At 35.6% G+C, this 118,082-nt stretch overlaps 7 protein-coding genes and 1 long non-coding RNA gene across 10 annotated transcripts; 5 read left to right on the forward strand and 3 right to left on the reverse strand.

The window, feature by feature from the left end:
- Positions 1-146: 146 nt before the first annotated feature.
- On the forward strand, positions 147-7,406 carry LOC125660135 (glioma pathogenesis-related protein 1-like). The gene is made up of 4 exons (XM_048891976.2): positions 147-346; positions 3,555-3,658; positions 4,765-4,856; positions 6,874-7,406. Exons 2-4 carry the CDS (start codon positions 3,560-3,562, stop codon positions 6,968-6,970), a joined length of 288 nt encoding a protein of 95 aa, XP_048747933.2. The 5' UTR covers positions 147-346; positions 3,555-3,559; the 3' UTR covers positions 6,971-7,406.
- Positions 7,407-12,167: 4,761 nt separating this feature from the next.
- LOC125658587 (uncharacterized) lies at positions 12,168-23,753 on the reverse strand. Of its 2 annotated transcripts, XM_048889872.2 has the most exons (12): positions 23,702-23,753; positions 22,184-22,381; positions 21,449-21,601; positions 21,034-21,176; positions 20,426-20,566; positions 19,304-19,452; positions 18,947-18,976; positions 17,335-17,412; positions 16,721-16,865; positions 16,378-16,487; positions 16,076-16,188; positions 12,168-14,586 (listed from the first exon to the last, which is right to left on the reverse strand). In XM_048889872.2, the coding sequence occupies exons 2-12, from the start codon at positions 22,379-22,381 to the stop codon at positions 14,575-14,577; spliced, it is 1,272 nt and encodes a 423-aa protein (XP_048745829.1). In that variant the 5' UTR covers positions 23,702-23,753; the 3' UTR covers positions 12,168-14,574. The 2 variants fall into 2 exon arrangements, with proteins under 2 accessions (XP_048745829.1, XP_048745831.1); XM_048889874.2 differs by lacking the exon at positions 18,947-18,976.
- A 360-nt stretch (positions 23,754-24,113) lies between these two features.
- LOC125659928 (calpain-5-like) lies at positions 24,114-38,156 on the forward strand. The gene is made up of 13 exons (XM_048891733.2): positions 24,114-24,467; positions 27,959-28,129; positions 29,368-29,499; positions 29,639-29,841; positions 29,930-30,113; positions 30,751-30,941; positions 31,773-31,850; positions 32,003-32,177; positions 32,763-32,882; positions 32,972-33,168; positions 36,245-36,378; positions 36,551-36,684; positions 36,877-38,156. Exons 2-13 carry the CDS (start codon positions 27,968-27,970, stop codon positions 37,072-37,074), a joined length of 1,908 nt encoding a protein of 635 aa, XP_048747690.2. The 5' UTR covers positions 24,114-24,467; positions 27,959-27,967; the 3' UTR covers positions 37,075-38,156.
- Positions 38,157-38,962: 806 nt separating this feature from the next.
- Positions 38,963-46,524, forward strand: LOC125657779 (calpain-5-like). 2 transcript variants are annotated; one of them, XM_056149284.1, is made up of 13 exons: positions 38,963-39,052; positions 39,484-39,683; positions 40,049-40,180; positions 40,290-40,492; positions 41,108-41,294; positions 41,505-41,695; positions 41,797-41,874; positions 42,512-42,686; positions 42,991-43,113; positions 44,300-44,496; positions 44,809-44,930; positions 45,475-45,605; positions 46,145-46,524. In XM_056149284.1, the coding sequence occupies exons 2-13, from the start codon at positions 39,507-39,509 to the stop codon at positions 46,328-46,330; spliced, it is 1,902 nt and encodes a 633-aa protein (XP_056005259.1). In that variant the 5' UTR covers positions 38,963-39,052; positions 39,484-39,506; the 3' UTR covers positions 46,331-46,524. The 2 variants fall into 2 exon arrangements, with proteins under 2 accessions (XP_056005259.1, XP_056005260.1); XM_056149285.1 differs by having other exon boundaries at positions 39,048-39,238.
- Positions 46,525-48,437: 1,913 nt separating this feature from the next.
- Positions 48,438-62,270, reverse strand: LOC125657778 (uncharacterized). Its single transcript, XM_056149283.1, has 12 exons — positions 62,168-62,270; positions 57,405-57,884; positions 57,195-57,290; positions 54,943-55,169; positions 53,904-54,096; positions 53,554-53,642; positions 53,188-53,389; positions 52,733-52,990; positions 52,485-52,583; positions 51,917-52,155; positions 50,076-50,283; positions 48,438-49,956 (listed from the first exon to the last, which is right to left on the reverse strand). The coding sequence occupies exons 2-12, from the start codon at positions 57,871-57,873 to the stop codon at positions 49,850-49,852; spliced, it is 2,187 nt and encodes a 728-aa protein (XP_056005258.1). The 5' UTR covers positions 57,874-57,884; positions 62,168-62,270; the 3' UTR covers positions 48,438-49,849.
- LOC125660134 (sulfotransferase 1B1-like) lies at positions 58,410-66,454 on the forward strand. Its single transcript, XM_056149286.1, has 6 exons — positions 58,410-58,611; positions 63,475-63,701; positions 64,632-64,761; positions 65,186-65,280; positions 65,501-65,678; positions 66,311-66,454. Exons 1-6 carry the CDS (start codon positions 58,464-58,466, stop codon positions 66,421-66,423), a joined length of 891 nt encoding a protein of 296 aa, XP_056005261.1. The 5' UTR covers positions 58,410-58,463; the 3' UTR covers positions 66,424-66,454.
- LOC130050159 (uncharacterized) lies at positions 66,222-85,624 on the reverse strand. Its single transcript, XR_008798567.1, has 3 exons — positions 82,151-85,624; positions 67,545-67,645; positions 66,222-66,367 (listed from the first exon to the last, which is right to left on the reverse strand). It is a non-coding gene; the product is annotated as an uncharacterized LOC130050159 (long non-coding RNA).
- LOC125658591 (CD40 ligand-like) lies at positions 76,130-95,601 on the forward strand. Its single transcript, XM_048889878.2, has 4 exons — positions 76,130-77,138; positions 88,251-88,287; positions 93,859-93,954; positions 94,059-95,601. The coding sequence occupies exons 1-4, from the start codon at positions 76,665-76,667 to the stop codon at positions 94,493-94,495; spliced, it is 1,044 nt and encodes a 347-aa protein (XP_048745835.1). The 5' UTR covers positions 76,130-76,664; the 3' UTR covers positions 94,496-95,601.
- Positions 95,602-118,082: the final 22,481 nt, after the last annotated feature.

Consider the following 118,082-nt stretch of genomic DNA (forward strand, 5'->3'; position numbering starts at 1 on the left):
GACGAGAGACAACTATACATGTAATAATTAATAGTCTCTTAGCTACCGGTATGTAGATGATAGTATATCTGTATAGTAATTTCATTTTGTTAAATTGTCGTAGAATCTTTTGTCAACAAACCGCTGTACCAAACATAGAAAGGAAATCTACGCGAAGACGAGGTTGAATTTGTAACACGAAAGAATTGTTCTGGAATCCCGTGCTCTCTCTTTCAGCAATGGAGTGACGGACTCGCAAGAGTCGCGAGGCAGTGGGCGGAACGATGTCAATTTCAGCACAACCCTAGAAGAAATAATCAATCAGTATTTAGTTCCGTTGGAGAAAATATTGCATTTACCAGTCAAAGTAAGTTATGGAAGTAGTAGTTTAAAAGCGGATAACAATGAAAAGGTGGTACTCAAAAGGCGTCCTCTGTCAGAAACCATGAATTAGCACATGGTTGCATGCATTCAATAAATTTGAAAGTAAATTGTTTGCAAGGAAGGACGCATGCATCGTCGGAATCCACGGGTTTTCTCTCCGGAAAGTGCAACAGTAACGGGGAGAAAACCCGTGTGTTATGACGACGGGACGCATGCATTTGTAATCGCAATTTTAGATAGCCACCGGAGTCTTTCACTCAAGGAGACTGAAACGACGCAAGTTTAGACCGATTTCTTCCTTTGTCAGTTTGTGAGTTGAACTCTCACGTGTCCTTATACGGTATATACACAACCGTAACTACTCGGCTATTTCCGTAACCGCAAGTAATTCTGGGTTACGGAGAATGGTGTGCGTGGTCCGATTGGGTATGTATACATATTGACTTCCATTTACAAACGGATTCTCTTTGACCACCAAAGGAAACGAATGCTAGGCTCTTGAAGAATAGATAGTTTTAAGTCTGGTTGACGGCTGATTATCAATATCAGTGCACTATGACTATGCGTAAGATAAAAAGTATATATGATGGATACATGTAGGGTCAATCTGATCATGCTCGTCATTTTCCGTAACCGTGGTTAATTGCAGTTACGGAAATAGCCGAGTAGTTACGATTGATGTACGATTCTGGTCGCCGTGGATGCAAGGAATATTCAAAATGCATTTATGCATACAAAAAAGTAGACAACTGTCAGTTTGTGCATTAGGGACCGGTCAATATTTATTGGGGAGTTGGCCCGGTGTAAAGTGCACTAGGACACACATTCATTTTAGCTTACATACTGATAGGACTCCAATGTTTTTATTTTCAACACTGATAGGACAGCTATATTTTTTTTTTTTGCAAATGTATCAATGAACAAAAAATATTATAAAGTATTTCAAACATTTAATTCAACTATCTTACAAACAATAATACTGAATATTGTGAGCATGCTTTATTTCATGTCCAAGTTGAATTACTAGAGAGTAGAAACAATGAAATACTGGACATTTGAATTTTTTAAATATTAAAACATGTAATTAAAATTCACAAAAGAAGTATTCATATAATTTTTTTAACACTCTAGTTTTCCTTTTAGCTCTTACAAGTTTATTGTTATTTCGAATTTCGGTTTGAGCATCACTGAAGAGACATTATTTGTCGAAATGCGCATTTGGTGCATCAAAATTGATACCGTATAAGTTTTACATTACGACCCCTGGGTCGAGGCCTCTGCTTGTGGACTGTTAGTCCCCAAGGGTCTCTACAGTCCAGTAACTACGTACTTCGTTACTAGCTTGAAAATACAGATGTATATTTAATTGCTGTGATAACATTTAGAAATTCATTTCAAAATTAAGGATTATCTCTCTCATGCATAGCTCTGATCCTTGGACGAATTTGGCTCTAGTTTTTTGTTTTTTTTTTGGCACTCTAGTTTTCCTTTTAGCTTTTACAAGTTTATTGTTATTTCGAATTTCCAAATTTTCGGCTTGAGCATCACTGAAGAGACATTATTTATCGAAATGCGCATCTGGTACATCAAAATTGGTACCGTATAAGTTTTACATTCAGCTGTGAATAACATTGCAAAAATTACATTTAAGTTTTGCATGGATTTCAATAATTGAAAGTAAAATTGGTATATCATGTTGGTCATAACTTGAAGGAAAGAGACCAGAATTTAACTAAAGTCTAAACACATCTTTAATAATTTGTCAATACAACCGTGTGATAGAGAACAGAACGGATAAGATGCCCCTGTGGTTAAATGCTGTCTACCTGATCAAGATATAGAGCTCACGGAGGGTGTGACCGGTCGACAGGGAATGTTTACTCCTCCTAGGCACCTGATCCCACCTCTGATGTGTCCAGGGGTCCATGTTTGTCCAACTATGTATTTTTTATTGCTTAGAGGAATTATGAGATTGATCACTTTTCGTTATCTTCACCTTTCACAGAAAATACCGAGATGTGAAAAATACTTATATTAAAGTACACGAAAAAAGAATTCAGTAAACCAGTAATTAAAAGATATGCAAAATGTCCATTGCACTTTAAACATAGATTTAACAAAGAAGAAAAAAATAAGATAAAAATAATGAGATTTGTAACTTCACTAGTCAAATTACCGAACCAACACGACAAAGTAAACAAAAGTTTCTCAGGAGCTTGAATCGCTCAGCTGCACAATGGTGAGACAGATTTTAAATGATAATTATGAAGAACTCCAGAGATTTTTAAAATGAAGTAAAAATGTTGTTTAATCATACATATATATTTATTTATTAGATAGGACACATGCTTTTTTTTTATTACACATCTGATATAAGACAGCATCTTTTAGCTGAAAGCTCAAGTGAGCTAGCTTTTCTGATCGCCTGTTGTCCGGAAAGTGGAAATTTACACGAAAGATTCCTGACATAGTGCAAATTCAAGTTTATTAAAATCATGGTTCCCGGGGTAAGATGAGACGACAATAGGGGATCAAAGTTTTACATGCAAATATATAGGGAAAATCATTAAAAATCTTCTTCTGAAAAATCACAGGGCCAGAAAAGTTTACATTCACATGAAAACTTCCTGACATAGTCCAGATTCAATTTTGAAAAATCATGGCCCCCGGGAGTAGGTTGGGGCCACAATAGGGATCAAGATTTTACATGCGAATATATAGGGAAAATCTTTAAATATGAGCCAAGGTGACTCAGGTGAGCGATGTGGCCCTTGGGTCTCTTGTTTTGCATGCTTAGAAGATAGGAGATAGGGTTTTCAAAATTGGAAATATGGAATGCACCCGTCCCAACCCCCAATAAATATTGACCGGTCCCTTAAGCTGTTAAGACAAAAATGTTACAAACCAATGAAACCCATTAGCAAAACACCATTTCAAAATTCTGACTTTTATCGTGACCTCTAAATTGAAAAATGCGCCGATTAAATGAAATAATCGCTCAGTTTAGTCACATTTTAAAATCTCAACTCTGTTTCATAAACATTTCGTCAAAATTAAAGTATTCTTAGGAAGATGTTGTTTTTGAAGGTTTGGTAGGGATCCTGTATTGCATTCATGACATTAATTAGCGTTGAGCGATTGCTGTTTTTCATCAGCTATTCATTCGTTAAAAATTATCTGTCTATCACCAGGTGATATGAAGGATGAGAGCTTTGTAGAAATGTGGTACAACGAGGTGAAAGATTATGACTTTGAGACGAACACTTGCTCAGCCGAGTGTGGCCATTATACTCAGGTAACTAGCATTATTTAATTCCTCTGGTTTACACGGACAAAAAAGAAAAACCCACCATTTAATTACTCTGGTATACATGGGCAAAAAAAACACCATTTAATTACTCTGGTTTACACGGGCAAAAACACCATTACTCTGGTTTACACGGGCAAAAACACCATTTAATTACTCTGGTTTACACGGCAAAAACACCATTTAATTACTCTGGTTTACACGGCAAAAACAATTACTCTGGTTTACACGGGCAAAAACACCATTTAATTAATATTTACTCTAATTCTCACGGGTAACAAATACTATTTACTCTGATTCTGACAAATAACAAACACTATTTACTCACTGGTAACAAACAATACAAATATTTACTCTAATTCTCACAGGTAACAAACAATACAAATATTTACTCTAATTCTCACAGGTAACAAACAATACAAATATTTACTCTAATTCTCACAGGTAACAAACAATACAAATATTTACTCTAATTCTCACAGGTAGCAAACGTACACTATTTACTCACAGGCAATAACAGTACAAATATTTACTTTCGTTCATGGGAATGTTGATTTTGTTACTAAATGAAAGAGGTGCATGCCACCACACAATAAACACTACACAGATGCAGTGGCGAATTTAATGGGGGCACGCCCCCCCCCCCCCCCTCTAAAATTTTCAAATTTAAGGTAAATCGGTGTCCATTGTTCAGAAAAATAAAAGAAGCAATAATTTCTTCCCCTCCCGGAGAAAAAATGGCAAAAATCTTTTGATTTATTGAATTAGTTTTCTTGGAAGAACTTTTTCCCCCTAAAACCTCTTAAAACTTGGGTTATTTTATTATAATTTTACATTATTAGAAATAGTAGAAAATTGTAAAAATTAATACAATAGGAGACATATTTCAAGCCCTATAAAATCTGTAAAATTCAGGAGCTTCCGGGGCGGGGGCTTCGTCCCCCGGGCCCCTAACAGGGCTTCACCCTAGACCCTCTGAATCCGCCCCAACAGATGTAAATATCGATACATGAAATGAAACACACAATGAATACCACATTACAGTGTTGTGTATTCCTTCTATATAATAAAAAGGTTATATTCTCTTTTATCAGGTTGTATGGGCCACCACGGAGTATCTGGGATGTGGAGAGAGATACTGTCCGTCCTTAGGGGGCTATCTCGTTGTGTGTAACTACGCACCTGCGTAAGTACATTTCCTACAGTGACAGATCTAGAGGGGTTACGGGCATTTCAAAGCCACTTTTGGTTGAATTTTTTTGTCCAACTAATTTTTTGTCATTTTTGGGTCTTCAAACCACCTTTCTTGTCGGGAAAAGGTACAAACTTAGGTCGCTTACACCCCCACCCCCCACCCCTTCCAAAATAAATTCTGGATCCATCACTGCCACCGGTGCACGTTAATTACTACACATTTTTGAAATTGAAATTTACTAATGTTTATTTCGCACTAGCGAAATCTTTGGATGAGTTTATCAACTTGTATGTAATGTATGCATGACTGTTAGTCTTTTATTATTCTTCAGGTATTCTTATATGCATGTACATACGTACGTAGAGCAAATATATATACATATATATATATATATATTTAAAAAATATGAAAAGAAAACACAGAAATCCTCCGTAAAGCTTTAGCGCTTTCATTACATCTTCAGAAGAAGGTAAAGCTTTTGAAGATGTAATGAAAGCGCTAAAGCTTTACGGAGGATTTCTGTGTTTTCTTTTCATATTTTTTTAATATTAGTATCCGATTACTGAGACTCTATTTCAATTTTGGATGTATATATATATATATATATATATATATATATATATATATATATATACATATACACAGTGAAACTTCTTTAAACCGGCCGGCTCTCGGACCGGAAAAAACGGCCGGTTTAGAGGGATGGCCGGTATACCGAGAATTTAGCAATTATAGACATTTTATCTCAATATTCACAAAGTAGGTACTGTTCACTTTGATCTGGTGATCTATGATCAATTATCGGTGGAGATCAAATTAGTCCGCTTGTACCTAAAGATAATTATGAATTACAAGAAATATTCTCGCTGAAATCATCTAATTTTAAACTGAAAATCTATAACAGGATACATAAAGAAAACACAGAGGCCTATTATTGGAATTCCTCTTACCTATAAAAACTCTGTTTACATTCATCGCTTATGTCATTAACAATTTTGTTTAGACGTTTTTAAAAAGTACAGTAGTAAATGAAATTGTAATTTGAATATTTCTTTGGAATTTTAAGTCTAAGGAAACCAAGAAAATTAATCTATCTTTTAATAATTATCATTAACAGTCATGGGTTTGTTCTTTATTAACTACCACTTATATCCATACGAAAGTATGGCGAAGCAATATGGCGTTTGATAAGGTATTCATTCAATAATTTCCTAACTGTTTTTTACATTTTGTACAGAATTTGGAAGGGTCTCTTGGATTAGCTAGGTGTCAATTAACACGCTTGACAGCACAGGTAAACAATAGAAATTGAAGAGGCCACTAGTGTTTTTCACACCTCCGATGGATAATTTCATACCTGGCCAGTGGGTCAGTCAATTTGCACACCTGGACGATCTTAATTAACATTTGGCCAAGATTTTCTTGTCTTCAAAAAGTGGCCAGTATGTTAAGGGTAAATTACACATGTTTGTTAACAAATGTACTTTAAAAAGTGGCCGATGTCCGGTTTTCAGGAGTGGCCGGTTTTGTAAGACTTTCTTTGTAAGGAAATGTTAAGATTTCTGCCGGGACTTTGAAAATCGGCCGATATTCAGGGAGAACCGGTATTCTGAGGGGCCGGTTTGGAGAAGTTTCACTGTATATATATATATATATATATATATATATATATATATATATATATATATATATATATATATATATATATATATCCAAATTGTGTTTTTAAAAAAATATATATATATATAAACATGTTACATGGCCGACAGGTGAAGTTGAAATACAATTTGCATTAATTTACTTCTTCCTAATGTTTTTAAAGTATTTGATTATATTTCAATTTCATAATATTCAATATGTCATATTACTGTCTGACTATGTAGCTTTAAACAGTATTGTAATGTAATTCAGAAGCAGTACCTAGCAATGCAAATCTAGTTTGTATAAGATAAAACAAAGCGATACTAGTAATTAACAAATTTTAAATCTATTTAATTGTCTTTTGTAGGGGCAACTTTCCAACACAGCCCTACAAAAACTGTCAACCGTGTAGCAGATGTCCAGATGGATATAAATGTTCGGACAGATTGTGTCAACCTCCTTAAATGATTCCAGCAATTTGTCAACCTCCTTAAATGATTCCAACAATGTGTCAACCTCCTTAAATGATTCCACCAATGTGCCAACCTCCTTAAATGATTCCAGCAAATAGAACATTTGATTGGGTGCGTGTACAAAGGCGTGTAAATATTAACAATGACATTAATTTAATTTTGTGTGATGGTGCATGTTGGAAAGTTTGTTTTGTTGAAAGGTTTTCAAATCCCCTCTTGTCTTACCGATGTTTATCTGCAAAACCTGTTTACTACATGCAAGTCAAAGCATAATTGTACCATGCGACAATTATAATTATGTACGTGTGTGTGTATCTACAATAGTATATCATGTTGTTACAATAAATTATTTAATATCACCTTGTATCATAATTTTCATCGCCATAGTCTGCTAAACTTGGTATTACATAAAGAATATCAAAATATTCATTGCAATCATTCTCATGCATAAATGTGCAATTCATATGTGCATTCAAATATGTTTGTGAATATATCATTGACATTTTCCCCCTAAATGTCGAGGAGGATATATACAATGATTGTTTTTAAAAGTCCCAAGAATCTGAATTGTTTGCGATTATAATTATTGGACAGAAAGGTATAGAATATAATGGAACTTTTATCGGCATTTTTAACTACATGCAAAGGAAATGAAATGTTCCTTTTCTTGAATTCAATGACAATATATGCTGGAGTAAAATATAAATAAGTAGACGGACTTTTTTTTCAACAATGTACGCTTGTTATGTTGTACATTTATACAGGGTGATCCAAAACATATGTTACAGTTTAAGCTGTTATAAAATTTTAATACCTTAAGTTACAATTATGAAATTTACAACATATAACAAAAAGGATTTAAATTTGTTGTCAATGCATACATTTGTCACAGCTTCCTTATTGATCACCAAAAACTTTCTTCGGAATAACATATGTCATTTTACAACATATGTTCCAAATGACGTCCCTTTGTCTTTAACATTATTTGAACACGATTTCTGAAGTTTTTTACCACAGCTTTACATGTATCAACAGAGATTGATCTTATTTCTCGTGTAATTGCTGTTTTTAAGTCTTCTGTTGTTTGTGGGGAAGGAGAGTACACTCTGTCTTTTAGATGACCCCACAAGAAGAAATCAAGGGGGTTCAGATCGGGGGAGTGCGGTGGCCAAACATTTGCGGTACGATAAGAAATGTATTGATCACCAAACGTGTTGTCAAGCCACTGAAGAACACAACATGCAGTGTGTGGCGTAGCACCGTCCTGTTGAAACCACACATTATCGAAATTTACAACTTTTCGTCTAAGAGCTGGTAGAAATTTTGATTTCATTAACTCTAAGTATCGTTCAGAATTTACCGTCACTGCATCGCCTTCGGTGTCTTCGAAGAAAAAAGGGCCAATTATTCCGCTTGAATTTAATGCAGCCCATACAGTAACTTTCTCACAGTTAAGAGGTTTTTCCACATAAAAATTGGGTTTCGCCGAACCCCAGAATCTAAAATTCTGTTTATTGACAACATTATTAAGATGGAAGTGGGCCTCATCGGAAAACCATATGGCATCTGTAAAATTTTCAGAGTCGGGTCTACTTAAAATCCAATGGGCAAGCTCTAAACGACTTCTAATGTCTGTCTCTTTTAAATGCTGCATCACACTTATCTTGTATGGAATCAATTTTAAATCAAATTTGAGCATTCTATGAATACTAGATTTCCTAACGGTGCCATTCAGTTCATGCAATACCCGTCTAACTGATTTTTGTGGAGTTTCAGTAATAACTCTATCAATGGCATCAATGTTCTCTTTGGTACGGGCACTCCTTGGTCTCCCAATACCAGAATTGCGTCTTGTGTCATTTGTGGTGCATTAACATTCTGTTGAGCATTTTCATTCCAGGATGTTGTTTTCTCATGGTTCTAATGGCTAAAGTAGCAGATTTACACTCATAGTAAAGTTTGACAATTTCTGCCAGCTGTTCACATGAAGGTTCCATCTTGAAAATGTGATGACGTCATTATGACGTCATAATTAACTGACTATTTAACAGAATTTCCCGAAATTTTGTCAAATAAAATTTATATTAATACACTAGATGTTGACAAAATATCTTTGTAATTGCTTTTGGTTTGGTAAAGTTATAGATGATTAAAAGTGTAACGCATGTTTTTGACACCCTGTATGAGAGCGAGTCGTGGCTTTTGTCATACATTCTTACTTTATGCAGGTTTTATAATTAATTAGTGAGTGTATGTAGATTAAGGTTATACAGCCATCTGTAATACAAATCTAAGTGACAATAATGTCAGTTACCTGTCTGCTGCAGACATCAATGTACTATGTATATAGATACTGGGGAAAAAAAAGAACATAGATGTGCTTGAAACTGCATAAACTTGTGTAAAACAACTTACTTCGTGCTTAATATGCGTCAAGGGTGTAATCTATCGATAATACGTTACAGCTGATGTAACCTGTAGATAATATGTGTAACCTGTCGATAATACATGTATCAGATGCAACCTGTTGATAATACGTGTAACTGATGTAACCTGTAGACAATACGTGTAACTGATGTAACCTGTAGATAATACGTGTAACTGATGTAACCTGTAGATAATACGTGTAACTGATGTAACCTGTAGATAATACGTGTAACAGATGTAACCTGTAGATAATACGTGTAACAGATGCAACCTGTTGATAATACGTGTAACAGATGTAACCTGTCGATAATACGTGTAACAGATGTAACCTTTCAATAATACGTGTAACTGATGTAACCTGTTGATAATACGTGTAACTGATGTAACCTATCGGTAATGTGTAATTGATGTAAGTTGTTTTAAACATATGACATATTATATGTAACTGAGGTAACTATCGATAATACGTGTAACTGATGTAACCTGTAGATAATACGTGTAACTGATGTAATCTGTCAATAATACGTGTAACTGATGTAACCTATCGATAATACGTGTAACAGATGCAACCTGTTAATAGTACATGTACCTGATGTAACCTTGGTAATACGTGTAACTGATGTAACTTGCTAATAATACATGTAACTGATGTAACCTATTAATAATACGTGTAACTGATGTAACCTATTGATAATACGTGTAACTGATGTAACCTGTTGATAATACGTGTAACAGATGTAACCTGTAGATAATACGTATAACTGATGTAACCTATTGATAATACGTGTAACAGATGTAACCTGTAGATAATACGTGTAACAGATGTAACCTGTAGATAATACGTGTAACTGATGTAACCTGTAGATAATACGTGTAACTGATGTAACCTGTTGATAATACGTGTAACTGATGTAACCTGTAGATAATACGTGTAACTGATGTAACCTATTGATAATACGTGTAACTGATGTAACCTGTTGATAATACGTGTAACTGATGTAACCTTGGTAATACGTGTAACTGATGTAACTTGCTAATAATACATGTAACAGATGTAACCTATTGATAATACGTGTAACTGATGTAACCTGTAGATAATACATGTAACAGATGTAACCTATTGATAATATGTGTAACAGATGTAACCTGTAGATAATACATGTAACAGATGTAACCTTTCAATAATACGTGTAACTGATGTAACCTATTGGTAATGTGTAATTGATGTAAGTTGTTTTAAACATATGACATATTATATGTAACTGAGGTAACTATCGATAATACGTGTAACTGATATTACATGTCTATAATACATGTAACTGATGTAACCTGTTAAGAGTACATGTACCTGATGTAACCTTGGTAATACGTGTAACTGATGTAACTTGCTAATAATACATGTAACTGATGTAACCTATTAATAATACGTGTAACTGATGTAACCTATTGATAATACGTGTAACTGATGTAACCTATTGATAATACGTGTAACTGATGTAACCTGTTGATAATACGTGTAACTGATGTAACCTGTTGATAATACGTGTAACTGATGTAACCTATTGATAATACGTGTAACTGATGTAACCTGTAGATAATACATGTAACAGATGTAACCTGTAGATAATACGTGTAACTGATGTAACCTGTAGATAATACGTGTAACTGATGTAACCTGTAGATAATAAGTGATGTGAACTGTCGATATCAATCTGTCACTGATATGTAATCAAGTAATGTGTTTCACTGGTGTAACTCGTAAACACATGCTACTTCTGCCAATAACATGTCATAGATATAAAGTGTAAAATCAGGACGTGCTTATATCATCAGTGTGACTTGATGAAATTTTGAGTCAGTTGTGCGACCTGTGAACACCCTGTGTTTCACTGGCGTGACCACGGAATATCATTCTATGTATAACATGTTAATAGTATGTGTTTCACTAAGATGACCACGGAATATCATTCTATGTATAACATGTTGATAGTATGTGTTTCACTGGCGTGACCACGGAATATCATTCTATTTAACATGTTGATAGTATGTGTTTCACTAAGATGACCACGGAATATCATTCTATGTATAACATGTTGATAGTATGTGTTTCACTGGCGTGACCACGGAATATCATTCTATTTAACATGTTGATAGTATGTGTTTCACTGGCGTGACCACGGAATATCATTCTATTTAACATGTTGATAGTATGTGTTTCACTAAGATGACCACGGAATATCATTCTATTTAACATGTTGATAGTATGTGTTTCACTGGCGTGACCACGGAATATCATTCTATTTAACATGTTGATAGTATGTGTTTCACTGGCGTGACCATCCAATATCATTCTATATGTGTAACATGTTTTAAAATAGTATGTGTCTCACTGGCGTGACCACCGAATATCATTCTATATAACATGTTAACAGTATGTGTTTCACTGGCGTGACCATCCAATATCATTCTATATGTATAACATGTTAATAGTATGTGTCTCACTGGCGTGACCACCGAATATCATTCTATATAACATGTTAACAGTATGTGTTTCACTGGCGTGACCACCCAATATCATTCTATATGTACATTGTATAACATGTTAATTGTGTGTATCGATGTTGTTAACTAAGCATAGAATTACATACCACTATCAAATTGGCAATTACTGGAGTAACCTATTAGTATGTATGTACTCTTATGTATGCCATAAGACATATGTCTTCAGCAATATCGTTAATAATATATAAAAACGCACTAATAATGGAATAAATATATTTTACTATCATCAATATTTGAAATACAGATGTAACTTCAGAATAAGAAAATATCACAGAGTTGGAACAAGCAACATTAAAAAAAAACCAATAGTTACAATAACTCTTCACCACACTCATCATAATCTCACTTACTCTGCAAAAATAACTCAGTCGATCAACACGTTCAAACAGTGACAATGAGAAGTACTCGAGAATATATACTGTACCATTACAGAAATAACACACTTACATGTATATTGCAATGAATTTCTTAATCAAATCAATGTACATATGTCAACAATTCACTCAGTGAGCAATGATTATAACTAACAATGAAAAACATATGTACATATGTCAACAATTCGCTCAATGAGCAATGATTATAACTAACAATGAACAAGAGTACCGCAAACGATACATAATACGCCCGTGAAATGCTTACATAGGGTGTTTTTCTTGTGCTATAATTTGTATAACTTTACTTCAGGTATTATCAGCCATCATGAGGCTGTGACAAACTTTCAATGGAACAAAGGGTCTTAACTTAAAAATCTAGATTTCCTCAAAATGGACCAAGTTCAACAACCTGTAATTTTTTCAAAAATGGAAGAAAATCAAAATCCTTCCTCAGATACACATCTTCAATACCCATACAAACACTCCACAAAATAAGATGGTCCTCACTTGAAAACTGTGGGAGGAGTTGGGCGGACAAATTATGTACCCTCCATAGAATATTAATTCCCAAATAGACTAAGTTCAACAACCTGTAATTTTCTCAAAAATTGTAGAAAATCAAAATCCATCCCACATGCACATCTTCAATACCCATAAAAACACTCCACAAAATAAGAAGGCTCTCACTTGAAAACTGTGGGAGGAGTAGGGTGGACAAATTATGTAACATCCATATAATAATTATTTCCAAATAAAGGGGCAAAACTCCTGGAAAAAAGGTCGAAATGGATCAAAATTGCAGTATGGTCTAGAGTGACCCACAAAGAAGCTACACAGCAAGTTTCAGCATGATATGTGAAAGGGAAATGAAATTATAAAAAGAAAACTCTGAACAGACGGACGGACGTACAGACATCGCTGTACCATAATACGTCCCGTCTAAAGACGAGCGTATAAAAACATGCTTAAAATACTGCTCAGCTTTAAATCTTACAACAAACCACATCTAATATACAATAATGGACCAAAAGCGAAAAAGCACCATTTAAACAGTGCAACATGTAAATGTTAAGGAAAATGTAAGGACTGAAGTTCGAGGCTTTTATCATGAAAGGAGCAAAGACTGAAATTGTATGATCACTCGACCATTGAAACTTACAGCATTACAAAAATTTCAATCCCGTGATGGTGTACTTAGATACTTATGATGATATTTAATTCATTGACATAATCAAAGTACACCAATATTATTGTTACAAAGAATGAATCCTTGTACTATTAAAGCTATATGTACACTGAATATAGAGGGGGATATACAGTGAAACCTGTCTAATACGAAATCTCTGGAAGGCCTGCTTTTTGTCGGAATACACAATGTGCCGGAATAAACAATGTAAAACAATGAAATTAAAAATAAGAGTCGGAATGTCCAGTGAAACAGATTACACAGGTGTCGGATTAGACAGTTTTCACTGTATTATTGTGTCAATGATTCCATCCAGGGATTTAGAGTTTATCAATCTGGTGATATCATCTTACTAAATCTACAGAACTGCGTCATTATAGATTAAGATCTCCATTACATATGTCCACATATTGCTGGGACTATATGTTGTTTTAAATGCACACGGGAATGCCAATTTTATATCCCGCATGGTTACACATACGTCAAGAAGAAATACATGTAGCAATAACCGGACTAGATTTCTTTTTAAAGTTCATAATTAGCTGTGCGAATCAAAATCTGTCAAAGCTACATTAGACATGGTATCTTACATGATGCAGACAACATTCATTGATAGGACATACATGTATAGTATATAAAAAGAAACAGACACGGAAAAAATTCATAGGATCATGTGCAAGATAAGATCATTCTGTTTTCTGCCACAGAAGGGGGGTGGGGGTTGCATCCCGAAGATGACAAGAACAACCATTTTGGTAAAACAAAATCAAACCGAAGGGGGTGTACCGTAAACCAAAGGGGTGTAACTATGCCCCCTTGATTCACCACAGCTATAATGAAAAAATGAATATCAGATGTATGATAATGTTTTTTCCAATGATTTTCAATGTGTAGTGAGTTTAAGACAAGCTAGTTAAGGCTACATCATTATGTCTGTGCTGTAGGACTATCTTAAGGCTGGTCGGTTATCATGACTGACTGGTAACTAAACGCCACTGAGGTCATCTGTCACAACGTCTGATGTCTAATGAGGTAGATCCGCTCCTTTATTTCTTTTTCTGTAATTGAAAACTCGCATTATATAGATGCATGTATGCAACAACTAATCAATTCAATGTAAAGCAACATGTACGTTCTGAGTAATTCCTTCCATCATTCCGAGTAATTCCTTCCATCGATCAGGATTGTGACACACCATCGACGTACAAACAGATTCGACAAAATTTTACTTCCTTCTTTAAGAACCATTTTATATACTAAATTAAAATCCTTTTGGATAATTTTTGTTAGTAGTAACTACGAAAAACCAACATGCAATCGTACATCTTTCCTTGTCGTATAACTGCATACACAAATACTTTTTATTAATCTATAAACTCTTTGGACCATGAAACTCGAGATCCCCCAAATACAGTTTTAAAGTAATATGAATGCAATTGTATTTTCCAACCTACAAAATTTCAATCCAAAAGACAGAGCAAGGGTAAGATAATAAAACAGGATTACACCTTGATCTAAGGGTTTTAATGAGCAGGAATAAACTATAAATTTACATAATGTGAAGTATCATAAAAAACACGCAAGAATTTTGTATATGATAAAAAGAGTCCCAATACTCCCGTCCGCATTTTTTCCATATTTTAAATGCGGAAAAAATCTGGAGATCTGAGGTGCGGGAGTAAAACTCAAATGTAAACACTCTGAGTTAAAACATTATTTATTCTGTGCATGACATGGACACTTCTTGTGTACACATTTGTTCTGTGTATGACATGGACACTTCTTGTGTACACATTTGTTCTGTGTATGACATGGACACTTCTTGTGTACACATCATTTGTTCTGTGTATGACATGGACACTTCTTGAAATCGGAACTCCTCGAATGTCTCGTGCACTCGACATAGATCTCGGATGTAATACGATGGCATCCATGAGTGAATTTGATGCATTGCTAGTTATGACGTACATAACGTAGTGCAGTAGGCTGTGACGTCATATTTGACAATGCATCAAATTCACTCATGGATGCCATCGTATTACATCCGAGATCTATGTTGAGTGCGCGAGACATTCGAGGAGTTCCGATTGCACATCTTGTGTACACATTATTTATTCTGTGTACGACACATGTACACTTCTTAATTGTGTACACAAGTTTTTCATTTTGTGTATGACATGAATTCATACTCACTGTGTACACGAGTTATTTATTCTGTATAAATATACACTTAACTGTGCACAAAATTTATCTGTTATGTGTACGACAGTACAATTATTCTATACGCAAGTCATATACTCTACATGTATGTATGACTTATTCTGTTTTGTATTTTGTACATGACGTGTACACTTATTGTGTACATGTGTCATTAATTCACGAATTTACGTGTCCTTGAACATTTTTAAACCAAGTAGAGTTATCTCTCCTAGTGACATCGTATCACTTACCCACGAAATTACATCCTCATGAACCAGCAAAATTTTGCTTGCCCATGAACATTGGTCTCCAGGAATTAAAATGATTCCACAGTAATGTTTTCCCTACCTTTTTCCCTCCTTTTTTCTTTTTCTTGAGACCAGACCCTAGTTTGAGGATGCCATCAAAAGTGTCCTTCTTTATCCTGCTGGTGACCCGCACTTTACAGCCACCTAGCTTTTCTAAACAGGGTAAATACAAAGATACAATAATCAACCAAATGTGACCTTCTTTATCTTGCTGGTGACTGCACGTTACAGCCTCCCAGCTTTTCTACAGATTGTAAATACAAAGTTACAATAATCCACAACACCCTTAATTAAAAACAATACAACAAGTGAAACATTTGCGTAGAATTTGTAAAGCATTACCGGTTTCTTTTCTGTGTTCTAATGCTTCTAAAATGTCTTTCCCTGCCATATCACCTATCAAGTTTTTCTCAAGGTCCAACTCCTCAAAGCAATCGGAATACATGATGAGGCTTTAAATAAAGTCAATACAGCCATTTGAAGATGTTTCAGAAAGTAATACATATGTTGTACTTATATTCAATGTTGCATGCCCTGTCTAATAGGAATTCATTCTGGATAATAGCTTCACACTATTGCAAAATACATTTAAAATCTAACTTGCAATCTTGGTCAGAGAAATATTTACATCTTAAAAAGTTTCAAACTCAAACAATATGGTACATTTTCACCAATTTTCCCTTACTTTCTTAATATTCTCATCATCTGAAGGGGAGCTAACTCTTTCTTGAATGCCAAACCATCAATACCATTATCTGCCACATGTAGCTTGTGGATCCATGGCCCTACAGCGGGAGGGGGAGGTGGCTCCTTTTTCTTCTTTTTCTTGCCTAAGTTTGGTCAGAATTAATCATTTTAAGTAAAATCCCACCATTTTCTCTCTCAGGATTTTTTGTCTTTGAAGGCTTATTCTATTATTCTACAGGGATGTGTGAGCTCAACCTTGGACTATGACATTACTGCTAAAAATATCCCACCATATGCATTCTGATTTTTCTCTAAATTTTTATCATAAAGGGTACCAAAAAGTCTGGACTTTATCATGTCTGAAGTTAAATGTCAAACTGTTTATCATTGTACAAATGTACCCTAACCCAAAAAGTTCGGACTTTATCGTCTCTGAAGCTAAATGTCACACTGTTTATTATTGTCTTAATCTAAGAAAACAGACCCTTAAAGCGAGAAGTTTGTCACATACCATCTGTCTGTGTGTCAGCCCACATCCTGCACGTCCAGATGACACCACTTGAAGATATATCTCACAATATAATTTGAATTAATACACCAAAATTTTTGTACCTTTCTTTTTCTTTTTCTTCTTTCCACCTCCATCTTCATCACCAGATAATCCCGAAGATCTGTAACCCTGTTCTCTCTCTACAGAAACAATAGAGATTGATTAATGTATACAGAAAATAGAAATATTGTCTTACATCATTTTCACTTCATTTATATACAAGGAATCGGTGTCAGCTGTCCTTTCTATTGATTTTAATGCAGATTAAATTTACCATTATTTTTCATTTACAAGCTGATGTTAGTAGACGTTTTGAGTAAACATTTGTTATAAAAGCAGTTTCATTGTATTCTGATGGTACGTACAATTTAATCACAGAAAGTAAAACAAATCAACAAGTGAGAAATATCAAGTTTCACCACGGAAAATGCTAATGGCAATAGAAATATTGTAAATTCTGTTGATCCGCCATTTCTTATGTATCACCTGCGTTCAGTAGTACATAGCACAAATACAGTTCAACATGAATGGGTTTGCGAATCAATGTTGCTAGATTTACACGTAGGTCTCACTGAATGATTGTTCTTGTCAAATCCATGCCTCTGAAGTTTTCATCCTGTGTTATTTGTTGTTTTGTAAAATTTATTTTTAAAGAAAAATTTTGCGTAAAAAATTTTCTTTCCATTAATTGAAACAAGGGGTATAAGAACACTGGGCAAAAACTGTCACATTGTCGCAAGCCACGCCTATTGACTCTGTTTGAACTATGTCAAATGAGGTAGGATAGGTACTACCGGACTCAGTAACCGTGGCTAGCGACGATGAAACTGTCAGTACAAATGATTGCAGAACCAGCTAGATATCCCAGTTGTTGAGAGAGAGAGACAGTACAGACAGAGAGAGAAACAGAGATTAAGTCAGAGAGTCAATATAAGAGAAAGAAGAGATAGAGAGAAGAGAGAGAGAGAAGAGAGAGACAGATTGAGTCAGAGAGAAAGAGAGAGTCAGAGAGAGACGATAGAGAAAGAGAGGGTCAGAGAGAGAGGATAGAGAAAGAGAGAGGATAGAGAGAGAGACAGAGAGGATAGAGAGACAGAGACAAAGAGAGACACACACACAAAAGTGGGGGGGGGGGGGTAGAAAAAAAGAGACAGAAACCAGACTGAGAGACTCTTTCATTAGAATTAGCATGCATCTATTCAATAGTTGTGATTAATATTATTCATTTTCAATGATAAGAATCCTATGCCAATGAGGAATAACTAAGCTATATCAACTTTGCCAAAAACTAAAAACAACCAAAGAGAAATTGAAGATAGCAAAATTAAAGAAATTCAAAGTATATCAAAGACTTTGTTAACATATAACTATAAGGCACATTTCTTAGAAACAGTGGAGGGAAAGTTGATCAAATCCAGTGGCGGATCCAGAAACTTCTGGACAAAGGGGCACAGTAACTGGCTGGGTGTCTGGGGGTTGTCTTGAGGCTCCCAGTGAGTCCAGGGCCAGCCCCCTGAAACTACTGAGTTATGACAAAATAATATTTTGGACAGATTTGGGTTTTTTAAATGGATCATATTTGTGATTTGTCAGGGGAGGGGTGGATGGGTTGAGGGGGGGGGGGGGGAGCACTGGACCCGCCACTGAAATATCTAATTACATGTGAATACATACCACGTCTTTGTTGAGGGGTTAACTTACTCTCTATGTTTATCAATTAACAAAACACAGAGGTCAAATCATATATAAACTTTACTGTACATAAAAATAGACATTCTTTTAGAATTAATTCCTGTATATTAGCCATACTTTTGAAACAAAACACAATCATCAATTTTTAAAAACAAATAGAGTCAGCACATCTAGTTCCTATAATGATAGCTATAGACAATCTAATACTATCACTCCGTTCCATTCATATTTTAGAACTCGATAACAATTTTGATATGAACAAATTCACTAAATGCATATTTTGTCATCACACTAGTGTACACATGTTCTAACCAGTTAATGTCCTTGTTGCATACATACCTCGTTCAGCTTTCTCCGCCTCCTCTTGGAGTTTTCTGGCTGCTTCTTCTGCCCTCATTGTGGACTCGTAGAGAGCCTGCTGAGCACACTGGTCAATCAAACTGACCACTCCTTTACACTCCAGGTTATTGCCATCTAAGTACAACTCCCTACAACACAGGCCGTCAGATTATAAATACATGTGCATTGTCAAAATTGACCTTTCTATTCTCCAAATATTCAAACAATTGATTAGTAATATGGATGAGCAACAACTTCTGATCAATATCGATATAGAAGAAATGCTTGAGAAACATGTGCAAAATTGAAAAGGGTTATACACATGTGTCATTTAATTGATTATAGTGTTAAATAACAATTCAAGATATTATGCGAACAGTATCTTCCTCTGTCAAGAGTGGATTTACCCTTGACCTTTAATTATGTGACCTCAAAATCAGTAGGGGGTCATCTATTTCTTCAGATGTACCAGCTAGTGTACCAAGTTTGGTGTCAATCAAGCAAACAATTCTCAAAATATAGAGGAGACAATACATTATTATGTCCAGTTTGATTCTTGACCTTTGACTATGTGAACTCAAAATCAATAGAGTTCATCTACTCCTTACAAATCGTACCAGTGTTCCAAGTTTGATATCTGTCAAACAAAGCGTTCTTAAGATATTGAGTGGATAAGACTTGGTCTACAGACCTACAAACAGACCAACAGGTGCAAAACCATCTGCCCCTCATTTTTCAAAGGGGGGGGGGGCATATAATTACATGCAAGATTCCATGAGTGGGTATAATCAGTAATTAATTGGTAACCGGTAATCTTGATTCTAATACAGTTAAACCTGTCTGATATGACATCTGTATATCATGTTTCACCATGAATTTAGACCCTATTTTCATTAACTATTACCTTTTTTCAATTTCTTCACACTACAAATTCTAACATCCTGTCTAATCCAACACAAAACTCATCTCCAAGAGTAATTATCAGATTAGACAGGTTTCACTGTATAAATGTAAAACTCATCTCCAAGAGTAATTATCAGATTAAACATGTCTCACTATATAAACGTAAAACAGAATTATCATAGAGTAGTACAGGCAGTGGTTTTGTATGAGAGGCTTTACCTGACCGCTGTTTTGACCAGCATTTTGCCCAGGATATCACCACTTTCTACACCCAGATCACAGTAACACATGCTAATCGACAGTAGCGTGATATTTCCCTCCAGTCCTTTACAAAAATATCGGGCTCCTTCATCTCCAAACCTGTAGATTTAGGGTTAGTTAATACATAGTAATGTCTATTTTGTTTGACTTTCACTAATTGCAGGGTTTTCATGTTTCAAAGAAAAGTGAAGAAATATTTTACTATTGTCTTTCCCAGAGGTACATTATATTTGTTGATGTTGTTGTATATGCAAAATTATCATATAATTTTTACATTTAATTTGGTAAATGAATCAACTATATGTATATAATGTGTTCTAGTGTTTTTAGAAAAAAAATTTAACAAGTTTTTCATGCTGCATTAATTTCCATTTAATCATATCGACACCATTGTGATTTTGTGTTAAGAAATATCAAGTTTTATAGAAATAAACATCCAAAAATATTATGATTCATATAATTATACTCTAATGCAAAAATTTAAGGTCCCCTTGAAAGTTCCAAGCAAGTCTAGCTGGGTTTAGATGTAACCAAAATGAGACAAAATGTCTTCAGAATTAACATACTCATTGTAGTCCAACGTAACAGAGGTCAAAGTGGAGCAGAAGTTGAAGGACCTCGTGAACCGCTGAAGGGAGTATCCCTCCAAAAGGCAGTCCAGGAACTCCATATATTTCAGGGGGTAGCAGGCCTTCTCCATCAGCAAAGCCTACAATGTATCGGAATACCCCTCTCACTTGTTAATGTGTACATGTTATGTCTGCAATATTTTTTCACTGTGACGTTTTAAAACATTGTTGGATAAGATAAGCGTCAGTTTTGCTAAGAATGGCTCAAATACTGACAATCTCAAGGTTTGAAAATATTGTGAGTGTGCATTCAATAAAATTGGTTCCCAATTCAGAAACTTATAGGACATTTTTATATTTTAGTCAATATATTATCTTTAATTGAAATAAAGATTTTCTGCTGGTCACCTACCACGGTTGCCATGTTTTCGTATGTCATCGGGTAATTCCACACGTACAGATCCTGGATGTGAACATATCGTTCCTGTCTGAAAGCTGCTATTAGGGGCTCCAGTAACACAGGCAGATCCCCCTCCTTCTCCACAGGCACAGGCTCCAAGATAAACTGCATTTGAATGGGGATAGAGTAATCATTTGAATTTGATAATGCAAAAAAATTTCAATTTTGTGCTAGAATTATTCTATTTTTTTTATTGTATGTACAATACACATATCAATACGTCACGCAAGTTACATCCCTTGTCCTCCATCTTACGGCTAAAAATCGAATTTCCCTACGTTGTAATTTTCTTATCTATAGCTTTGACATTAGTTATTTTTCCATCAACTGCAGTCAACTACATAAATTAATGCCCCAGGGTGAGGCAACCCATAAACTTGTATGAAAGCTTGATAATTATAGCTATGATCACAATAGTAACACCGTACATTTGGTAGGGTATTAAAGAAGGAAAACTTGGTCTTTCACCAATTGACCTTTGGCTGACCCCACAAAGGAATGTAACTCGCGGTCAAGTGTTGATATGTGTATCATATGAAAAAATCCAACTGTCAAATTTTACCATCACTCAAAATGCTAGCAAGTTATATTGTCTATTAAATAATTGTCCTATGTTCGTTACTGTAATTCTCATGTTTAATGACACCTTGTCATTAATGTTTCATGACACCCTGCAGATAAACCTACAGTAGAAAGCACTTTCTCATTCTCCTTGCAATCTCTCAATGCACTTTTGATTCTGGGACTCATTTGGGACTCGGTCAGTCCACAATTCCTCTCATAACATTTCAGCAGACTGTGCACAATATCCTCTGCTCCAGCCACTGTTTTCTTGGCCTTCTTTTTTCCTTTGCCTTTTCCTTTTTTCCCACTCTTTTTCGGCATCTTTTAAAATACAATGAAATATTTAATACTAAATTTAACTCCGGTTACACTTGTAATGAATATTTAAATGGGGAAAATGTCCCACCTGTCTTATATGTGTATCATCAGTCTATATCATTAAAAACCCAATTTTAAGTTGACACCCCCAAATTGTAAGTTGCCTGCCAATCAAACATTTAACAATAGATCTCAGGTGGAGTGACATCTGCAGACACTGTGGTCTGGGGCTACCCCAGAGAGGTGTTTTGATAACAATAACAGCCAGTATCTACAGGCATTCTTTAGATCTTGAGGAAGCCCAGTATACCTGAGTTTTGATAGCAATGACCTGTGCACAACTGCTATTTTCTTGTAATTCAATTGTTTTTAAAAAGGCCCCTGAACAATGCAATTTCAATATAATTGTAATTTTCCCCCTCTATATACCTGTATTATTTACACAATCAGAAATCAAACAATAATTTCTAAAACTTGTAACTTATTGAAATAATTTATGTCATCAATTTATGATACCTCTATATTTATAACAGAAATTATTCATTGAGTCAATGACAGAGAGAGAGAAAGAGGGGTGGGTGTAGAATGTGTCAGCTACCCTTAGGAATACAACCATTATTCAAACACTATGACCACAGAAACTCTGCAGAGGTCCCTGAGACAGGTCCTGTGTATATCAAAACTATATAAAAAAAACAAAAAAAACATGGACAGGTAGATTTCTACCATGTTCTGTCTCTGTGTATTAAATCTTTGAGTGTCATGGGATATAGCAATTAACACCTTGGTATAGACCCTGGCCACTCCAGGTAAATAACATCTGTTTAGATTAGGCTCCGCCTACATTTTCACTGACCGTACGGTCATGAGATGGGTCTTTAAGAGAAATCCTTCAAATGATATATCTAGGAATAGGGTAGAAGATGTCAGAATATTGAATGGAAGGAGGAAACTTTAGAAAGAATGGACAGCATTTTACAAGAACAATGTGAAGTAAATACATTTAATGTAGAGCTATTGTAATTAGCAGGTTTAGGAGAAGATTTTTAAAAAATGAAAATCTACATAAAAAGTTTCATCGCAATTCTCAATGCAAACAAATTACATAAATATAAATGGGGCAAAAAATCGAGGAAACTCGAACAAGATTGAAAAGACCTTTGGATGCGTTATTTGTTTATTAATTCAGAGTCTCTTGACCAAAAGGTTTCTCTATCTAGCTTGATCATTTTTTTAAATTTCCTTTTAAAACTTTTATAGAATTGTTAATCAGCTAAATCAACTTTTATTTTTTGTCTTTTCATTCAATTATCAACATTTTACCTTTGTTGACTGTTGTTACGTTCTTTTGAACCCAAGCGCACAAAAGATCTCCGTTTCTGGGAGATAACTCGTGCAGTAAAAATGCTTCTCAGCTGTGCACGAGATAGTCGGTTTCGATGCCCTCTAGTTTTCCCCAAATATATTTTCTTAAGGTCAAATAGACAAACTCCTATGCAAATTCTAGAAAACTCTCAATTTGATGAACATGGGCAAGATTAATTTTGAAACAGATAAATTAGATAACCAGGGCCGCTGGGTTTATAAGCGAGTACATGTATATGTCAAAATCGCAGGCGCTTTGGAGTCGCAGTATGTAGGTGAAAATCCACTGTTTATCTGTAATTTTTTCTATCAATCAAATGACTGTGTTTTCATTTGTAATACTGATGCATTGTTATTCCAAGTGCGTCGGTGTCACTTCAGACGTTGGCACTTTCTAGAATTTAAAATTGATATACCGTAATGCATCGATATATAATTAGATAATTACATGTACCCTCTGATTCCACGCGTCATAAGCTGTAACAAACTTAAGAGATAATGAAGCAGAAATTTCAAAATGATAAAGACAAAATGCACTGACGGGAACGTCTGTATAGGAACCATTTGATTAATCTCGTGATGAGGACCTGACAGCATCTTAAACATTGCCGAGGAGTTCTGACTCACTGTTCAGATAGATACACGGCCTGACAAGAGCGGGTCATCTAGCAAAACAAAGAAGTGGATCTCAAAGGCCGAAATTCCGCACGGGGAATCGCAACACGTACGTACCTTTAATTTATAATCACCAATTAATTTCTCCGCAGAATGTTGCATGGTATTTTGTACAAATTCGATAGATTCTTTGTAGATAAATGCATGTACATGCATGTGTTTTATTTGGCATACATACCGGCTCAATTAACCTGATGTGAAGTGTAGATCGGTGGGTTGTTTAATTTTTTTTCTCTGGACATTATTGTAAGTTTTAAATTAAAAGTACGAACTTCCTGCAATTAGCACGCCATCGGTTATGTACTTCGACAGGAGCCTTACAATGGCAGGATATAAATATCATAAAATTGTTTGCAGGTGGTTGTCTTTGTTTTTGCACAACGCACATAAAGATTTATAAACATACACACACACTGGTTGGTGCGCACGTGTTTTATATTGTATGTAAACATTTGTGCATATGCAATATCATTCCAGCTGATATGCATCTCCCACGTTCAAACTACAAGATAAGAATGCCAGACTCCTTGAGCTTAATGAAAGAGTTAGAAATATATCTAACTTATCGACTTCGGGCATGAAATACTGTCAAGTTCAGCAAAACATTCTAAGAGGGTTTAACACAGAAGTTATTTGATGGCTCATCATTTTGTGAACCAGTGTTTACCATCAGCGTTCGATCTGTCGACGATTTTCTGGCCGTCTCTCTTGGTTTCTGAATTACTCTACAAATTGTGTATAGTTTTGAAAAATGTGCCCTGTAGTGTTATCATTCGGGATTCAAAATAAACAAAGAAAATTGTTAAAAATTTGTCTACGGAATGTGATTCCGAGTCAGAGAGAATTGCACCCCCTGACTCAGCTCGCGGCATTAAAGAGTGTCTTATCAGCGTTTTCACTGAATGCTGATTGAGTTCTTAGCTTCCACTGCAAATGATATTCGATTCCTCTTGTTTTAATCATGGAAAGCTATGTACCTGAATAAGTTTATTCGTATGTAACGTGTGACTTTGGGTAAGTCAACCGAAATACAGAATGTAAGTTAGGTAATATCTTCGAAAGCTGCGTCATACATGATGTATTTTTCTAGAGACATTTTTCTACAATGAGCGTTGAATTTGGAGCTTGTTTTCTGGTATTGTGCTTCTGCTAGTTTTAACCAAACAATGATTGATGATGAATTAGAAAAATCAATATAAATAAATAAATAAATAAATAAATATATATATATATATATATATATATATATATATATATATATATATATATATATATTTGTTTGTATAAATCATTGTAAAATTATCTCTATACCATATAGTTATTGGTTTATGAGAGTAAAGAATACTATGGGTAAGTGGAAAAAAGCTATAATTAATGATGGTAACATAAATTTGATGACGCTTATCATAACTCACTCATCATGGATTGTATACAGAGAATTGGGCCATCTTTTCACACCAAAAACTGAAGAGTTATAGTGTACCTAATCTTTATTTTTTATCATCATTCTTTGTGTTTGACGAACTAACTACACTGGAACACTTGAACGCGATGCTTCTTTCGGTCGACCAAACGGCAACACTCAAATTGATATGGAAATAAGATTGCATGCTATGTGTATGCATCTTAAATTGCATGTGTAGTGTTTTGTCCATCAGGAGACTTGCTTTTGCGAAATAGGCATATTGCATTAGTCTTAAGAATCCTTTGAAAGAATCATATATTCAACCGTAAATGTTCACAGAGAGAGAGAGAGAGAGAGAGAGAGAGCACATCGGCCCAGAGTTCCCACTGCCGCGAAGTAAGATTTCCCCTCCATTTTAGGTGGTGTCACACCCCCTTTGAAAATTTTCTAGATACTTATATATATATATAACCAATGATAAAGTTCATTTCGCTTAGATTGTTTTCTTTTATATTTTTTTTAGAATCACTATCAATCAAGTTTCGTTGAAATAATGCCTAAAGATAGTGGTCTCTGTCTCTGTAAATTGCCAGTTTCATTAACTTAGAGTTATATGCCGGTTTTAGTATTTTTCAACATGAAATTATGATTAAAAAACTATTCCGTATAGATGGGGATCTCAACATAATCCGACAAGATAATTTTGATGCAAAGATTAAAATCGGCCGCTAAACTTTTAAAAAATATTCTCCACTACATGTACATGTATTTCCAAAGAAACACGAAAATTGAGATATGAAATACTTTATTTCAAAAATGGTAACAAAAGTAAGAAACAATTTTAAAATGAATACTCATTATTTATGTAAGAGCCCTTAAGAGTTTCGAAATAAATTATGAATGTATGAAATATAATTCTTTATGTTTCAATATTGGGTGTGTCCGATTAAAATTGCAGCAGAACTTAGAATAAATCATTTCAAAATCAGCAGGTGCGCTTCAAAAGATCTTAAACTTACAAGTGTTACAACATGTATATCGAGGAAGTTCGGAGAAAACATTAAAAAAAAATAGTTCGTCACCCAAGTCTGTCTATGAAAAAGATGCTATAGACACAGGAAGCCATCAGCGGTATCAAACATGATAGGAGGAGATTTATAAACTGAAACATTATTTATACCTAAATTAGATTACAGCATTTGTACTTCAAAATCCTATTAGCCTTACACCAGATTTCATTATTATAGTCAAACAAGGCCCCCTTTGGCCGATTAGGGCGAACTAGGGAACTTTAAGCGACCAACAGACCCCTTGTCTCTTACCACGCCCGTCTAAATTGAAATCCTAAATTGCAGAAACCAAACACGCTTCAGAACTGTGTTTGCTGGACCATAGGAACCGGTAATTTTGTCTGTAATGATAATAGTACGGGTCTATACCATACCACCCCCTAATAAAAATAGGGGGCAGTATAGTATTCACCCTACGATTATTATTATTAGAGGCAAAATTAGTGGTTCCTGTGACTGGACTAACTCTACAATCCGATTTGCATGTAGCGAATTTTAAACAAAGCAATGGCCAAAATATATATAAATATTTACAGCTGTAGCATATTCAAACCAAACTAACTTTTGTTTTTATTAATGCAATTACTCAATTAATATCTGGAAACCCATAATGAGTAGCTTCTATATTTTACACACTGCTACTCCGGGGAGTATGTCGAATATAATCGTTAATTGTTGAATGATAAATAAAAACGAAACTTATTAATTACAGTAATCAAGAACCATATTTAGATATTTTTTTTAAAAACCTTTTATTTAGAATTGTTATACATGTTACATGTATTGGTAAAGAAGTGCTCTACAGAAACAATAAAGAATTATTTTTAACTCCACAAGTAGATCGACCGCTCCTTACATCTGATGCTGGATGTATCGTTACCACCGTGATTGATATATTCATTCTATGGTCTGTCGCATGATACTTGCGAAAAAAGCCCCAGTTATATTTAAAACCAAGTATCTCTCCTCTTTAGAGAAAAGCCTCAGTTATCTAAAACCCATTATCTCTCCTCTTTAGAGAAAAGACTCAGAACTTATTTAAAACCGAATATATCTCCTCTTTAGATCTGAAGAATGGTGTCGGCCAAACCATTCAAGAATCAGAAATACCAACACATAAAGAGAGAATGCATCAAGAAGAAATCGCTGTTCAGGGACAGTGAGTTTCCACCAGAGGGCGCGTCCCTGTTCTTCAGCAAAGCGGCCCCGGGAGACATAGTCTGGAAACGACCAGGGGTAGGTGACTTATTTTCAACGATATTACGAGTAGTTGTTCAGGGGCGGATCCAGGAATTTTTGAAAGGGTGTTTTCTCATTAATTTTGGTTTATAAAAGGGGTACCCTCAAAATGCGTTATTTTTACCTTTTTCAGCAAGGTTTTCTCACAAGGGGGGGGGGGTTCAAATCCCGGAACCTCCTCTGGACCCACCACCGTTCTTTATTCAGAAAATACAACACAATTCGTATGAGTACCAACTCAATATCTAATATAACATAGTCATATATTTGTATTATTATTATCATCATCAAAAACAGCTATTTGCTATGTAAAGAGGTTCCATTCGTAGGTTTGGTAATTTTACATTTCTTTAGCCTTTGTGTTTCTATACTACAACCGAACTAATTATTTGGTACTACATGTAGTTTGTACCAATGCAAGCTAATTATGAATAACATGTATAAACTGTGACTGTTTTAATCCCCCCCCCCCCCCCAAAAAAAACCCAACCTTAAGCAATCGATCTTTTTATAGTGTTTTATTTTGATAATTTTACAGATATCAGATTTTATGTCATACTGTCATTTAATTTCATTTAATTATGTTTTATTGTCGCATTCCTTTGCTTATCCTTGTAAAGCACCTTGGAGTAATTTAATTTATACAAGGCGCTGTATCAATTTTATCATCATTATTATGTAATTTAGGAACATATACAGAGAGTTATTTCAGAATATGATACATGATACATTACCCGACAGTCCAATAGAGTCAAACTTGAACATCTAATATCAACGAACTGGTTGAATTATAAACACTCGTATGAAAGGTGAAGATAAAAAACAGTGAACAATCTCATAACTCCTATAAGGAATACAAAATAGAGAGTTGAGCAAACACGGACCCCTGGACACACCAGAGGTGGGATCAGGTGCCTAGGATTAGTAAGCATCCCCTCTCGACCGGTCACACCCGCTGTGAGCCCTATATCTTCATCAGGTACACGGAGTTATCCGTAATCAAAATCAGTAAGCCAAAAACGGCCTAACTGTCGTATGAAACACGTCAGACAGCATTTAACCCAAGGATAGGTTGTATTGCCATTCTTTTTATCGTTAGCGACGTAGAGTTATCGTTGAAAAAAAAAATCCCAATTTAGCGTCTTCCGTTGTATCGACGTTACTTTTTAGTGTAACATGAAGTGGTGTCTGTACCCATCTGATCATATGCCAAGTAAGAAATGTTTTACTTTCAGGAAATAGTTTCCAATCCGAGGTTTTTTATTGACGGCAGTAAAGCAGACGACTTGTCGCAAGGTTCCCTGGGTAATTGCTGGTTCGTGGCGGCGTGTGCGTGTATCGCGGAAAGGAAGAATCTTTTGAGAAAGGTATTCCATAAACCGGCGGGTGGATCGAAATATCTTGACATGAAATGTGTTGACTAGTATACAAACATGTACGTTTTCGGACCGCTGTTTTGAACTTTGATTGACGATTAAAAGATATGTTTTATTAATCAAATTACAGATTGTTCCCGACATTGAGGAACAGGATTGGGGTAGAGGTCGGAAGTATGCTGGGATATTCCATTTCAAGTTCTGGCAGTGTGGCGAATGGGTCGATGTCGTCATCGACGATTACCTTCCCACCCGTCAGGGGAGACTAATCTTCATGCACTCTAAATCAAGAAACGAGTTCTGGACCGCACTTCTGGAGAAAGCATACGCCAAGTACTTAGTTAAAATAGCAAAATTCAGAATTTACCAGTACATGTCTATACTACACTTATGTAAACAGTGTGCGCAATTTTTTAAATAGATTATTTGGTGATTACGAGTCATTGGTCGCCGGGAAAGCGAAGGATGCTATGGTGGACATGACTGGGGGCGTGGCCGAGGGTATAGAAATCAAGGACTACAACGCGGAGGAAGGGAGGAAAAAGCTATTCAAGATTCTGCGTAAATCTAAAGAGGATAAATCTCTGATGAGCACATCCATCGCTGTAAGTGTGTGTAGGATTTTTTAAATTAACTTGAGTAGTCCCGTGGGGATTCGGGTTAGAATAGGTCCTCAGTACCCCTTGTTTGTCGTAGGAAGCGACTAAATATGGCGGTCCTTCGGATGAGACTGAAAAAACCGAGGTCCCGTGTCACAGCAAGTGTGTCACGATATAGATCCCTCCCTGCTCAAAGGCCGTACGCGCTGAGCATAGGTCTAATTTTTGCAGTCCTTCACCGGCAATGGGGACGCCTCCATATGAGTGAAATATTCTCGAGAGGGACATTAAGCAATATACAATCAACCAATCAAAACCTTGAGTAGACACATGTGTATCACAGACAATTTTCAAAGGAATTTGGGACCTAAATTGATACTTTTTCAAATTGAAAAGGGTTGAGGATTACAGATCCAAAATTGCAGGAAGTGACATTTTTGGTTTCCCGCTCTCCCTTCTAGATCTGTCTCTGTAATAATTCTGAATCAAGCCACCTAAACTGTATTTAACTTTTGCTAGTTCTGTTTACTCTTCCTTAGTTATATATTCTAGCTTGGTCAGTCTTCCATCCTTGTCACTAGTTTGAACAACAGATCTATTATACTATAGAGTTGTGTTGAAAGCTCTATTGTGTCGTTTTCAGGCCACTGGGAAGGAGATGGAGGAAAAGCTTGCCTGTGGGCTAGTAAAGGGCCACGCCTACAGCGTGACTGACGTACGAAAGATAAAGTTAGGAACAGGACTAAAATCCATTTTCAGCAGAGAGAAAATCCATATGATTCGATGCCGCAATCCATGGGGCGGTATCGAATGGAAGGGGGCGTGGAGTGACGGGTAAGTATGACTTGATGCCGCAATCTATGGGGCGGTACCGAATGGAAGGGGGCGTGGAATGACGGGTTAGTATGATTCGGTGCCGCAATCTATGGGGCGGTACCGAATGGGAGAGGACGTGGATTCGATGCCGCAATTCATTTGGCGGTACCGGATGGAAGAGAGCGTGGAGTGACGGGTTGGTAGTCTAATATGAAAATATTATAACCTTTTTAAAATTGGTTGAAGCAAACTAAATTTGTTATATTTATTACAAAAATATTTATATGTAAATATAGTTACTATATGGATACATGTATGCAGGGTTGGGCCTAAGATATGAAAATTCAAGAGAATGAGATTTAAATTGTTGTTAAACGTTGTTGTTTTGGTTTTTATTTTGTCTTGTGATAAAGCCTTTGTAAATGAACCAGTTTTGCGTTTGTTGTCGTTTTTTCCCCGAAAGCATCATTTCAATTATGTCTGTTTTTATATTTTAAAAAAACATAGAGCGACTTAATTGGTGAATGATATAGATGTTTGATTCCTGCTAATAGCGTAGATTTGAAGATGTACTAATCTTGGTTCCGAAATCACTGTATATTCTCGAAATTGTACATTGTATAAAAATTCTGCTTTTTTCTTTGACTTTTAAAAATCTGAGAATTGTTTTTGAATCATTACATCGTATCTTAGAATTACTTACAATATTCCAAAAATAGCATATGCAAAAGATTTGCATGTAATACAATCTTCATCAGAATTAAAGTATAAGTAACCTTGCTTTTAAAAAAACAATGAAGTAAGTTTGATCCGCTCACTAAGACTGCTACATGTTTTAATTTTGCGTAGGTCCCCAGAGTGGAAGAAAGTGAGCGACGGTGAAAAGAAGGAGCTAGGTCTTACTTGTGACGACAATGGAGAATTCTGGTAAGTCAGTGTATGTGTGCGCTGATAACGTAGAACATGACGTTTAAATGCACGTGAAATGAGGTAGTGGTAAATATGGTATCCCATCAATTAAATCTTCTTGTAGCACCGATGAAAACAAAAATCTGCTGATAAAATTTTCTGTACTGCAGGATGTCATTTGAAGATTTCTGCCAGTATTTCACCAGTATAGACATATGCCACATCATCAACACGTCCCTGTTTTCGCTGTCCAAGACATGGAAGGAAGGAAAAGTGGAAGGGGAATGGAAGCGGAATCGGAGTGGTGGGTGTGGGAACAATGGAACTTTTCTAGAAAACCCACAAGTGAGGCTTACATGTCACATACTAAACATACTGCTAGTTTGTTGGTTTATTATGCTATATCAGACCTTTTTCTTCGTTTAGTGCACTTGACATGTGTCAACGAATTTGGACAGAATGGACTTCTGATATGCTTATAATACTGTCAGCTATCCGGGTCCAGTCAAGGCTGAAAGGGGATACAACCCGGAGTAACTCCACAGACAACCTTGATTGGGCCTGTATTCCAATGCACCAGTCGATGTTTTAAAAGTTGTCCCGCTTTGTACATGTTATGAAATTCAATGCTAGAGAAAAAAATTCCATTTGAATGAAATGTACCAGTTTTATATATTTGTGGTAATGTAGAGAAGCAATGTATTATGACGTCACGTTATTTAATCCCTCCCCCCCCCCCCCTTCCGGCTTCATTAGGTTGTACAAGTTACATGATAGGAAATAAGTGTATTGTATGAGATCTAATTTCCTTCAAACATGTACACTGTATAGAGGTTTCTGTATAGTGTTTGTCACAAAACATATCAATTTATCCAATGCCTTTAGTTTGACCGTGACGTCAGGTTTTTTAAGACATTGCGTATATTTTAGTTTATGTTCGAGATTACCGATACGGCCGTGGAAGTCCTGGTGTCTTTGGAACAATACGACAGACGCCGAGAGAAGGACCAAGGAAAGTCCAACTATACCATTGGTGTCACCATCATGAAAGTACGGCTTCATTCCAATCTATCAAATTATGTTCTCAACTTTCACAATTGTTAGACTAATGAACACATTGTATAACTTCTTCCAAACAGGCGGATTTAAACCGGAAGTACAGAATGCATGATAGACTAGAGCGAATACATTCCGGACCATTTTCTAACGCCAGGAACGTGTTCGTCCGGGTTTCTCTACACCCCGGACGTTACATCATCATCCCATCGACCTTTGATCCGGGTTGTTATGGGAAATACATTCTTAGAATGTATTGCAGCAGTCATCTAAATCTTCGGTAAGTTTTTTTTTTTTTTTTTTTTACGTTTAATTGGACCAGTCGCGATAGCTTACATGTACTAGTTATCTAGAGTGCTCGATAGCTTACGTGTACTAGTTATCTAGAGTGCTCGATAGCTTACATGTACTAGTTATCTAGAGTGCTCGGTAGCTTACATGTACTAGTTATCTAGAGTGCTCGGTAGCATACATGTACTAGTTATCTAGAGTGCTCGGTAGCTTACATGTACTAGTTATCTAGAGTGCTCGGTAGCATACATGTACTAGTTATCTAGAGTGCTCGGTAGCTTACATGTACTAGTTATCTAGAGTGCTCGGTAGCTTACATGTACTAGTTATCTAGAGTGCTCGGTAGCTTACATGTACTAGTTATCTAGAGTGCTCGGTAGCTTACATGTACTAGTTATCTAGAGTGCTCGATAGCTTACATGTACTAGTTATCTAGAGTGCTCGGTAGCTTACGTGTACTAGTTATCTAGAGTGCTCGATAGCTTACATGTACTAGTTATCTAGAGTGCTCGGTAGCTTACATGTACTAGTTATCTAGAGTGCTCGGTAGCTTACATGTACTAGTTATCTAGAGTGCTCGGTAGCTTACATGTACTAGTTATCTAGAGTGCTCGGTAGCTTACATGTACTAGTTATCTAGAGTGCTCGATAGCTTACGTGTACTAGTTATCTAGAGTGCTGGGTAGCTTACATGTACTTGTTATCTAGAGTGCTCGGTAGCTTACATGTACTTGTTATCTAGAGTGCTCGGTAGCTTACATGTACTAGTTATCTAGAGTGCTCGGTAGCTTACATGTACTAGTTATCTAGAGTGCTCGGTAGCTTACATGTACTAGTTATCTAGAGTGCTCGATAGCTTACGTGTACTAGTTATCTAGAGTGCTCGGTAGCTTACATGTACTAGTTATCTAGAGTGCTCGGTAGCTTACATGTACTAGTTATCTAGAGTGCTCGATAGCTTACATGTACTAGTTATCTAGAGTGCTCGGTAGCTTACATGTACTAGTTATCTAGAGTGCTCGATAGCTTACGTGTACTAGTTATCTAGAGTGCTGGGTAGCTTACATGTACTTGTTATCTAGAGTGCTCGGTAGCTTACATGTACTTGTTATCTAGAGTGCTCGGTAGCTTACATGTACTAGTTATCTAGAGTGCTCGGTAGCTTACATGTACTAGTTATCTAGAGTGCTCGGTAGCTTACATGTACTAGTTATCTAGAGTGCTCGATAGCTTACGTGTACTAGTTATCTAGAGTGCTCGGTAGCTTACATGTACTAGTTATCTAGAGTGCTCGGTAGCTTACATGTACTAGTTATCTAGAGTGCTCGGTAGCTTACATGTACTAGTTATCTAGAGTGCTCGGTAGCTTACATGTACTAGTTATCTAGAGTGCTCGGTAGCTTACATGTACTAGTTATCTAGAGTGCTCGGTAGCTTACATGTACTAGTTATCTAGAGTGCTCGGTAGCTTACATGTACTAGTTATCTAGAGTGCTCGGTAGCTTACATGTACTAGTTATCTAGAGTGCTCGATAGCTTACATGTACTAGTTATCTAGAGTGCTCGGTAGCTTACATGTACTAGTTATCTAGAGTGCTCGATAGCTTACATGTACTAGTTATCTAGAGTGCTCGGTAGCTTACATGTACTAGTTATCTAGAGTGCTCGGTAGCTTACATGTACTAGTTATCTAGAGTGCTCGGTAGCATACATGTACTAGTTACATGTATCTAGAGTGCTCGCGCTGCTTTGCTTCACCGGAAGGTCCCGGGCATCGGTGTCGCGTTAAACTTCAGAAAGACGTTCAACATAGACTGACTATTTCTCTGTCAATCAGTCGATGTTTGAAAAACCCGGAAGTGAGAAGATGAAAATAACGAACAGTGACCAATCTCATAACTCCCAAAACGAATACAAAATAGAGAGTTGGGCAAACGCGGACCCCTGGATATACCAGAGGTGGGATAAGGAAAACGGAGTAAGTCGGTGTGCCAAGAACGGTCTAACAATTGGTATTAAATACTGTTTGGCATATTTTTAATCTTAAAGTATGTCTCGTGCACCAATCCATCTTTTAGCTCTAAAGTAGGTCACGGTGCGTACACCAATCCAGCTGAAATGTAAGCTGAAGTTGTCTTCTTCCAAGAGGAGATTTGTGACTATTTTTCAGGTTAATATCTGTATCCGTAACGAAAAAAGTCCGGAAAACTGTTTGTCCACTTTTAGTCCTAAAGTAGATCACGGTACGTGCACCAACCCAGGTGAAATACAAACTGAACTTATATTCCTCCGAGAGGAAGCTTATGACTAAATTTCAGGGTAATATATGTATCCTTAAAGACAAAAGTACGGAAACTGTTTGACCTACTTTTAGCCCCAAGTAGGTCACGATGAACTAATCCAGCTTAAATGCAAACTCACTCTTATGTTTCTCGAAGGAGAAATTGTGACCAAATTTCAATGCTGTACATGCATCCGTTACGGAAAAAATCTGGAAAATATTACCTTGGACAGACGCATGCACGGACCCACGGACAGTGCCATAGCATAACACGCACCCTCTGATGACGGGTGTATAAAAATGAACGATTAAATATGTGAAACGGAACTTTATGATGTAAAACTTGTACGGTACCAATTTTGATGCACCAGATGCGCATTTTGACAAATAATGTCTCTTCAGTGATGCTCAAGCCGAAATTTTGGAAATTTAGAATGACAAAAAACTTGTAAGAGCTATAAGGAAAACTAAAGTGCCAAAAACTGGAGCCAAATTCGTCCAAGGATCAGAGCTATGTATGAGGGAGATATAATCCATAATTTTGAAATGAATTTCTAAATTTTATCCCAGCAATTAAATATACATCCGTATTTTCAAGCTACATATGTAGTAACGAAGTACTTAGATACTGGGCTGTAGAGACCCTCGGGGACTAACAAGTCCACCAGCAGAGGCCTCGACCCAGGGGTCATAATGTAAAACTTATACAGTAGCAATTTTGATGATATCAATAATTTAGTGCTGCACATATTAGTCTAATAGTATGATTTAACTTACGTTTCAGGGAACTGTGGTTAGACGAACCACCCCCTCCCACCGTGTGTGGCATTCCATCCAACCTCAAGAAACGAAGAACATGCGCAACACAGGTCACTATTGTAAAAGGTGAAGGGTTTCCGGGAAACGATAACAAGGGAAGTAAGTTAAACATCACCTAGATGTAGTAAATATCAAGTAAATGTAGTAAAATGTTGAGTAAAAATAAAAAAAGATTTAAAAAAAAACAACCACAGATTAAAGGATCTACATTAGTCTTAGATATTATTTATTCATTCATTACTGAATTTCTATTCCCTATCATGTTTTCCAGGTAACATGTATTGTAAAATCTCCTGTGAAGGTAAAGCTTATAAAACAAAAGTATGTAAGGATACCTTAAAACCACAATGGAATGACAGAGCAACATTTTACAGGAAAAAACCAGAAATCGACATCTTTATTGAGGTATGTATTTCCTTTTCATTTCTCATTAAAAGATGCGTTTATTTAAGAATTATGTGTATTTAAAAGTATGTTGTACAGATAATACGCAAAGATGTGCAGACAATTCTAAAATGAAATCCATAGCAAAATCAGGTTGAACAATTTTACTCTTTTGATTAATTCTTCTACATACTCTTGTTAATTCATTTGAAGGTGTGGCATAGCAGTATAATAAAGGACGAGTTTCTTGGAGAGTGTGTGGTACCCATGTCAGAGAACGCCACCTATCGGGGTGGAAACACCATCCGAAGGTTTGATGTTAAAACCAAGAAGAACGGTGATGGGACAGAGAAGAGAGAGGGCTACATCTGGCTCAAGGTCCTTCACACTAATGAAATGGACACAGTCTGATAAAACGATACTTTACACTAATGAAATGGACAGAGTTTGAAAAATGCTACTTTACACTAATGAAATGGACAGAGTTTTAAAATATGCTTTATTGCACTAATGAAATGGACAGTGTTTGAAAAATGATACTTTACACTAATGAAGTGGACTGAGTTTGAAAAAATGCTACTTTACTCTAATGAAATGGACAGGGTTTGAAATTTGTTATTTCATGAAGTACTTAAGATTTTGTGTTTTTATAATTACTGATGACGTGATATGACACGAGTGTTTGTATAGTTGTCTGGGGCTGTAGAGTATGGTGTCCGGATAGGGCCATTTGCAAAGGCGTGACTGCGCGTTAGTCACAACACGCCGTCACGCCAACAAGCAACGCGCTCTCACGCCAACAAGCAACGCGCCTTCGCGCTCTCACACCAACAAGCAACGCGCCTTCGCGCTCTCACGCCAACAAGTAACGCGCCATCACGCCAACAAGCAACACGGCGCGAAGGTGTGTTGCTTGTTGGCGTGAGAGCGCGAAGGCGCGTTGCTTGTTGGCGTGACGGTGTGTTGTGACTAACGCGCAGTCACGCTTTTGCAAATGGCCCTATCCGGACACCATAGTAGAGTATGTTAACAAAATAGATACATATGAATTCTACATGCCGGTTCTTCTATTCCTCAGCTGGGTATGTGTGTGAATGTAAGGAGTGTTTATTTTTGTATTTATTTATTGACTCTAAATTTGTATTCTATTTATATAAAGTGTATCATATACAATATTGAATACCGGCTAACAATCAAAAATTTTCACGAGGTTTTGTTGTTCTTTTACCTGTTGTAAATTTTTACGTTAAATGTTTTATTTATTTTAAAGATTTCCTTTGTTTCAAAAGACCTGTTGTTTTCTAAACTGAAACACATTTGTTTTACCATATGTGATTCTTTTGCAGATTTATACATTAAAATACAAAAATAGACTATTAATTAAAAATAGTGTTAAGGATTCAACGTTAAAGACGTTTTAAAGCTTTTTACTTTTCTTATTCAATTGAAACTGTAATTTATGTCTGAATATTATATTTCATTTATGTATTATACTTTGAGATCTTGTTGTGATATATATATATATATATATATATAATCCAAATAGAAAGAGTTGATATCACACAGTCAAAATAATTCAATAAAAAAAGTAGGAAAATATACAGTTCCAAAATATATGGAGTTATATATGTGTATATTTTCCTGCTTTTTTTATTGAATTATATATATATATATATATATATATATATATATATATATATATATATATATAATTTGTAAAAAGAATTCAGTATTTGATACAGTAAATACATCCAATAATAAAAGTCAAGAAACACAAAACTCGAATAACATTTCACTGTTAGCGCTTTCAGCTTTAAGCCGAAAGTGCTAACAGTGAAATGTTTCTTGATTTGTATATATATTTATATATATATATATATATAGTGAAATGTTTCTTGATTTGTATATATATATATATATATATATATATATATATATATATATATATATAATTCATTCGATATTGTATTATTTACATAGCTTTGATTATATGAATATCCATATGGCTTTGTACGTTGTAAATCTATTTTTATATTTCTAATAAAAAATGACATGTATATATCTGTGTAGTTTTAAAATGCACCCTGTTCAATGAAACGTTAAGTGCGGAATACCGTTTAATTGGAGCAGTGTTGATTGATTTAAATAGACAGCAGTTTAAACCCACTCATTTCAATTACTAAAAACAGACGATTGGAAATGCGAAATCCGGTTGTGCTTGACTGCTTTCGTCAGCTGGAGCATAATACTTGCTTAGTGACATATAAACACAGCCGCATGTAGGTATAGAACAGGGTACAAACACTGATGTTCAGGTTCGTTGGATCTTCGAGTTAATATTGTTCATGGATTGCGCAGACAATGCATGGTAGTGGAATAATCACTGCAGGTAAGATATTGTGCAATGGTTTAGAAACATACCAACCTTGGAGAGCATTACTTTATTAACACTTATCAGGAAAATGAGATGTAGAATTGAGATATATCACTTTACACAGAGATGAATGTATCGACGTGATTATGTTAATGTTCTGTCAAGTGTTGAGCAATATACGTATCAGAATTTTAAAAATCGGTAAGTGTTTATTTGTTGATCTGTTGCTGGTAGCTTTAGTAAGTGCTACGGTAAGTATTTATTTGTTGAACTGCTGCTGATAGCTTTAGTAAGTGCTACGCTATTTGTTGACCTGTTGCTGATAGCTTTAGTAAGTGCTACACTATTTGTTGAACTGTTGCTGATAGCTTTAGTAAGTGCTACACTGTTTGTTTCCTCTATCAATGCATAAACAAATGTTTTTAGTCTCCCCATGATTTCTACAGTGGATATCCAGTAGCAGACGACAATGGTCCTGGGGCTATTTGATTCTGCTGTTCCCTATAAGGGACAGGCGTACAGTAAACTGAAGTCTGAATGCGTCAGTTCCGGTCGGTTGTTTGAAGATCCGGAATTCCCTCCAGTTTCTTCATCACTTGCTTATTCTGAACCTGCATCGTCTAACATCGTGTGGAAGAGACCAGGGGTAGGTGTGTGCTTAATGGCATTCAAATAATGAAAACACTAGTATGGATCATATTGACTATTTTTCTTCCTAAGACATTTTTCGCCCCTGTTACTGAACAGCATTTTAGTAATAGTAGTGCTTGATGTGTTTACCATGAAAACATATGAAAGTACTGTTGTATGTTGCAAGTACGCCGGTCATTTACGATTATTATGTCAGACGTGTTTACTACAAACATTAATGATTTTCATAAAGCTATGACGATTCACTATGCAAAAGGATTGGGATTTGACGTGATCGTGTTTCCGTGCGGGGATGACACCAGTATATGACTTTTAAGAAATGAGAAATGTTGAAAATTGTGATTTTTATCGCTTTTCTAGGAAATCACTGGAGATCCTAAATTTTTCGTTGACGGCGCCGGAACTGATGATTTTAACCAAGGGGCGCTTGGGAATTGCTGGTTCGTAGCCGCAGCAGCATGTATAGCTGAAAAACCCAAACTGCTGAAAAAGGTAGTTTTAAAAAAGACTATAAGTAATCATATTTCCCATGTGATTTATACATGGTAACAATTGTATGGGAAACCCTTACCTAGCAAATAAGAATTTATTGTACCTGTAGATTGTGCCAGATATTGAGAAACAAGAGTGGCTTCCGGAGAACAAGTATGCTGGGATATTTCACTTCCGGTTCTGGATTTGTGGAGAGTGGACGGATGTTGTGATTGACGATTATCTGCCTACTGAGGGTGGTAACCTGATTTACATCCACTCAAACAAACGGAACGAGTTCTGGTCAGCTCTTCTGGAGAAAGCTTACGCAAAGTAAAGAGAAATAGACCTTTCGGATATTGTTATCTAGAATTGACGGATGATGCAGAGTTTGTGACTAACTACTACTAACACCACAGAATAGTCCGAAATGTTATATTTTTGTATTTCATTCCTCTAGTGTCTAACTGTATCTCATTTTCCTTCCTCATCGCCTCTTTTAAAAGAAAGCCCATTTCACTCACATCGAGACGTCACCCGCGAATGGGACGCAAACGAACACAACCAAACATTTGTCTCCTTGTATACTGATATATTATATTGATAATTTGTTGTTGCGGAACCTCTGATAGGAATGGCTTCTGTTTAGTATGACAATACTGAACTCGTCCATCCATTTGTTTATTACACAATTTTTTAACCAACAATAACATGATTATGAAAGGTGAAGGTAACGAACAGTGGTCAATTTCATAACTCGTATAAGAAATACAGTACAAAATAGAGAGTTGGGCAAATACGGATCCCTGGATATACCAGAGGTGGGATCAGGTGTCTAGGGGGATTAAGCATCCCCTGTCGACTAGTCACGCCCTCCTTTATCTTTATGTTTAAAAAATGAACCGATGCTCCAGTAATTTTTATGAGTTGACCTGTTTCGTTTTGCAGACTATTCGGATGTTACGAGTCTTTGCGCGGAGGTTTTGCTAGAGACGCTCTTGTCAACATGACAGGGGGCGTAGGGGAGGTCATCACATTGTCGGACTACATCGAATCAGAGGAGAAGAAGGAAAAACTTTTTCAAATACTTCATTCTGCCATTGACGATCAGTCTATGATCAGCGCCGCCATTCTAGTAAGTATAGTCGTCTTTCTTCACAAGCATAGTGTCAAAAATCTATTTTAGACATACATTTCAATGACGAATACTGACGTTCTCAAATTACACTATGTTTCATTCAAAATGTTTAAGTATTAAATACTAGAATGGTAATTAAATTTCACACTTCGCATACTCATTTTAATATTCAGAAGTAAACATATTAATATTTTGTTTGTTTTCCAGACAGGCGGAAATGATATAGAGTCCAAACGGGACAATGGTTTAGTGAATGGTCACGCTTACAGTGTCACAGCCGTGAAAAAAATACGATTAGGGGAAGGTCTGATTGCGTTTTTTAAGAGAGATTCCATAAAGTTAGTTCGTTGTCGCAATCCTTGGGGTGATACTGAGTGGACAGGGGCTTGGAGCGATGGGTAGGATTTCACAAATCTAGAAGACAGTTTCCTGCAAGAAAGTGTTTAGCATCATATAGCTCAATTTGTTCTTCAATAACACTTACAATTGTTACCTGTAGGTCCCAGGAATGGGCTAAAGTGAGCAGCAACGAGAAGGAAGAAATGGGAATCACTATAGAGGATAATGGTGAATTTTGGTAAGTCATGCCTGCATCGTCAATCAGAAACTATGGATTGGAAAGGTGACAATGTTAAACAAAAACGATTATACTTCCTGAATTCTGAAGTGCATAATGTACAATGGTATTCTCCAGATATGTTTACGTTTAGATGCAAAACTGTAGCTCTCTGGGGAAAGTATTGGAACAAGTCAGAGAGCCACAGATCCACCCCTTATAAAAACCTCCGATATACAGTACGGCGCAGACAAAAATGCACTCGGTTGAAGCCTTATATCATAGTATTCTTGCATTGCCGTCTCAAAAATTCAATATGAAAAATTCCTAACATTTTCTTGTTATACTTGTGTCCAAACATACCTTCAAACATTCATTAAAGCCCCATGCGACCCGAGATCCCATAGCTTTAAATGATTCCGCTTGTTGACTAGCTATGTTAGGCAGCCAGTCAAATCGAGCCCCTTTTATTTCCATACTCATAGCATTTTTAAAACAATATAATGTCTGCGCCGTAAATCGTGAAAGGTTTCCATAAGAGAAGGGACGGCTCTGTAGCTCTGTGGTCTGTCTGCAGCTGGTTTAAACTGAGATACTGTTTTGCACTAATCAAACTCGTCGTTCAAGTTGTCAAGGACTACACTAGAACGTCTTGCAGGATGTCATTTGAGGATTTTTGTACGAGTTATTCCCACGTTGACGTCTGTCATTTGATCAATACATCGTTCTTCTCCCTGTCCAAAACCTGGCATGAAGGCAAGGGCATGAGCGAATGGACGGATCGCAGATGTGGAGGATGCGTGGACCACGACAGCTTCATACAAAATCCGCAGGTACGTATACTTATGTAGGATGTCCTAAGTTAAAACAAGCCCTGGAATTCGTAGGGAAAATGGTGTACTTTAGCAGCTGTAAATGTACAATATTAAATTTTCATTTTCAATCTAAAATTATTTATATGAATAGGTGAAGATAACGAACAGTTATCGAAGTAGCTCGTTAAACTTTTTTTATACACTACATTGTCAGAAGTTTACAAATGGTGATATACAGAGAAACAGAGAGTGAAAGTTTTTGATTACAATATCTCAGAACCTTTCCTTCTTCAAAATTTCTATTGTGTTCCTCCTTCACCAGTATGTGTTTGACATAGACGACAAGGAAGACGAAATTTTGGTGTCGTTAGAACAACAAGACAAGAGAGAATTTAAGAAAGATGGCGAGGGAAAGAACCACGGAATTGGTTTCACGATTACCAAGGTAAACTCTACAATACAGTAATCGACTAGTTTTAATTGTTTAATGATTTTCCATCATAATCATAATATCCCAAGACTGAATAGTATAATTACTAGTGAAATGCTGTAGATATACATAAAATTAATCAGATTTCAGCAAGTGAATCTGTATAATGTGTTCATTATAGTACATCGTGTCAATTCAAACGAATGTGTGCATGTGTAAAAGAAAAAATATAGATACATATACTTTATACAAGCGCAACTTAAAAAATTATATTAAAAATACTTTCAAATGTTTACAAAAAATAATCGTGTATGTTTTGACAATTTACTATACTTTTACTAATTATGTATATTGTTTAGTTTTGTATCTTTTATTTAACTAATTCATCAAATATTCATGTGACATTTGATAGATAACCAATCATTAGGAATATTAACATTAATATGCCTGTACAATGTTCTAGCCAGGGTGGACCTAGGATTAATATCAACATGTTTAAAATGTAATTTCGTGTATCTCTAAAAGAAATACCTCATTTTCCAAATGCTTTTCACAATAGATATGTACAATATATGAGCCATCAAAATATATAGATCTGATATCCATTATGTACTTATCTTAGCGAAACTTACTTCCAATGTCAATTTTCGAGAACGGGAAATGGTGAGAATATAATCTGCAGGAATTGATTCTGTACAGATTAGTGATGAATTGATCAACACCGAAACTTGTGATATGAAATTGTCTTCTGGCGAATTAACATAGTTATTACTTAATTCCATGCAATATAGAAACTACAATAAATTAATCAAAACTTTGATGAATGTATACAGGAATTTGATATTTGGTAATATTGGAGCTGTTTATATTATAGAAGTTATCTCTCTTATCAGCGCGACTTTGAATCTTTCATGATTTGCAAATCCATCAATACTAGGAAAACTTGAACATCACCACTTTACAGCTTATCTTCAACTACTAATAGCACCAGATGATTTTTTTTTAAAAAACCCACTTTAGCTATCGATCTTAATTATAATGGGGTTTTCTGTGATACTTTCACAGATATAAGATCGTATGTCACACTCTCATTTAGTTTAATTTCATTGTGTTTTATTGTTGCTTTCCCCTTCTTTTCCTCGTAAAGCGCCTTAAAGTAATTTGTTTTACTGAAATTATTTTATCATCATTATCTTCTTAGACTGACCTCAACCGAGAGTACAGAATGCACGATAAATTACAGACCATTCATACATCAGAGTACGGTGCTAATAGGGCTATTTTCGAACGTGTGACCATAAAGAGGGGACGCTATGTGATATTCCCCACCACACACGAGCCAGACAAGAAAGGGAGATATGTTTTACGAGTGTACTTCAGTTCCTCACCAGCCTTCAAGTGAGTAAGAGTGTCAAAATAAAATAGGATACGTATTGCTTTTAATGTTTCATCTTCATAGATCAAATGTTACAAGACAGACACTGTGGTATTGACAATAGTAATATTCTCTATTTATACAAGACTGCACAATTAATTATGAAAATTAGTTTACATTGTGGTCCTGTCTTTAACATGAATACATATCGAGAACATACATCACAAAACACGAAAGTATCACAGTTAATTTACATACTACCTAAGAGGAGAACATACAAATCTGAGATATGCAAGATGAGTATCAAATAATATGCTTATATTCTTTGATTGTAGGGAATTAGTGTACGAGGAACCACCTCCACCAATGTGTTGTTCCTTCCTTTTTAAATCCAACGGCGCCACACAAATCACAATAGTCAGTGCCAACGGTCTGGAAAACCCGAACATCGTCCTCAGTAAGTTTCATTCCTCAAGTTACATGCTTTGATCAGGTTTGTTATAGAAATTACAGTAATGCTAATATTATGTAACCATTTTGTACGATACAACCATTCTCGTTATGGATATTTAAAGATCACACTGGCAACCGTGCTGTATGTTTAATCTTATAACCCACTCCATGTAACATCACTCTTCGCCGAGTCTGGGAAATGGTTTGAATTGGATACCAATATAAGATAGTGTTATCATACATAAATTTCTCATGAAGTATGGAAAAATTGCACTAGGTGTTGAATGCAGATACATCAAGAAAAATCCCAAAGAAAAGATATTGAAACCGGTCGACAGGGAATGTTTACTCCGCATAGGCACCTGATCCCACTTCTGGTGTGTCCAGGGGTCCGGGTTTGTCCAACTCTTTATATTGTATTCCTTATAGGAGTTATGAGATTGATCACTGGTCGTTATCGTCACCTTTCATTGAATGTCAAATGGAAGATATGAATAATATGTTTTATTTTATACTCTTATCTCTGGAATGATTTATTTATTACATAGAACCTGATCTGTACTGTGAAGTAACCTGCGGAAGAAAGAAAGTGAAAACAAGTGTTTGTGACGGGACGAAGGACCCATTCTGGGACGAAAGAATAACATTTTACCAGAAAGATAAGGACATCAAAATTGAGGTGATAGAGATACAAGCATGGGTATATTTCTCAAACGTGAACTCTCCCGATTTACCATAGATATTCATTTCTTTCATATTACGAAGACATTTCAGTTAAATGATGATTTCAAATCTAAACTACTTCCCATAAGTTTAGAAACGTTTGTGAAAAAGTGAGGGCAACGAACAGTGATTAATCTCATATATTCCATAAGGAATACAAAATAAAGAGTTGGGCAGAAACATTAGAAGTGGGAGTAATCATCCTCTGATTTAGTTATCACACCCGCCACGAGCCCTACATCTCTTGATCATGTAAACGGAGTAATTCCTAGCCCAGGGGTCCGTGTTCGTGCAACTCTCTATTTTGTATTCCTCATAGGAGTTATGAGATTGATCACTGTTCGTTATCTTCACCTTTTGTAGGAGTTATCAGACTGACCCCTGTTCCTTATCTTCACCTTTATAGGAGTTAAGAGATTGATCACAGTTCGTTATTTTCATCTTTTCACTGTACAGTAATTACTGTTCTGTTTACTTAAAACGTTTTCGTTCTAGATCTGGAATGACAATCTAATTAAGGACGATTTTATCGGACAGTGTATCATTCCAATGAAAGGAGCTAAACATACAGGAAAAACAATTCAGCTACCACTGTACGGCAAAGGCAAGGAGGAGAAAGTGAAACAGAAAGGATCCCTGTCAGTGACGATATTGTGTACAGCTCACATGGACACCGTGTGATGATTGATAAGAATGAGAGCTTAATGATGTGAGACAGAGTGTAAAGATTTATATATTTCCACGTCACTGTTCACATGTTACATTTTCATGCATTAACGAATTGTATTATTACATGTAATTACCACTATAAAGGTGGAATGAGGATTATGATTTGATTTACATATATTGCATTCATTAAATTGACATTCGACTGAGTGGTTATTGTATAGATATAACATATTCCCAGATATTCTGAGCAACCAGTTTCACCAACTGATGACGTAATAAAGAGGATCATGTGATCGTCCATCATCTGCAACCATCCAATCCACTTTTGCAGTGGTGACTTCTTTTCCTTTTTTTTTCCAGAAAAATAGTTATTCTGTAGAATATTTATCTCCTTAGGAATTTTCGAAAACTGCTGTAGGAAATTCGATTCCTTTCTGTTTTATATAATCTTTCAAAATATGATGCCTGATATACAAAAAGGAGTTCTGTTACATTTTAACGAAATTCCACCCATCTAGAAATAAAGGTTCCATCTTATATTTCATTGTTCGTTCTTCAAAAAAATGTATCTTGGTAACAAATAAAAAATGATAAAATAAGTATGATGTGGTATTAACATATTTTTTATCAATTAGCAAACATATACCTGTTATCAACGTCAGAAAATTGCAAATCAAAATTTCACAAAACACTGGTTAAAACAATACAATAGTATTTATAACAATTTTATGAAACTGTTTCTTTAAAAAAAAATATACAAAAAATAAAGGGACTCTATAGCATAATGGACTTCATAGATAATTTGATAAAAACAGGCATTGCCCTTGGATTGAATATTATCTAGAAACATAATTGATAATTCATATATACATGTACATGTTCATGTTATACAATAAATCTTATTAAAAATCATTGACAAGAGGGTGGAACTACGTGAAATTTGATCTTATCGTTGTTTCGTTAAGTATGACCGTAACATGCTTTTTCTAAGTCATTGGCTTATTCAAGTCAAACTAACAACTCAACTTTACGACAAAACAATATCTAACTTATCGGATCAGTTGAGAGATATAAAAACCGTATGCAAGTCATAATGGAATATTGCTTCTTGAATATGGGGAGTTGACGATGGAAAAGCTGAAATCATCCCGTCTGTCATAAAGTTTTCAACAACATTTATATCAACATTATCAGTAATGACATGTCCAGCTGGACTATAGTGGATTAAGCATAAGATGGTCTATATCTAGCCACTGCAAAGTTTGTTTGTAATTAAAAAGTTTGGATGCAGTAGTAGAAGTATATCGGTATGACATTGCCTCGCTTCATTCTGGAAGTTTCCATAAGCTGATTCAAGACTAAAATCACGGACTGAAGAAACGAACAGGCATATTTCATTTATTCAACAATTATCAAAACTTCTTTCTTCCAGTAAGATCAAAATCAAGTATCGATAAACAACGAATTAACTTCATACCGTATTATCAAAAGTTGTTAAGCTTAGATCCGCCACTTTACTTTCATTTTTGCTAGTTCAAGGTAGTTTATCGAAAATGAAAGTTGGTGTTTAATTAATTTTACGATATTTATTAATCAAGTAAGATTCTATTATAGCTCAGGGACTTCGCTTGACATATGAAACAATATTAAAGGTGCAAGCAGTATCTCTGGAGCAAGTGTTTCTGAGTTTATTGGCAAAATTTGTTAATTAATAAGTATAGATAATGAAAAAGATGGATATCAAATATCCTTATAATCATTTAGGCATAGCATACGCAAAACACATTAATTTACTGATCAAAATTGTGTAGTAGGATCATGTAATGGAGTGAGTTGTGCCTCTCTCTTCGTTCGCCTTTTCTGAAGGTTGGATTTCTCCAGCACAATCTTGTCCACATATAGCATACCGGTAATACATTGTAGAATATGCATAAAAACAATAGCATTACCCGATAACCACAAGTGAATCTTTTTACTCAGCACCAATGGCCAGTATTTGAGATAAGGTACCTGTAGATGCATTCATCAGCATCAATCACGTTATATTCTTTTGTTAGTACGATCTTGCCAAGTAACTTTTGCTTGTTACCTGATCAAGGCAGTGAAAACAATACATTCATGTGGATTGAAAAAAGTCATTTACTTTGAAATTTACGCCATTATATAACAGACTAAATTAGTGGGGACCAGAATGACTTGGGGGGACATCATATGTATCACATAGGTATGATTAAATAAAATAAAATGTGATCCCTACAACACAGGATGAAATATCTAAACAGAGCTGCCTGCAATCATTTAGAACGGTGAAGATAACTAACAGTCTTCAATCTCATAACTGCTACAAGCAATACAAAATAGACAGTTGGGCAAATAAATATGGTATCACTTTACTGGTGTCGCTGAAAGCCCTCAAGGGGATGTACACAAATAAACATTAACGCTATTTATTCACACAGATACACACACACACACACACACATATATATATATATATATATATATATATATATATATCATTCAATAAAAAAGCAGGAAAATATACAGTTCCAAAATGGCAGTCTAAAATATTTTGGAACTGTATATTTTCCTGCTTTTTTATTGAATTATTTTGACTGTGTGATATCAACTCTTTCTATTTGGATTATATATATATATATATATATATATATATATATATATATATATATAACAATGACTTTTGATGCGACAGTCTGGTGTATGTGGTTATTTTGGATTCTCTGTTATACTTATCCTATATAGGATCATTGCTGTTATCTCACTACAACAAATTAGCCAATCTTGAAGAGCTCGGACTGATCGTTTCTAATTCACATATCTAACGATGGGTTTACCTTGGATGATGAGAAGAAAGATGAATTCAGCCGTGGGTAAATAATATTGATCTTTCACTATTAACTTTCGACACTCTCACCGTAGACTGTCACTACTATACCATCAGATTATACAGTCATGGATTGTTTACATAGTTTGTAGTCAAAAATCGAATAAAATTTTTTTGTAATATGCCTGAAAGCAATAGAGACAAATAACTGAAGTGATTAATATTCTTATCTCGATTAAAAACAATACAATTTTAAATCACATTATCAGATGGAGGTTACGTTAAAAGTCCGGTATTACATTTACAATGTATATCACAATAGTTTTATATATGCAGATATTCGTAAAATTTTATATCGAGATATCCATTAACTAGTCAGTGACGGGATTTATCCAACACGTTGGGCGTCTGGGGCTTCGGTGTTTTAAGTGGAGATCTCTGGACTGGGTGTCTGGAGGCTCCAGTGTATTGAGTGGAGATCCCTGGGCTGGGCGTCTGGAAGCTCCAGTGTATTGAGTGGAGGCTGGGCGTCTGGGGCTCATGGCATGGGTTTGAGGTTTTTCAGGTTACATATATGTGTTATTGTACATTTATTTATTTTTATACATAATAAAATAAATAGATAACAACAAATAATTGCTTTCTTTTCTCTATATACATGTTTTATGTTTCTAAATATGCCACTGCTAATCTCCTTGTTTCCTTAACCATTCACCGTACTTTTCTAGATAATCGCGGCTTTGTTGGTTGTCTATTTCGTCCATAATGACGTCAGCTAACTTCCGCTCAGAATCTAAATCATGAAAGACAAATACAAATCATATCAGTGAGAGTTTTATTATCAGTTGAGGTGCTAATAAAATCACTGCATGATGATGATCAGTCACAATATTTTCTTCATATTTAACTCACCGTTGTATTTAATGCATTTACATTTTTTCTGCATATCATCACGTGTTGCCGGCGAATTCAAGATGGCCGTAAGCTGTTCTACCAATGCATCACATTGTTCGTACATTTGATTTTTAGAGAGTCCCGCTATCATTGATTTCTGCATCTCAGCCAGAGCTTTAATTGGTGTTAACATCTCTCCTGCGAAGTAGTAATCACAGTTTTCTCCCTGTAAAATAAAAATCGTCCAGAAAAACAAATCAGATACAGAGAAAGCATTTGCGAATAGCCAGTCTGCTAACTGTGTATTCAAGTACGAGTACACCAGATTTTATCACATTCCAATGACACCGTCGCGGTAGTTCAGTGTATAGTGTTCGTAACCAGGAGGTCGTGAGCTCGAGCCCCGCTCGTGCAGTGGCCTCGTCAAACCTAAGACATCAACATACATATGTACATGTACGTAGTAATTGCTTCTTCGCATTTAGAATTGAGAATCACGAATCTTTCGGACATGACCTTAAAAAACGGAGGTCCCGTGTCGATATGACGTAAGTCAATCAATCAACCAACATTCCATCGGTTCTTTATAGAAATGTATCCGCCGCTGGTGTCGGTGTTGTCAAACTTTCAACAATTTTACTTCTTTTTTAGAACCCCGAGGGTATGCTTAACAAAATGTCATGTTTTGAATTTATTTTGAATTTACTGTGTATAGTGGTAAATACTAAATTTTCAACACAACACCAACAAGATTCACATGTGTTAAAGATATGGTATTTGCTTTTACCTAGTAAATTCAAAATGTCTTTCAATCAAGTCATTATAGGGATATAGGATATTGCATAGGAATATACAATGGGTTTTAAGAAGTTTCTCTAGAAGGTCTTCAATTTGTCAGATTCGTATGCAAGTATCCATCTATAACGTAATTCAATTCTTCTTCAAGACTGACGCATGGCATGAAGCCGATTTCACTTTCACAATTTCATCTTAAAATCTTTTCAAGAATTACAATGGTTCAATTCGTCAAAATGATATCCTTATTCATGTACCGTACTTGCACAATGAAAGGCGAAGATAACGAACAGTGATACAATCTTTGAAATATTTCTGCCCTAGACGTTTAATTTTTTATTTTATGATCAGTAAAGTTACCCAAGTACAGTACGCGTTTTTCCACGTCCAGCATTATACGTTGGGGGGGGGGGGGTACGTGGTAACTGAATATAATATATATTATATCAAATATTTATAACTATACGCATAGGGGAAATTTACGCACTTATTACGTGACCGCGTAATTAATGTAAATTTCCACACGCGATCTCACGGGGATCCAGGTTGTTATAGGTCCCCAGTACCCCTTGTTTATCGTAAGAGGCGACTAAATGGGGCGATCTTTTGGATGCGACCGCAAAAACCGAGGTCCCGTGTCACAGCAGGTGTGGCACAATAAACATCCTTCATTGCGAATATAGGCCTAAATTTTCCAGCCCTTCACCGGCAATGATGACGTCTCCATATACATGAAAAGTTCTCGAAAGGGACATTAAACAATATACAAGGTATATCCATCCTCCACACGTAAATAACCACTTTTACAGTAAGCACTATGACCCATGATCCTCAGTTTGAGATCCCAACGTACTTTGCGGATAAAACCATCGAGTGACATTTTCACTTAATCAGCTGATAAAATTTATTTGCAAGATCCTACCAGGAGAACACTGCGGGTCGCACGTGTTTTTTTATATGACTCAAAGATAATGATGAAAGAAGGGAAAAAAGATAGAAAGGCAGTCTGAAATAAGATAAAGTGATGCTGAATATTCTATAACTGAGAAGTACATGCATCTAACCTCTATTCTATAAAGTTTGCACGGAAACACTCGTCTTGTTCCGGCTATGTCCTTAGCAATAGGTTTCACTTCAAATGGTCCTTGTATTCTGTCGTCAGCCATAGTCAGTAAAGGTTTAAATTCACAAGATTTTGGAACAAACTCTAAAAGAATTTTGGAAAGTCGATATTTTTTCTTAATTGCTGTTGATTTTCTAATATCATCTTCTTCCATTCTAAGCTCCAACCGTTCGTTGAAATCTGAAAGACGGGTAATGATTCAATTCCTTATTAGATGACAAAATATTTAAGGAATGAATCTAATTTTGACCTGCGTTATACGATATAATGTAACTTAGTGCTGTTTACGCTTTATAATCCGCGAAGCAGTTACCAAGGGGGCGCGTCCTCATAACAAGTTACATTATATACAATATAAACTAATTTTTTCAGTGTGTTCAGCCAATCAAATTGCGTGTTACAAATAAAATTTGATTATTCAAAGTTGAAACTGGCATTTTCTTTTTCATCACAACGGAAAACAGTAATAATGAATTGGTCGAGCTTATCACTGCTGGACATTTCCATACCTGGCAGTACATGTCTAAGGTAATTCACATGAAACGCCCACGCCAAACCAAAGGCAACGTTACCGGCGGGCACCTGAGATCTCAGGGACACCACATCGCCTATAGATATCACAATCACATATTAAACATGTACAACATCTTTCAAATAACATTCATCATTCATATATCCATGGGAATGAACGTTCTAATTTTGTTTTAATTAGTGCCGAGGGTTTGCAAAAATAGACATCGTTTATTAGTTAACTTACCTTTTATGATCTCAAATATCCTTTCTTCATATGAGGGCTCGTTAAAAATGTCTATATATGTCACCCACCGAATGAAGTTTGGTATATATGAACTATCAACGTTTTTCAGTAATATTACTATTTTCAAATGATTTTCCTCGATACATTTGCTCAGTAATGCTGCCAACCAAAACTCGATGTACCCCCTCTTCCTGATAGTGTCCTTGGATATCAAACAACACACCCACTTGGCTTCTTTGACTCGATCTTCTATCACCCCTAAAATTATCATCATATATTCATTGTCAAACTGGCGATTCGATGACAAGGATAAATTATGCTACGTATCACGCGACTTGATATTTACATGATCGCTCGATCCGTTAAGAATTTACATTTAAGTTTTAAAAAAAAACTAACACTAGTGGTATTCAAAGAGAAGCCAACAATCTGTTTAGATACATATACTGACTTACCCATAGCATCGTTTGGTGGTCTTGCGATGGAACAACGTACTTTTCTGTCTTCAAGGTAAGTTCTAATTTGGTTTACAGTTCTATCATCCGGGCTACTGCGGACAGAGATAGAGCCGCGGTTTTCTGTGTCACTGTACAGAAAGCATACATCAATAGGACAGGACGACTGTACTTGATCAAAGCGACTCGGTGGTCTCTCGCTCTGAAATGAGAAATGACCCTCTGAAGGTACTAGTACCACCAATGTTCACTTCTGTTATACTGTACTAAGTGTGCTTAGTGAAATCATACGCCTACAGGCTATGTTTCTTATGATTCTCAAATTCATCTTCTTTATAGCTCAACTGTCAGTACAAAATTAAATACCAGTGGCTTTAACATAGTTTCTTCTATTGCATTTCTGACTCCATTGAAGAGAACATGGGATGGAGTATTTTCCTGCCCTTTGCCTTCATCTGAATTAAACAGGTGTTAGTAAGTTTCATTTGCATTGGAGAAGTGCTAGTAAGTTTCAACATAAAACATGTCGCGTTAGTCACAAGATTCTTCAAACCGTCTTTTGTTTTGTTTCATCTTTTCATGGTGGATAAATCCAAATATTTCGGGGCATTACAAAAGTGTAGCATTTAACGAAAATACTCTATTAGGTTGTAGTATGAGCAGAATAGAATTTATAAGTTTATCAGATGACGAATCACTAGATAAACCAAACAAACCGTCAAACATAAGGACTTTCGCTCTTCCGTAGCATTCCGCATTTCTTGAGTGGTTCAGTATCTCCTCTAGTTTATACTTGAACCTTTCTACTTCCGTCCTGCGTTGTTGGGGTGTGAGAAGATTGAGTGCTTCATCTGCAATCAACCCAAGAGCGCAAAGTGCACTAGGGTACTCAGCACAGCAAAAGTACTCCTACAAATATAATTGTTCATCAAGTTACGTTGAATTATGATGACGTGTTGGGGTCTGAGATTGAGGAGAATGGAAAACTTTCGTAATTTTATGAGCTACTTCATCGATCCAACTCCCCGCCGATGTTATAGGTCTAAACAAAATCTGGAATTTGGAAATGGTGTTTAAAAACTTAATTTTGAATTTCTTTTTTTGTCCTCTTTATTTCTCCCTTTCACCTTATAGATTGTTGGGTTATATTTTCATTTTATTTATTTTTTCATTTTTGATGTTGAACATTAAAGATATAATTCATTTAATGTTGATAGCCAAATTTTTTAAATTCTGAATGGAAGAATAAAAGCTATAGTTCAACCTTAACTCAGTGTTATGTGAACAAAGACTCGAGTCTTTTTATGTCATCAAACAAACCAGTAAAATATTAATTTTATAATATAAAACATCTTAATTTTGCATAGTCACAAATTTCGACTTTAAATGACACATTTTACCTACAGAATGCTTGAAATACGATAGATATACATGTAATAAACTTAAATTGATATCCATTTCTTTTGAAAATATCGTGAACAATAACATATCGTAATCTTTGTTTACAAAACAAATAATAAACTCTCTAAAATGAGCTTCTGTGATAATGTACAACCTTACTTTTTCGTGAAACCTTTTAAACACATTAAACAGTAGATATTGATCATTAAAAATGAAAAACATGATTTTGGGGGAAATCGTGAATCAGTCCTTTTAAGAGCTACTTCAACGATGCAACTCCTCGCCGATGTCATAGGTGTTATTTTTCCTGGAATTCGGACAAGGTGTTTAAAAACTTTATTTTGAATTTCTTACCTCATCTCTGCCCTCTTTATTTCTCCCTTTCACTTTATAGATTGTTGGATTATATGGTCTCTTGTTTATGACCAACTCAATTGCCCCTTCTTTCGTTATGTTTGGATCTATGTCTGCAATGTTTCGTGGCCCTGTTGCACTCGTTGGACACAGCATAAAAAACACAGTCGACATTCTACCCAAGTTGTTTTGAAAAGTATCGGACTTCTTTATGCTTTGCGCAAGTTCTAAAAAAAAAGATAATGGTTGGTTTCATCAACGTATCTCCGCATTCACAAATTACTAGCTATAGTAGTATTTCATTGAATACATTTCATTTCCGCGAGTTTTTGAATAGTGACTTCCCTAATTTCCGTGTGGTATTTATTTTTATCAATTAAGATAGCTCTCACTGACGACATTGCACTACTCCTCAGTTATTTCTATTTTCATCCACATGAAAAGAATAAAATACTAATGAATGAAAACTTCAAAATAACAAAAACATGGACACAAATATTTACAGTCACATGTAAAGTAACTGCAATCTATCTCTTAAAACACGAACATCTATTCACCGTATATTACAGATCTGATTTGCAGTAGAAAATGTTATTATTGTCTGTTCATATTCTTGCAAACTTATGGATTGATGGAAAGGCTTGGAATATGATGTGTTGTTAGGTCGATTAGAATGAAGTATATCTTTCTATAGATAAGCAAGAGTGAGTAAAGGGGGTCAAAAACACGTGGACGTAATGTTCGTTTGATGTGTATCAAATAAAACGAAAACCAAAAATATATGGCAACAGATGAGATATAATATAGTAAAACTGTAAAACTTAACAGCATTTGATTGACTTTTTTTTTTATCTATCTATTTACTAATTTTCATTAAACCTACGAATGTTTTTAGAGCTATGCATGATGCTCAGGGTCGTAGCAGTGATAGGATTTTTATTCTATCAACGCCTGTCGTGACACGGGATCTCGGTTTCTAAGATTTTATCAGAAAGACCCGCGACTCTGCTTCTGAATGTCGAGCATTTGACAAGGGAACAGTCGTCACGGATCAATGGCCCGTGCGTACCGGGTAATATAAACTGATGTCTCACGGAATGCAGTCTAGTGATTGACCGTTGGTAAGAGACGTTCCTGCAGCTGTTTTGGCCCTCATTATCAGTATATGGAGAGCATAAAACGGATAATGTAGATTCTTTATTTTACGCGAGTTCTTAATATGGCAAAATGACTGCTATACGTCAAATCGCGTGAACATGAATTCGTGCTTCGCCTGTTCATCAAGGTTTTACATGTATTTTAGCAACAGAAAATAAAAAGCGAGCAATTTTATTTCACGAGTGATATCTCCCGTCAAATCACGCGATGATATATTCTTCGCGTGTATTTAAGAACCTACAGTAATAACCGTACAGTTACCGGACAAGCAACGATCATTGCATGGATTTCACCGATTGAGGAATGGATACTTGTCATCAGGTAAAACGAAAACGCAAAGCATGAGAAACTGACCAAATGGCTTTCAAACGGCCTTCAAACAGTAGATGTGGTCCAGAGCGCATCCGCTTTAACCGTGTCTTGTCCGGTCGTTGTTAAAATATAGCTGGGGCAATAGCCCAACTGACATCAACGGAAAACAATCGGTTAAGCACAGAACGAGACTCGTAGGAGATCCGAACAAAACGCATCCTTACCCACTGTTACTGTGCGCTGGACAGATTCAGTTCAGTGATTTCAGATCCATGTTCTCATTCTCAAAACTTTCCATCGGACTGAACGGACTTCACCGAGGAGTTATGAGATTCATCACTGTTCGTTATCTTCATCTTTCACTGAATAAGTATTGAATCCGACGAATAAGGAACGGACGAGAAACGCATGCGAATGGAAACGGATTATGCGGTCCGGTTTTTATGCGTAACAATTATCTGGTGAGGCAAGACCTGTTATAAGTTTGACCCTGCCAGGGTACGAGCGGGACTCGAACCCCCTCGTCACGAAGGAAACTATTTAACCACTGAGGCATTGCAACAAGTATTACTAGTGTTTGGTAACCTATTAACTTAAAGAATTTAAAACGGGGTAAAACTGTCTGCAAGCGTAAAGGCGAAAATAACACGGGGCGAAAATAACCTTGTATACCGTGTTTGTAAGCTACTCGCTACTTAATTCACGGTGACAAAAATCTAACCTTCTAGTATATTCCCTATATAGTCCGTGATACGCTGTCAAAATGAATAAAGAAAGGATACCTGGTAATATCTGTTTTAAATATCCAGCAAAATGTGACCAGGCCATTCCCACTGCAAAGTTCCCCGCCGGTAGAAGCTGATTTAGCTGTACATCTCCTGTATAATTTACATAATATACTATACGTTAGAGGTTTCACTCAGATACCATAACATACAAGATCAAAAATCTAATCCTTCAGGTGGAATATGTACAAAATGAGGAATGCGTACTTTTCAGTGTCCGACATATTGTCTCCATACAGCGCTCGTGATAATTGTCAACTAGAACCATATGAGATGCTTGTTGAAGAAAGGGGATTTCTGGTAAATCTTCAACGGTCATCCCGTCGATCAACAGCACCATCAGTGAAAGACGACCGTTCTGCAGACATTCTTCTAACGCAAGATAGGTCTCCAAGGAAAAGTCAACTTGTTTAGCACTTTCTGATAAGATCAGAAGGGTTTTTCTACTCTTCTTAATAGCTTTTGCAATGTTTTTGTATTTTTGAGCTCCCAGTGGGATAGAAAAGCCTGGCCGTATGTAGATAATTTTTTCTCGATCTAAATCGGCTAAAATAGTTTTGGCAATTCTATATTCGTCGTCCGGGTTGAAAAATATAGTGACGTCACTGTCACCGGTTTTCATCCAATCATATTCTTCGTCTCCCGAGTCGTCACCAGGCTCTCGGGCTCCTGCCATTATGCAATACCCTGGTAAAGAAAATTATATAGTTAGTTTAATTCCCAGCAATTTCTTCATTGGGATTCCTTTTATATTATAGTTGATACAGAATTGCACCATTAGATGTTACTGAAATATCTACTTGTCTCTTCACATGAAGTATATTAGCTAATGATGATCAATGATATTAGTATTAAGCGCTTAAATGCATTTCACATGTAACATTGACAGATTTGGCAACTTGAGACATATTGCTAATTGAGATTTACCTCCAAATACCCTTAACATGTTTGCAGAATTATCCATTACTAAGACCATTTATAAAGTCTATTGACTTTTTTTTCATTGCCACTGAGCAGAAAACGGGGAAATATTGCGGAGAATTGTCAATGTTGGTGATGGTATTGGCGAAAACGCTTTGAACTGTGATAAGAGGTCCATTTTGGAGCAATATCTGCAATGACTGAAAGAATCATACTTTTACCGACAGAAATTCCCTACTGAAAGACTTATTGACAAATTCTTCGCAAGCCAACCATTATTGATAGATCGCAGATCGCGAGTTTTGCTGTTACATGTACACAAATAAGAAGTAGTTGTTTGAGAAAATGGAGAAGTGTAGGCATGTTTTACCGGGGGAGCACATCTACAAAGGGCGTCTATTTTTTGGTTACACTCCACCGGAAGTGCTGGATGCTGTGCTAGATTTTGAAGTCAGAGATGATGACATTTTTATTGTTACGTATCCCAAAGCAGGTACTTGTTACGTTATCGTCAAATTACCGTAATGTTTCAACATACAGGGCTGATATGTGTATATACATGTACGTTAATTTCATTCATTTAAACATTTTTTTTCTCAAGATTTTGTTTAATTTAACTTTTGGTAAACCACGTATACTGAAAGCAACGTAATGTTAATTTTATTTATATGTGAGCTATTTATGTCCTTTTTAAATGACGATTATACACTATATTTCTTTATTTTAGCGATGAGACACGTTATTTTGTTATCAAAAAATCTGGGCCTAGGCATGATAAAATTGCTCATATCTTAGCTTCACTTTTGAACATATCTTCTGTTCAGTCATTTTCCTTATTTTATGAATGAACAGATAATTCCACTGCTAGGCTAAGTTTTGCTTTCTAGACAAAAAATAAAAGAGCTATAATTCGCAGACTGGTATTCTGTGACCTCCAACGTATCATGCACTACGCATAATGTTACGTCACTTTCGGCTAATGATGGCGGATGAAGAAAGCGTTCAAGGGATTAAACACTAGAGTAGTATTCATTAGACAATATATCTTGTATTTTCGCATCTTAAACAAAGTTATATCAACTACACTGCAGTTCTTTGTCAATTTAATCTCCGAACAGTGGGGGGAAAATGGCGAACGTTAATGGGGTCGATGAATCGTTTCCAATAACGTTTATCAAAAACAGTTAGACAGTATATATTGTAAAGGACATGTGTATGTGCTTTTACAAGCATTACACATTAAGTTTAATTAGTTAAGTTAAATTATTTGTTTTAGCAGACACAAAAATATGTTGACATAAACTATAATGTATAGTATCGCATTTAATTATGTCATTACGAATACATGTATTTGCAAATTTATGTTCTTTTTTTTTTTTTTAACTTTTTAGGGGCGTGTACTTCCTTAATCTATGCATGGGTTAATTTGCCCATCACAATCAGCCTTTGTTTGAGCTAGAGCAAAAGCAAAGAACTGTCATACTGATAAAAGAGTGGTAAATTTCTAAAATGGTTTCTTTTTTCATTAAAAAGCCCTTGGCATACAGCATTATCTCCCTGATCTGATTCTAATATTCTATTCACATTTGGCGTATCTACCCGTCTCGTTAGCCGAAATTTAAATGAAATATCGCCACCTCGGTGAGAAGTCACGAGGTATAGTGCTAATAAGTAATATTGATAATTGAAACAAGAATAGTTATGAGTTTAAATTATTGTTTTCTTTTTGTTGTTGTTTTTTATCCCCCCCCCCTTTTTTTAAACGTGAGCAAGGTAAGGCTCACTCTGTAACACAAATTTCAAGGATTTTATGAAGAGAAAGCCCCATAAATTGGATTACCAATTTTGTTTGAATTGATCCATAAATTGTGCTCCTTAAGCTTTAGTAAAAAAAAAATTATATATTAAAAGAGATATTTTCTCTTCTTAACCATTGCCAATTCTTTCCCAAAAGCCAAAACAGATCACAATGATGTGATGATTACAGGACATAATTGCCAAATATTATAGCAGGAATTATAATTTTTCTTTAAAAAATTGCATTTACAGTTATAACATATGCCCAGTTTTGTATAAATTGTAGGTCGCTGATTAAGGGGGATTTTTTTGCCAGATATCTTCAATGATAGCATACAGAGAAGTGTCGTCTGTAAACAGCCTTATATAATTACGGAGATTATCACTTATCAGCAATATATACAATAAGAAATAGATTCATTGATTCATTGTATATTGCTTAACGTCCCTCTCGAGAATTTTTCACTCATATGGATACGTCACCATTGCCGGTGAAGGGCTGCTTAGGCCTGTGCTCGGCGCTTACGACCTCTGAGCAGGAGGGATCTCTACTATCGCGCTACCTCTGGTGTGACACGGGGGCTCGGTTTTTGAGGTTCCATCCAAAGGACCGCTTCATTTAGTCGCTTTTTACTAAAAGCAAGGGGGTACTGAGGACCTATTCTATCCCGGATCTACGCGGGATCGATAGGAATAGGAAAAGGCCAAAGGCAGAGCCTTGGGGTACCCCTGCACTTGTTTCAGTAAGGGAAGACCAACCCATCTCTAACTACCCTTTGTTTTCTGTCTGTAAGAAATTGTTCAACCCACTGAACAACATTACTAGAGATTCCATAAGGTATAGCTTGTGTATAAGACCTTTATATCACACTCTATTCAAAGCCTTTGAAATGTCACAGAAAATATATCTTACTTCCTTACCTTTATCTAGGTTTGAAACAATTATTTTGTAAATATCGACTAACTGGTTGACAGTTGAGTCATCAGGCTGAAATCCACACTGATGCTTAAATAAGATGTTTTATCAGTGACCAAAAATGTGGAGTTTTGTTTCCCTGACTTTACATATCATACTAGTCACGGAGGTCTGTAGATAGATGCATGTTGGAATCCCCCTAATATACTGTATAAATAGCTAATTTCCAAATGTTTTTTGTTTTTTTTTATATATATATATATATATAAAAGTGTACATGTGTTGTATCTCTATTCAAATCAGTACTTAAATTAGAAATATTATCAATTTCACAATCTCCAGAATCATCTCCACGTAATCAAAATTCAAAGTTTTGAAATTTTGGGGGAAAAAAGTCAAGACTCACTTGGTTTTCAATGACTCTATATTTCATCGATAATCGACCAAAATGACTTAAGTACGTACTTTAGGGGTTTCTAATTTTAGCCAATAACTTATTCCTGTATGTCCGTTTTATGGCACTTTTTGAAGATATTTTTATTACAAGTATTTGGTACGCCAGTTATTTTTAGCTTTATTATAATTTTCACGCTTTATTATAATTTTTACGCTTTATCATAATTTCCACGCTTTATTATAATTTTTAGACTTTATCATAATTTCCACGCTTTATTATAATTTTTACGCTTTATCATAATTTCCACGCTTTATTATAATTTTTACGCTTTATCATAATTTCCACGCTTTATTATAATTTTTACGCGTTATCATAATTTCCATGCTTTATTATAATTTTTACGCTTTATTATAATTTTCACACTTTATATAACATCCTTCATTAAACCGACATTTATTTACTCTAAACTTATAGATAATTACCATTTTGTTTTGAAAAACTAAACATTAAGTAGCAGTTACCTATGAATTTCATTACATTCACCAAATAAATCTTCAATTATTTCCTGATCAACTGCATCTAAATCTACTGCATTATATTTACAATAAGGACACCAATCAATACTTCCTTCATTCAAACTACTAATGAAGTTCATACACTTAATTTCAGTTCGACTTAATACTTATAAATAACTGGGTCATTGAAAGGTAAGGTTTTTTTTAATGCCAGATGATGCTATACAATAATCAATCATACTGGCATCCTACATGTAAAATTCTCAATCGATTTATATTTTCCAGGTCATAAACATAAAAGAATTGCTTGCATAATGCTATGTAGGTCAGTACAGGTTACCGTTTCCCCTCTAAAAACATACCCCACCTGAGGTGACACAGTTAAGAACGGTCAACTATCTATGAGCATCATTAAATAACTTACCTTATATCCTCAAAATTTTCTAGAATTCAGAAAATTGCGCAAAACCGAAAATTGTCATGGTATGAGATCAGGCTTGAGGATTTTCTATATCTAAAAATAGAACGAAAGGATTTACACTGAATGGGGATTTCCAGAGGCTATTTTCAGTTTGTTATAAAGATTTGGGTTTTTGTTTTTATTTTATAAGCGACTCGAATTTTTGTTTTATATCTCATAGTATGATATCTCCTGCTACTAATATCAAATATAAACTACAAGCAACCTATATAGTATTAGATAAGGCCTTTTTGTAACACTTCAAAGCAATGATGTGCATATTTAACGAGTTGGTATACTAGTTATAATGAAAAACCATACATTTATTCATAAGATTTATATATCGAGCATGTACGAAAACATATTGGTATTATTGCATGTAACAAAATTATACCCGTGCATGTCTTATCAAATTAATCTTAAAGGTACTGAGTCACGACACTTCACATCCCCCCCCCCCCCACACCCATTTTGCTTTTCACTTTTAATGATCAAAATTTATTTTCTTGTGTGTTTAAAAGGTTTTACAAAAAAATTCAGGTTATATGTAATTTTGCTTTCCACTTTTAATAATCAAAATTTATTATTTTGTGTGTTTAAAAAGTTTTGCAAAAAATTAAGGTTATACATGTATATTATGGCAGAAGAGAGTTTATTATTGGTGTAAACAAAGATTGAGGTATGTTATTTTTACAAAGTTTTGAAAATGTATCTAGTTATCGATCTAAGTTTAAGATACATATCGCAAGTTCAGGTATTCTTAAGATACAATGTGCCATTTAAAAGTTAAAGTTGTGTCTGCAAAATATGGATCCTTTAAATTTCAAAATATTTCAATAGTTTGCAAGGCTCGAGTCTTATTCATATAAGAGTCTAAAAGGCTGAAATATTATAAGGTCCAAATTTTGGTTATCAACTTTAAGCTACATGTAATGTTAACTTAAAATATAGTGAAAAAATATTCAAAAACGTGAACCAGTCCCTTTAAATGAAGATCTAAATCACACTAGCACGTGTCCACTGATTATATCTAACTATTAATAATTTGATAAATGACATAGTATTGTATGATTATGACTGCCGTGGGGAACTCCGATCTACATGCACTAGCCTAATTGTAGAAATCGATAAAATCACAAATTATTACTATATGTTTTATTTCAGTAATTTAACGTGTTTTCTATTCAATGATTCATAAGATGACCTTTCTTTACTTCTTGAAACTGAACACTTTCTAAATAAGGAACGGAGAATCCTAAAAAAATTTGCAGGAACCACTTGGCTACAGGAAGTTGCATGGCTGATTGTAAACGACGGAAACGTAGGAAAGGCAAAGGGACAGCAAGTTTATTTCCGGTCTCCATTTCTTGAATTCAAGGACCTGGTGCTAAATGAAGTGGGTCTGGAGATAGCGGAGTCTCTGACCTCCCCCAGGGTCATAAAAACTCATCTACCTGTAGATTTGGTCCCTTCGAGGATGTTTCAGACCAAATGTAAGGTAAATTTCAATCATTCCATTTCAGTTATGATCAGTTTGTTCCAGTTAATTCTTGGAAAAAATATGTGACTACGAACTCCTGCTAATATTTTTTAAAAAGAATTTGCTCCTTTGATACATATCCCACATGTTGATCTAAGAAATGTATCTTTGAATTCTTTTCTTGATGCGGGTACATGTATCATAGGGAAAATTGGAAGGAAAACTTTTGAAAAGGTTTTTCTTCCATTTCTCCCTATGATACCACCATCAAGAAAAGAATTATAAGATTCATTTCTTATCATCTATAATTATCATTTCAATATTTAAAAAAATCGAGTTTAGATAATAAAAGATTATTTCTTTGTTTTCAAATTCATACGACGTATCAATACACAACATGAAGTCAAAATCAGGTTTTCTTTGATGCAGATTTTTCAGCCATTCAAAATCATCGTACTTTCATGAAGACATTAAATGGTATATTATTATATTAAAACTGAGACAAGACCGGAGAAATGAGAGAAGGGAGAAGAGATTAGAATAGAAGGGTGGACAGATAGAAAAGTAGAAGGAGAGGAAGGGGCTGGAGTAAGGATGAAGAAGACTCACCTATCCTAACTTTACATTACACATTCTGAATCTACATTTTTATCTTATTCAAAACAATAAACTGATAAAACGGGGGTAAAAATAGATTAAAAGACAAAACTTTTAATTTTGCTTTTCTATTTTAACTTATCTTGACTGTATGTCAATGAATTGAATTCATTTGAAATTACAAATCTTTTTTTTTTTCTAGGTGTGTGCTGGGGGTCATTTTTTCCTTTCAAATACAGGGGAGACAAATTGACCTTATCTAGAGTTGGAACACTTTATCTTTCTTTGTAGAAAATAAAATATTTGCATGCAATGCAGTCATTATTACCTTGGTTTTATTTTTATCAACAGAAGTTGGTCCTGTTCCGGAATCCCAAAGATCTGTGTGTGTCCTATTTCCACTTCTACCGGTCCAGTTCGTCCTTCGGAAACTTCCAGGGAAGCTGGTCGGAGTTCCTTGAAATGTTTTTAAATGGGCATGGTATCCTTCTGATTTATTGACTTTATAAATTACTCTAGGTATCCTTCAGAATTATTTACTTTGTAGTTATCATATAACGTTATCTTCTGAATTATTTACTTTGTAGTTATCATATAACGTTATCTTCTGAATTATTTACTTTGTAAATTATCTTATTCTACTTTTTTTTTTAAAGAAAACTTCAGGCTTTGAAATGCATTTCCAGATCGGCAATTATTTCTTAAAAATCAATTTCTTAATCAATCAGTGCACTACTTGAATATATAATGTGTTAGACGGAAAATCCCCAGTGTGAAGTCTCATCCATATAAATTTAGACTAACATGAAATGCTACAATTTTTCAAAATTCCTAAAAAGCTAAGATTAATTCTATTTTTCTTTATCACGTCACGACAATCTTTAATATTGTTTCTTTCCTCGCAGTTGATCACGGTTCCTGGTTTGACTTTACTAAAGGTTGGTGGAGTAAGAAAGATAACTCCGATGTTCTTATTCTATTTTACGAGGATATGAAAAAGGTTAGAGTTATCGAACTTATTTTGAACTTCACATGTGGATGACATTTATTAATTTAATGCAATTTACGCCCATATCAATCTAATTGAAAACTTGATCTTTTAATCCGCTCATGTTGATCACAGTAGCGAATATACTAGCGGATCTAACATCAAATCTTAACTACATTGGCCCATACACAACATGACAATCTATGATTGCTGGGTGTTTACTTTTCATTAGGATCTGAAAAGTGAAATTAGGAAGATAAGCGACTTTATCGGTAAAAGCAACGTGACAGAAGAAATGGTGGCGAGGATAGCCGACCACTGCAGCTTTGAGAACATGCGCACTAATCCGATGACAAACCACCACGACGTATATTCCATTGACAGGGAAATTTCGCCATTGTTACGTAAAGGTACATCTATTTAGATGAGCATACATGAAAGTAGTATATTAAAAAACGCGGGATATAAATATTAATGACGTCACAATAATGCCAAAATCAGCAAAATATTCCTAGAGAGGATGTTTTAGGCTTGTGGCCTGTTGTCTCAATTTGTATTGAATAAAACATTCGCCTTTGATTACAATTTGTAGAGATATCAAATGCAAAAACATTGGAAATGTAACTATTTTTTTACATAACCTACAAATAATTAACCCAAAATTCATTTAAAATGGGAATTTTATGTACACTCAATATAGATACATGCATGTAGTTATTGGAGTGTTCGAGTGCGCGTGCGTAAAACAAAACATAACGACAAGTCGATTAGTTTGGTATTATATTATATCTGACCATCAAAACTGTTCAGTATACATACACAATGTTAGTAGCTTGATATTAGATTCAATACAAATAAGTTTTGCTTAAAGGTGAAAATTACGCATTCCGGGGGTGGGGTCCCCCCCCCCCCCCCCCCCCCCACACACACACACACCCACACACACACACACACACACGCTTTTGAAAACCAAAATTAATGGTAGAACCCCTTTTCAAAAACTCCTGGATCCACCCCTGTAGTGCACTCTTTGTCGTTTCAGGCGTGGTGGGAGACTGGAAAAGCCTCTTCACTGCAGAGCAAGCGGAGTATTTCGATTCTGTGTACAGCGAGAAAATGGAGGGAATCAACGTACCGTTTCAATACTATATATAGAGCATTGTTCAATAAAAATCTATGTAACGATGTTTAGTGTTTAAATTTGATAGAATTTGATTAATGAACTATATCATTTAATGATATTTCAGTTATAAGAAATGAGTACTTCCAAAAATGTAATAAATACTATTGAATAAAAGTCAAATAATACCTTGTCAATTCAAATATGATTATTTACTTTACGTGATATCACGTGACAGAAAGGGATGGATACGTTCAGTTAGATGAATATGACATTGTATCGATTACAAACATGTTTTTCCTTTACTAGTAGAATATATGCACGTACATGTACAATATGCGTAACATCACAATTTATATACGCAATGTCATATGTACCTGTCATGATAATCATTCTGAACAATATACTATTAAAAATATTTAATTTATTTTTTTTTTGAAAAGTTTTGTCAAACGCCATAATTTGTTTATACTTGTTTTCATCAAAAGGTCAATTAACCTAAACCAGTTTTGAAATGTGAAATTAATGAGTTGGGTTTTTTTTAATTAAGATTCTAAATTGCTAAATTTCTTAATCATGTTTAGAAGCTTCGTATTTTATTTTATTTTTTTTAAATTTAAAATATCACTTTTTAAAAACTCGGAAGTTTAGATTATTGAATATGATATTTTTAAACTAAACTTTTTAAAAAAATCTCAGAAATTTCTTATCCTTCTACACTTTTGATACATCAAGTGTTGCCCGAGTTATATAGATTTATATATACATAAAGATGATCATAACCGTATAGATATTTGAAATACGTGAATTTTAACATTTATTGAAAACAGAAAATTTTCAGATCGAGGATGCGTTTGACAACATGTTACACGAATTTAGTAATGTAATCCCGAAGATCAATTAAATTTTTGTAAGTGGACTGAATCACATCGACAATTCATACTTCTCAGTATCTTATACATGTAACCAATGGACGTGAAAGAAAGCCCGGACGTCCAATTGCTTCCAATAGCGTTCTGTGCAGCACAATGGAATATTGAAAAGACTTCGATCAACATTAAACGTTCCTTTTTCCACCGAAAGAATGGATTCTTCTCATATTCATTGGACATGTTGAAATTTGATATTTTATATGCAACAACTATAGAATACATACATTTCTTTGACGCACACACACAGAGAGAGAGAGGGTGTCGCCTTTCTTGCTTTTGTGTCAAGGTTATTTCAAGGTCGCAAGCTTTTTTCCACCGGAGGACCCTGAAATTCCAATAAGAGCAGGCATAAATTGTATACACAATGGCTGACCCAAAAGTTCGTGGAATTCCTCTATAACTTTTTTTTTTCAATAGATATGATTCAAAATTATACTTGATAATATTTAAAAATTTTGAATTTATGTACAGTTATCAAAGAACCAATGTTGTAAACGGCGGGAGAAGAGATGCTTTGAAAAATTTATATTCTGTGCCTGATTTATTGTTTATCATGACATCATTAGAAAACATTCAAAATCCATCAGTTATTTTTAAAGGTTGTGAAAATCTTGGGAACACCCCGACTCATAAATTGACGACACAAGCAGGATGAAAACGTAATTATGAACTCGTGTTTTTAAAGTGGCACAAGAAAATATGATAAAAGATCTGGTTGGCAGATTGGTAGATGTGTACATGTACGGTGTCCTTTCCTTGCTAAAAAGAGTGACGACATTAATAGACTTGGACCGCCGGAGGAATGTGCGGAAAATTGCTGCCGAAATTTGAAGCTCATGTGAAACGGCGAAGCGCATTTTGAAAATTGATCTGAATTTGAAGAAAAATAGTTAAAAATAAATGCCTAGAGTCTTTTCTAAGGCAGATATGGAGAAGAAAATCCAGTGTTCTACGACAAAGCAGCCGAATTTAACGTCACGTCAAATACTCCCAGATTTTACGACAATATAGGTGAATGTGACGCGACATTTGTAACGTAAAACGTCAAAGACCCCCGCATTTACAACATACATGTACCATTTTCAAACTATTTGTCTGACTTAAAAGTGTAACCATAACGTTATAAAATTTTCTAGTCATATTAGATAACTTCTCTAGTTCATAGCTGCATGATTGTACAAATATTGTCATTGCTATAGTAGTATAAAATTCTAGAAAAAAAAATCACCGAACTTTTGGATCAACCTCGTTCTGGTAATTTATTGCATAATTTATCTTAATTAGAAGCATTAATTTAATGTAGATTGCTTCTGTATTTTCGCAAAGCAGGAATGATAAACACTGACAAAATCAATAAGACCGAATTTCCTCTGATAATTTCAGATTTCTGTAAACTGATCGTTATTTCTGCTATACTTATGTTGCTCACAGTTTTGGACTTTTTTGTACGATAGCATTGGTGCAATAAGGTGCACAACGACAAAATAAAGTAGGGCTATTGGATATCATATAAGAAAATGAAAACGATTTTCTTATGATTTTTTCTAAGAAAAACATAAGTAGTAAGACATTTAAAATGGAATAAAGTGATATTTTATTTCACCGTTGATTCCACTAAAATGTGAATGAATGATTCAAATTCCTTAGACCCCATTTTCGTTCCGAGTGTTACAAATGTACGTAAGAGAGAATATATACTTTGTGGTTTTATCAATCTGATTAAAATAAGATCTTTGATCCGCTCCGGTAATCTTATATGATATATATGTCGTTATTTTGTGTAGCGACATAACATTGCCGGAGCGGATCAAAGACATTATTTTAAGCAGATTGGTGGCTTACGTATTACATGGTAAAGGTAAGCACATACGACGCACATTTTGTAATTTATCTATAAATGGTGACGAGAATCCATCCTTACACGCATAAAATGAAGATTGAGTACAAAGGAACTAACGCATATTCTTTCATCTTTCACCTTTCCGGCTCCTTTAGTCCGTCGGTAATTTTTTAAAAGAGTACATGCGATGTTTGCTTGGTTTTTGTTGTTTTTATCTTCGTTTTTGTTGTTGTTTTTTTGTTGTTGTAAATTTATTCTTTTCTATTCTATTTATTTATTCATTTATATAATCTTTATGTTTTATTTATTTTATATATATATACAGTGTATGTATATATATATATATATATATATATATATATATATATATATATATATATATATATTGTTGCTATAATGCACATTATTTTCAAATCTCTGTACCTAGAAAATTTTCTTTTCCTAAGTTTGTGATTATTACACAGTCAATGATCTATGTTATTGATTAAAACATTATGAAAGCTCAGAACGACTGTTCACAAATCAACAGACATCTACTGGTGCCGCAGGGGAAAACGAGAAATCGCCGAGCATCAGTATGCATGGGACGTTAGACTCAGCAAACACAGCGTTTAATAAAGCTGTTAATTGCCCGTCTAGTGTAATTAGTATTTATTTGACTTTCATGAATAAAACCACCAAAAAATCGATACACAGAAAAAGGCGACAAAGATGATCATACTCAAGCGTATTGGTGATAAAGATTTGTTGAAAATATTACGAAAATGTGCTTCCGGTATTTGAGTGTTTCGGTGATATCGATTAAGCAATTATTTTACAATCGTGCTTTGACTCTCCGATAAGTTAATGGTAGCTTCATCCGTCATGTTTATGGAAGCAAATATTGTTCATACGGTGACGAACACCAAAAACTAGTCCAAACATTCGGTCAATACCAACATGTCTCTACATCAAGTTGGCGGAAGTTGTTTTCAACCAGCAAATTACGGCTTTTATAAATCTGGAAAATTGCAGTGAAAATCACAGCGATTAGAAACGTCAAAGGTTTCTTAAATTCAGACTCCGTTCACGATAAGGAATTTCTACAACACAAATTCAAAACAAGCCTTTCTCTTCCACTAATTCTGTCACACCGATTTCTTCACATGTGATAACGACAAATGCAATGACGCAAAATAAAAAAGATATTGTTTTCTGAGATTATTATTGAACTTCCTATCCCTTGATCTGTTTGAACATAGATTTGCATACGGGTGTAGATTATCATGATTAAAATGCAATTCCTAGAATTCTTTCGATGAATTTTCGTGCAGAAGAGGTATTATAATCGAAACTTTTTAGGTGCAACGCTTGCTATTTCCCCGAGACTACTGAATGTGTGGCGAACAAAGTAGAATTCATCCGGGGAGGGAGAATAGAACATCAAAATATTTTTTTCCCTTTTCCTCCATTTACCAGACACCTTAAATCACAGGGTTCTGCACATATTAATTAAGCGTTTTGGCGTTTTAATAAAAGCTTTTAAAATTGGTTAATATCGGGCTTTAATAAAATTCTACAACAAAACAATGAGATCGATAGTCTACAACACTAAAACAATGAGATCGATAGTCTACAACAGAACAATGAGATCGATATTCTACAACAGAACAATGAGATCGATATTCTACAACAGAACAATGAGATCGATAGTCTACAACATAGCAATGAGATCGATAGTCTACAACAGAACAATGAGATCGATATTCTACAACAGAACAATGAGATCGATATTCTACAACAGAACAATGAGATAGAAAGTCTACAACACTAAAACAATGAGATCGATATTCTACAACAGAACAATGAGATCGATAGTCTACAACATAGCAATGAGATCGATAGTCTACAACAGAACAATGAGATCGATATTCTACAACAGAACAATGAGATCGATAGTCTACAACAGAACAATGAGATCGATATTCTACAACAATAAAACAATGAGATAAATGGTCTACAAGATGTGTGTTGATTGACTAGTTATATAGACACAGTCATTGTGTGCTGATCGACTAGTTATATAGACACAGTCATTGTGTGCTGATTGACTAGTTATATAGACACAGTCATTGTGTGTTGATTGACTAGTTATATAGACACAGTCATTGTGTGCTGATTGACTAGTGATATAGACACAGTCATTGTGTGCTGATTGAGTAGTTATATAGACACAGTCATTGTGTGCTGATTGACTAGTTATATAGACACAGTCATTGTGTGTTGATTGACTAGTTATATAGACACAGTCATTGTGTGCTGATTGACTAGTGATATAGACACAGTCATTGTGTGCTGATTGACTAGTTATATAGACAAAGTCATTGTATGCTGATTGACTAGTTATATAGACAGTAATTATGTGCTGATTGACTAGTTATATAGACACAGTCATTGTGTGCTGATTGACTAGTGATATAGACACAGTCATTGTGTGCTGGTCGACTAGTGATATAGACAGTCATTATGTGCTGATTGACTAGTTATATAGACAGTCATTGTATGCTGATTGACTAGTTATATAGACACAGTCATTGTGTGCTGGTCGACTAGTGATATAGACACAGTCATTGTGTGCTGATTGACTAGTTATATAGACACAGTCATTGTGTGCTGATTGACTAGTTATATAGACACAGTCATTGTGTGCTGATTGACTAGTTATATAGACACAGTCATTGTGTGCTGATTGAGAAGTTATATAGACACAGTCATTATGTGCTGATTGACTAGTGATAGAGACACAGTCATTGTGTGCTGATTGACTAGTTATAGACATAGTCATTATGTGCTGATTGACTAGTTATATAGACACAGTCATTGTGTGCTGATTGACTAGTGATAGAGGCACAGTCATTGTGTGCTGATTGAGTAGTTATATAGACACAGTCATTGTGTGCTGATTGACTAGTTATAGACACAGTCATTGTGTGCTGATTGACTAGCTATATAGACACAGTCATTGTGTGTTGATTGACTAGTCATAGACACAGTCATTGTGTGTTGATTGACTAGTGATAGAGACACAGTCATTGTGTGCTGATTGAGTAGTTATATAGTCACAGTCATTGTGTGCTGATTGACTAGTTATATAGACACAGTCATTGTGTGCCGATTGACTAGTTATAGACACAGTCATTGTGTGCTGATTGACTAGTTATATAGACACAGTCATTGTGTGCTGATTGAGTAGTTATATAGACACAGTCATTGAGTGCTGATCGACTAGTTATAGACACAGTCATTTTGTGCTGATTGACTAGTCATGTGACTAGTTGGTTCAGAAAGAAAAATTCAAAGGTAACGACTGATATTGATTCAAGGACAGAAATTGTCTGGTTGCTTTAAAAAAAATGTTATTTATCATAGAGACAGCAGCACAAAACATGCTGAAAAATGACATATTAAATGTAGAATTTTTTTTAAAAAGAAGCACTTTTAAATGTCACGAGTATATCTTCAATATTTCTATAACATTTATAATGTACAAGGTCTGAAAATTGTCACGTACAAGCTGCGAGAGTAGTTGTTTACATAAAGTAGGTACCATGCCTTAAAAAAAATGACAAAGTTCAACTACACTATGTACATGTAGATTTTTCAAAGAATGTTTGATCACTTCCAAAAAGACTCGTGCACATTTCCAATGCTTCCATAACAGTTGTATAAACTTTGAAGTGCTGTAAGAGGAGTTGATTACAAAAATAGTTACCGTCTATTCAAGACATGCTTTAAAAATGTCAACGTTCAGCTACATGTACACGTAATTATTTTTTTAAAATGTCTGATCACTTTCAAAAAGACAGATGCACATCTTCAATGTATATGTAGATAATAAATGTAAAAAGTTTGAGGAACGTCAAGTTAGAGGTGTGAGAGGAGTTGATTACACAAAGCAGGTACCCTATTACAGGGAAGCCCGCCCGCCAACCAACCAGCCTTTGGCTGAGGTGAGCAAAAAAAGCATACAAAAACCTATAAGATGTTCTTTTGCCCAAACTTCAAGGGGGGTGCTCATCGTTTATTACATTGGTTCAGTTCATTAGTCAAGCATATGTTCTTACCATTCAATGCTACTTTCAACAAGTGGAGGGAGAGGGGGGAATCAGCAGATATATCTTACTTTGACTGTGACAATAACTATTAACTTCGCATGTAAAATTAACGGGAAATGTACTATGTGAAATGGGGTGTGTCGTCCTTGGTTCTACCTGCCTGTATAATACTAATACTTTACTGGTTATACATGTAACGTTTTCTAATAAGAACACGAGTTATTACATATTCTTTCAATATATGGTGCATCAATCCCAACAGAGAGAGAGAGAGAGAGAGAGAGAGAAAGAGAGAGAGAGAGAGAGAGAATGACAAAGATCTGAGTGGGGTCGAAACTGAGTGTAAACGTTTTACATAGGAATATAAAAAGCAGGGGGGGGGGGGTGATATTGAATTAATTTTAGAGCAGGAGCAGTTCCGCGTGAGTTGTGGTTTCATGTTTGTTCAAATTTTGACACCCCCCCCCCCCCCCCCCCCCCAGGCCGCAATAAAGGTTGAAAGTTTTGCAGAGGAATATAAGAATACATGTATATTAGAGATTTCTAAACGAATTTCTTTTTAATAACTAGTAGTCTACAATATGTAAAATTAACATACACTTTGAATCTGTACAAACCTTGATTCCTCGAGTCAGGAGGGGCTCATAGTTCGCGCGATAAGATTTTCATAGGAATGAATTGGAAAAATCTTTTTAAAATTACATCTCAGAAACAAGTCTGCAGCTTTTTGAATTAACTTGCAAGCATCAGGGTTTTTTTTTTTTTTTTTTTAAACCATGACCCTTCAGCTCAAAATATAGGTTGAAAGTTTTACAAAGGAATATTCAAATATAGGAAATTTCTTTCGAAATTTCCTTTTCAAAAATCTAAAAGTCTATAATTAATCAAATAAATCTCGTGTGGTGAAATCGCAAGGTTTTGAATTTCACATAGGAATACATTATTTTAAAAAAAATCTTGAAAAATCACTAGGGCGCAGTTGTTGTTTTTTGGTTTTTTTTCCCCCAAACATACAAGCATCCTCGTACAGGTTATAGTGATTGTTAACAGCCTGGTCCTGAAGCCAGGGTGAGTTGCCATAAGAGTTCAAAGTATGAATATTCATGAGTGAGCTAGATGGACCAGGTGAGCGTTGTGTCCCGATAGTTTCTTATATGAATATATTAATGACAGTCTCTATTCTTTAGGCACTTATATATGAAATAAAAATTGAATATAACACTGATTTTCTATTCACGCATTGCTTTTATGGGGGGCGAATGGCCAATGGTGTACATGCCCTTTTTCCAATTAACAGACATGTTTTGTATAATCGTAAACGAAATTTCAGTCCAAAAAAAAAAAAAAAAAGACTGAAAGAAAAGAAGCATAACAATCTACCCAGAGTAGCAAAAAATATTTGAAGTCTATCGTCATGAAAATCTATATTGAGATTACCAAAAAAGAGTATTTTTGAAAATGAACATCTCAAAACTTTAAATAATAATTTAATGATCTTTTAAAATTTTGGTAATTTCGCCGTTACTGTGTACATTTTAAAGATGAATTACATCATAAAAATTTTATAATCGAAATGGCGGACACCCCACCCTCTTTGCAAAGTGGGATATTTGTCTTAACACGATTAAACAACAAAGTTCAAAGATCTTAGGGTCAAATAACGCCCATAATTCGAAATACAAATGCCCTGGTTTAATTAAGAAAACTTGATGCTATTTTATTATGTCATTGTAGTGCACCTGCCGTGGACAAGTTACCGCTAATTCACCATTTAAAACATTACTCATAATGGAAGTATTTCTGTTACTGGCATGTCTACTTTTACAGTGTAATATCTTTTAAGTTCTGTCAGTTTAAACCCCTTCGGGTGTCTGTTTTTTGCGGTATTTCTTACACACGAACAGGTTGTAACAAGTGCTGGCTCCGCACAATATGTACGTGTATATATATGAAGAATACGATATATCTAGTTCGAGGATTTATGTGCAAATTGATCGGCCACATACACCGACGATTTTCTTTGTTAAATTCAACTCTATAGATTTAGTGCAGCGATTCACTGAAGCCATTTAAACATTTCCCATAAGAAATCTGACTGATAGATTCAATAGATTTTATCGTCACGAATTATATTGCATATTAACACAAAACACATCCATGAAATGCGAGAAAGATATTGGACTTAGCTTTTTACGATACGCCAGAGAATATTGTCGTAATAGAGTTTGGAATGCCATGTAAACCTTGAGTCATTTCAAGAAGTATTTGTTTTCTCTCAATGACATCAAATCAAATCTCGAATTTAGTAGATTATTTTTTTTTTTTTGATTTACCGCTTCTTATATTAAAGGATATTTTGTATTTAACAATGAACTCTAAAATTAGAATCTCCTCGTTTATATAATTATACATACATGGAGAGAGAGAGAGAGAGAGAGAGAGAGAGAGAGAGAGAGATGTCGTACGTACAATTTCTTTCAAGAGGTGACCTCGACATGAAAACATTTAAGATCACGAGTATATATTATTATAGGAAGTTTGGACCACATTATCGGACAAACGTAAAAATTTCAGTCGTTGTGTCAACACACCCCCTTCTTCGAAGCAATGTTTGCGAAAACCTATAAAAGAACTGTGACCCGATCATGACAATCCATTTCGGTGCTCTTAAAAGTCTTTCGAAATTAAATAAATCTTTTTAAGCTTGTAATCAGCTTTTCTACATTAACAGAACTCCCTTTTGTTGAATTTTAAAGCAAATAACGTACCTAGTATTGATAAGATATAGGTAAAAAAAAGTTTGAAAGAAAACCTGTACGTTGAAATCTAAAGGTGTTACTCATGTGTGAAAAATCTTATTGTACACGTACGCCTATTTAAAAATGTGCACTCATACACTGTAAACCTTACTCCAGTGCTTTCGAGTTAAGAATTGATTAATCTAATCTTTAAACAATACCCATGTATATATTTAAATTGAAAAGTTGGGTTCCGTAAGCTGAATGTAATAGACACTCAATGGGAAACATTGAATAACAAAACGGATTGACTTCATTTGCGCTAAGAAAATCTATTGGATAAACAGCCGACCACGTGTGTATTGGTATTAATAACGAATACAGCACCACTGCAGTCAATGTGCTATCGTTATCACAAGTGTGTGCGTACATCTAGTGACTGTGTACACAGATCTACACTTTTTTAAAGTTTTAAATCACGCAACGAGAGATTTATGTCGGACTTATTAGGGAGCGTGGATTCTGTTTTTATCGTGCAGTCTTAGTCTGTTATTTGGTTTATTATTTACATCCGTGGAAATCGGTTTTCCTCGCTAACCAACAAACACATGTAATTGATTCAAACGCTGGGCTGGTTAATAGAGACCGGGCGTAGAGACGAACCGAGGGAAAATGTCAGAGGATATCAAAACCATGTCGGACGACCAGGAACCGGAGAGTTACGACGTGTTACTAAGGAAAGGAGTGAAACCACCGAACGATTTATACACGAACGGAAAGTCCAAGATGGACTGTCCGAACTTCAAGTTGGAGCTTTTACAGAGTGAATATATAAAACTGCGGCGATATCTGTACGGATTAACAGCCGTGGTGGTGACAGGCATCCTCATACTCATAGTAGTTGTAGCTGTTTTATTTGGGAAATTAAGTCATGACTTGATTAATCATGAACACAAACCTAAGGTTGGGGAACAAATTTCAGCCATGTTGAAGAAGAACGAACTGTGTGTTCCGTGTGCCAACATACGCTCAGGTCCCAGTGTGGAGGAGAACGAGATTTTGGACCAATTTGCCAGGAAGTTTGAAGAAAATATTGAGATGTGTTGCGTTGAAACCCCGTCAGAGTTATTGCTTATGTTGGAGTTGGTGGGTATTATATTTTAGAACCATTAGTAAATCCACATTGTACTCTCTCTCTCTCTCTCTCTCTCTCTCTCTCTCTCTCTCTCATTTTGATACATCGTTTTAACGAAGAAACGTTCGGTTCAAGTGGGACTCAAGCCCTTTTTTCGCTCTCCATATTAAACCATGAGTGGGAAATGCGTTATGGATGACGAAAATTAGTGAATATCTAAGGATATGGTGTATGTTTGACATCAATGTAAACATTTTTCGTGTAAATTTCTAAAACGTAAACATACATCTCTGTGTCCCCCATATATTACTTGTTGAAGTGGCTCACAAGTGGGACTGCTAAACTTTGAGTTGTTGTTTAATGTACGGAAATACCGTCATTAGCTAGCCCCTTTCCGATTGTTAGAAATATTTAACGGCAGTAAATTTAATGACAGCTGTCGGCAAGATTTAAAAAGTTTTTTTTTCTATCGCATGGATCGTGATTATTTATTGATTTTTACAGTTTTACTAAACGTGCATGAAAGCTAATGATTTGCTACATTAGATAGTAATATTACACTCGTTTCAAATAAAAAAAAAAATGAGTATTAGTAATGAAGACTTCGGTATCAAAGGAAATCTCAGGATTAACTGTATAGGCGAAGGAACCAGAAACGGGGGTGGGGGTGGGAGGAGTTGACAGCCTTCTCTCTAGATGAGAGACAGACAGACAGACTGTAGCTGCGAAAATAAAATATTAGACCTTGTCCAAAGATATTTTTAGTTTTTCACGATTTCAACCACCTCCATACCCCCCCCCCCCCCCTTCAAAATTTAATTATGAACCGTTCATGCTCTCAAACTGAATAAGTAGTGTGTTATTTTGCTATGGAGTCTGATACAGGGAGAGTATGAATGATGGGTTAATTTCCTAGCTTATTAAGATATGAATTATTGCACAGAAACGGCATTCTAGATCCGTGGACGTTCACCTTTCGCCCGACGCCGTGTCGTTATGACTCTGATGGGTTCGGAATACCCTCGGGGTCGGGTTGTTGATCGCATTTTGATTACGTATGTTTTATTCTGTTGAGATTTTTCACCTTCAAAATATGTGTAACAAATGACTTGTTTATGTTTTTTGTTTTACCCTAATGGGATTAAGTTTAAAGTAGACAACAAAATTGAAATGGTGAACAAGAAGTATAAAATTTCGTAGAAAGTGGTTTAGTAAAGTACATGCAAGTTTATGAGGACAAGGATTAATCTATACTTAATTAGACGCAATTCCTTACTTATATGAAAACGAGCGGGAAGGTTTGCGGCAATATGGACAGTTCGTTAGTGTTAACGAGTGTCGACAGTGTGGTTCATTAGTAATCGATCAGGTTGCTACACTAATCAATCGCACCCTTTATATTCCTATTTTTGTGGACAATGGGGAAGTATCGAACATGCTTTAATGGTATATAGAGGCAGATATCATAAATCTCGTACTGTATCTGATAAATCCATTATAAACTCTTACGATCTGTTAAAACGGATTCAATAGCACGGTGTGTTTTTTTTTCTAATCGAACACGCCCGAGTTGTTAACGCTGGTTAAACATTGTCGATGTTGAACGGGAACGAAAGCATTGACCATCCCTGCATTAATGACGGAGACAACCTTTGAAAAAAAAAGATAGTGAAAAAATCCTTTTAGATTTTGATGATATTCATAATAACGAGCAGCTAGCATGTGTAAGTCAATCAAAAAATCTTAATTGTGTTCATTTATCACCGTATAGCATTGTCATCGCTAATTCCAAAATCCATTAATAGCAGGAAAATGGAGAATTTGAGCAAACCTTTGACTTTTGGTCTTATTTCTTCCTGTCAAACGTCGTATTGTCTCGCAATCAATACGTAAATGCCGAGACATCTATTTCAAGCAAGGATTCTCATTTTAACAACTTTATTGTCTTGACAACGGTAAAGTAATCTCGCGTGATATTCATGCATGCTAAAGATATGTACCAACATACCAATGTATCTTTGCCTTTGATATCATTACTACTTAATGTATTTCAGTTGTAAACAATGTGCCTATGAATCTTGATAATATACATAATGTATTACGTTTATTTTCACAGCCAGGAATTCCGTCAAAAATGAAAGTAGAATATATATATATATATAATTTTTGAAATGTATGAACTGCGACGCTTCACGCCGGCGTAAGTTTCACGAAGCGTGCTAATTGGAGTTGACATTTAATTTGTCGGCTCCGGATTTTATTGGAAATATCCCGAAGTCAGTGACACAATAGTACAACAATGCGACGTTCTTAGAAATTTAGAAATAATATTCAGCTTTTTTAAAAATAACCTACACTTTATTGAAATTCTGTTACAAACTGAAAAGATATCTTACACCGGACTAGCTAAATCAGTCATACATGTACAGCGTATCTACTTTCGTCATATTTTGATGCGGATTTTTTTCCCAACGTTAAGAGGCAGAAGGACACGAGAGTGAACCTGTTGTGGACAGGGTTTTCTTATTTGATATTTGCATCAAAGAAATTTTCTTTTTTCCTTTTCAAAAAAGCTGGAGTTAGTGCATGTATATATAAAATTAAAATCATTGAAATGGATCGGAAATTTCCAGCGACAAACTGCAGATTTTATATATAATTCATACAGTACATAAGACGAAAATAAATGAGTTAATCCATCTCCTAAATTAACACTATTTCATTCTATCTGCGCGCAGTAATTTCATTTCTTTTTCTTGATGAATGGGTAAGATGACATAAAAGTCCGCTGGGCCGGGTGATATGCTCTTGTACGATGTATTATTAATAGGAATTATGCTGTATGCACTGTAACGCACATATCACAGTAGTTTATGATTTACTTACATTATGTATCCTTGTCAAATTTTATCTGTTAATTTCCAGTTTTTATATTTGTTTTGATTAATTTTTTTCACGTGCATTTGTAGAATAACGTAACATTTACGGTATGTTGTTTCTATATCCATTCCACAGCAGATGATGAATATGTTAGTTTATAACATATGTTGCAGAAATCTATTAATAATAAACATTTCCTGGATTCAGACAGGAAAGATTACATAAATGCATACTACATGTCGGGTTTTATTCACGATTAACACGTGATATTGCATATCTCAAAATATGTTGCAGATCAGTGAAATTACTAGACGGGTGAAAGCAAACTCCGAACCAGAAAGCTAATACAAATCGTGCAGAACACTTTTCATTCGCTAGATTAACTTTGGAGATTGATATTTCAAAAGTGGCAGCATAAGATAAAGATATAGAGTGTATCTATTTCATCCGGATTAAGATTATTTATTTGAAAATTTATTTGAAAATTCTGTTGAAATGAATTCTGTGCAGATCGGTAAAGACTTGACTTGAAAAAAGTGGAAGGGGGGGGGGGATTGCTGTGGATTACCATATACGGGTTCTATGGAAATGTGTCCCGTTCTAGTATGACGTAATATCACAGTTGATCGTGAGTTGGTCTAAGGGATTATATTACTTTAACCTTCTATATCAAACTGATCACGACACATGCAGACCTAATGATATAATTTGACTATTGCCTAGTATTATATAGGTTATAAAGGACACGTTTAATCTTGGTTAATGAATGATAATCCGAAAGGATATTTAGGGCTTTCCACCTTTCTGTGGAAAGTCCTATTGTTATTGTTCTGTTGTTTATTATTATTTTCCTGCCGTCAAAAAACATTTTCGTCTTAAGACTTATTGAAAAACTTTATAGTCCATCATATAGTACTTCCTGAGAAACGAATACTTGTCACCCTGCGTCATGGAACTTGCGGAGTTATTGGACCTTTGGCAGAAATCATTGTTATCGCTGCTACTTTTTAACCGTAAATGAGAGGAGGGTGAAACCTTTGCTGAAGCATAGAGGTCAATTAGTAGAATCGATAAACATAAAATGAAGGGATTCACTGGCCGCTAAAAGGAGTTAATGCCCCTTTAAGTTTTGCGATTTCTACCCAAAAAATTGACGACTCCTAAAGTATTCTTCGTAGAGAGACGGTACCCACTGGAACGGGTTGAGTGACTTTGACATTGAAAGAGTAGTTCAAGATCAAAGGTCAAGGTCATCCAGAATGGCCAGAAAATGGCACTTTTTATACTCTTTTTCCCGCTTCAGATAGCATCGAAATATCATATGGGTCCGCATGGACTTCTGGATCGGTCTCGATATTATGAATTACAACTCTGAAACTTTGACAACTCCACAGATGTCGGCGACTCGCGTCGAAAACCCTGTTATTACTACTCCTACTAGACCGAAAGTCGTGGAGACCCGAGACTTTCGCCGACGAATTCACGAGAAAAGACTTTCGCACATAGAAGTTAATCGAGGGAAACCGAGAACCCTGAAGCATGGTTCTCGCCCCCGAAAGTCTCCGACGTCGTCATTCGAGCCCACAACTTTTTCAGGGATGTAGATAGGGACGCGGGACCACTGACACGAAGCCCCGTGACCTTTCTGGCCTTCAAAATGAGGTCAAGGTTACGCTTTCTCTCCCATGGGGTTTTCGAGATTTGACCTTGAAAGTGGATCAAGGTCAAAGGTCAAGGTCACACATCAAGAGGCGAGTCTCCACGAGTAAGGCAAACCCACACATCACGCCTGTCGTCCCCAAGGAGAACCCCCCCCCCCCCCCCCCCATCCTTCAAGTGATCTGTCTGCGATCAGCTGTTTACACTATTTTGACCGGTCTCATGACCAACAACAGGATTCTAGCTAATCTTACCTACACATACACATCTGACCTACACCCATTTTCTCCATTTCTTAACTGTCTTGTAAATCAAACATTAATTCCATTTGCATTCATTTAAAGACATGTATATGCCAGATTCCATTACTAAGTTCAGTTGTTGTTGTTGGATTTTTTTATGATAATGATGTTGCAACTTGACTCGACAGTTGAATTCATTGACATTCCATCCCGACTGTAATTGTAAACAAATAAACACTTACATGCAGGGTCAGATGGGATGCAGTATTCATATTCTCCGTTCAGAACTTTCTTTCACCGGCCGCCATTTTTGGTTGTTTGTTTTCACAGCCTAAGTCCGTATGCATGCCTCCTAGTGTGAAATGACTGAAAGACATTGTCTCCGTGAATTAGAACACATAGGATGAGCAATTACAAACTGTATATTAAATTCCACAATCCACAACACACACGGTAAAATCCAGTGCAAGTCCTAACATGCCATCTTCTCAACATGAGGCTCTCCCAGCATGCCATGCATGAACAGAGTGTCAGCACTACATGTGTAATCTCTGAAAATGTCACATCCGGTTTCTTTTCATCTCCAAATATCATATCTAACAGGTCTAAAGTTACCCCAAACACCTGCACAAGTCCTATTACACTTTTACCCGATATGTGCCGGCTATCTAACATCCACACCCCTTTTTTCAAATATTTAAGCTGTACTATCGTGCGAAACCAAGGCCTCAATTTCCAACACTGAAAGCGGCAAATTTGAATTTTTTCTTTTTTCCATATTTTTTTTTGGAGGGAGGGGGGGGGGGGCTTTTAGCATTTGAACACTACTGAAAAACCAGTAGAAGGTGGGAAGCCCTCTAATTGTTCGCGAACAATTAGGATCACTAGGTGGTTTTTTTTAATCATTCTTTGATATGAACTGTTAAAAATCAAACACGCAATATTGTGTTTTATCAGTGATAATGCCCTTAACTACTTTAGAATCGAGGAAGTTTTTGTCATCTTGGATCACAAAATTCTGTAAAGCAGCGACAATTCTTCTGTGTATTATTAAGATATATAGGGTATATTTGAACTTAAACCCTTTACAAATGCTAGTGATGTTATCATTAGTAAATGAGCAAGATTTTCTCGTCTTCGGAATTTGAAGCAAAATAATAATAAAATGGTATAATTATTCTACTTTTGGTTATTTTATTTTCAAACAACTCGTTCATTTTACAATATATCATATGTATAATGTGTTTATGTCATTTACTACAAATTACCGCACAAGAAAAGCAGCTGGGGTCACTGGTACAGGGCGGTAAAGAATGAATAATATTATCTCCTCAGTCCAGGGTAATCCATAAGATTAAATAGATTTTCTAGACAGTGGGTTTTTCTTTAATTTCCAGTAAGGAAATGCAAAGATGAACATTCCCTCAGCCAATCGGAAGTTCCTGCTATCCCGCGAAAATCCCTCGACTGACTGTAAAGCGAAAATTTCCCTGTGGTTAGTAATAGTTTCCTTATATATTCTATAAGAATATTTAGGGAAGCTTTACAAGTAGAATCGTGTGTTTATGTATATGATGAAGTACGCTACTACTATTTGAATAATTTTATGTCCGTGAAAAAGAAAAAAAGTATTCTTCGACAGGAAGAACACATCATATGTGTAATAGCTGTCTTTCTTTCGAATGATAACAACCTAGTTCCTTGTCCTTTTAAGGAGGAAGAATGCACCAGAGAAATTTGATAAATTGGGGGGAAGTGAAACTGAAAACTTTTAAATTTACTTTGTTTAGTCAAAAATGCGGTTTTAGTAAAAAGTTCAGCAGTTGACACGTTTACAGACTGAGCTGCCCAGCTCGGCAAACAAAAATTGAAACAATATAAAAATATTGCTGACATTTATATTTTCATTCAAGTTCTAAACGGAAGTCAACTATTATAACGAGGTTGTATGCCTCCTTTAATCTGATTGCCTAGCCGTATAGATCAATGGGTTAATGTGTGAGACTGTCGATTTGAAGATCATGGGTTCAAGTCTAGCAGTGTTTATATTTGTTAGGTTACTTTACACTAAAACTGCATTTCTTCACTAGAAAACGTAAATTTTAAAGTTTAAGATTTTAAAACCATCATTGTGCACTTGCTTCACTTTCCCCTCAATGTCAGCTTGGTCAGCACTGTATACTGTTACGATGGAACATAATTTAAACAGGATAGCACAATTAGTTTTAAAAACTAGTTTACATTGTGGTCCTGAAAAGATATATATACAGACAGCAGTATTATACAGATACAATATAATAAAATAGTATATGAAGGTATGTTACATACATGTACATATGCTATCTACATACTTAAAACAGAAAATAAAACTGAAAATAAACAAAAACAAATCTATATGTTTTTGATTCCCAGGATGAAAAAAAAATTTGTAAGACAAGCGGATTTAAAAGTTCACAGAACAACACAAAAGAACAACACACCCGATAAAATTCTCTTCATTCGGAATGGAACAACACACCCGATAAAATTCTCTTCATTCGGAATGGAACAACACACCCGATAAAATTCTCTTCATTCGGAATGGAACAACACACCCGATAAAATTCTCTTCATTCGGAATGGAACAACACACCCGATAAAATTCTCTTCAGTCTGTAGAAACTAACAATGAAACAGCACACCCGATAAAATTCTCTTCATTTGGTAGAAACTAAAGAACTGGCCTAAAACAAAGTTCATCGAAAATACTGAAAATAAATGTGAACCAATAAAATCACAAAATAAATGTGAAACAATAAAATCACAAAATAAATGTGAAACAATAAAATCACAGCTGGAATCGATCCTATTTAACATTTATCCACTTATACGACATCAAATAATCATTGCAACCACCCCCACCCCCACCCCCCAAATGTATTGTTATGGTGAGTGGGGAGGTGACCAGAATGTAAAAGGTGCGTTGAACACCGTCCGCTACGATAGGGCGTAAAATCATATCCCACCTCTGGTATATCCAGGGGTCCGTGTTTTCCCAACTCTCTATTTTGTATTGCTTATAGGAGTTATGAGATTGATCACTGTTCGTTATCTTCACCATTCATGGTGTGAACACACGTGTAATATTTTGTCCCTGTGTTGTGCCGTGTTGAACAGAAATTCGTGTGTTTTTATTTTAAAGTGTCGCGTGTAGGTTGAACCCTATGATGTATACTTCTGAAATAAAAAAAATATATATGTGGATATTATTGTTTTATGTATTGCCTTGTTATTTCGTACAGCATACTGTATGTAATTAATGCTCATGTAATAATGCGTGTTCAATCGATTAACGCACACGTGTCTTCGCAAAATAGTGCAAGTACTGTACTGTACATGTAAATTTTAGATGCCTCTGATGTTTTAATATTTTGCGTGATTATTAAGGAAGTTTTCTTCTCTTTGAGACGTGGGTGTGACGTCACACTTATTTACCTGAATGCTACCGGTGTTCTCGGTACATTCAGTAGGGGAGGGGTCTTAATTAAGACATCTAGTGTGACCACAGGGGCTATAGCCTTCATGTGTAGCTACATGTAGAAGTCAGTTTTAACTATAAATATAGACTTATCCTCAGTGATTGTGACATGGGACCTCGGGATGTTTAGGGGTCAGGACTCGAACCCTCAACCTTCCGATCATGGCGTGATCACACTGCCACTGAGGCATGGTGACGTTTTGATCGGAAATTTAAAAAAAAATAGTTACGGTTTTGATAAATAATAGCTTACAAAAGACGGGTGAAATCTTGGTGAACTGCATATAGTCAAAATTGAATGATTTTCATTCATAAAAAGGTGAGATATGTCTCATTTTCAAAGGAAAAAACCTGATTATGTGAAGTCTCTTTTCGCACTGTAAATGAATTATTTCGTTCTCAACGTAAAGCAATATTCTCAGTATTATGTTCCCAACTCGTGAATTAGTATTGTATGAAGAATACCAATGCCGTGATTTCACGCCTCGCATCCATTTAAATTATGTAGACATACGCTGTGTCTTTAATCTACAGATTCTGTGATTTAAAACCCATTCCGATTCCAAAACCACCACTTTGAAAGTTCCTGCTTGTTGCGAGTAAGAGACTGTTTATCTTGTAGTCTATTGCTTTGTCAAAATTGTTTAAGTTCCTGTATATATTTGAGAGGTGTGTGTACAATATCAAAACTAAATCCGCTCCGAGTGGAAAATGATGTTTGTATCAATCGTTCATTTGGGTTTTTATATATTTCCCGCATTGACTCTGACTCCGGGGTTCCTGGTAGTAGAGAAAACGCTAATTCGTCCTGACATCCGCTCCCTAGTGCACTGCACTCCGACGTCAATCTCGGCAGGAAAATTGAATAGTAGGATAGTTGGGATTACAATGTAGCAATTGAATTTTGTAGAGATTTTTTTCTCTTTGGTTTCATATCGGAATGAGTTGTAGTAATGGAACTTTTCTGTCGATGTGGTTAAATAGGTTACTCAATATTAGGGATTACAAGTTACAGAATTTGCTATTGGAGTGGGATAGACACTCGCTACAGTGTATGTCTGTATCCCAAATTTTGTAATAAGCCTAATATACTTAAGTTTCGTGAGATAATGCCAAACATAAGTTTTAAATAGTTGAAAAAAAAATCTGTTTCTTCATAACTAAAATTGATGATGCAGACTGCTCTACATAACTTATATCTATTACTTTTTCTTTTCCTTTGTTTGCAGCTATAGTGTACACATATTTTGTATTTTCGTTTTTAATATTCATATTTTTTTCTATTCACGATTCATAAGACGACTTATTATTATCTTTTGTTTATCATTTATTGTACCTCGTGTACCACTGATTAATGGTGTGAGCGAAATAAATGAACTTGAACTTGTAGATAAAAACATATGTCCCGGGTAAAGAAAATCATTGAAAGTTTTATGTGCATGTATGCCAATAAATGCAGTCCACATGTTTATACTTTTTGTGATAAGAAATCGATTTTTAAGAACCGCAGAATTATTTAAACTGTCAATAACAGCCCTAAAGTTAAACATAAAACCTCCCGTGGTATTTCACTAAATATCTAAACACAAGCATTTCTGTCCTGTTTTAAAATATCCTGAACTATTCATTTTGTACTTTATTAATTTAATACTTCCCTTTAACCTGTCGTTAGAAAATATGCTTTTAACGCAGCAAGTGCAAAATCAAGAGCAACATTTGACTAGCTCCCATCCATCGTTTTCACTCAGATTTAATCTGACAGGTCTTGCATAACACTACAAAAGAAGAGGCGCGGATGTAAGTACCTTTATATACACGGAGGTAGTTGTCATCTGGTTCTCATTTCAGTGGCATCTCTTTCACTCGGTTTATGCGCTGTGTAAAGTTTGACATGCATCTTGTCATACTTATCATGAATAGCTAACTCTCTACGTCATAACAAAGGAGAATGGTGGAGGTTGTAGTCAAAACCAAACCCAAATTAACCCCCAATCATCATAAAATTCCCTCAAGTTCTATTTATGGTTTTGATTAATTATAGGAAAAAATATACTAGGATCCTGAAAAAATTGATTAAGAGCATCAATGAAATGTCGCAAGATGACGGAATTAATTACCGGCCTGCTTTAGGCTTAATTAATTACTTTTGATTCGTAAATTTTCTGACATGAAATTCTACATGTACATGTGCGTCATGTGCAGTCTTATATGAGCTTGGCTTAAATGGTATTCCAGAAAGAACTATATTTGTGTAGTACTGTGTATCGGACCTCGGATGACCAACCCCATTGGGGACAAATTCATTTGTGTAACATGGGACCCAAAATACCCCAGAATTGCAGAAATTTGCACGACTGTTTTATCGATTCCATTAAATAGACTTACATTTTCTTCCTAAACCCCTTGAGTGAAACATAAAAGCATTGTATTGATTTTAGGCTTATCTCCAAACGACCCTGGAAATCAGCGTCGACATAGCGTTTAATGAAGCGCCGAGGATGACTGTCGTTAAAACTGACGTTCTTCGGATGGTTTCCGCTCATTACCAGAACAAGATGTCACTTATCTGTACATCCATCTGGTTCTTTGTTTTAAAAAATTGCAAAACATGGTTTTTTGCTTTGGACCATTAAGACTTGCAACAATTTATATCTGTAGTATTTGTTCTCAAATGCCTTCCCATGGAAACTATTTTGCATGAGTTCTTTTCGAAAAGACACACTAGCTGTTTTAATTTATGACTAAGTTCATAAAATGCACCATTAACGTTTATGTCTGTCAAAATAACGATTTAGTTAATTTCTCTATTTCCCCCCATTTTGTAGTTCATTGAGAAGAGATACAGAGAAGAATCCGCCAATGGTAAGTTTCACAAACATCACTATTCACTTCTAAATCTGACAGACGAAGTAACTACACTTCAGCTTTCAATCATATCGAGTCGATAGCTCTTTTTTAAAACGACTTTTATATTACATCTTTGCTGTAGCCACCAGTTCGGGCTAGTGCTTTCATCAGCTTGATTATTGCTATTGCTTAGCCCTGTCACGCGCCTTCCAGATCAATATTTATACGACACAGAATTAGATGCTAGATATTGTTACCCAAACCACTTGGTTAACTGTGTCCTTTGATAGAAAAACAGCCTAAATTAGATTGTGTTTAATTAAGCCTGGTATTTTATAAATGTCGTTACGTTAGATGAAGGATCCGGGATTTATGAGTCGGCTTTCAGCAGGTTTCGTTATTTAGCTTTTGCTCTCTGAGATGTAGAGCCTGTTGACAGCGTCAAATGATGCTTGCTATGATCTCTTACTGAAGCAACCAAAAAACTGCGATTGATTTCCATTAATGCTATTTAAAACTAGTTTCCATGATTCATTTACAAAGACATTCATCGATTTAATGTTTCTCAATTATTCTCTCAATTCTGATTTTTTTTTCCCCTTCATCGCGTTGGAATGCCTTATTAGAAACAGATTCCAGCCTTTGAAAATCATGGGAAATCAATTGAAAACATCCCGTAAAATGAGTTTTTAGTTTCTTCTAAAATACACTGTACTCAGAATTATTTTATATAAAAGAAATATTTTAAAGTAATAATGTTTGTGAGCATTATTGATTTCACTGTTGTTATGGTAACAAACAATTACTGAAAAATTTAATTACTTCCTCAAACAAGGATCGAACTTAAATCCTTTAGGTAAATTTTAAGCTCATCTCTCTGTCTTGAATTTCGGTCACCGAGGTTTTATTTAGTAAGATGACACTTTTCATATCTTGTTTGATATCGGTTTCTTTGACTCCTTGATTTCAAAATGAAGATCAGAGGATTCATGAGTACATCATTTCAATCCAACGTCTACAGGAAACAGCTGAGCACTAGAATACACAGAACACATTGTTCATGGGACATCCCAACGTATTTGTCGTGTCATTCTAATCCTCAGCATGTACAGGTAGCAAAAGTGAAATATATTTGCTTTTCTTTTGCATACAGATATCATATAGACTAGGTTTGAAACTTAAGCTACTGTGTGTAAAGTAATTCAAAGTCAGCAATTTGTTAGGGACGTTTTCTCAATCGCACGAAATACTTGAAAATACGCCAATACTCTTTTTTTTCTTCAAATTTGAATAGAGAATATATATCTCCACTTTAAAATAGCTTAATTGTTTAGGTATGGTTCGGGAAGATAAGTTTTTAAAGTCAAGAGTAAAAGAGATCGGATCAATATATTGACCCACGCTTCATTGGTTTAACGTGTTGACTCGGTATTTAATCTTTGTTTATTTATTTTTTCATGGTCGTAGTCTCTAACGGTCGGAGAATACGTAGCCCCTGAATTCTACCCGCGACAATAGGACGGCTGCACCCCTTTATGTATTGTGAAAGCCGTGGTGAAAAATAAACAGCTTATTCATTGCAGGTTTTCATACACCAAGGCATGACATGTAAGATAGGACCGTTAGAAGTATCAATAAATAAATCTGTTGAAAAGACATACGAAATTCTTTGTCATCCCCGTTTTATTAAAACTCCGTCGGTTTTATTTACGAATATGAGAGAATAAGCCATGATTGTGAATACGTTAAAAGAGTTGAAAAGTTGAATTCTTATAGGTAAATTGTGTACGTGAGATAAAGGACGTACGATGATTTTAGAGGTGGTCCTATAGTATAGGTACTGGTCATTAAAACATACGTGTGAAGTAAAAAGCAAATCATCTTTAAATTTTAATTAGTATGTACTAATATTTTTATGCCAAATGGGACTGTTCATTGTAATTTAATTTATTGAATAGATATCTCGTTAAATTATTTATGCGATACTTTGATATATTGCCCTTTGCTACTTGTTAAAAAAAATCAAATTTGCAGTATTCATGTTATATGTTCTATTTGATAAAATAGAGTATAACAGAATGGGACAATATGCTTTTGAGAAAAGACGAGGACTTGGTACACGGTATAAACATACAGTGAACATAGATACCGGGTAAATGCTTCGAAGTTAATAAACTTTTACAGACTGAAAGAAAATTGAATCTCATTTTGTTAAGCTTTCACGCAGAGTGCACGCAATCAACACTGTGACGTCATTGATTTTTACAAAACTAAAATACATGTAAAAGCCATAACTTATCCCATGAAAATTGAAAAAATCTGAAAAGGATAGGAAATGTTGCTGATATACGATAATCAACAGGAATGTTATAATCGCGGATCATTAACGTCAAATTGGCAAAAGTACTCACACACAGGCATGTCGGTCACACATCACAGATTTAAAGTGAAGGAATTTTATATTTAGCGTTAAATTTTTACTGAAGTGCCAAAGCAAAATTTGGATTGCTGCAAGATTTCTTTGTCATTTATAGCTGATTGATATTTGTGTAATGTGATTTGCATTGCAATCTGTTTTTTACTCTAGCATATATACATGATTCATAATGACACGAATTATTAAAATAACCGTAATGACGTAATGATACTATTTATGAATCAAACTGAAACTATTTTTGATAGGTCCATTTTAGCATAGAATGAAATGAAAATTGAAAATCCCTAAGACAAACGGAATCGATTAGAGAGTTCAAACCTTCTGTTCTTACTTTTACTGGGTGTTAATCTGAAAACCGTATCTTAGAACTAGGCTTCTGTTTCAACATAAAATAACCATCTGTTTTCTGCAGGAAAAACGCTCAAGAAACCACAAACCTCGTTGAAGCTGTACTATTAAAGACGTATTAGAGAGTAAATAAAAACTGAATACGACCAAATGAGACTTGGGTTATATAAGATCGGCGATTGTGATGGTTCACTTCTTAGTCTTGTTCTGTGTTACTGAAAGCCGAAAATAAAGCCTTACGTAATAACCAGGCCTGGGTTAGATTGTATGGTGTGGGTAACGTTCTGATATGGAGTAGCAACCGTTATAAATTGATCAAAAAATATACTTTTTTCCAGCTGCGCAATTTATTTTTTATAACGATTTCGCAAGAAGATATAAGATATGTTGTAAACATTCCCGTGTCGATCGCCATTGCTTCTGCAAGAGATCACCAGGGTGCATTTTTGATGCTTGTTAATCAGAAGTAGAGTTCGATATGTTTTAACATCCAAATCCCCTTACAGTGCAGCACTGTTTGTTTGGCGGGTCATTACGAGATCCCTAAGTGTTTCTAGTTCTCCGTTCTGTTGCGAACAACACGTGTTCAGCATGGAGTTGTATTGTTCCTTTATAAGACATTACATCAACACAATGCGTTAGATAAGCAGTGTTCTGATAAGTATTTTGTTGAATAATCAATACCTTTAGTAGAGTGCAGCGTATTAGATTTAATTATGTAACATTTCCTTATCACAATAGGAATGTACAAACTGTAGGTAAATAAAGTCCTCGGTGTGTATGGGTTGGTGTCTGCTTGTCATGGCCCCACGTACATACATGTGCCGTTCAACTAACTAAAATAACGGGGGGTATCCGCGGTAGGCAGAATTAAGCGTATGAAGAATAATTTTCCGGTGTTGTTGTTTTTATCTTGTTACTTGAGAGGAGTCCAGGGCAGGTCGACTGAGCTTTAAATACTGTAAGTCGATGTGCGGAATTCTCCAAAATGCCGATGTAATGAGCTCTAGGAAAATCCATGGACAAGTTAATTTACTGTGTCATAGGCACAGGCACTCGACGTTTTAAATATATATAATAAAATAAATTGTCTTCCTGTAAACATAATATTATGTATACAGGAAGACAATTTTTTGATTATGTATATTTAAAACGTGGAGTGTCTGGTCACAGGCAAGTCCAAGGGAATCTAATACAGTTTGGCCCCGAGCAAGTTAATTGACATTTTCTGTAGGCTGTGACATCAAGCAAGTTGATGTATCTTTTGTTTGGCCTTAGGCAAGTTGATGTTCTGAGCCCCTTGGAATTCCACAGACATGATACGCTATGATATGAAATGTATAACTGCATTACCAAAGTGCACATATGTATGTTTCTTAGATAAACTGCTCTAACAACAGGTGCTAATGTTGTCGTTCAAAGTCTGCAGATGTATCACGTGACATGGAACCGATAATGTACATGTACACATATTGATTGCAACATTTTATAAATGCATCTTTTTGAACAAAAGGTTTCTTCTTTTTCATTGAGCCTAGGACTTCAGAATGCGAATACCTTTGGCATTTAGACATTCATTAATTGAACGTGCATCCCTTCTTTTACGGCACTGTCAATGAAGAGAAAGTGCAAAGCCTCACACCTACATTTGTGTAATACCAGCTTTATTTTCACAATATTGTCAGGGATGCCTATAATTATTTGACAGGCATTTAATCCCAGTGATTTTACTTTATAAAACATATCCATCATATGTAGCTTTGTGTTGTTTTAAAAGGGTAAATAACATCTGCTGAACATGCACTGCAATTGGCAGTAGGCGTTTTTTATGAAACAAACTTAATGTCCCATAGCAAAAAAGGAGACGCGTAATAATATTGACATTAGACTTATCACTGCTGCTGACGAGTTTTGGCCCACGGACAGGTTTTAATCGTTAGATCTGACAAAACTGCTTTCATGGCCAAAAAAAAAAAAAAATGAATTGTCTGGTTTGGAAATAAAGGAGATGAATCCAGGCAAATATGTACAGCCATTATGTCTTTTACTAATTTACAATTGTCAATAATGGCGGGAATAGTGATTGAAAAGGATTCTGTACTTTAGAATTTTATATATCATATTTTACATATCGTGTATATCAGAAGATCCCTGCACCACTAACCCTCATTGGTGTACTTGAATTTGACTGACGTTTGGGGGTTTACAATGTTAATCGCATGGTGTTAACTTTCGTAAACGATACGGCAATTTTCAGCAAAAAGTCAGAATTTCAATTAAAACATCATTACGTCTCTTTGACACAGAGATCCGTCTGTTCGTTAAGTATTCTTCAGGCAGGCGTTTGTACGGTGATATTAATGTTTTGATGAGGAGTGATATGAAATCGATGAGAAACGTTAATGCACGGGTTACAATACACATTTAGAGAGGCATCTACCATCTGAAAAGGACAGGACTTAAAAGGTCTTAAGAGTGACGACCTGACGTATATTGACATGTACCAGATATTGTATTTGTGTGACAGTTATTCATTCATCTTTATAAGGAGAAGAATAAACTTTTGTACACATGTAAGCCATGCTTAGCTAGGTTGAAATTAAACTTTTAATCTCAATCCATCCCCATTAAGTTAGATAGATAAAACGACGGAACATACTCCAAATAAAACACATTTTAATTTAAAAACATTTAAATGATAAAATCTTAAATGAGCAGTTTTAAAAGTAATAAGTATCTGTATATTATTGATGTTTATCTTGGTTTAAAATCATTTGATTGGTTGTTTTTTTTACTTGAAGGTAACGTTCCTCGTACTGGTGAGTTGGTAGCGTTTGAAGGTCAACAGACCGCGGCCCACCTCTTAGGATCACAAGAAAGACTGCATGAACACGTTGGTATGTATATGGAACAATGGAAACCTCAATCAAACCTAACAGATATTTTCAGGATGGTATATCTTAGTGAGTGGCATGTAATACAATGTCTTTCTTTCTTTAAGGTCAGGGCACTCGGTTTTCTATTCCACACTGGATATATGACAAAGATATTGCATTTATCAGTAACATGAAATATCGTCACGGAAGACTGGTGGTGCCCTATGACGGATATTACTACGTGTACAGCCAGGTGGCGTTCATTGAACTGTATTCCGGAAGTAACGCCGCCACTCAGTCATCCTCCATTTCCCATTATTTGTGTCGTTACAACATCATATATCCTAATGGAGGAGAAGAAGTTCTGGCGCAAAACACAGTCAGTAAATCGTCCAATAGCAAAGTGGTCGGGGAGTACAGCAGCCACTTGGGGGCGCTGTTTAAACTCCGGAAGGACGACGAGGTGTACGTAAAAGTTTCGGATTTATCTCTCGTTGTTCGGGACGTTAGGAAAAACTACTTCGGAATCTTTAAATTGTCTAACATCACACTAAATGAGTGACCTTCTAATATCACACTAAATGAGTGACAAGGTCATTCCACTGGAATGTCTGGTATAATTCCAATAGGCCTTCATTTGATGAAGCGTTATATCGCTGTATTGGGTGTCTATAAGACAGATAGTCCTTTTGAGTGACCGTTGGAAATTCTGTTTTATTGCATAAAACATGTACGTATATTTACAAGATAAGTGCATTATATTTTAAAGGTCTGAAATAAACGGTCTTCGTGTTAGCGGTAGATTTTGTCAATTCCGACAACATAACAAATAATCGAGTAAATAGGTTTCCTATATTGCACGTCGTAATTACCAGTTTGTCAAACGTAAGGTATGACTATGATAAAAAGAATGTCTCTTTTTAGTTTGTACAATATATGTATATGAGAGAGAGAGAGAGAGAGGGTCCACAAATTTCCATTATGAAACCATGATTGTGAGTAAGTTGTTAAGATTGTTGTATGTTTTGGTCGTCATACACTTAACTCATCCCCCATTTCTTCGTTTACAGTTAGTTTGATTTTAACCCTGGATGATAACATAATAATGAATGATAACATAATGATATACTTGTACACGACAACTGCCAAACCTTAGTGTGCTAACCAATCTTTGTAACCGTGTGTTCTTCGCTTTGAGGATATTTTTACAATGTCCGTAACATGTGTTGAGAATTTGATAGTACTAGAATTTTAGAAAGAAAAAAATCCCAAGAGTTTTACGTATTTATATTATTTTGTAATTGGTGATAGCATATATATGTAGTTGTCAAAGAAGAACAAACAAAAAACGTATTTAGCATCCACAGTTGTGTGGAAAATAGCTTTGTGACATTTTTTTTCCTTTCTAGTACATGTATTTAGTTTATGAATAATGTATAAATTCAATCATCATCTACATGTATTTGTGAAATAGAGCAGTTCGATTTGTTTAACAGCAAGGCTTATATATTTAGAAGTTTGTTTTCGTTTTCTTTTCGTTCCTGGCTTGAGAAGCCAGTTTTTTAAAAAATATAATTTTCTTTTTGTTCCTGTATTGTAGTCAGAAAAAGGTATTTTTATAATGAAACTGGGGCAATGTCAATGAAATAAAGAATATTTCTGAGTGTGGTTGGGTTTTAGCTTTATTACGGTAATAGCATGGTTATATGGCTATCTCAGAGAAGAGCAAAGGAAGAAGTAGACACAGGTGTACATATTCTAATTGATGCACCATCAGTACGCGGGAGTCAAGGCTATCGCAAGAAATAGGAACTGACACAAGAGGAATATTCTAATTACTAGTGGATAGTATTTTTTTTTTCATTTCCCGTGCGATGATTCGGTGGTTATAGAGTGCACTTCGTGAGAGTGGTCTTGGGTTTGAGTGCCGCTAGTACCTTGGACGAGTCAAACCTCGGACATAAAACTATGTAGTGACTGGCCCTTTGCCAAACGCTCGGCATTTACAAGTGAGAGTCACTGTTTTGGATGAAACCTTAAATTCCTAGGTCCCATTTCGTATTAGGCGTTGGCACGATAAAGGACCCGAGCCCCAAGAACAAGTCAAAATTTGTGGCACTTCACCTACAACTGCGCATGCTGACGTCACAATATGATGAGAGACAAACACAACTGTACATTACATGTCTTTGAAATAAGTGAAAACGTAAAATAAACATGCAAAACAGGTCTTCGCAAGCCGAGTGTCCGTATCACTTACTGGAATGTGACACTTGGCGAAGATGTCAAAAAGCTACTCCAATGGAGGAATTGTTTATGTTGGTAGTGGCGGATTTAAGGGCGGCGCAGCCGACGCCCCCCTACCTAAAATTTTCAAATTTAAGGTAAATCATGGTCTCTTGTTTAGAAATATGTAAACAATAAAAGAAGCAATGATTTCTTCCACTCAGAGCAATAAATTACAAAATCTTTTGAGAAAACTTACTTTTTTTTTTATATATATATATATACAAAAACCATTAAAATTTGCGTAATTTCTATCAAAAATGACAGAAAGTAGTAAAAATTACTACATAAGAGACGTATTTGGAGTCCTAAAACCCAGAAGCGTCCGGGGCATCGCCACCTGAACCCCTTACCAGGGCTTCGCCCGGGACCCACTGGGGGCCTCAAGGCGGCACCAAGATCCCCTGCCTCATAAAATTGCGCCCCTAACCGCAATTCCTGGATCCGCCCCTGTTTGGACATTTAATTGTGGTATCCATTCTACGCCAAGTGGGGAAAGATTATGAACAGGTCGTCAACGTTTTCCCGCAAAACACCAAAAAAAGGCCTTGCTTGTTTGATATCATAATTCGGGTCATTAAAACACCCACAATCCATTGTTAAACTGTTCGAGGTCCTGTGTAGGCATTCCGCTATCAAAGTCTAGGAAAAAAATCTCAAATTACTCTTCATATATATATTCTTCTAACAATCAACAACCTTGGTATTAACATATATACTCAATGCTTGTGCGCGCCTTGGATAATCAATGTCACTTTGAAGACTAGGGATATGAAATGGATTCGGAATTATGCGATAAAACACTTTTAATTAAGATAATGATGGATGAAAGATGAGGAATATTTTTGATCGAGCTTCCATTAAAGCTGCATTATTGCACCTGCTTTATATATTGCGTAAGGAATGTGAACTTGACTTATCGGGGGTTTTTTCTCCAGGAACTCTATCTCGATATGTAAGACAAACCGTCCCTGTTTATCAAAACCGAGTCTTCAAACCAATCTATTGTAAATGAGTACATGAGGAATGTCCTCGGAGAAAATCGTACATGTACTTTAAAAGATCACTGGTTGTTTTACACCATTGTAGTATATAGTTTTAACAATTTGTATGAATTTAAGTCAAATTATACAATTTTTCAAACACAGTGGTGATGGCGTCTTCACTGATCCAGACAAAAACCCTCCTGGGAAAAATCTAGTCGACGAATTGCGAGGATTGTCTCTCGGTCAAAGGTCCCTCCAATAGTATCTCGATTATTCACATCAACCATAACTTCTTGCATTTGGATGATATCTCGCTGTGTTAAGATCATATTGTGTATTGGTTACGTACACTCATACTTAGAAACTCTCTGATGGTGTTGGTAGGTTCTTCATATTAAACATTGTATTAATACATTTGTGCTCAGACTTCAGGATTCCTTAATTCAGTTTGAACATCAAACGAATGAGGTACCATGTACGTTCTTAAATATAGATTGATTTTTGATGAGCATGGAACTATTTTACATGTCTGTGATAAAGCAATCATGTCGTTACGTGTGTCTGTTTTCATCAGAATTCATTTGACCAACTGTCGAAAACAGGCTGTTTCGGGATGGCGACAACACACAGCTGGCCGCGTCAATTTCATTGTTCATCAAAGCTCCCTTTATCCCCATTCTAATTAGTTTTCCCCTGTTTTATATACTGTACATATGTGCTTCATCAATGATCAGTGTCTCGTCATTCCTTTATCTCATGAAATCAGTCTTTCCTGCACAAAAAACAAAATAGGTTTTCGCTCAATTTTGACGGCAAGCTTTTCTGGGACAGAGATTTTATGACACACGTGGTTTGTGTTTTCACTTTGCGTCGTACTTCAGAAACAATAGTCCCCTCAATAATGCATGCATTAGTAACAAATATATTCTTACACATTATACTTACAAATATACAGTCATTTAGCTTCGTATCTCTTTGTGTCTCCCATAATCTAACATAAGGAAATAGAATCCACGTTTCTTAGTCACTTTCCTTGAAGGAGCCCACGATTTCTTCATCACGACGTGGATGTCATTGCCTATTGTTGGAAGTGTTTCCATACTGTGAACAGACTATCGTAAGTATCTGTACTGTGGTGCATTTCCAGTGGTAGGAAGTTGGATATAAAAAGAGTTCATTCAGTTACAATAGAATAACAGATCCGCAGGGTTTAAACACCCAACACTTAACACCCACCAACCCCCTCTTTTTAGAAGTTTTTTTTAAGTTCACTTAAAAATTTTCAAGAGTTTGTTTTGCCCTCCCCCTTGGATCTTGGTAAGAGCTATGCAAGTAATTTTTAATATTTCTGCCCTTTACCTGACATTTTATTCATCTTTTGTTTAAATATACAACAATATTTGCAAGAAATTTATTAATATTTTGTCGGGGGGAAAATCTTTGATGTTTTAAAAAGAATCGTAGATAATATAAATTATTCAATTATCTTTGAATAATAATTACGAAGTCGTCATGTGCACATTTATGCTAAAACGTAACTGCTTGATATAAAAATCTTTCAAAAAATTCCTTTAAAATACAAGACAAGATATGGCATGCGAGATGCAACTTAACATCAGCATGATAGATATATAGGTGTTCAAGTATCTATGTCAACATGTAAGTTAAGTATGTTGACATGTAAGGTAATTGTCTCAACTGTTTATGCAACTCACATGTACAAGTTGCATGTTTCAAAACATAACTCGCTCGTAAAACATTTTTTTAAAATTGCATATTGATTTAAAGTTGTAAATATAAATCTTTACTTGATTTCGACTTAAATTGCATGTTCACCTTGTTGCACGTTTAGATGTAAATACACATTTTCACATGTACAGTCTCGCGGTGATCCGGGTTAGAATAGGTCCTCAGTACCCCTTGCTTGTCGTAAGAGGCGACTAAATGGGACGGTCCTTCGGATGAGACCGCAAAAAGTCACAGCAGGTATGGTACGATAAAGATCCCTCCCTGCTCAAAGGCCGTAAGCGCCGAGGAAAGGCTTAGATTCTGCAGCCCTTCTCCGACAATGGTGACGTCTCCATATAAGTGAAAGATTCTCGAGAGGGACGTTAAACAATATTCAATCAATCAATCAATCACATATACATGTATATAGCTATGACGCATTTTGACAAAGTCGTATGTCAAGATGAATAAACTGCATGTTGACATAAATAAGTCGCATGTCAACATGCATGTTCACATGAATAAATTACATGTTGACATTAGTAACTTGTGCAATATCATATTAGTATCTTGCATGTTGACATAAATTTCATCTCTTGAGTAGATGTGAGCTATAAGCTATATTCTCATTTAGGAGGGGGTATTATTTTATTTTAATTTTATTTCAAACGAATTTCAATGAAGATTGCTGAATGTTGCACATAAGACATAAGTATTCAAACAATGGCGTATGCTTTGGTTGTCGGTATTGGAGATATAAAAATGTATGATTGTCGCCAGCATGTTTGAAAAAATAAATGACGCGTTTAAACACGTAACTACATGTACTGTCGAACGCATTGGTGGGTCTTTAGAAAAGCCGTGTACATGCACAACCAATTCACGTAAAGTGAGAACAGTAATGAAGACACGTGGTCACATGCTATTTTGATTGTCGGGGAAAGTCTGGAAATTTGTTTTCTTTGATTTTGCTGAATTTTTTTTTGAAGAAGAAAATTTATTAACTTTTATTTCTGTGGATATTATTTACAAACAAAATGTTAGAGAACCTGGAAAATTGACATCTGTCGTTTTCAATGCTAGGTATATTCCAACTTAGCTAACATTCTGAAACTACCGGTGACTAGTTTTAGGAAGGTGGGAATGGTGAATAGGCAAGGGTGGCAAAGAACAAAGGAAATTAATTACAGGTGACACAAATTATGTTCTTTGATTAAACGCAGGCAGTGTGTATTTTCAAGGTGGCGAAAGTCTGATGATATGCGATAAAAATATAGGATCTCCATATTTGACACGTTGTGTGTTTTTTTTAAAGGGCGAGGGGATAGAAAACACACAACGAGTTTTATATAAATCATACTAAACCACAAACCATGGGAAATTATTTGTCCCCTCTTTCCCGCACCGGTTATTCATATTGTGGGGAGTTTTACTTCCTGACATTTTGTAAACAAACTACGTAAAACTAACGTTTGTATGTGATGTCACAAACGGTGTAAGAAAACATAATGTAATAATTAAATGATATCCAATGGATAAAAGAGTAAAAATGTGATAAACAGAAATATTTTTGTTGAAAATATGTTGTTGTCTTCTAAACGACGACACAATGTTGTAAATTTTTGTCGGGGAAGTCAGCGCATCTCCATCAAATTCTGCCACTATGCATTTTCCGGATAGAATACTTGAAACCACCTTCAAGAAGGAAACCAATTCTCTTCCATTCTACAGAAAACTCATCCGCACTTGCGCGTTAGCCATAATTAGCCAAGGGAATATCAAAGAGAATAGCTGAAGACCGAGTATCTCATGAGTGATAATTGCTTTTTAACTATCTAATATCGTGGGAGAGTGATATCAGTTATTATCTAATATCGAGGGAGGGTGATATCAGTTATTATTATATACCCATCAATGTATCGTTCTTTGATACTGTGGATTTCACAGCGTGTGATCCGGTTTTCCGGATCACCACACCGTGGTTTTCAATCGTAACTACTCGGCTATTTCCGTAACCGCAAATGAACCTCGTATGTGGATCGACGCCATCAGAGTTGGTTGCTACGTATACGTAAACGTAACTTTGACGTCACAGTCGTACGTTACACTATGAAACGTGAACTTTCAAATGCATCTAAGATATTGTACACATCTAAGGTATTGTACCACTATCAATTTCCACTTACATGTTATGTATTTGAGTGAATAAGACGTTAATGATACCAAAACTGAATCTGTGGTGAAAATAATATGATTACGATGTGACCGTTGGGGCGAGCGCAGCATATCTGAATACATTTTCAAAAAAAATTATATTGAAAACAAGGAAAACTGATCTGGTTCACTGTCAATACGTAGGATTACTGTCTTGCTCTTCTCGCCAATGTAGGAACCTGGGCACTTATTCACAAAATATCTTACGACTAAGATGAAAAAAAGAATGCTGTCTGATAATGAAATACTGATCGCAAGGTCATGAGTATGTATTAAACTTTTATAAACCATGGATGTACTTTACATATTAATTAAGAAAGTCTACAAGAAATGTAAAATAAGGAAATTACAGTGTTTGTAAATTTTGACCTTTGTCGTAAGATATTTTGTGAATAGGTGCCCAGTTTAGCGGGAAATGCAACGAGCGTGTTGTGACGTAGCCTGGTAGTTGTGACGTGACTGTTTACATTTCTTAAGACAATATTTCAAAAAGAAAGGGGGAAGAATATGATTTTCATCCTTTCCTTTCAAATAAGAAAGGTTTGTAATACTTCAAAGATTTTTTTTATTATTATTTTACGAATCGAACCATCCGCCATTTTGTACGAGGGACTTCTGGGATTGGCGTCAAAAAAAAAATCTTGTTAGAGGTTGAGATTTAGCTCGGATTATTTCCCGCGCTCTAGTCATTAGAGCTCGCAGTACGAGCCAGCGCTCCGCGCTGGCTCGCTGCGCTCGCTATAAATAACATATTATTCATGGATTCGTATCTGGCCTTTTAACGCTCATCCACGGGCGCGCTTCCGGCGAAGAAATGCATCGATTTGATGCAATTCTTGCGCCGATCCACGACGGAGTTTTCTTACCGGTTACGGAAAGGGACGAGCGCGTGATCCGATTGCGTGGTTTTCTGATTCCGTATCAGTATCCTCTGAAACTGATGCCGTCACAATGGCGTCACAATGCATCAACGCAACGTTATTTGTGGAAAATATTGACCGCGTCACAAAACTACGTACACAAAACATAATTTCATGGTAGATCTATGTCTGTTTTTGATAATTTGGATTACATTTATCATCTTATAAATGTGGATTTAAAATGCAGAAGGGGGTATATAATAAATTTATCATTACTACAGTAACTCGTTGACAGGCGCGGATCATCAGATCAAACTCGACGCTTCGCGTCTCGTGTGATCTGATGATCTGCGCCTGTCAACTCGACGTGATCCGACTCTTCGGATCAAGTTACTGTAGTAATAATATATATTTATCTAATATCGAGGGAGGGTGATATCAGTTATTGTTTCTGGATATAGATATCATTTAATTATTTAATATCGGGGGAGGGTGATATCAGTTATTCTTTCTTGATATAGATATCATGTTAATTATCTAATATCGGGGGAGGGTGATATCAGTTATTGTTTCTGGATATAAATATCATGTTAATTCTCTAATATCGGGGGAGGGTGATATCAGTTATTGTTTCTGGATAGATATATCATGTTAATTCTCTTTTAACAAAACAAATAATGAACTAATCAAAGCACCACACTCAGTATTCATGATTTCGCAATGTGCCAAGCACTATAGTGGCGGATCTCAAGGGGGTGATGGAGGTTTTGTCCTTTGTTCTTTGCCACCCCCCCCCCCTCCTTACCTCATTCTCACCCACACCCCCTCTCTGCATGGTTCACAATTTTTGGCTAAACGGGTCATTTTTGGCCATTTTGGGGTCTTCACCCCTCGACCCTTACACTGTTTGGGGGCGGAAAGGGTATAAATCTGGATCGCACCCCCTCTCCCCCTTGAACGTTTTCTGGATCCGCCCTTGCACTGACAACTTCTGACATTTGTGGCGGCCAAACAGGTTCGATTCGCCGGTGGCCAGATAAACTCATTTGGTAGAACACCTGGTTAGAGATTCAGTGGGCCCGGACTTGAACACCGATCTGGTCCAATGCATTTTATATTTGATGTTGACCACCCCTCGACTTGAGGATGAGAGTCCTGCCAGGGGCAAGAGTCTGGATTATGTGTCTTCGAGGATAACAATGTTTTCAGGAGGGAGGATTGTAGTAGTTGGGCCGTGGATATTGACATGCAGAACTAGAGCAGCTGTTTAGTAATGCTGGGGTTCCGGGCTCGATTCCCTGTTCAACTATAAATTATCTCCTTTCCTATTACACACATATTAACTTGAATCTGATAAGGAAAAACAACTATTGAATATAGATATAACTCCTTATCAACATAATAATTTTGTAAGTCAACATAATTATTACTTTGACATAGACTAAAGAAAAATGACTAGCATGCAGGAGAAGAACTATACCACCATGCCGAAAAACTTGAATGGCTTTAAGAAGCTCCACACGAATTGCAGTGCTATTGAAAATTAATTCAAATATTCTATCCGCGTCTTGTGAATAAATTTACTGATCTGCAGAAAGAGTAATTCACTCCAAGACTGTGTATAGGATAAATTGAATGGAATTTTGAGGGGGAAAATTATTGATATACAAAATTTTATTTCCTGTTTATGTAAACAGTGTGTGCCTTTAGAATTGTACTATGGGAAGGAATGTGTTATGTAACACAATAAGGAAAAGGCTAATCGTAGAATTATGACAACTTTCACAAATTTGGCATGAAAAGATGATTTATTTTCCCACAATATCAAATGACATCGATTTCCCGTCACAAACTCTTAGGAATAGCGAATTCTCATCTCCAAAACACGCCAGGCTAATTTGCTACACGCTATCAAGTTACCGCGTTCTGTTTATGGTATGTAAATCAAAACCCTTTTAAAGAAATGGAACAGAAATGATATCTTTTACAGGGAATACCAGCGACTAACGACTTCTAGTAATTGATTTTCGCACTTGGAGTCTTGGTGATAAGGCAGACATTTGATAGGAAACCTCAAGAAATGAAGGACTACAAGAGCACCGCCATGCGGGGCATCGCTTCGCAACACGGCACCATACAATGGTTATACCAATATCGTAAATGTGTTCTTGACCTTTGACCTATACATGAATAGGTACTACATATGTACTCCCAACTACAATGTATGTAGTAAATATAAGGCTGAACGATATTTTATCAAAGTTGAGTCTTTTTATTGTATCTTATTAACTGTATTCAGTTACTGGTTCTGACCTTTACCTACAGGTAGGCCATTTTAACCCAGAAGTAAATCGGTAGTCTACTGTTTCTCTCGTCTATGATCAGCAAATATGAAAAAGAAAAACTACAGTAGTACTCTTTACAACGTCATACTTAAATGTATCGGTTGAAGTTATACCACGATTAATTGTGATGTTGTAATCCTCATGTTTGGAAAATAGATATCTGTATTTTGAATTAATTTCTCCCATTTTAGTCTTCATATCATATAACAAAGAATGTCGTTTTATTGCTTAATTAAAACTGCAGTATCTGAATAAAATCATGAAACAATTGTAGTTGAAGAATGCGGTGTAAATGTGCTTGGGATTTGGGATTTTCATAGGAGTTAGACTCGGGGAGTGGTTTGTTAAACTATTGTTTTGCTACATGACAGCATTGCTTATCCCACAGTGGTGATTTATAGTTGTTGTAAACGGAAATTTTGTTAAAAAGACTAGTACAGAAATAGTGGCAAATTCCGAGATACGAAACAATGATTGTAAAACCCATCATGAAATCACTTATGACAGCGAGAGTCGCAACAATTTGAATGAAAGATCGGAAACACCCTATTTTTATTATGTTTTGATAATCGGAAACGAAATCTAAACTTCCGTTCTGACATTTTGATTTTTTTGTTACATTGAATCTTAATTTTGTATTCATCTTGCCATAAAAACGTCTTTTCTTCTCAAGTCAGCGATGAGAATTTTAAAATTTTGATAAGAAGTTTATTATGAACCTTGACATGATGGCCATAAAATTTTCAAGTACATCACATCCTCTATGAAATTTAGTGCAAAGGGGAATAACTCTAATTCAGAAAACCGCAAAGTAGTAAATATTTTTCAGTTTGTAAGTCAACTGTAATCTAAAGGTAGCAATCTTATCAATCATTGGTTAAGAGACATAAAGAAACTGATATTGAAAAATTTATATAAACATTGGGTACATTTTACGGAAATGTTTTAAATATTGTATAACGTGATTGTGAAAACTCATTTCGATCCGGAAAAAAAGTTGGTTGCTAATTTCTTCTGTCGCCAGTTTTGTGATTAACACCCTATGATCTTGTGTACAGGTTACATAAATTTAGATGTCTCAGTCATATATATTGTTTATTAAATGTGACAGATTTATAAACAAAAGTAGATCAGATAAATATATTTGTGATCGCTGTAATGCTCGTGGTCCACGGTGGCAAATGCAATTCTAAAAGAAAAGTTAAACGATTAAGCTACATCCTAGATGTTATACACAAACTGAATAATAATTCTAGTCTTACAGATTTGCTTTAAAAAATTATTGATCAATGTTTGTAGTGTAAAAGCTTTACGTAATTTTGATGCAAATTGATATTCCTCTGACTTTAGGGCACTTTTGTTCACTTAATGAGTTAATTGTTCACAATCTTTGTGCTTTATAATATATTTCAAATGCAATTTGTTCCTTGTGCAACCCTCTTCAATTAACGTCAAATGACTGTATCCCATTTCCATTATCAAGGGGGTTGGGGGGGGGGGGGTTACCACGTGTCCTCCTATACATATATCCCCACCTACTCACATATAGATATACATGTACAGTACAAAACCTTACTGAATTACAAATAATATAAATCTATTCACGTAGTTATGCAAATCATTAAGTTTACACCAAACTTATCCGAATGCAGGACACGGGCAGTCGGAGTGGACCTTCAAAAAACAATCATTTGATGTGTCCTGCATATGGAATGAGTGAAACATTTTACATGACATTTCAAAACCAAAGATCCAGTTCATAGTCAGGAGGAAAATCACATTTTGAATATTTGCATACAAATTGTACAATGTTATGTAATTATATCGCAGAATTTGATTTAAGAAATGAAACTTATAATTCTTTGTTTGATGCATGTATCAAACGAAACATTTGACGGAAAACTTCATCAATGCGCGTAGCGCATTGATGAAAAAGTTTTCCGTCCAATGTTTCGTTTGATACATGCATCAAACAAAGAATCATAAGTTTTATTTCTTATCATTTAATTATGTTTTTAAGATAGAAAAACAAATAGTTTCTCCCCTCAAAAAGCTTGAATCAATGTTTTTGAAATGGCGCGTAGTAATACATATATATGTAAGAATGAAAACAACAACAAACGGCATGGCTGTGCGTTCAGGTCAGGAACAGTTACTGTGCAGATTTAAATGAATTATACGCCAAATTAAAGGTGCAGTGGTTAAAAGCTGAATTAAATATAAAGGAGGATAACAAGTGGTGACTGGATTTATGCTGCATTGTGTTGGAGGAGATGTTGGACACTGGTTGTGTCGTTGGAACGGTGGAATGCAACTCGGCTCCATTTCAATATCGAGTAAAAGGTTCAACACCTCTTCATCTACATGTAAAACGCACTCGTTGACTGAGCCCCATATAACGCAGTTCAATTTCATTAATATTTACCAGATCAGTCCCGCTCGCGCCGGCAAGTGAGAAAGTTTCCCAGTTTACTTTCCGAAGTCGCCACTTGCTCCGTCATGTTATCGATCTCGTAAAGCAGACGATTCATACCGGGAACTCGTGTAATCTGTCTACTTCTACCAGTAAGGGGTCTACGTCATCAAGTTGACTATTTTGCCCCGTCATCGCTTATGTATGTTGTTTCTTTAAATTAATTTGTATTTTATTCATATCTTTAGTTGTGCTTATTTTTGATAGCAATGAAAAACAAAAATCAAACGAATGCATGTCGTTATATAAAATGCTTGTGTAGAAAATCCCGTTCTATAAATAGCGCTAAAATTAGAACGGGGAAGACGCATTCCATAGAAAAGTAGTCCCGCGTGCTTAGTGCAGATGAACTCCGAACGAAATTTTGACAGAGTTTTAACCAATCAGCATCGTTGTTAAGTCATCACTTTAAAAGTTATTAAATGATTAGACATTTCAGTCCTGAATATTTTGTTGATTCCAATTTAAATTATTTTCAAAAAAGTCAATAAAAGTATGATTTTGAATCAAATTAAAATCAACATTTATTAATTTCGTAGTGTAGTTAAAGATTGCGATCTCAATATTCAACACTTCGCGAAAGTTACGTCCCTTGTCCGCCATCTCCCGGATAAAAATCGCATTTCCCTACGTTGGCCTTTGTAATTTTCCTATCTGTAGCTTTGACATCTGTTATTTTTCCATCAACTGCAGTCAACTACAATATGCCCCAGATTGGGGCAACCCATTAACTTGTATGAAAACTTGGTAATTGGCTAAAATTCAAAGTAATAACATCTTACATTTGGTAAGGTAAAGAAGGAAAACTTGGTTTTTCACCGATTGACCTTTGGCTGACCCCGCGAAGGGACGTAACTCGCGGCGAAGTGTTGATAGGTGTATTTAATTATCTAATGCTAAAAAATCCCGGTTTTGTCTAATTAGGAATTCTAGTCAACTCGGCCCCTGGAAAATTCGGCCCCTGGTGAACTCGGCACATGGTTAATTCGGCACTTAGTGAATTCGGCACTTGTTTTATGAATATGTAGAAGAATAATGTGTATACTGAACAGTAGGAGTGCAATATTTCTAGATTTTTTAAACGTACTTGTAGATGATCCGTCTTCAACATTTATTTAGGAAATATTGTAAGTTTTAATTTTTTCAAATGCTACGAAGGTCTTAATTAACACCGGCACTCGGCTAAATATTGGCACTTTGAATGACTGAAATTGCTGCTCATAATTGGCAATCACACATTGACAATATATAATACAAATAACTTTCTCTTGGGCATGTAAATAGTTATAATTTGCGGAAATACACCCTGTGCAAATGAATCGGAGGAAGATCTTGTGTTTCCTCGGAGTTCCCCCTTTCTCGTGGAAACGTTTATAAAGATATATTCCTGTGTTATTTGAATCTGACAAATCTTAGGTAATTGTGAAATTCATTGTCATATTTCTAAAAATTAATCTTATTTCAGGGGTTTTATAGTATAGTTTTAGTACAAGATATTTAGACTGGCTGGTCTCTGTCGTCTGGTTACGAATTCTTTGCAAATTGGATTTGGCTACATTTGATAAATTATATAATGCCGTAGAAAATTGTCATATTTTGAAATCACAAACAACAACTGGTGCAATAATAATATAATCCTTGTATCTAATTATGACAATACAATATTTAACCTTTTTCTCTTGTTATAATGATATTGATGTCATGATTAAGTATTTTATGACGCATTATGCCTATATAATTTGTATCATATATATTTAATTAACTTAAATTTGTAAGCGGGGATTTAATTTCATACACTGCCCAACTCTTGGGACTTAGGAGGGGGAAAAAGAAGCCTCAGGTTATTCAAACACCAACATTTTCATTAATTTAAATTGCATCAAAAAAGGATTTCGCCCAATAAAATATGTACATTAGTAAAAGTTGTTCATCAGAGAGTTCAACTTCTGGGTTATATTGCATGTGCGCATTACATTTGTAATGCGCATTGCATTCGTTTTTTTTAAATTAATATGTCTAAATCATATCTTCTCCATACACTGTATTTATCAATACAGGTCAATGATACATTATCAGATTCCAATGACACAACTCTTGAAGGATATAATTCATGAAATAAAACCATAACACCATATTGAGTTTCTGCTTAATTTTATGTGCATCCATCATGTATTCCACAATTGATAATAGATATATACACCATATACAGTCCATATAAATAATAGTTTAACCCAACATGCAATAAATAACACATTGATACAACATTCAACATGTATTCCACATGAACATTCATTAATCACACATTTATAGCACATGAATCCCACATAAACCACAAAGATATTGTATAGCGGGTATATTTTCTGCGGTTGTTCAATTTTTGTGGGAAGAAAGACGTCTGGTAGGCGCATCACTGTGTAGGAGGACCGTAGATGTTGGCACATCTCTGCAGTAGCTGGCACATCCCTGCAGTAGCTGGCACATCCCTGCAGTAGCTGGCACATCCCTGCAGTAGCTGGCACATCCCTGTAGGAGCTGGCACATCCCTGTAGGAGCTGGCACATCCCTGTAGGAGCTGGCACATCCCTGTAGGAGCTGGCACATCCCTGCAGTAGCTGGCACATCCCTGTAGGAGCTGGCACATCCCTGTAGGAGCTGGCACATCCCTGTAGGAGCTGGCACATCCCTGTAGGAGCTGGCACATCCCTGTAGGAGCTGGCACATCCCTGTAGGAGCTGGCACATCCCTGTAGGAGCTGGCACATCCCTGTAGGAGCTGGCACATCCCTGTAGGAGCTGGCACATCCCTGTAGGAGCTGGCACATCCCTGTAGGAGCTGGCACATCCCTGTAGGAGCTGGCACATCCCTGTAGGAGCTGGCACATCCCTGTAGGAGCTGGCACATCCCTGTAGGAGCTGGCACATCCCTGTAGGAGCTGGCACATCCCTGTAGGAGCTGGCACATCCCTGTAGGAGCTGGCACATCCCTGTAGGAGCTGGCACATCCCTGTAGGAGCTGGCACATCCCTGTAGGAGCTGGCACATCCCTGTAGGAGCTGGCACATCCCTGTAGGAGCTGGCACATCCCTGTAGGAGCTGGCACATCCCTGTAGGAGCTGGCACATCCCTGTAGGAGCTGGCTTGCCGTGATATCCCTGTCGCAGTACTGGTACCACATTTCAAAAACACGCCCCTCTACTTGACGGGTCCTCTTCCGTTGGTATCGCTGCATCTTGACTTCGGACACCATCTTCATCTGAAGGCTAATGTCCGTTGCTTCCAAATACAGCATGGATACTAGATGGATTTCAAATATGGGGCTACGAATCCATGTTCTGATGATATAATCCATAACTGGAGCCAATACTTCTGGAGCACGGCCATCCAGACGGTGGAACGAGAGGCTGGTTGAACCTGCGGCGAGAGGTTGGTGGAACTGGAGGCGGAGAGGCTGTTGCAGCTGGCGGCGGAGAGGCTGTTGAAGCTGGCAGTGGAGAGGCTGGTGGTGTTGGTGACAGGAGAGGCTGGTGGTGTTGGCTGACATCCATGACATGTCCACTCAAATGTTTCCCGGCTTTTTACTAACTTTCTATATTGGGGTCTAGTAATGCCTGGTAATTTAGAATGAATCCTCATAATTTGATATCCAATCATTTTATTTATCTTTTATAATATTTATTATCATTTATTTTTTGTACAAATTCTTATGTATGACATGATTATCATACCAGTGTTACATGTTCGATGTTGCCACTTGTTACATCTATCACACTGAAGCGCTTCATGTCGTGTGCGAACGAGCTGATTGTACAGTATGCAGTTGTCTGTACGAAACAAAGTTCTTAATGTTCTTGTATGATTATCAACAATAACATATTGACTGTCTTTGTATTTGGAATGAAGGTGATCTCTTTGACTGAATTATTTTTTTCCTTATTCCCTACCTACTGACCCTACCAAGGAATTATTTTATTCTAATATATATTATGCTAAATGGAATATTGAAGATGAATTTTTGTTGGTATGTCCACTTTATAATAATTAATAGTGGTGTTTTTTTGTTGTTGTTTTTTTTTAAAGATTTTACTTCGAAAAAAGAGACTTTATATATATATATATATATATATATATATATATATATATATATATAGTAACAGTAGTAATAATGTTTAAATCTTATATGATAAAAAAATTTAATATAGAGAATTTTAAACAAAGAATTCACTGTCATGATCGTGTGCAGGATTGGACAAAACAAGATGGCAGACGGCATTTCCAAACAAAGGTAGGCTCTTAAAACTCTTCATTTTACCGATTTATTAGACGACGAATTTATGAATTTGAAACACTGCCTGGCCAGGGAGGCATCATTAAGTTGATTGGTTGTTGAAATTCTTACTCATGTACACGTACAACTCTAAATTCATTGATCGAAGTTGACGATGTTGCCTCGATAGAATTCGAAGCAGGCGAAGATGTTTCTAATCATGTTTTCATGCATTTTAAGAAAGATACTTTAGGTAAAATAGACTCTGCACATATCTTTTGATGAAAACTTGAACCAGTGTATGCGATTTGTCCCTTAAATTGCCTTGGTTAGATAGATATCTTGACTTGAACATTTGCCTCCTCCCTCCAATTTAGGAGTACGAAGTTTGGACAAAAGAGACAATTTAGATTCCTTTTTGCTTGTCAACAATTGTAGAATCCAATTTCTCCTCCGACTGTCCCTATACACTTTGAAAAAACAATGCTGTGTGTTTGCGTACTATTCTAAATCTTTCCAAAATAATCACTCAGCGATACGAATTACATTGTTTTTGCAATTGGCAGCCGCCATATATAAATTAAGTGGCGGCCGCTAGATAAAATAACTGGCGGCCGCCAGTTAATTTATATGGCGGCCGCCAGTTAATAACTGGTGGCCGCCAGATAATAACTGGCGGCCGCCATATAATAAGTGGCGGCCGCCTGTTAAATAAATATCAATTCTATACCCTGGCACCTATCGCCTTCCGTACTATCTTTTATTATTAAATCAATTCGTGCTGAGTTGAAAAACTAATTCCCGGTGTAGTGAGCCACCTTAAATGTAAACATAAAAAGACTCGAGTCTTTGTGTTTACATATAACGCAGAGTTAAGGCTAAAATATTGCTTTTATTCCAGCATCCAGAAGGTTAAAATTTTGGCTGTTAACACAGATTCAGTTATATTTTTAATGTTTAACATAAAAAAAAAAAATGAAAAAAAAAATTTCAAAAAAAACGTAAACGTCCTGCTTGAGAATTTTTGAACAGGGGTGGATTAATATCGTGTCACACATTTAGGCAATGTCATATAACTGTAAACAATGTCTCTAGAGGATTTTGGGTGTTGCTCAACCGGAAATTTAATAAATCAAATGCATGAGATTGGATCATACTTCTTTTTTGGACTAGAACATCCAGGACTGAACTTTCTTAGGGTCGAGATGTCTGTCAACCGTTTATTCGTATTTACCTGTCAAAGTCTTTTTGACGTTTAAGGTATAGGAGAAAGTACTTTGACTTCAGATAGCCTAGGTCACGCAAGCCGTTTGACTTCCCACTCAAACGCCTTGGAGCGTTCTATTTAAAAATATTACACCGCGAGGGGGCGCTTTCGAAAAACGGAATGGCGACACCGAAGAAAACAAAGACCACAGCTGTTGTTCCAAATGTCAGTTTATGTGTCGCTTGTTCTAAAGAAAGCAAACGTTGTGTTTTTGCAAGTTCAAAACTTGGTCCTTCATTAGAGAAACCACCCTTACCAAAATATAAGCCCTCTGGCACACAGTTGCTGCAAATTTGCGGCGCATTTGCGACAAGTTTGCCGCAACTAGTTGCGGCACATTTGCTGCAAGTATACTTTTCGTATGCAAATTTTTCCTCTGGCACACAGTTTGTGGCACACACTTGCTGCACACTTCTGGCACAGTGTGCGGCATATTTGCCGCAAGTATACTTTTCGTATGCAAATTTTTCCTCTGGCACACAGTTTGCGGCAAACTTGCGGCACACTCTTGCTGCACACTTCTGGCACACAGTTTGCAGCAAACTTGCGGCACACTTCTGACACTGTCTGCTCGAAATTAAGGGATCCTATATAAACTGTCATATTACAAAACAAAAACACAATAATAATTCAATATAATTTCAAGAACAATGACATATCAAGTAATTAACATATATTCAAAAATACTAATTAAAAAGAGAGATTCAAAAACAGAAATGACCAGGTTCTTGTAAAATATGTTATCTATCATAGGAACAAAAGTAGAAACATACTGGAAAAATGACAAATTAAAGGTAGAATTTTTCAACAAAAAAAAAAAAAGAAAAAAAAAAAAGAGAAGCATTTTAAAAATGTTAACATGTATCTTCAATGTTTTAATAACATCTATAATGTACAGGGTCTGGAAAATGTTAAGTAAAAGCTGAGTTGGTTACATAAAGTACCATGCTTAAAAAATGACTAAGTTCAACTTCACCATGCACATGTAAATTTTTCAAAGAATGCCTGATCACTTCCGAAAAGACACATGCACATTTCCAATGCTTCCATAACAGCTGTTCAAGGTCTGAAGAATGTCAAATAAATGCTGTAAGAGGAGTTGATTACAAAAAATAGGTACCATCTATTCAGGAAATGCTTTAAAAAAATGACAAAGTTCAACTAAATGTAATTTTTGTGAAAAAAGTCTGATCACTTTCAAAATGACACATGCACATCTTCAATGTGTCCATAACTACTGTACAAAGTTTGAGGAATATCAATTTAGATGTGCACGAGTTGATCACACAAAATAGTTACCATCTATTCAAGAAATGCTTTAAAATGACTTAAGTTCAACTACATGTACATTTTTTTTTTAAAATGTCTGATCACTTTCAAAAACACATATGCACATCTTCAATGTATTCATAACAACTGTACACAGTTTGAGGAATGTCAAATTAGAGGTATACGAGGAGTTGATTACAAAAAAAAATTGACTGTCGATTAAAGAAATGCTTAAAAAATGACGAAGTTTAACTACATGTAAATTATTCAAAAAAATGTCTGATCACTTTCAAAAAGGTACACGCACATCTTCAATGTATCCCTAACAACTGTACAAAGTTTGAGGAACATCAAGTGAGAGGTGTGAAAGGAGTTGATTACACAAAGTAGGTATTATTACAGGGACGCTATTGTCGCTTGCCCACCAGTCATTCACCATTTTATAAACTGTTTGCACATTGTGCAACCCGACCAAAAATATAAAATATAATTATAACAAGATGTGAGAGAAAACTTAAAGAAACTGCAACAGCTTCTAATCCACAAATATTGCATTGTGCAATGTTAAAAAGTTCTCGGTGAAGTCCCACCCTGGCCATGAGAGTACATTTTATTTGGAAACTGCTGCATAAAGAATTTCTTTCAAGATCCAAGAGAAAAATATCTACCCACTGTGGTACTTTTCTGGCCTAAGGTCAGGTTGTGATTTAAATAGATTTGTGAATTTTGGCCGTTTTAGATCAATCATGTCAAATGAAAGTTTTTAAAAAATAAAATCCTTATTAAACTAGCAAGTGCTATACAAATGATGCTATAAATGCTAGAATTGTATATACAATTGTGGTAAAGGAGTTGACATGATCTTAAGGACATGTAATTAAAAAGGAGGTCTATCATTTGCATAACATGACTATGTGCATTGTGCATCAATAACAGGTTTCGGCAACATTTGCAGACAAGAATGAAATATATTCAAAATTCACACATGTAAACTATGCACTTTTCCTCAGAAAAATCTGGAGACATGAATTTTAAAGTCAGTACTGTGAAGGACTTTATATTCTGATAAATTAATACAGACTTGTGAGCACTTATTAGGGAGAACACTGTAAACATTTACACAAGTTTCTCCATCATAGATGAATGGGAGAATAATAGGACTATCTCCATGCTGTCTGCGCCTTAGAATCAAAAACATGATTGAATTCTGGACCTTCTTCTAATCTTCCACTTGTTCAGTACTTGGTCATCACAATCACATATTGTCCGCAACAACTCTACTGTCCCATCCATTTGTTGTGATAAACTGTAAATAGTTTTTCGGTTAAGACAGAGTGCCTTTACTCACAAATACATGTAGCAGTCTCATCAGATTCACTTGGCAAGTGTGCATAAATTGAAATGTCATTCTTTTTTAAAAACTAAATAATACTAAGTAACTTCATTAGTGATTTATACACATTAATCCAGGCCTGCATGTTGGAACTCTCAGATATGGCAAGTTGAAGACAGCCTATCAACACACCATCACAACTTCTGTATCTTCACAACTATCATGAAATATATTCTGAAAAAGATATAAAATTGTAAATAATTACGAGATACCATTGGCCGTCCTATATACAAGTTTGCAAGGCGTCTAACATAGGAGGAATCATTCAGGGGTGTGTACATGTAATTACCGTCGCCCGACACCTGGGGCCACCGATTTTCAAAGCCGAAAAATAATCAATGTTGCGTTATAGCCCATTGGGCTAATAAATGCAATATTTGATGTACAACGGTTAATATCATGCTGACCAGACTTTACGTACAAATTAACTTTATTGCCAAGACAAGATCTTCAATCCATTTTAATAACGTATATGCATTGATGGGAGTGACAAAATTGAGATTCTGGAGGTCACATCCCTGATCATAATGCAGTTTAACTTTTCTAACTGGACATCTGGGTTCAAATCATAAGCATTTGAATAAAAAAAAATAATCAACCATTCATTAAAAAACACCATTTACTGAATAAACTATTCAGTTTTGCAAATATAACCCGAGTAGAAAGTAAACAAAAAATGGCATAATTATTACGGAAATAGGCCTAATTATTTGTTTGTTTTTCGGCCTTTTCCCCTCTCTCTCCATTTTTTTTAAAGTGCCTATATGGTACTGTCCAAATGTATAAGAAGAAAAAAATCCGCGATGGCTACGATAATGCAGCTAGAAGGAGTCTAATCTCATACAAAGGAAATTTAAAAAAAATAAATTCCACATAATTTCAAAGAATTGAATGAAGCATGTAAATTTATAAACGTAAACACTGAATTGCAAGATTTGAAGCAACAACATACAATGAGCGATGGTCAGTTTGGTTTTGAACAATATATCAGAGAGTTTATAACTATAAGATACACAGTAAATCACTTACTCAATGATTGGAAGATTCTCCTCAGAATATCTGCATCAACTCCTGTTCTCGATTCATGTTCAAGATGTTTACCGGTATCACATCATGGCGTCTGTTGATATCAACTTTCGCGCTCAGCATATTATATTGGGTGAATCCCACACCCGACGCATTGAACCCGATCTCTATTTGCGATGCATAGAGCCGTAAAGCCCCATGAAGACCTACTTTGGTATACAGCTTAGATTATTCTAACTTAGTATCAATTAGCATTCCACAAACCAGAATAACGTACCTGGATAAAATCCTGATATGTAAATTATACGATATAAAGGTGAATTTTTACCACTCTCATTTGATTAATTTCAACTCACAAACCCAGTATCTGAATTGTAATCAACAGATATACATGTAAATAAAGAAAAGAAAAGACCCCCCCCTCTCTCTCTCTCTCTCTCTCTCTCTCTCTCTCTCTCTCTCTCTCTCTCTCTCTCCATTTATTTAGATATAGATATTTTTTCTTCACTTTTTTTTTCTAATTAGATTAAAATTCAGATACCTGTGCACTTACATCTTATTTTAAAGGAGCATTAACTGTGAAAGTGATGACAACCATTTTCTTTTTTTCCTCAAAATCTCTCGATGATATTGAAATACATATTGATGACTAATAAAAACATTTATTTTTTATTATGTACAAAAACAAGAGAATTAACCCTAATAAAACTACGTTAGTTAACCGCTTTTAATGTAAAGAAATATATACGGAAGCAGTATTCACTGCACCCAAATCAAATCATTTCTCAAATAAAAACAAAAAACAGCATTTAATTGCTGACAGCATGCAAAGGTAACTAGAGAATAATTATACTGTCTTGAAAGACAATAATATTCAATCACCAAAATCACATATTCATTTTGAAGAGGTTAAAAGGTGTTTGAAATAATTAAATACAAGTGTAATTATTACTTTAATATATAATAACTATTATAGGGCAACTTTCATTGAATTCAATATTTGGTGACAAAATGACCGCTAATTCCCATTAAGACAAGAAGATGGAAGGGGTACGCAAGAAATGTTGCATATATGTTCTATTATAGAAAATGTTGTGATGGATATATTGAAATGGCTCTTTTATTCTAAATATTCAAGAAAAGTCGTGAACTTTGGTGCCCTTGCTGTTTCAGTTCTAAAATTTTAAGAAAAAGGTTGTGAACTTCTGGCACACGATTCTGAATACCAAAGAAAAAGTTGTGGTGCACTTCTGGCACACAGTTTTGATTCTGAATACCAAAGAAAAAGTTGTGGTGCACTTCTGGCACACTGTATCGTTTAGGAAAAGTTGTGGTGCACTTCTGGCACACTGTGCCACTAGTGGCACACTGTGTGCTGCTAGTGGCACACTGTATGCCGCTAGCGGCATTAGCTGCACACTTCTGGCAAACAGCTCTGGTACACTGATTTGTTTGCCGCAAACTTGCGGCAAATTTGCAGCAAACTTTACATTTTGGTAAGGGCAGTGACGATATGACCAGGATTATGCTGAATTCACAAGAACTAGTAGATCTATTACTATGCAGGTCTTCTTCAAACATTAATTGCGGTAGAATCGTATACAATAGCGGTTTCCCATAGCCTGTTGGTAATACTGCCAACACGTCTGACCTATTTGCTAATTTAAGTAAACACTCTATCTGTAAAGGTTTCAGCGAGAATTCGATTTTTAAATCTGCTAAAACTTTGTTTATCTTCTGTTCGACTGCGTCCGTCATCGTTATGCATCAACCAATCAGCTGCTTTATCAGAATTTGGATAAGCCTCGTTATGGAGTGTAAATGTTTATCGTAGAATGCTCCTAGACGTTTGTCTCGTAGAACACCGCATTGACAAAGGTGTAGGTGACCTAGACTATGACTTCAGAATGAATGTGATTGTCAGAGGGAGAATGACGAGAATGATGGACCGAATCATGCATTTTGTAAATTGATTCTTGTGTTGTTAAATCTTCGAGAATCTTGTTGGAGATGTCTGATTCGGTTCACAAAACAACTTA

The sequence above is a fragment of the Ostrea edulis genome, chromosome 9, assembly GCF_947568905.1.
Source record: "Ostrea edulis chromosome 9, xbOstEdul1.1, whole genome shotgun sequence".
Lineage (NCBI taxonomy): Eukaryota > Metazoa > Mollusca > Bivalvia > Ostreida > Ostreidae > Ostrea > Ostrea edulis.

What these genes read in the sequence shown, in the direction of transcription:
- LOC125660134 (XM_056149286.1), top strand. Translation starts at nt 58,464, where the DNA reads ATGGAGAAGTGTAGGCATGTTTTACCGGGGGAGCACATCTACAAAGGG. An exon ending in TTTACGAGGATATGAAAAAG is followed by an intron (nt 65,281 to 65,500) that starts GTTAGAGTTATC and finishes ACTTTTCATTAG; the next exon opens with GATCTGAAAAGTGAAATTAG. An exon ending in TTCGCCATTGTTACGTAAAG is followed by an intron (nt 65,679 to 66,310) that starts GTACATCTATTT and finishes TTGTCGTTTCAG; the next exon opens with GCGTGGTGGGAGACTGGAAA.
- LOC125659928 (XM_048891733.2), top strand. Translation starts at nt 27,968, where the DNA reads ATGGTGTCGGCCAAACCATTCAAGAATCAGAAATACCAACACATAAAG. An exon ending in CTTTTCTAGAAAACCCACAA is followed by an intron (nt 32,178 to 32,762) that starts GTGAGGCTTACA and finishes CGTATATTTTAG; the next exon opens with TTTATGTTCGAGATTACCGA. An exon ending in AGCAGTCATCTAAATCTTCG is followed by an intron (nt 33,169 to 36,244) that starts GTAAGTTTTTTT and finishes CTTACGTTTCAG; the next exon opens with GGAACTGTGGTTAGACGAAC.
- LOC125658591 (XM_048889878.2), top strand. Translation starts at nt 76,665, where the DNA reads ATGTCAGAGGATATCAAAACCATGTCGGACGACCAGGAACCGGAGAGT. An exon ending in CAGAGAAGAATCCGCCAATG is followed by an intron (nt 88,288 to 93,858) that starts GTAAGTTTCACA and finishes TTTTACTTGAAG; the next exon opens with GTAACGTTCCTCGTACTGGT. An exon ending in AAGACTGCATGAACACGTTG is followed by an intron (nt 93,955 to 94,058) that starts GTATGTATATGG and finishes TCTTTCTTTAAG; the next exon opens with GTCAGGGCACTCGGTTTTCT.
- LOC125657779 (XM_056149284.1), top strand. Translation starts at nt 39,507, where the DNA reads ATGGTCCTGGGGCTATTTGATTCTGCTGTTCCCTATAAGGGACAGGCG. An exon ending in TGATCAGCGCCGCCATTCTA is followed by an intron (nt 41,295 to 41,504) that starts GTAAGTATAGTC and finishes TTTGTTTTCCAG; the next exon opens with ACAGGCGGAAATGATATAGA. An exon ending in ACAGGGGCTTGGAGCGATGG is followed by an intron (nt 41,696 to 41,796) that starts GTAGGATTTCAC and finishes TGTTACCTGTAG; the next exon opens with GTCCCAGGAATGGGCTAAAG.
- LOC125660135 (XM_048891976.2), top strand. Translation starts at nt 3,560, where the DNA reads ATGAAGGATGAGAGCTTTGTAGAAATGTGGTACAACGAGGTGAAAGAT. An exon ending in AGTGTGGCCATTATACTCAG is followed by an intron (nt 3,659 to 4,764) that starts GTAACTAGCATT and finishes CTCTTTTATCAG; the next exon opens with GTTGTATGGGCCACCACGGA. An exon ending in GTGTGTAACTACGCACCTGC is followed by an intron (nt 4,857 to 6,873) that starts GTAAGTACATTT and finishes TGTCTTTTGTAG; the next exon opens with GGGCAACTTTCCAACACAGC.
- LOC125657778 (XM_056149283.1), bottom strand. Translation starts at nt 57,873, where the DNA reads ATGGCAGGAGCCCGAGAGCCTGGTGACGACTCGGGAGACGAAGAATAT. An exon ending in AATATGTCGGACACTGAAAA is followed by an intron (nt 57,291 to 57,404) that starts GTACGCATTCCT and finishes TAAATTATACAG; the next exon opens with GAGATGTACAGCTAAATCAG. An exon ending in TAAATGCATTAAATACAACG is followed by an intron (nt 49,957 to 50,075) that starts GTGAGTTAAATA and finishes TTCATGATTTAG; the next exon opens with ATTCTGAGCGGAAGTTAGCT.
- LOC125658587 (XM_048889872.2), bottom strand. Translation starts at nt 22,381, where the DNA reads ATGCCGAAAAAGAGTGGGAAAAAAGGAAAAGGCAAAGGAAAAAAGAAG. An exon ending in GTTACGTTGGACTACAATGA is followed by an intron (nt 20,567 to 21,033) that starts GTATGTTAATTC and finishes CTAAATCTACAG; the next exon opens with GTTTGGAGATGAAGGAGCCC. An exon ending in GAAGAAAAAGAAAAAGAAAG is followed by an intron (nt 16,866 to 17,334) that starts GTACAAAAATTT and finishes GACCAAACTTAG; the next exon opens with GCAAGAAAAAGAAGAAAAAG.